Raw genomic sequence first — 124,066 nt, 5'->3', positions numbered from 1 at the left:
GAAGTTAGTTGTACCAGGACCTCGAGCGATGACTTCCAAACAATACGGCCAGTTCTCAGGAAGAATTGCCTTTCCACATTTTAATTGATCTCCTTTAATTTGGTCATAAAATGTACATTTAAGCAACTCTCAGAGGCAGCGAATGTATTACACACTGAACTGTGCGTTAATTCTGTTTACGGTTTAGCCCCTTTTTGAGGGAGGCATGGAGATCACCAGCCCATACCATGCCCAAAAGGCTGGATGTTTCTCTACAGCGTTCAGAGCCATATAGTACACGGAGAGGCCTGTTTCATTTTAGGAACATTTGGTTGTTGTACAAACTTCCATTGTCTTCTGTGTGTTCCTTCCTTCTTCAGACATTGTTGTGCTGTGTCACAGTTCATGGTAATTATAGTGGATTTTTGCTCGGAGCAACACATTCTCTGTTTGGAGTCTAAACAGCAATCCCATAGAGTGTCTGAGACCACATCTGTCCAGCAGCCCATACTAATATCCAACCAATAAGAAGAGAAACAACATGGAGCAGATTGAATTCTGTTATTGATTGCATGGGACATTTTCTGACCCAACACGAAATAGAACTCTTTGGCCACAGTCCTTACAAACAGAGCAATGGTTTCTTTGGGTTAGCATTAATTCATGCTTGTTGGGTGCCCAGTCCACATCGATTTGTACCATGGATATTGGTGGGTTCATTAGTCAGAGAGGGTGGGTGGATGTAACCTCACTGGAGTGAGAAAAAGCAGCCCAAAATAAAATGATGGAATCTATTGAGTAAAGTGCTGTCGTTTTGGAAAAATGTTTTGCTTTGCTGCTAAACGTTATAGGCATTTTTTGTTATGGAGGAATCTATTTCCTGGTATTTACCTGACTATTTCTGTTTCCTGCCTGGCAAATAACAGATGCCTTGCTTTATGGCAAGCTAGTGTCACAAAAGAAAAGCAGCATCAACTGATCCAGGTGTTTGGCCTGTGGGTAAAAAATCAAATTAAATTAGGAGGCCCTTGCAGAACCATCAAGAGAGGACCACATATATGATTCACCCAGACAGGATTCTCCAGCCAGCCCAATCAATATTTGTACAAAGCTAGTGACAAGGAGAAGAGAAGTCAAGTAATTCCAACTCATAGGGGTTGTTCAGCTTTAAATGAATTTTAGTATGATGTAGAGCAGTGACCCCCAACCAGTGGTTCCTGAGCAACATGTTGCTCTCCGACCCCATGGATGTTCCCAGTGGTCTCAAAGCAGGTGTTTATTTTAGAAATTCTGACTTAAAGGCAAATTTTAATTGAATAAAAACCATGTTTACTACAGTACCTAACAGAGCCTCCTGTAGACTGTAAGTCCACACAGGGTCTATCAAATAGCCAATCATATCCCATATTCTGCACCCCTAGGAATGTTTGGCATGATTAGGTTGCTCTCCAAAATGTTTTACATTTAAAGGAGAACCAAGCCCTTGCTAATAAAAACCCCTACCCTACATAGACCCCCCTCCCTGTCCCCCCCCCAGCCTAGGTGGTACCTTTGGTAAATGCCCTAACTCTTTACTTACCCCTCTGTGCAGATTCAGGGCATCAGAATTAGTGGGCGCCATCTTCTTCTCTTCAGTAATCTTCCATAAGAGAATGACGTAATGGCGCATATGCAGTTGGAGCAATCTTCTCTTTCGCGCCAACTGTGCATGCGACAAAATCACGCAAATTGCCGAAGTTCTGGAAGAAGACCCGAAGATTACAGAAGAAAAGAAGATGGCAAAATGCCAAATCTGCACCGAGGGGTAAGTAAAGAGTTAGGGGCATTTACCAAAGGTACCACCTAGGCTGGGGGAGCAGGGAGAGGGTATATGTAGGGTAGGGGTTTTTATTAGCTAGGGTTTGGTTCTCTTTTAAGTGTGGCTCACAGGTAAAAAAAAAAAAAGTTGGAGACCCCCGATGTAGAGAGTCATTTTCTGAGTCAATTTGCAGTTGGTTTTCATTTTTTATCGTTTGGGGGTTTTGAGTTATTCAGTTTTTTATTCAGCAGCTCTCCAGTCTGCATTTTCAGCAATCTGGTTGCTAGGGTTCAAAATACCCAGCAATCATGCACTGATTTGAATAAGAGATTGGAATATAATGAGGGGAGGGTCTAAACAGAAAAATAAGCAATAAAAAGTTGCAATAACAATAGATTTGCAGCCTTACAGAGTATTTGAAAGCCTGAAAAAGTCAGAAGAAGAAGGCAAATAATTAGAAAACTATAAAAAATGAAAAGCAATTGAAAAGTTGCTTAGAATTAGCCATTCTATAACATACTTAAATGTTTAATTAACAGTAAACCACCCCTTTAAGACACAGACAACAGCCACTTTGAGGAAAATGCCAAGTCTTGTACAATATTTTTAGCCACCTTCTAGAAAAAATTGGAATGAAGGATTTCGGTACATACGTTATTAATAGTGAAAATCAGTCGAATGAATGTGAGCTGTTTGTAGGCAATCATCTGTACCGGTGCTGTCCAACCTTTTCTGTGATATGGGCCAATCATGTCATAGAATATGCCCAAAACCATATTGGATTAAAATCTCATCTCATGGGCCTCCAGTTGGACAGCCTTGCTATAAAGCACATGTTCTACTGGACCCCAGAGCTACAGTCTACATCAGTTCTGAACAATACAATTTCCCTTCATAATAATCCCACCCTCGGTTTCTTGTGATGATTCCTATAGAAGTTCCTTTATGAATTCCTCTTGTTAATGTGTGAGCCGTTTGCCTTTTTTCTTACCATGTGGTGAGAATGCAAAAGCTGTTCCTATATATTGATTACTGATTAGTTCGTCATTTGGTAACCGGATATTTGAAAGTATACAGCTTGATACATGTTGGGAGACGTGGGTCTCTGACCCCTGAGCACTTTCATCTAATTAAAAACGTGGATTTTGTTTGTGTTAGTAAATTCCTCAGAACGGCGTTGCTGTTTAATGCAGCCAAGATCTCAGCACCCCAGGAGGCCATCATCAATCCCTCATCTGTTGTGTTATAATGTTTATTGAATTAGTCTCCTTTTTGTCCAAGATGAAGCATTTTAAATGGGGTGTTGAATCAATATGTTTCTGCACTCCGGCTTCTGGAATGTTACTTGAGAAAAATGTTGGTTTAATGGGTGAATGGGAACATGCCAATTAAGTTATTGGACCACAAGAAACATCCCAAACTACAGCTGGAGGCCAATGAGATTGTATTGTGATGTTTGAAGCAGTTGTACCAATCTATGCTCATAACTCTCAAAGGTTTACTTGCAGTGCTTCTATATGAATGTATGTAGAGAAGAATGATAATGCTGAGAAGGCTTGTTTCATTGATGTCCATTAGTCCCGTGTGGCTATAATCAGGTAGACTCACAACACAGACCCGACAGCATCTTTGTCTGCAATCCAAGAATCCACAGCTGGAGGGACTCAGTTGGAAATTGTAAATGCATATACTCAAATGAAGGACCAGCTGCACTGATGCTGTTGGGCAAGGTCAAAGGCTCTTTTTGACCCACCCTAAAATTGGGTACAGGCATTTTCAAACAACTTGACCTACTGCAATGGTTGCCAACTGTGGGGCTCTGCCGATAGGCAGTGGTATGGTTGCCTTGTCTGAAGGTCAGTTCAGGTGAGATATGGGATAAATGGTGATGGGCTCCCCTAGATATTCCCAGAAGCCCATCCTGAAGGCTAGTTAGGGTCAGGTCCTATTTGCCTACAGGGATAATCTTGGAACCATAAAAGAATGGCTGTATTTATGTATATGTAACCTTGTGATGAGCTGATGTGGGCCCTGACCAATTGTACCAATGTTAAAGGGCACTGTCTTGACAATACAAACACCTACTTAAACGGACAAAGTAGGGTGAGATCTTATATTAATAATATACAGAATGCATGTCAAAACATGATAAAAACCAAACTGTGAAAATGTGTTCCAATGTGGAGAGGCCCAGCATGCATTGCATCCCCTACCCAGCCACCCCATGCTAAATCCGCCTGCTCATGCCATAGAAAGGACCGTGGTTGGAGAAGGGGGGATTTCTAACAAAGGGGAAATCAAAAGGAAGAAGCAGACTCCACAGTCCAGGCCCCCCAAAGCAACTGCTGGGTCTGCTTCCTCTATACTTACACCAATGAGCCTGCATCCACCAATACTTCATGACTTGCATCTCAATGACCTGTAAGATATGGGACAGGGGAAGCCTAAGTCCCTCTTGGCCCTCATGGGGCATCCGTAGGTTTCTGTGCTTTGAAGTGGAGAACAGAGGCCTGCAGAAATTCATTTAGGCTGGAGACAAAAGCATGGCAGGCTGAGCCCATTTTTATGCCCTTTGCACGCTGCCTTTCAGGTTGTAAATCAGCCCCTTGGAATAAGTCAAAATCCTTACTATGTATGGCGTATAATGTTGGCCTGTGCCTGGTTCTACATCAGGTCACTATGGTGAATTACACTGTATATAGTCAATGGGGTGCAGCACCCTGGGACATTTAGAGCCTTCAGGAATCTAAGGCAAAGAAAAATGACAAAGCGTTTCCAATAAGGAGAGAAGGGGATATAGGGAGCAACAGATCATGCACCATGGTAAGTATTTATAAAATATTTAATAAACGTTATCTGTACAAAATATTCAGAAAATGGGTTAAAGTCGAGTATACGGGAATATCTGACAAATATATTGCATTATACTTTATAGTGAGAAAATATAGAGTATTGTATACATTTAATTTACATTTCCATATGTACAGTCAGTTTTAACATCAGAATACATACATTACAATGCATTTACATCCTTTCTACCACCTTAATTTCAGATTCCAGGGGGGGGAGCCAGAAGGAATATATATCAACTGCCGTACAGGGAGGAGCCATAGGGGGGGAATGGGGAAAATACAGCATTGCAAAAATATATTATTCCATACAAACGGCACAAGGCTTTAGAGAAACATCCTGTGTTGTGCAGCAAAAGACCAATGATAAATTTGATAAATAAATTAAAGGTAATTAAAGGTAAAGGCATTTTGGCCCACGTTTGAGTTGCCAAAATACACACATGAAACATATGAAAATGAATAAAACTGGGTAATTCCATGGTTTTGACTCCATACATTGGCCATACCTACCAACTGTCAGAGGGACAGTCCCTCTTTTGACAGCTCAACCCGCAGTCCCTCGTTTGTACTGGAAAGTCCTGATTTTCTCTGCACTGAACAGCCAGAAAAAGAAACAATGTTTCTAACTTAATTGGCTTTTGGCAGAGAGCCCAGAACAGCCACAGCTGCAGATAAGATACTTTGTAACAATTTTGAGATAAGCAAATAAGTAATTGTAACAATACAAGGTAACAGGTCTCTTGGGAAAAGTTAGACTCACAGTTTAAAGGGCAATTCACCTTCATTAGCAAAACTGTAATAACTGAAAAAAACACAGAAATATGTTCAAACTTTCATTACCTGCCAAATTGTGTAAAGTGAACATGGTAATTAGGGGGTGTGGCCACAAAAATGGGCATGGTCAAAAAAATTTGCACAACAACTTTTTTGTGCCTTTTTTTATTTCCAAAATGTTGGGAGGTATGCATTGGCACTAAGATTGCACTAAACTGGCAATTTCAATATCAGAGACACCTTGACTGTCTTGCCTTGCTTTATGGCAGGGAGTCTCTATATACACTGAGACCAAGGCACGTAGCGGGATAATTGACCCCTTATCCCGGAAAGCACGCTAGCATTCAGTACACTGTTGCCCGGAGAGTTCTTTAATTATGTAAGCTGTGGGCCATTCAAGTCAGCAGCAGCCGGCAGTTGCAGATGTTTCTCAGTCAGTGTATTTCCATTGGGTAAAAAATGCCCATCACTGCTGTCCACTGTTGGCAGCTCCCATTCGCTCACTATACTAAGTGCCATAAACACTTAAGTGGTTGAATGTTCCTGCTTTCTCTACCTACCCAGGTCACACATTCTGCGCACAGAACTGACAGCAGTGCACGCAACACTGGCGTTTATGTGCACTGGGAAGTTTTATGATTAAAGGGGTTGTTCCCCTTTAAATAAAGTTTGTGTAATGTAGATATTGACGTTATGAGACAATCTTTTTGTTCAGCAGCTCTCCAGTAAGGCATTTCAGCAGCGATCTGGTTGCTAGGGTCCAATTTACCCTGGACACCAGGCAGTGGTTTGAGTGAGAGGCTAGCTGATGAATAGGAGAGGGCCTAAAAAGAAACATTATTATTTGATAGTAGGAATAGCAATATAATTGCAGCCTCACAAGGCAATAGTTTTTGGCTGCCCCCCTCCCCTCCATTTCAAAGCGGCAGAAGAGGAAGGCAAATGAAGACCAACTGAAAAGTTGCTAAGAATAGGGAATTTTATGAACCTAAAAGTGCAATTTACCAGAAATATATATTTTAATATATGCGTAAGATATTTTTTAAAAAGTTTTGTATTTGGTTCTGGATGTTAGAGTTTTATATCTCTCACCCATCCTTACATAAAAAGGAACTGTTATGTTGGTCCCACACCAATTTGTGCCAAAACTGACAGCTTTACACCGGGTATGTCCAGATTTAGATTAGGGGACTTTCTTAAAAAAAAAAAAAAAAGAAAACACGTCCAGAACAGCAGTTTAAATTTACTGAAATATGGATTGGAAAGTTGCGGAGATTTATATTGCCTTGCATTAGACAAATTTCTTTTTGGGTTTACATCCCCTTTAATAGCAAATAACCTGTATAATAAACTCCCTTTCACCTGAGAATGGGCTGAAAACATGTTGCTTGGCTAGGATCCATTATCTGGAAACCCATTATCAAGAAAGCTCTGAATTACGGAAGGGCCCTCTCCCATAGACTCAATTTTTTCCAAAGAATCCAAATTTTAAAAAATGGTTGCTTTTTTCTCTGTAATAATAAAACAGTAACTTGTACTTGATCCCAACTAAGATATAATTAATCCTTATTGGAAGCAAAACCAGCCTATTGGGTTTATTTAATGTTTACATGATTTTCTAGTAGACTTAAGGCATGAAGACCCAAATTCCGGAAACATCTGTTATCCGCAAACCCATTATACAGAAAGCTCCAAATTACGGAAAGGTCGTTTTATTGAAATAATCCAAATTTTAATTTTAATTTTTGTTTTCCTTTTTCTCTGTAATAATAAAACAATACCTTTTACTTGAACCAAAGTAAGATACAATTAGTCCTTATTGTTAGCAGAACCAGCCTATTGGGTTTCTTTAATGATTACATGATTTTATAGTAGATTTTAGGTATTATGATCCAAATTACAGAAACATCCGTTATCCTGAAACCCATTATCCAGAAAGCTCTGACTTACGGAAAGGTTGTTTCCCACAGACTTCATTTTATCGAAATAATCCAAATTTTAAAAATTCTCTAAAACAATACTTGAACCAAAGTAAGATATAATTAATCCTTATTGGAAGCAAAACCAGCCTATTGGGTTTATTTAATGTTTACATGATTTTCTAGTAGATTTAAGGTATGAAGATCCAAATTACAGAAAGTTCCATTATCCGGAAAACCCCAGGTCCCAAGCATTCTGGAAACAGGTCCCATACCTGTACCTGTACAAGGAAAGTCATATTCCCGGAATATCTTACTATTCAGACCTTCTCCTATTCAGCCCTTCATTCCCAATGGCCCTGGTCCGTCACCAGGAATCATTGGGAAGCCGAGTATAGATGGTGACATGGTAACAAATTGGCACAACCAGAAAAATTAGCTTTTTTTCCCAGAAATGTAGTAAAGCATGTTTTTCCCTGAATGTGACAGTTTATTTTAAATATATATATATATATATATATATATATAGCCCTTATAACCTACATCCTGTTCGCACCTGAATTCCCCAACAGCCCAATCATATTATCACTTTATGATGGGATTTCTACCGATAATGGGTTTTATGTCATTATAGTACAATGTGACAGCATCTATCCAGGTGATAATATAACCGTAGCTCTCCTGTTATGTAGCCACTCAGTTTGGTGGTCCCCATGGGACACTGTGGCTGTATCTAGAGATAATGCCAGGGATATACATGGAAAACTCCAGACCCCTGCTATGAGGGTCGGACTCAGCAGAGCTGCCTGATAAGGTGAGTGAGTGTCTTTGAATAACAGTTGGAGTAACATTCTCACATAGTCTTAATAGATAGCAAAGGGACAGCCTGTGACACATCAAGAAGAACCAAAAAAGCCTGAAAACCTCTACTTTCCTATAATACACATTATACCCTAGGCCAGTGCTATCCAACTGTTTCCATGTTCTACATAGAGCCAGATGATAAATGTTAATATTATCTGAAGATGCCAACAGAGAGCTTGAGCAGCTGTCCAGTTGAACAGCCCATTCAGTGAAATTGGAACCAACTGCCAATGGAACCTGGGTTCCCTCTGAGTGAACCCTCTGAGTTAAATACTCATGTATCCTAATCAGGGCCACCATCAGGGGGTCACAGGGGGGACAGTTGTCCCGGGCCCGCAGGATTTTGTGTCTAAGGGACGGGCCAGCCATGCTTCATTTACTTGATTAGTCGGGACCCCCTGCTTTCTCCTATTAAGATTTACTGTATCCTCATTGGTCCTTTAAGAATAAGTCCCAGTAAATCTGCATTGGGATTGGATCCCCTTTGAGGGGATCTGGCCAATTTTTTACTTGCCGTGGGCCCTGATCACCAATGGCTTTTTATAACTAGTGGGGGGGGCAGGCAATTAAATTTTTTTTTACTTGCAGGGGGGCCCCTGATCACCAATGTTTTTTTTTTTTTAAAAAAAACTTTTATGGGGGGCCCTGGCACCAATGTCTTTTTTTTAACTTGTAGGGGGGCCCTGATCACCAATGGCTTTTTATAACTTGTGGGGGGGGGAGCCCAGGACATCAATTTTTACTTGTAAGGAGGGCCCTGCCACCAATGTTTTTTTAAAAAAAAAAAAAAACTTTTATGGGGGGCCCTGATCACCAATTATTTTTTTTAACTTGTAGGGGGGCCATGACCACCAATTGTTTAAAAAACATTTATGGGGGGCCCTGGCACCACAGTTTTTTTTTAACTTATAAGGGGGCCTGACCATCAATAGCTTTTTATAACTTGTGTGTGTGTTGGGGGGGTTACCTTTTTTAGCACTGATGTCTTTGTGGTCTTTTAACTGTAGTGTGGAGTGGGCGGGATCTGGGGTGGGGCTTGGGGGCTGGGGTGTGCGGGAAAATGTTGTTGTACGGGGCCCTGTGATTTCTAATGGCAGCCCTGATCCTAATGCAATAATTAGGTTAGATCGTGTAGCTCAGTACATACACCTTGTGCCTACAGCAAAGTGGGGACCAGAAAGGTGACTTTCTCACCGTACAAGATTATGGCAATGTCCTTCTCCATGGCTGTAGGCTTCAGCCACAGTCATTGCTCTGTAAATGTAAATGTTTGTGGAGCAACCATCATGTTGACCCTAGGACAGACATCAGCAGTGATGTTTCAGTAGTCCCTACGGTGGCACAGATGTTCAGAACACATTTTCCAACATGGTCAGACTGAGTGACTATAGCCACCTGTGGCCTCAATGAAGAGCTGGCATTTTAAATGATTTGACTATATAGTCAGCATAAGTACTGAAAGTCATTAGCTAATGCGACAGTAGCCAGCTCCCCTAAAGCAGTGAAGCACCGTGGGAGGTCGCCAAGAGTGGTGTTTGCTTGTGGGTGCAGTAGGAGGGATGTACTGGATGGGTCAGCAGGGGGCATCATGGTCAGTTCTCATAACCAACTATGTTTTTTCTCCAAGTTACAGGTAACTACCACCTCCAATATTGTTCCTCCGGAATTTGCCATGAAAGGTCCCATGAGACCTATGGCCCATCTTCTCTTATTGAACTGCAACTCCAGCCAACCCCTTCAGCCTTTGGCCATCAGCAGGTGATAGACGTAGCATTTCATGAAAACCCCAGGGGTTGATTTAGTGATGTTTCCACCATCCACTGTGCTACTACACTTGCTCCTCTGTGTGGCCCACAGCTGCCCCCTCTACCTGGAACCCCTAAAGACATCCTTGCCATTTTATTTGTACTGATCTACATCTAGCCATCAGTACATGCTACTCCTATTTAACATTTCATGTCACAAGTGCTTTATTATTTACTAATATTTCCAGTTTCAATCAAAACAATGAACTATATATAGACTGTATACTGCCCTTCCTGTAATACAAAATGATATAGATACATACTGTACATACATATGCACACCCACCTATTTAGAGGTCACTCGTTGGCCTACCGCCCAAAATCATAAACAAGAAGGACAATAAATGATATGGGTCGGTTCCTTGACATATTGAATACTAGCCATAACCTGAGTCCATACAGTGAGCAGAACCAACCCGAAGCCAATCAGAACTTTCAGAAGGACCAATGCAACTGTAATAGAGAATTATATATATATGTCCACCATCTCTCCAGGGCCTATGGCTGTTGAGGGATGCTGGGAGATTTAGCCTGTAAATAATATAAGGGTCACAAGCTTGGCATCTACTATAATATAAAGTTTATTTCCTTCTGATTGGACTCAAATGCCAAATATAATTTCTTTCATGTATATATTTTTTTTGGAATTTCTCAAGCCAGTTTTCCTTGCCAACACTTAAACAATGATGACTACATCTCAAAAGGGATTGAAATCGAATAAAAACACATTTACCATAAACGTTCCTTCAGGCAGCAGCACAACATCTAATATTACAGTGTATTTTTCCGCGTATGAATAAATACAATTGAATTGCCCTATATACACAGGACTGGGTTATGGTGGATACAAAACAAAAATGATGATAATGATAATGTATGATAATGGTACAAAGATCTGTTCCAATAAAAGCTGTGTAATAGGCCAACCGTAGGGTTTGTTTTTAATTTGGATTCATTGTGTGTGTGTAGGGGGGGGTCATACATTGCATTTAACACATTTTGTACGTTACGTAGATGACATCACTGGGGTGACAATACTCGAACTTGGGAGTGGCCAGTTTATTGATGACATCATACTTCATCATCATCATCAGGATAATATAGCCCATAACTGTTTCTGTTAAACAATGCACATGAAGCATGTGGGGGTGCTTTGAAAGGAGATGGAAATAATTTAGTCCCACTCTTCCTCCCAGTGTAAGAATATTAAACTTCAACCATTGTGCCTGTAGTTGCAGGCATGAAAAACATGGAGGCATTCATTACACACAGGGGAAGGAACTGGAAGTTAGAGTAGGACTAAATCACAACCCATTGATAAGTCAGAGTCCAGTAAGAAGCCGTTAAAGTACAAATTTCTGGGTCCATATACAATGGTTAGGGATGAATAAAACAGTATAACAAGCTGAATCCCTGCCTTTGTCTAGTAAAAAGGCCAACACTGAACAGGGGCATTTAGAAAGACCAAGCTGGGTGGCCTTGCAGGGTGCCACTCGGACAGGGCCCTGTTCTGTTTCTTTATATAATTGTAATACATACTATTTACAAAACATTATTATTAAATATCAGACTTTGTCCAAGTGGCGGAAAGGGACTCATTAAATTATGAACCTTCTTGGTTTTGGAACTGTCAGGGGACTCCCACTGTCATATTTCCCATTAACCCTCAAGGTCAGCCAGGCAGACAAGGTAATTCTCACCTTACCTTTTCTTTATGAATGAAAAATATAGCAACCATTAAGCAGCACAAAAGCAACTGCTACCTACAACTGCAGCTCTCAACAACCATGTCCTCGTACTGTTTGTAGACAACATTGTTGCCGGAATCTATATATAAAATACTGATGGGGCTGAGTTTTGAAGGAACACAACAGCTGGGTGGGGTGGACTCAGGGTCCATGGAGTTCATTAAGGTCTGTATAATGGCGTGGTTGGTGGGTTCCAGATGAGATCTCAGTGGGAAATCACAGACCCCCTCGCAGTGATAGGCTTCATAATCCAAGGGAGCAATAATCCAGTCATCCCAACCCAACTCCTTGAAGTTGACAAGAAGGGGCTTCTTGCTACACCTTGTTTTGGATTTCTTCGCATGACCTTTGCCATTATTTGTCCTAGTGGGGAGAGTTGTTCGTTTCCATCTCCTCTTGGCGATGGACTGTTGACCTGAATCCGGTGGCTCCAAGAATTTAGGATTTCCAATTGACTTAATCTTGTCCCTGATCTCCTTAAACAAGTTTTCCCTCCTCTTGGAATGGGAAGACACCACCAGTAAAGCTTTTTCATGAGGCAGTTGCCCCTCACGGCTAAATCCTATTTGCACTGGTTCGAAGGCTGTGGCTTTGATATCGGATACAATCTTCAGCATGAAACACAACGTTTCCCCCGAGAGCCTTCTGTTTCCCACAGCCTTCCAGACATTAAATACTTCCCACTTGGAAAACACTGTATCAAGAAGGTCTGCAGGTCTGGAATCTATAAGCTTGGGCTCTTGCCAACCAGTGGGACAGGTGTAGAGATTGAGATGGACCAGACTCCCTGATTCTGATATGGAACTTGTGTCCTCTGGAAAACGCCGCAGGATGCGAAGTTCAGCTCCTACTATTTCATCTCTCTCGGGCAAACTCCTGGTATCAAACAAGAACTTCTGCTCTGGAGGCTGGGGAGGGAGGTCATCTGGAACACATAAATCAATCAGCATATCATTCACAATGATACCTTTTTGGCAGCAGCTATAACTATATTATGCCAGTAACCTTTCGTGCCAAGACCGGTTTGTAGGAAATGGTTTCTTAGAAGTCATGAGTGCGATCATGAACTGAATTGGCCTGAAAAAAGGCCAAAAGGTGTTGGTTTCACATAATTCTTGCATTTAGTTAGATGAGAAATAAACATCTCTCCATACAGTCACACTGTACATGCTAGCTGGACTATAAATACACACACAAACAATCCACGTGATGCACTTCATTGACAGACAGAAAGAGCACTAGATATATAAATAGACAGACAGAGAGAGATAGAGACAGACAGAATGAAAGCTAGTTAGATAAATAGACAGATAGATAGATGATAAAAAGAGAGAAAGAAAGAGAGAGAGAGAGAGAGAGAGAGAGAGAGAGAGAGAGAGAGACAAAAAAGATAGGTAGATAGATAGATAGATAGATAGATAGATAGATAGATAGATAGATAGATAGATAGATAGATAGATAGATAATATATATACAGTATATAGAGAGAGAGAGAGAGAGAGAGAGAGAGAGAGAGAGAGAGAGAGAGATGATAGATAGATAGATAGATAGATAGATAGATAGATAGATAGATAGAGAGATAATAGAGAGATAGAGAGATAGATAGATAGATAGTTAGATAGAGAGAGAGAGAGAGAGAGAGAGAGAGATGATAGATATATAGATAGATAGATAGATAGATAGATAGATAGATAATAGAGAGATAGAGAGATAGATAGATAGATAGATAGATAGATAGATAGATAGATAGATAGATAGATAGTTAGATAGAGAGAGAGAGAGAGAGAGAGAGAGAGAGAGAGAGAGAGAGAGAGAGAGAGAGAGATAATAGATAGATAGATAGATAGATAGATAGATAGATAGATAGATAGATAGATAGATAATAGATAGATAGATAGATAGATAGATAGATAGATAGATAGATAGATAGATGATGGATGGATGGATGGATGGATAGATAGATAGATGATATATATATATATAGAGAGAGAGAGAGAGAGAGAGAGAGAGAGAGAGAGATGATAGATAGATAGATAGATAGATAGATAGATAGATAGATAGATAGATAGATAGATAGATAGATAGATAATAGAGAGATAGAGAGATAGATAGATAGATAGATAGATAGATAGATAGATAGATAGATAGATAGATAGATAGTTAGATAGAGAGAGAGAGAGAGAGAGAGAGAGAGAGAGAGAGATAATAGATAGATAGATAGATAGATAGATAGATAGATAGATAGATAGATAGATAGATAGATGATAGATAGATAGATAGATAGATAGATAGATAGATAGATAGATAGATGATAGATAGAGAGAGAGATAGATAATAAATAGATAGATAGATGATAGATAGATAGAGAGATAGATAATAGATATAATAATAGATAGAAATATAATATATAGATACAACGTTCAACGTTTCGACTGTAGGCAAAGTCCGACTCTCAGGTGTCTCATACAGCAGAGAGAAAGTCGCTGAATTTACAGCTGTGATTTACCCCCAGTGATTTCTCCAGTGGAATTTTTAGCGCTGAGACTGAATCCTATGGAGCCTGTAATTGTATCAGTTTTATCAGTAGCGCGAGTAGGTTTTGCGCATTTGCGCCCCTCTAAATAAAATCAATATTCTCCCGTTATTCCGAACACTTTCCCCGGCCCCGGATTATATTTTAGAGTCGGTCACTGTGGTTTACAGACGCGCGTTGGTGTCTGCGACTTTCTCTCTGTCGTGCGATTTCCACATCGCTGGTTGTTATACTCGAGCCTGGGGAAAAGAAATTGCAGCTTGCTGTTGCAGGAGATAAGGGAACTCTTTGCAGAAGCGCATCTGCTTTTATTTTTATATTTAAGTGCGAGGGACTGGGCTGCCGCCTTCACTAAACGATCCACAGTCAATGGGATAATCGCCCGATGTAGAATTCTCCTGGCATGACCTTTGTCGGGGGTGCAGGACCTTTAATGATATTAACCTCGTATTTCGGGGCCTGGAGTTGTGCTATACACACATTTATTGTATTTTATGCATTTATTATTTATTCCTTGCTGGATTATAAATCCCACTTGTCACTTATTAACCCATAATAATGGGGGGTTATTGGTTATTATACACGAGCAATTTGCTAAATACTGCAGGGAAAACCTTTCCCAGGAGATTATCTATGAGTTTATATATAGAACTGCCATATTATACCTACATTGTACTCCTCTGTGTATTTATGTATGTATGTAGAAATATGTAGAAATGTATAAATATCAATAAAATTACAGACCACTGATTTGGGAAAGAAAATGGTTTTTGAAATAAAAGAGAGAGAGGGAGAGAATGTACAGTGATTTGTGGAGAATTGATTTGTACTGAAAGTCGACCCTTCTGTAGGCAAAAACATCCTCCACTTTCATTTATGCAACGATTTTATATATATATATATATATATAATACACAAAAGCCATGAATATCCTGTAAATTATATCCTTATAAACGGTGAGTTCTGATGTCATCAGTTATAAACTGTGAGTTCTGATGTCATTTCTGTCACATGACTCACTGAAACTTGTGTATTATAATAAATAAAGTACCCCCTGTAGCAAAATATGAGGATATTAGAAGAGTTCCATGACCTGTATAAAAACACTCAGCTTTCAGCCTCTTGTTTTTATATGGTCATGAAACTCCTCTGTGACTTATAATATCCTTATAATTTACAAGAGGGGGTACTTTATTCACTATATATATCGGCCGAGTAATAGACTGAAAAACATCTAATATTATTGGTAAATGGTAGATCATTCTTTGTTATATTTATTATCGCTTAATTATTCGCCTTGGCTGGCTGTCTCTCTCTCTCTCTATTTCTTCCTCTCTCTCTCTCTCTCTCTCTCTCTCTCTATATATATATGTCTAATAATTTATCACAATCTATCTATCATCTATCTCTCGCTCTCTTTCATCTATCTCTCTCATATCTAATTATCTCTCTCTTTATCTAATAATCTATATCTATTCATCTTATCTCTCTCTTTCTCTCTCTCTCTAATAATCTCTCTCTCTCTCTTTAATAATCTTTCTGTCTATCTATCTCGTGTCTAATAATCTCTCTATTTCTCACTCTCTCTCTATATAATAATCTCTTTATCTCTAATAATCTCTCTGTCTATATATCTCTGTCTAATAATCTCTCTCTCTCTCTCTCTCTCTCTCTCTTTCTGAACTCTATCTCTATCTAATAATCTCTCTCTATCAAATAATCTATCTATCTATCTATCATCTATTCCTTATTGAGCTATGTGCTATCGGTTTATATTTAAATATTTAAAATTCGATTTCCTTAAACGCCAGAATAGTTTTGCAGCTTCTGACAACTAATCATTTGCTTTTCAATAATTAAAAAAGAGTTTCAGTTTGGAAAGTATGAGGTGAATAGGGTCGGACTGGCACCTAATTCCTCTCTCTCTATTGTCCTGGGAGTGAGACATTAGAGGGAATCAGGGGCACCAGCCCAGTACCAGGGTTACTTGTTTCTCCCCTCCAGCCGCTGCTGCCTGTACTGCATTCTGCACCTGGCACCTTGCTGTGTCTATTCTGACTGGGCATATGGATCTCACCCATCTAGGTCCCTGTGGAAACTGAGACATGGCCATGTACCTGCTCTGAGACAGTCTAAGGACAGGATAAATATTCTCTAACCAGTTTAAGGGACCATTTCTAGCTGGTGGTTGTAGTTTAGCAGCAACTTGGGAACCACAGTTTAGTGATCATTGGACCGAGGGTTTGAGCCCCCCTCAGGTCTGTAGTCGTTATCTGCAGGGAGAGAACCTGCTGGTGGGAATTCTGTGAGCCCCCTCTCACCATGGTTACACAGTGAGGCTGAACAGGAATCTTCCCCAAAAAAACCCCCAGATATTGCAAAGGCAAACCAACAGGAGGCACATCATAAGGAGAAGGACATGGGGCATATATTTAGGATAGAATATACTTGGGCACCTGGACCAGTGAATAACACTTTTCTATTCCTACAAAGGACATAAGTGAAAAGAGTGAATGTGAACAAATGTGAGACAGGCTATTGAGCTCATTAATGTCCCCACCTGGTTTCACAAACCTTTTGCCACAAATCCTACTCAGACCAATCACAGACTGCGCGTTTCCTAATCACTTCTCTCATCTAGTCACCACCATACAACTAGTTTCCTACAGTATATCCCATTCACTGCCATCACTTCTACAGCAGAGACCAACTGTTTGGCACCTTCTGCCTTCAATGGGCTCTGTCCTCTCTAACACCCTGATCCAACCTATTGTTCTGCCCCAGCCTGATTGTAGTATTGTGCCATGGCTAATGCCCTTCCCCATGCCCATCTGATAACATTAATGGACTGAAATATCCCTCACTGGACAGAGAATGGGCAGTGGTCTGGTGAGTGGGCAGCCATGGGCTCAGGCTACAGTGGGAATGTGCAGCCAACACTGAGATCTGTCATTATCACTGGCAAATCTATATGGCAGCTCCCTGCTCTCTGTGATACCTGTGAACATTGTTATCAATTATTAGTGAATGTGGTGCCCCCTCTCTATCAATGTCATTCAATGCCAACACAAACACACACACACACACACATATATATATATATATATATACACAACTCAGCAACGTGCCAATGGGTAAGAGGGACTTGCTACAATGTATCAGTAGTGAGAAGCTTTGTGGCAGCAGTGCAGGGAGACAGGACAGGAGTATGGGGCAGCAGCAGGATTCTCCCCATGTCACCCTTTAACCCTGGAGAGTGGGACTCACCGTGCCCCTGGTCCACAAAGCTGGTGATGGTGTTGGTTGTGCTCCTGTTCCTGCTGGTTGTGCTCCTGGAGTCCTGGTGCTCAGCGCTGGACAGGCTTTTGTAGAGAGACAGCATGTACTCATGGGGTACCACGGTGCCCTTGCCCAGGGGTTCCTTGCTGAGCAGTAAGTGATCCTTGGGGTGCCCGTGTAGAGTAGCAATCGCCCTTCTGGCACCCCCTGTCAGTCTGAGCCTGTGGGAGGAGAGCAGCCCACTAGCAGCAGCAGCAGCCCATAGCCAGGCACTCCACAACCCCAGCCACAGAGCCGCAGCCTTCCTTAGATCCATTTTATCAGTGCACTGTGCTGGGGAATGAGAGACTTGGAGGGGGTTTCATGGCTTTGGGAACTCCCCCCACCCTTTGCTTTCTTAACATTGTCTTAATAACCTGTGACTTTAGCCAGAATGACACACGGTTTGAGGCGCCCTCTGCTGGCTAGAAAGGAACTTGCGCCCGTACCTGCTGCTGTACAATGGAATGTGATAGGGACACTGATATAATGCTGAATGATATCAAATCATCTTTATTATATTGATATTATCAGTGTATTTTATATTGTTTCTATGTACACTGTGAAATGTGTTCATAATAATATATAAATATTCCAAATTATAAACGTGTTAATTAAAGGGGTTGTTCACCTTTGAATGAACATTTAGTATGACGAAAAGAGTGATATTCTCAGACAATTTGCAATTGGTTTTCATTTTTAATTATTTGTGGTGTTTGAGTTATTTCGTTTTTTATTCAGCAGCTCTCCAGTTTGCGAATTTCAGCAATCTGGTTGCTAGGGTCCAAATAACCCTAGTAACCATGCATTGATTTGAATAAGAGACTGAAATATGAATAGGAGAGGCCTGAATAGAAAGATGCGTAATAAAAAGTAGCAATAACAATACATTTGTAGCTTTACAGAGCATTTGTTTTTTTAGATGGGGTCAGTGACCCCCATTTGAAAGCTGGAAAGGGTCAGAAGAAAAAGGCAAATATTTAAAAAACTATAAAAAAAGACCAATTGAAAAGTTGCTTAGAATTTTCCATTCTATAACATACTAAAAGCAACTTGAAGGTGTAGAATAAGGCCATACATGCTGTATTTTGTATACTAAACATAAACGTGAACTTCAGAACCAATGGCTGTTGCAAAATAATCCTCCAAAGAGAATCTGAGTTTATTTGTTTAAATCTGGCTCCATGATCTTTGTCCCTGCAGCTGGAGTTGGAAACAGTAAAGGGGATGTAAAGACCAAAATAAAATCCCATACAAATCTCTACACAGCCACCCACTGCTCTACAGGGGAAACAAACGAAGCTGCTTGAGTTCTGCATGGCTGGGAAGTAAGGCTGGGGCTCCCCCTGCTGTTCATAAGTATGAATGTTTCCCTGCTCAGCAGTTAGGGACCGTCTGACAATTCCTATCCACAGCAGTAAATGAAGGGAGAATTTCACTGCATACAGTCAGGTTTCTTAAAAAAACAATACACAATTTTTAAATAAAGTATATTGGAGATAGGTTTCTTTTAATTAAACAAAGTAAAAATGGGATTTTATTTTTTTGCCTTACATGCCCTTTAAGAATCACTTGTATGTGCTGCAGGATCAGGATAAATGGAGGTCAGTCAGTTTATGCCACTTGGGGGCTTGTAGGTCTCATGTTTGTAAAACAAATACTATAAAACCGTGAAATCGCTAATTAAAAATAAATGGAGGGCATGGCTCTGTTACAGTCTAAGGATGAGATTCTATAGTGAGTTGTCAGTGCAAACAACATGGCAGCACCTGTTCCTATGAAAATATCACACCAATATGTATGTTGAAACTGAAGCGGCAGTTAATAGGAGCTGTATAATGCACCTAAAAAAAACAGAGACGCAAGTAGTAAGGGGGCTGACTCTCTAGTGTGTAAACGCTTGAAACACAACTAAAGCCTTGAAATTAATATGGCTAGAAATGGCCCAGAGGGTCAGCAGCAATGATCCAGGCCTTCAAATTGGTCCTAAGGATCACATGTTTTGTGTGTCAATGGCACTGCACTTGCTCAGTGAGCTCTTGGCTAAGCTTAGGGCAATTCGAACGTATTCAAGGAAAAAATCAAGCAATTCGAACGTTTTCACTAAAATCAAGCAATTCGAGTGTTTTCACGAAAAAAATCAAGCAATTCGAATGTTTTCATTAAAAAATCTAGCAATTCTAAAGTTTTCACAAAAAAATTAGCAATTCGAACGTTTTCACAAAACATCGAGCAATTCGAACGTTTTCACAAATAAAATCGTGAAAAACAGAAATTGACGGCGGCAATTGCGGGAGATTTGCAAATTTATTTGCCGGTGGCGAACGTGGAAATTCGCTGCAAATTTGTGCCAGGCGAATTTATTCGCCCATCACCATTCACAAAACTAGTCCTTTAAAGCCTTTTTTTTTTTTAAATAACAAACCAAACTTTTTGCTGAGGGTTCCCATTACCATTTCGAAGGTATTGACCCCACAGCAAAATCAATTTAGGACTTTTTCTATAGTTATGCTTCTGTCTCTGGCCAGTGCAGGACATGAAAAAGATGGGCAAGTTGGCATTGTTAGCCATTCTCTCCCCCCGTTCCATTATTAAGGAATTCTGCCCTGACCGTCTCCACTCACCAGTCACACCAAATAGGGCAACTCTTTGTGTGGCCGTGTCCTCCTGATTTGGTGGGCATTTGGCCTGGTTTTGTGCAGCCTTGGCCCTTGTTAACTCAATAAATACCAGGTTATTTTGCATTCTATTATAATATGTTGACCTTTCAAATGTGCCGCTGATTTAATAGAATATTCAAGTCGGTGCTATTACAGCTGGAAGCATTTAGCGCATGCTAAGACACATGGTACGAGTACAAAATTTGGCATAGGGGTGGCATTTTATTCCAGTATTGAAATAAGAATAGATTGGGAGAGAAAGTAACAAATTAAATAAAATTGGGCAGAACAATTTGAATAATATGAGTTGCCTGAAGTTATTTGTTAAACGTCTTTGATGAATTGCTTAGTAAATAAAGTTTCAGCCAGAACACAAAGGAAGGGTCCTGTACTAGGAGTAGAGCTTAGAAGGGAGTGGATCAGCACTGTGATGGACTTGATTTCCAACAACTACCATCAGCTGAAATCACTAGCCTACTGTTAGGGTTGCCTTTCCTGGAAAAAAATACCGGCCTTCCTATATATTTATCTTTTTTCCCTATTAATAACATTGGGATCGACCATCATTTTTACTGGCCAGGCCATTAAAATACCGGCCAGGTGGCTACCCTATCCACTGTGCTACCTACCGATATCAGTGGAGGCCGACCCTCGGTGAGAAGACACCGTCATTAAAAAATGTGTCATTATGCTGATTGGAGCAACATTCCAGAGGCTATATTTCAAAGCAAGATCCAATGTAAGAGTTATTCTGAATTTAGAAAGCCAGTTGGATGACTGGTGAAACGTCTTCAAGGAAAAAAACATCCAGTTGATGTGACTTATTACTACAGATATACCATGACCTGGATGAATGAGAATTTTTCACAAACAAAAAATGTGCAACTGACCTAATGCAGTTTTTGAGCACCACTTCCAAGCAGGGTCATGGTGGGGCTATGGGAGGTACAAGGTCCACTTCCACTCAGCGCCGGATTTCACTTTTGGGCGCCCCTAGGCCGCGCGGTCCTAGCACCCGCCTTCCCAGCGCGCCGGCAAAAAACGCCGGCGCAGCTGGTGCAGTTGAACGGCGGCTGGGCGGCATGCCGCCCCTATTTCTTTGCCGCCCTAGGCCAGGGCCTATGCGGCCTTGCCGCAAATCCGGGCCTGCTTCCACTGGATTTTAGTTCTACAAGTATCTGTCCCTCTGGTACCCCTCGTCATGTTATATTAAAGTAATTGAGAATGCCAAGAGGCAGAGTAAGAAGGGAAACAACATAAAGGGCAAAACTTATTTGAGTTTGGGTTATGATACCATTCCCTTTGTTTTCTCTACTTGTCTTCTATCATTGTGCCTTTCCAGATACACAAACGACTGCTTTCTAAACTAAGGTCTGTTGGGCTTAATTCGTTTTCCTTTAAATAGACTTTTTTTGGAGGCACAATGGAAGTGTAGTGCCAATACGGGCGGGTGTTGTTAGTCCTTGACAAAGGCCAGAATAGATTCAGAACCACTTTTGTTTGTAGCCACTCACAGAAAACAAAGGGGAAGAAAAGGAGCCCAAGCGTGGTAATGTTTTTCTTCCATTCTTTCGTTCCCTGGTCCAAATCAGATGTTTCCTTGTGCCCTGATTAAAAAAACAAAGTCCTGTGTTTGGGAGGATATCAGCATAAGTTTCTTGACTCCTTTCTGGGTCTGTCTGTTAAAGATTCCTTCAGCAATACAAACACAGGCCAAGAGTGATTTATATTATTGGATGGAATGCACTGCCGTTACCCAAAAATAACATTCCTTTTAAACAATCATTTTTAGAATTTCTCCTTAATTCATGCTGGAAATATGTTTGTGGGTTAAATATCACAGGTGCTTTGCACTAACAACCAAAAGTCAGCCTCTGAGCCAAACAGGCTGGAAAGCTTAATAGGAATCAGCATCGGACCTGTGGCACTGACATGAATGAACAGGCCTCGGTGTTTGTTGCTGGAAGTTCTTGCTCGAGAAGCATGGATCAATGCAATGGATTTGCATGTAATAAACCTAAATGGGAACTGTTCACTGTCTAAGATGAAAGAAGCCTCCGAGCGCTGAGGCCCCAGCGATGCACTGTGAGAGCAGTATTTCTCTAGATTGCAGCAAGCTGACTCATGTGGCTACTAGGCTGACTCAAGTCATTACATTAAACATAAACAGACCCCTTCATGGAACGGCTCAGAGTTCCTCTGCTGGATTCTCAGGAGTATCGTTTAATCACTGGCGTTCGGAAACAATCAACGTCTCTTGAACATTTCCCAAGTTGTCCAGGTACAAAAAGCCACCCACCGAGTTACCCCTGTTTCATCTAAAAGAAAGCTTGGAACCTTCATCTTGTAATAGTGTTGAGCTCTCAGTATTCAGAACACTCTGCTCCTTGCCTCAATGCAGTGTCAGACTTGGCCTCTTTGGGCCCACCAAAGAACCTAAGCCCAGGGCCCACTCTCACAACAATTAGATGTAGACACTGCTACAATTGGTTTCATATTAGCGCTATGGCCAACAGGGATATTTGTTGCCTGCTATAAATTTGTGCTACTGCAAGCGGCAAACAGAGCAGGACCACCCTAGGCACCCTGGTCGGCTACCCCCCCATGTGTGTATGCGCTCGCGAATGAAGAGGAGGGAAGGGAGAGCAATGAAGGGGAAAGGCAGGGGAGGGAGGTGGGGGGGAGTGAGGGAGGGGAGAGTGATAGATGGGAGGTGAGAGCAGCAAGGGAGCGAACCTGGACTAGCGGTAGGCAGAATACCTATGAACAGGTACCTGCCCAGCACCCCCACATCTTTGCACTCTAGGTAGGTGCCTCTTCTGCCTACCCCGCTTCCCCCAGTTCACTAACCCCCCCCCCTGTTTGTGCACGTCCCCTAGTGAGTGTGCATGCGCCATAAGAAGAGAAGGGGAAGGGGAGGGGAAGGAGGTAGGTGGGAGTGATGGAGGGAAGGGAGAGTGATGAGAGCTGCAGGGAAACAAAACCCGGACTAGAGGTAGGCAGAAGACCTTTGAACAGGTACCTGCCCAGCGCCCGTACTTCGTTGTGCCTGCCCAGCGCCCGTACTTCGTTGTGCCCCAAGCAGGTGCCTCTTCTGTCTACCCTTAGTTCCAATCCAGGAGGCAACTCTCCAAAAACTGTTTCTCTACCAGCAATATTTGAAATTGCCGTAATGGCTGATCAAAATTGCCCTTTAGATTCTGTGGTACTGTAGCAAACCAGTGTGGCCCTGTCTACCAGACACAAAAGCAGAGGGCGGTTTAGTTTCAGTAATTTTCACCCCACCTTTCACTGACCTCTCCTGTTGGTTAGATTGGATGCATTGCTAGGGTAGAAAGCCTGGTTGTTTTCTCTGCTTTATGTAATACATGATGGATACCCAAGTGCTCCTGCTCTGCCAGGTGCCTGATCTTTAATTTAAGGGCCATGCAAGTGGCATGTCTACTAACCATTTTGGAAACCAATTACAACCAATCAGCAGCTAACTTTGATCAGCCTAGGATAGGTAGAATAAAAATGAATATATTACATTTCTTTTGGGCAAATGAGAGAACACATGCTCAATACAACAATACCAGGTAGGTTTGATAACTTTGCAGAGGGATCCATACCAGCAACATAAGGAGTGGGGTGCATATAGGGGGATGATAATTACATTGCCAGTGAATTTGCAAAACGATCCCTGGCATCAGCTAGGCCTTTGAAATACTGGCGAACTAGTGATGCACTACTTGAACATTTTCAACCTGCATCAGACCGAACCCAACCTGTTAAATTTTATTGTCACTTGAAATAATGCTCTCCCTTTTCCTACAGAGATGGATTTGGCTTGCGGTCGCCCCTTGGCGCAGTCCTAGCACTCGCGCGAGCTGTTTGGCCACATTGTTCCTCAGCAAGCGGCCGGACGGCATGCCGCCCCTAATAATTTGCCGCCCTGGCCTTTGTTACCTTGCCACAAATCCAGGCCAGTTTTCCATATTCCACATATTTTTATTGCAACATTGACAGACATATTGGACACCTCTTGTTTGATGATTTTCAGACAATTATCAGTTAGACAGACTGTGGGGCAAGCCATATACATGGGTCAATAAGCTTTCAGCTTGGTCTGAAAAAGCCCAGATATTCTCAGCCCATATAAAGCCAGCTTAATAGTAATGGATACCCAGCATCTAACTGGGGGATCCGGGATCCACCAGGGTTGCACCTCAGGGGTCTACAGTCCCTCTCCTTGTGTTCCTTATTTCCCCTTCTTGCTGCCTTGATCAGGGATGGGGGGTGGCAGGGTTTCAGCTGGGGTGTGAGTCTGGGTCTATGGAGCCCACTGGGTTTTTCCCCCGGTGTCTCGTTTGCCCAGTCCAACCCTGTGGATATCTATTAAAGGTCGTACTTAATTAGTATTTGGGGTTCACATGTGGCTCTGCCCTCGTTATTGTCTTACTTAGTTCAGTGGTAGACATTGTGGGATTTTATGAATAGAATCCGTGTGCAATGTCAAATAAAGCAAATTAGGCAAGTTGCTCTGTATAATGTCAAAGGGAAATTGCACGTTAGTGCCCTTTATAGACATAGCTGAGAAACAATACACCTACATTCTTGGGATTGCCACCAATCAGGAAGGGTTTTGCTAAAGCCTCACGATCCCCATCGCTTAGCTTACAATCAACAGCAAAAGCAGTGGCAGTATTAATTGGCACATTACATCACTATACTGATTGAGTAACATAAACATTAATTCCCTGTCCATTTGTTTCCTGTTATTTCCATCAGCAGTAAATGCATGTGGATATTATGTGCTCTGCACGAGGGATCGCATATCAGCGGCTTGCCATCAGTCTGGCTCTATGCGGTGAGCAATATTCCTCTTTATTATGGAGCTGAAGGTAATTGAAAACATCAAACATAAGCTGATTATTTATTGTGCTGTGTGTCTCAGGCAGCAAGGAGAAAGCCATTGGCATATGAGAGCACTAGATGTCTTTTAAAACAGCACCACCTGCTGACAGACTTGAGTACCAGCATACCCAGTGATTGGATTGCCTTAGCATACCTAGCATGTTGCCAACAAGTCAAGTGGCATAAATCTGAAGGAAATGCAGAACTCGGGCACTGGCATGACGGTATTTTAATGTTGCTGGCGTAGATCCTATAGCGTATAAGTTTAAGTGTAACGATCTGACTGAGTGGGCAAAGGCATCCATGGTCAGACAACTACAAGTCATCTGTCTGTATGTGAGGCCAAATCACCAAATTTTGGCTACTTACATGGCATGAAGATCAGTCACGCTGTCACCAATGTTCCCTCTAATTCCTTCTTGGCTATGTGCGCAAAAAAAATCTATTTAGTGCGCACATTTAAACTTGTGCCCATAGTTTTTAAAAACTGTGTGCTCAGGTCAGAATTAATACAAAATGCTGTGTTTTCACACAAAATTCTTTGTGTGCACCTGTATTTGTTGTGTGCGCTGGCCTTTGTGTGCACCAGAATTTGTTTGTGTGAGTAAGCCCAAGTGCACACCTTACAGGGAACATTGGCTGGGTAAAAATGTTATCCCCAACCAAAGGTGCAGGCTAATAGAGCCAGCATTCCGGTTGGGGATAACAGTTTTTTTTAAAAAAAAAATGCCCCCCGCCAGTGCTAGGCTACCCGCACCGGGAGAGAGCTCCCGGTGCGAGCAGCCATGTCCGGTCACGCGCATAACGCACATGTGACGTCACACGCATGTGCATAATGAGCACATGCGCGCCCACGTTCCCCAACCGGAACGTGGGCTCTATTAGCCTGCACCTTTGGTTGGGGATAACATTTTTACCCAGCAGGTGCCCTTTAAGGGCAATGATACATGGAAATGTTTTGCCTGAATAATTTCCAGCTTTGTGGGCAGGTGACCAAAGCCACAATCAGAGGGGATAGGCAGGTCTCAGGGCCAACTGAAGTGGAAGTCCCAGACACCTGTCAAAGGGCTGCCATTTACTGCCAAAGAGGCAGGGTTTGAGTATTTTGGATAGGGTTTGGTGGGATGTGGGCAATGCAGACATATTGGGCCCTGTATAGAGGTCCAGTGCTGCCATAGACACAGACCCTCAGCTCACCTACTTCCTTCAAAAATCAGTGCATGTGAAGATGATCCTGCTGTATCGTCCATGTGCATAAGAGTCAGTTATGCTCCTCAGCTCAGCAGCCACAAATAGTCGGTGGTGACTGAATCGCTACTCATTTGTTTCAAGGGCTACAGAGCAGACCCCCATGGTGCCATGCTCATCACCTGCAAATGGAGAGAAAGACACAGCAGTTCAGATAAAAACATATGGGATAAAGAGAAAAAGAAAAGAACCGTAAATGCAAACATTTCTAAAACAGGACAAATCCAGTCAGATCACTTGTCTGCCATGACCGTGCCCGGTTCTGCCCCCCCCCAGTCTGCCCATTCCTGTGACACTCCTTTCGGGGAATTGCGATTCGGGACCGCTGGGAGTTATGTATATGGAACAGCAGCGGGGGGAGCCCAGGGGATAGGAATTTTTATTAAGAATTTAAAATCACCAAAAACAAGAAAACTTAATTACTTCAATTCAGAATTTCATATCCGTCATACAAATTATGAATAAAACAAATCAGTCAATTGCACATTAAATAATATCAGATGCATCCACCCTTGCACATTCAATCCCCTCCCACAGCCTAATATTTTCCTTATTTACACAAATTTTCAATTCCCTCAGAATCTGACAATCGTGTCAGTGGTACCTTCTCTCTCCTCAAAGTTTTGTGGCGTCTCACTAACCACAGGAAGAATCTGATGACTGTAAACATGATGAAAGGGTCTCTTTTTGAAATGGATGCTGCCGACTCTCTAGTCCACAGGCTCTTTCTTCATAGAAAAAATCTTTTAATCCCTAAAATGGACAGAACCTGATCATAAAGGGCCTGGGATACTGGACACTGTAGTAAGAAATGATCTGTAGTCTCCTCTTCCCCAAATTCCCAAGGACAAAGTCTGTTTATAATGCTTAAATAGCTCAGGTTCCCTCTTACAAATAACCAAGCCAACCAAGCTGTGTCAAAGAATTTATCGGCACAAAGCTGGGGGGGCGCCAGGCACGTTCCTTCTCTGTCGCCTACCCCATGTCTGGTCCCCTCTCTCCTGGACTGTTGCTGCTAGTTCTTCGGCTATTTCGCTTCTGCGCAAGAGCATGCTCGATTACGCACATGTGTGCACGAGCGTAAATTCATGCATGCGCTCACACAGCTGGTGCCACGGTTAGGGTTGTCACCTTTTCAAAAAAAAATTACTGGTCAGTGGTGGGGGAGGGAACTAAAGGGACGGGCCGTGATGCAAAAAGGCGGCGGACTGTGATGCAAAAGGGTTGAGCCATGCCGCAAAAGGTGCAGGCCATTCACCAGAGGACCATGGGCTTTTGTTAAGGGTATTGAAAATTACCAGCAACTACATTGCCGGTAAATTTGTAATACTGGCCCTGGCCTTGGCAGGTGTTTTACTGGCTAGTCTGGTAAAATACCAGCCGGGTGGCAACTAGGGTTGCCACCTTTACCAGTATAAAATACCAGCCTTCCTTTATATTTATCATAACATTGGGATCAATCATCATTTTTACCGGCCAGATGATGGCAACTCTAGCCACGGTCGGCCAAGTTGCCTAGGGAGCCTGGCCCGGCTCTGGGGATGTGGATGATGAATTGCTGAGAGGGCCCTGGGTAGGGTTGCCACCTGGCCAGTATTTTACGGGCCTGGCCAGCAAAAAATGATGGTTAATCCCAATATTATTAATAAGGAAAAAAGATAAATATATAGGAAGGCCGGTATTTTTTTCCTGAAAAAGTGGCAACCCTAGCAAAAGAGTAAAGTTAAACATGTGGTAAATAGTTTATGAACGACGCGTGGAAGGTTCGTTGCTGCAATTACAAGTGAATAGAAACTTTATACAAGGTGAGATTGTGGCATCACAAGCGGCTTCTGTCAATCTGAATCAGTCAGAGAGTTTGCAGGAAGCGCGGGACCGTCACATGACTCAGCTCTATGAACACGTCCCCTCACAGCTAAACCTTCATAATAATGAACAAACTAAACATACGGAATTGCAAGCATGCCCAGGCTTCACATAGCTCAGGACCATCACTCAGCAGTAGTCGTGGCCGAGTGGTTAAGGCGATGGACTAGAAATCCATTGGGGTCTCCCCGCGCAGGTTCGAATCCTGCCGACTACGTTTTGAGCTCAGCATTAAACCTATTTTGCATACACCGGCTCTTTTTAATATAGCGTCCATTGTAACGCCCCAAATGCCATTCCTCATGATTTGTTCGCACTAAACTCTTTGTTCTCCAACAACACGAGCTTCTGGGAATCGCTTTTACTTCTACGTCGACGGGAAGCGCCGCTCAGCCTCAGTCCCGTGACTCTTCCTACACTGTAGGCCCCGCCCCCCGCTCACACAGAAACACTACAATGGCCGCGGCGGTGGTTACGTCCAGGTTAGTGTCCCGTGTCTTATATAGGGGAGCCCGGTGTTAGCAGCAGTGGCGGGAATGCGAGAGCGGGCGAGACCATTTGCATTTAGGGGGAGGCTGATTTGGAACGCCCTTTCTCTTCGCAGAGACACTGTCCTCTTTGGAAAGTTGAAAAAATAAAATTGTCAAAGAGCCAGGCTGCTGCCAGCGCACTTATACACTGAACTCTTAACTCCTATAAACCCCAAGTCCTGCAGGGCCACTTAACTGTCAGTATATAGTCGAGTTTATGTGAAATGCTGACTAGTGAGATAAAGGGGCGTAACTGGGCGGGTCAGGGGTGGAACTGGGCGGATCTAAACCTTGAGTGACGGGTTCTAACTGGGAATTCAGGGGTGTAACAATGGGGGGTGAGACAAATAATTTACTAGTACTGATATAGCTAAATGTATTTAGGGTTGCCACCTTTTCTGGAAAAAAATACCAGCCTTCCTAAATATTTATCTTTTTTGCCCTATTAATAACATTGGGATCAGCCATCATTTTCACCGGCCAGGTGGCAACTCTAAATGTATTGCAAATCCAGGCTTGCGTGTTTGCCATACACAGGCCTACGTGTTTGTAGAGGCGATAGAGGACACATTTTTCCCTTTTCGGGCGACCCTCTATTGCCCCCCTTCCTCCTCCGTGTGCTCTGTTTTACATAGGGATTCACCGAATCCAAGATTATGTTTGGGATTCGGCCCTTTTCAGCAGGATTTGGCCGAATCCTTGTGTCTGGCCGAACTGAATCCGAATCCTAATTTGCATATGTAAATTAGGGGCAGGAGTCAAATCACATGACTTTTCTTCACAAAACAAGGAAGTGAAAAAATGTAAACAGAAAGAGACTGGAAAATGTAAACACTTTCCTTTTCCCGTCCCTATATGCATATGCAAATTAGGGTTCGGTATTTGCCCGAATCTTTCATAATGGATTCAGGGATTGGGCCGAATCCCAAATAGTGAATTTGGTGCATCCCTACTTTTATATACTCTAGCAAGTGTGCCAGTAGGGCGGATAGAAGTATAGAAATAAAGGAGAGTGCCGGGTTAGGGTCGGTGCGAGTTGAGTTTTAGTCAACCCACAGATCATTACTTGGGATTGTTAAAGGGGTTGTCCTCCTTTAAATTACCTTTTAGTATGATGCAGAGAGTGATATTCTGAAACTGGTAACGTAAATACCCTCTTCCAGGCCCTGCTGCAGATATGCACCCAGGCCCCACCCACCACCACTCCAGATGCGCATTTCCTTTCTGTGTTTGCACATGATCTCCGGCAAGCCCCGAGGTGGATCGGGCCCGGGTCCGATTGCACCCCCGGTAGTTACGGCACTGTCTGAAACAATTGACATTTAGTTTTCATTTTTTATTATTTGTAGTTTTTGGGTTATTTAGATTATTATTCAGCAGGTCTCCACTTTGCAGATTGAGCAATCTAGTTGCTAGGGTCCAAATTACACTAGCAACCATGCACTGATTTGAATAAGAGACTGGAATATGAATAGGAGAGGCCTGGATATAAAAAGTAGTAATAAAAAGTAGCCTGAACAATACATTTGTATCCTTACAGAGCTTTTGTTTTTTTTGGATGGGGAGGGTCCCTGAGTCAAAGGTTGAAGACAAAAACTTTAAAAAAGAAACAATTAAGTCCAGTTGAAAGTTGCTTAGAATTAGCCATTCTATAATATACTAAAAGTTAACGTAAAGGTGAAGCACTGCTTTGAGTCATTTAGTCCCCTGGCAAACTAACGGATCTCCGTTATGGCCTATGTAGATCCTTTAACAGTTTGATGTAGTTCAGTTTGATGTAGTTCTCAACCAATAGGCTTTTCAGCCTTGCTCAATAGATATTGGTCAGCAAAGTTCTACAGCTTTTTTATATATATGGCTCTGGCTTGTTCTAGGCCTATTCAGAATGCCCACACTGCACTAGATCTTTGGGTTCCGGAGTACCAGGAGATACGTGGGAAGATGATGACCGGCCATGTTGAGTACCAAATCGTTGTCGTCACCACACTTCCAGCTTTCAAATCAGCCAAACACAAGCCGGGAGATGTTGTCCAGTTTGTGGTAAGTTTATTTCTAGCTTCTTGCTAAAATAACTGTAAATAACAGGTACCTGGGTGTAGCAGGTAAATTACACGAGGGGTTTCTCCGATGCATTCCCCCTTCTTGATGATGTTTGCTGGCAAATATGTTGTTATTTATAATAAAATGGACAAACTGGCAAGTCCTATCTTTCCATCTGTGTTGCTGCCAGATCTGCCAGTATCTTTTCTAGAGTTCAACCGTGCTTAGCCTCTTCTCCTCAAAGTAGTGGAATCAGAGAGAAGGATAGGTCCAATCCATGGGGTTGCCAAATATTAGGGCACCCCAAGGATTGTAATGACTTACCTCAGGGGCACAGGGAGTACATTTGATCCGGACCTTTTCGAATTAGCCGGGCCCCCCTTGACTGCGCCGAACCGCTGAAGTGCCGAAACCCGAAGCCACGAAAAGACCCGAAGTGCTGAAGACCCGAAGCTGCAAACGGAGCCGAAGCCAAGAAAAGACCCAAAAACCACGAAAAGACTCGAAGTTGAAGTACTGAAGCCGCAAAAAGACCCACACCACGAAAAGAAGCCGAAGCTCAAGCCCCGCAGCTGGGCCGGAATTAGGGGTAGGCAGAAGAGGCAGCTGCCTAGGGCGCAACAATTGAGGGGCGCTGAGCAGCTACCTCTTCTGCCTAGACCAGACATTACTATTCGCCAGACTTAACTCACGCTAGCGTCCGTGTAAAGCAGCACATACTCTTCTGTAGTCTGTGTGCATGTGCGTCATGGCGCCCATCAACGCGCTTGCGCGTGACGTCACTGTGCAAGCGACGGGGGAAGTGAGGGTGAGCTGGCCGGCTGGGTCGCCTAGGGTGCCCGGCTAGCTTGGCCCGCCTCTGATATTTTATATATATATAAAATGTATAACTATAACAAACAAGGGAAAGCTGTGTCTTAAATATATTGATAATGGGTTGAGTGCAGAGGACTCTTCTATTTGTCTATATGTATTCTGTGGTCACAGCCTCATTGCACCCCCGCCTAATGGTTTAAAAAATTAGTGGTGAGCACAACTTTCCCTTGTTTGTTATAGTTATACAGGAGCAGTGACCAGCTCCATGTTGTAGCTCCCACCCTTCCCAGCTATAGTGAGGTGATCCCACTGGTGTCTAATAAAAGGGCAGCCAAGTTTGGGAGTTTTACTTTGAAAGCAGCAAGTAAGTTGCAGGTAAAACTTAGTCCCTGTGTAAAATGTATAATGAAGCAATAGAATTCTTAATGAATCAGATGAAAATTGAGCGTAGGACTGGCCAGATATGGGATGACTTTGACGTAGTTGGCCAGCTTAAATATATTGCAATATATGGACAAACAATCCCTGTTTTGTTTAAAGGGTAAGGCATTTTTCAGTAGCAGTATGCACAAAATGTCTCTGTCTTAAATATATTGATAATGGGTTGAGTGCAGAGGACTCTTGTATTTGTCTATATGTTTATATATATATATGTATATGTATATGTATATATATATATATATATATATATATATATATATAAATAATATATATAATATATATATAAATGTGTGTGTGTGAGTGTCCAGCAGGGGGCGCCCACAGATAAGCTTTGGTAAAATGTTGTTCGGGTTTTGGCCTTGAAAAAGTTTATGTGAAAAAGCAAGGAGGCCATTGCTTGATTTTCTTATCAAATTTTTTATTTCCTGGAAACCTGCTTTCAGACCAATCCTGATTCAGTTCCTTGTTGCTATAGCTTCTTTATTACCACCAGCATTAGATTGTGAGCTCTGTGGGCCAGACTCACACTGATGGTCAGCACTGTGCATTATGGACATTTGACATACATAGTAACATAGTAAGTTAGGTTGAAAAAAGACACACGTCCATCAAGTTCAACCTTTTAAATCTTTATATAACCTGCCTAACTGCCAGTTGATCCAAAGAAAAAAAAAAAACTCCATTTGAAGCCTCTCCAATTCGCTCAGAGGGGGAAGAATTCCTTCCTGACTCCAAGATGGTAATAGTACCAGTCCCTGGATCAACTTGTACTATGAGCTATCTCCCATATCCCTGTATTCCCTCACTTGCTAAACACCATCCAACCCCTTCTTATACCTATCTAATGTATCAGCCTGTACCACTGATTCACGGAGACAATTCCACATCTTCACAGTTCTCACTGTAACAAACCCCTTCCCAATATTTAGGCGGAACCTCTTTTCTTCTAATCGGAATGGGTGACCTTGTGTCAGCTGGAAAGACCTACTGGTAAATAAAGCATTAGAGAGATTATTATATGATCCCCTTATATATTTATACATAGTCATCATATCACCCCTTAAGCGCCTCTTCTCCAGCGTGAACATCCCCAATTTGGCCAGTCTTTCCTCATAGCTAAGATTTTCAATACCTTTTACCAGCTTAGTTGCCCTTCTCTGTACCCTCTCTAATACAATAATGTCCTGTTTGAGTGATGGAGACCAAAACTGTACGGCATATTCTAGATGGGGCCTTACAAGTGCTCTATACAGTGGAAGAATGACCCCTCCTCCCGTGACTCTATGCCCCTTTTAATACAGCTCAAGACCTTATTTGCCCTTGATGCTGCTGACTGGCATTGCTTGCTACAGACAAGTTTATCATCTACAAGGACTCCAAGGTCCTTTTCCATTATGGATTTGCCTAGTGCAGTCCCATTAAGGGTATAAGTGGATATTTTTACATCCAAGGTGCAAGACTTTACATTTATCAACATTGAATCTCATTTGCCACTTAGCTGCCCAGATTGCCAGTTTGTCAAGATCCTGTTGCAAGTGCCACATCCTGGATGGAATTAATTGGGCTGGATAGTTTTGTGTCATCTGCAAACACTGATACATTACTTACAATACCCTCCCCTAAGTCATTAATAAACAAGTTAAATAAAAGTGGACCCAATACTGAGCCCTGAGGGACCCCACTAAGAACCTTACTCCAAGTAGAGAATGTCCCATTAACAACCACCCTCTGTACCCGATCCTGTAGCCAGTTTCCTATCCATGTGCAAACGACTTAATTGACGTCACATACAGAACAGTCGTGGCTTGGAGACGTGTGCACCATGTTCCGTTATTTGTTCATTGACCCAATGTGAACAACTCATTTGGCCAAACTAGTGGATCAGTACGATGTGGCTATTGGTATAATACTAACCTTCAGTGTCTGGGAATCTTGTTTATAAGCTGGATAGCCATGGGGGTGATCCGCCTGTTAGTCCTTATAGTCATGAAGGTTCCAAATATCCAGGTATTTTTGTCTCGTTCAACAGCTTAATGGACAACACCAAAGTGCCTTCTCCTGCATTTTTTGTATGACACAAATATTTTTATGCAATTTCCACAAGCAACAAAAGCTCTGTGTTTGCCATCTCCCATATGGAACGGACAGCTACACAGCATAGTCTTATTCATTCTTACATCGGATAAATAAAAGGGACAATTAGGGGGTTATTTATCAAAATCTGAATTTTTCTAATTTATTTTCTGAAATATACTCCCACCAAATCCGCACGGGTTATTTCCTCTTTTTTTATCAATACGTTTTCCCAAAAATTTCCTGTGCGGGAAAAAAACTTGACAATTTTTGGATTTTCCGCCCAAAGACCTCAGAATCCTCGGATTATTGCACGAAACCCAGCGCAGATCAGGATCTTCAGTACTTCTCCCATTGACTTATATACAACCACAACAGGTCCGAGATGCCGGATTTTTGGATTCTGAGTTATTATATAATAAATCACGAAAAAGTCGAGGTTTTTTTTTCACAATAAATTCGAATTTTATAAAAAAAAACAAAATTTTTTCTAGTTGGCATCCTGACTTTAATAAATAAACCCCTTAGGGTATGTGGCTATTAAAGGGGTTGTTGCATGCTGGGGATTGTCCAGTACTTGCAGTCAACATTTTGGATATAAAAACAGGGACAAAAAAGTTGGCGAGCGGAGATTGACCACGCCCATTTTTTGTGTGGCCACACCTCCTAATTACCATGTTCATTGTACAAAATTTGGCAGGTTATGAAAGTTTGAACATATTTCTGTGTTTCTTTTTCAGTTATTACAGTTTTGTTAATGAAGGTGAATTGCCCTTTACGCTGTGAGTCTAACTTCTCCCAAGGGACCTGTTATCTTATATTGTTACAATTACTTATTTGCTTATCTCAAAATTGTTACAAAGGTATCTTATCTGCTGCTGTGGCTGTTCTAGGCTCTCTGCCAATTAAGTTAGAAACATTGTTTCTTTTTCTGGCTGTTCTGTGCAGAGAAAATCGGGACTTTCCAGTAGAAACAAGGGATTGCGGGTATCAAAAGAGGGACTGTCCCTCTAAAAACGGGACAGTTGGGAGGTATGATAAACCTATTCATGACAATGCAGTAGATAATCTAATTAAGGCTTGTCTTGGGGTAGGAAGTATAAAAAACATTTAGAGGAACATTTATCAAGGGTCGAATTTCAAATTCATGTGAGTTTTTAAGAACTCCCATAAACTCCGAATTTATTAATAAAATAATTTTCTCGGACGAATTGAATCGACCAGAAAACTCAAATCGAATTCAATTCAAATTAGAAAAACTCGATTCAAATTAGAAATATTGCAATCGAATTTAAAAAAACCTCTATTCAAGTTTTTTTTCTCAGAAAAAAAACTTGAATGTCAGGAAGGCTGCAAACATCACCAAAATTATCCCTGGACCTCTCCCATTGACTTATACAGCAATTCGGCAGATTTAAGGTGGGGAATAGTCGAATTTGAGTTCTTAAAGGGCAAGAGTATGATGAATTTCAAATTCAAATTAAAACTCTAATTGAGTTTGGATAATTCACAATTTGAGTGTTGTGACCAGAAAGAAATTCAAAAATTCGAATTTTCACTTCGACCCTTAATAAATCTGCCCCTTAGTGTTGTTGGGAATTACATTTACAAACAATTTCTTAGAATAGCTGAAGAAGTCAGGGTGGGGCAACTGTCCCCTCTTGCCCCTATTGGGCGCTGCAATCGGCCAGGCCCGATCAATGAGTGTGGAAAAATGTGTTTGCCTGTATGACCCTTTAGCAGGGCAGCTCCTGCCTTAAAGGAACAGTAACATGAACAAATGAAAGTGCTTTAAAGTAATAAAAATATAATGCAGTGTTGTCCTGCACTGGTAAAACTGCTGTGTTCAGTGTCGGACTGGCCCGGCGGGTTACCAGGAAAAAACCCAGTGGGCCCCGACCCCTTATGGGCCCCCGCCGGGTCAGTCCCCCGTCCCGATCATACTTGAAAGAAAAAAGTCTTTTCTATCTGCGCGCAGCGCCATTAGCGCATGTGAGCGGCACCTTTCAGTGAGGAGCGGCGCCTACACGCAGGCGCGCCGAGCAGCGCCTTCGCGCAAGCGTGCTCAGCGCGTCATAGTAGGGAGGCAGGGGGGTCGGAGGGGGCCCTGGACATTAGTCCCGGTGGGCCCCGGGCCCTCCAGTCCGACCCTGGCTGTGTTTGCTTCAGAAACACTACTTTTGTTTATATAAATAAGCTGCTGTGTAGCCATGGGGGCAGCCATTCAATCACAGGATACACAGTAGATAACAGATAAGTACTACTATAGTTTATATAAACAAGCTGCTGTGTAGCCATGGGGGCAGCCATTCAAGCACAGGATACACAGTAGATAACAGATAAGTACTACTATAGTTTATATAAACAAGCTGCTGTGTAGCCATGGGGGCAGCCATTCAAGCACAGGATACACAGTAGATAACAGATAAGTACTACTATAGTTTCTATAAACAAGCTGCTGTGTAGCCATGGGGGCAGCCATTCAAGCACAGGATACACAGTAGATAACAGATAAGTACTACTATAGTTTATATAAACAAGCTGCTGTGTAGCCATGGGGGCAGCCATTCAAGCACAGGATACACAGTAGATAACAGATAAGTACTACTATAGTTTATATAAACAAGCTGCTGTGTAGCCATGGGGGCAGCCATTCAAGCACAGGATACACAGTAGATAACAGATAAGTACTACTATAGTTTATATAAACAAGCTGCTGTGTAGCCATGGGGGCAGCCATTCAAGCACAGGATACACAGTAGATAACAGATAAGTACTACTATAGTTTCTATAAACAAGCTGCTGTGTAGCCATGGGGGCAGCCATTCAAGCACAGGATACACAGTAGATAACAGATAAGTACTACTATAGTTTATATAAACAAGCTGCTGTGTAGCCATGGGGGCAGCCATTCAAGCACAGGATACACAGTAGATAACAGATAAGTACTACTATAGTTTATATAAACAAGCTGCTGTGTAGCCATGGGGGCAGCCATTCAATCACAGGATACACAGTAGATAACAGATAAGTACTACTATAGTTTATATAAACAAGCTGCTGTGTAGCCATGGGGGCAGCCATTCAAGCACAGGATACACAGTAGATAACAGATAAGTACTACTATAGTTTATATAAACAAGCTGCTGTGTAGCCATGGGGGCAGCCATTCAAGCACAGGATACACAGTAGATAACAGATAAGTACTACTATAGTTTCTATAAACAAGCTGCTGTGTAGCCATGGGGGCAGCCATTCAAGCACAGGATACACAGTAGATAACAGATAAGTACTACTATAGTTTATATAAACAAGCTGCTGTGTAGCCATGGGGGCAGCCATTCAAGCACAGGATACACAGTAGATAACAGATAAGTACTACTATAGTTTATATAAACAAGCTGCTGTGTAGCCACGGGGGCAGCCATTCAAGCACAGGATACACAGTAGATAACAGATAAGTACTACTATAGTTTCTATAAACAAGCTGCTGTGTAGCCATGGGGGCAGCCATTCAAGCACAGGATACACAGTAGATAACATAAGTACTACTATAGTTTATATAAACAAGCTGCTGTGTAGCCATGGGGGCAGCCATTCAAGCACAGGATACACAGTAGATAACAGATAAGTACTACTATAGTTTATATAAACAAGCTGCTGTGTAGCCATGGGGGCAGCCATTCAAGCACAGGATACACAGTAGATAACAGATAACTACTACTATAGTTTATATAAACAAGCTGCTGTGTAGCCATGGGGGCAGTCATTCAAGGGCTTAAGTGCAAAAGCACATCACTCGTTTACTCTTTACTCGTTTACTTATATACAGAGGAAATGAGAACTGAGGGCGGGTGCTTAAAAGGTTACTCTTTGAGATAACCTTTAGTATGATGTAGAGAGTGATATTCTGAGACCATTTGCAATTGGTTTACATTTTTTGTTATCTGTGGTTTTTCCGGTTGCTTTTTATCCAGAAACCCGTTATCTAGAAACCTCTGAATTACAGGAAGGCCATCTCCCATAGACTCTATTTTAATCAAATGATTCAAATTTTAAAAAACTATTTCCTTTTTCTGTGTAATAATAAAACAGTAACTTGTACTTGATCCCAGCTAAGATATAATTGGAAGCAAAGCCAGCTTATTGGGTTTATTTAATGTTAATATGATTTTCTAGCAGATGAAGATCCAAATTACAGAAAGATCTGTAATCTGGATAGCCCCGGGTCCTGAGCATTCTGGATAACAGGTCTCATACCAGGTCTCATCCCCGGCCTTAGGCTTTTTACACACACACCAAATGCAGTGGGTTTTTCTGCATGTTCCACGCTGTGTTTGGGTTTGAAAATGAGCCCTATTATTTCAGATGAAATTCCTCATTCCACCACTAGGGGGAACTTACTGACTACGTTGAACACAAGCACAATTTTCATTCTCATAGAAGGGTTAGCAGAGCAGAGTTCTAAGCAGTGATGGGCGAATTTGTCCCGTTTGGCTTCGCCGAGAAAAATTCACGAATTTTAACTGGGAAAAATTTGCGAAACTCGAATTTTGATGCCATCGTCAATCCTGAATTTTGACACTGGCATTAAAGTCAATGGGCGTCCGAATAATATTGACGGGCGACGGATTTGATGCGAGCAACTCTTCCGACGCACGTCCCAAATTTTTTGCCAATGGCGAATTTTCGCAGTTTCACAAATCTATTCGCCGGTAGCGAAACTTGTGCCTGGCGAATTTATTCACCCATCACTAGGTCTACGGGCATATTTTGTCTGACGCACTTTTGGGAGGTAAGTCTGAGCCCACCTAAACGCATCAGCTAATTAATTCCATTTCCTTTTGGCTGTTTGTACTTGTGAACTTTTAGGGCTGTGTTTTTTAGCGATTGCCTTTCATTGCATTTTTTTTAAATACTATATACAGGTAAAGGATCCCTTATCCGGAAACCCGATATCCAGAAAGCTCCGAATTACGGAATGGCTGTCTCCCATAGACTCTATTTCTTCCAATTAATCCAAATTTTTAAAAATGATTTCCTTTTTCTCTGTAATAATAAAACAGTAGCTTGTACTTGATCCCAACTAAGATATAATTAATCCGTATTGGAAGCAAAACCAGCCTATTGGGTTTATTTAATGTTTAAATGAATTTCTAGTAGACATCAGGCATGGAGACCCAAATTACGGAAAGATCCGTTATCCGGAAAACCCCAGGTCCCGAGCATTCTGGATAACAGGTCCCATCCCCCTACTTATTTTTTTGCATTGCCCATGGAACTCACAAATATGGCAAAAAATATGGACATGATATGCAACTGCAGGGGTTTTTTTTTTGGGGCATTCTATTGGTTTGCCACAGCCAGGTGCAACAGCTACGCTTGTAAAATGAAAATATTGTTATTACTTGCATTAAGGGATGCACCAAATCCATTATTTTGAATTTAGGAATTTGGAATTCAGCCGAATCCTTTGTGAAAGATTGGGCTGAATACCGAAGCAAGGAAAAAGTGGAAAAAATTCTTCTTTTGTGATAAAATGTTGCATGATTTCCCTACCTGCCCCTAATTTACATATACAAATTAGGATTTGGATTTGGTTCGGCCAGGCACAAAGATTCGGCCGAATCCGAATCCTGCTGAAAAAGGCTGAATCCCAAACCGAATTCTGGATTGAGTGCATCCCTACTTGCATTGTATTGGAACCTTGTATGTATTTGTAGGATAATTCTCATGAATGCATTTGATACATATGACATGTCATTCACCTGTTCTTATTCCTTCTAGGTCTCCAAAAAATACAGCGAGATTGAAGAGTTTTATCATAAACTCTGTGCCGGTTACCCCCACGCCTCACTGCCGCCTTTCCCAAGAAAAGTCTTGTTCGTGGGAGAAGCCGACATCCGAGAACGGAGAGCAGCCTTCAACGACATAGTGAAAGCTATTGCGAAGGACAGACAGCTGGCCGCTTGTCCCCAACTGCTGGATTTCCTAGGTAACGACTGAAAGGACTTCTTCACCTTCCAAACACTTTTTTCAGTTCAGTTGTTTTCAGAAATAAAGACTTTTTTTTTACATGCTTTCCATCTTTTATTTTTTACTTTTTTTCCAAAAGTGAAGGTTCACCTTTAAGTTAATCTTTAGTATTCTATAATTCTAAGCAACTTTTCAATTGGCCTTCATTTTGTATTTTTTTTTTTTATAGTTTTTTTAAATATTTGCCTTCATCTTATGGCTCTTTTCAGCAAATAGGGGTCACTGACCCCATCTAAAAAAAGAAATGCTCTGTAAGTATCCATCCAATAGTGACAGCACTCCGAGTTAAATAATTAGGAACAACAATAAAGAATAAACTATAGCAGGTTTATTGTATCCAACGTTTCGGTTCTACCTAAGAACCTTTATATAATATATCTTCAGTATTCGCACTCCAATCAAGCAATCTCAGGGGAGCACGGCCAATTTTCAATTATATAATCAAAGTTTGGAATAAAGCATTCCTGGGTCAGCAGTTCCCTTGTGTCTTTTTTAGGGATGCACTGAATCCAGGATCCTTCTGCCTGGCCGAACCGAATCCGAATCCTAGTTTGCATATGCAAATTAGGGGTGGGGAGGGAAATCATGTGACTTTTTGGCTTAAAACAAGGAAGTAAAAAATGTTTTCCCCTTCCCACCCCTAATTTGCAAATGCAAATTAGGGTTCGGATTTGGTCGAATCTTTTGTGTGGATTCGGTGCATTCCTAGTCTTTTTACTTTACACACATCACAGTGCTCCAACGTTTCGGTCCCTCTTGGGACCTTTCTCAAGGATAGTATACAATGTGCAATAAAACTTTATATAGTGATCACAATACAAAATGCACCAAAGTGACCTCATGCTTGATAAAGGGACGTGGCCCCAAAACGTTGCATCACCGCACTGAAATAAAGCAAGGTTTTCCTGCAAACTAAGACCGTGAGTGCTGGTAACTTTCTTCTTGAACAGTTGCTTTAATAACAGAAATATAAATCCACTGATTAACAACTTAATAAATGTTTTTTTTTCAGGATCAAATTCTACTGACTTTGTGGACCTGAAATGGGAGAAATGCCACGTAAATCAGTCCGAAGAAGGAGATTTCTTTAAGCAAGAAGATCCTTCGGAAGAAGCCCTTTTGCACCTCCCAGCCAGAAGTCAAAACAGACAGAATTTACCAAGAACGGAAGACAATGAAGAAGAAGAGGAGGAGGAGGAAGAAGAAGAAGTCGATTTAGATCCTCTTGGTATCTTAAAGTGAGTATTTTGTGCAATATTTTTGTGGGGATTTTTGCATTTTTGGGGGTGGTTAGGATGGGTTAGAGTGATTAAGCCCACAAAGGCCAGTTTTTGTACTAATCTTAAAGGAGAACTGAACCCCCTCAAGTAACAACAGCCCCCCTTAAAGGACCAGTAACATCAACATTTTTTTTAAAAAAAATTGTTTGTATACCAAGAAAAAAAAACCACAAAGACAAATTAAACTTTAAAATCACAAAGCCTTTATTAAGAAATAACTTACCGAAACTCCTCTTCAGAAAAGGCGACAGGGCGACCATCCACCCTTCGGCGCTTGATTTCTCCTCCCTGGCTATTCACTGACAGCATGTGAAGGAGCGTGGGCTGGAAGAGCAACAAGAGAACACGGGGGTGCATTCGGGGCAGCTGTCTGCACTCACGGCTCCCCTGTGTATGAGCTTGCTGATTTCCAGCTTTGCCCCCTGTGTAAGGAGATGTGCGTGTCTTCTACCACCATCTCCTCCTCCAGCTCTTATTTATCCTCCTCCTCCCAGCTGTCCAACAGCAGCAGTAGGTAGGCGATGTCGACGGGCTCCGCATGACCTGCTCACAGATGTGGAAGCCAGACCCTGCACCCTCCAAGCTTTCATCAGTTACGGGCGTGATAAGGAGTCCTTAGCGACAGACATTAGTCTGGACTGGACGCCCTGCCCTCCTCTATATTCCTGCACCTCGTGGAGCGCTGAGGGGCACTTACAGCAGAAGGTGCAATTCCCGCAGACTAGGGGGCAACGTGCGGAAACCATGCCGGCTATCAATAAAGAGAGACTGGACCAAGAGGAGCTAGCCCTTCCAGCCTTCAACCAGCCCATGGACACCATCTTGGGTTGCCTTGCAGCTGCTATCCCGGTAGTGGCTCCACACTGCCAGTTAATGAGCACCTCTTCTCCCCCCACGTCCACCGTGCCTACCTGGGCTTGCCCGAGCCCCACCACCACCTCTGCCTGATGACATGATGCTGGAGAGGTTCTCCTCCATCCCGGACTTCCAGCCGCTCTTTGATCAGGGGGAGCTCTGCATTGATGTGGAGTCCAAGGCCACACCACTGAAACTGGGAGGAGGATGAAGAAGAGCTGCTGGAGGAGATGGGGGCAGAGGACACGCACATCTCCTTACACAGGGGGCAAAGCTGGAAATCAGCAAGCTGATCCACAGGGGAGTCGTGAGTGCAGGCAGCTGCCCCCCATGCACCCGCATTCCCTTGTTGCTCTTCCAGCCCACCCTCCTTCACATGCTGTCAGTGAATAGCCAGAGAGGAGAAATCAAGCGCCGAAGGATGGATGGTCGCCCTGTCGCCTTTTCTGAAGAGGAGGGGAAGCGGAGTTTCCGTAAGTTATTTCTTAATAAAAGCTTTGTGATTTTAAAGTTTAATTTGTCTTGGTGTTTTTTTTTCGTTGTATACTAACAAATTTTTTTTAAAAATGTTTTGATGTTACTGGTCCTTTAATTGCTGGCACTACCCTCTACAATCTTGGGGCCAGGCTACTGCAAATTTCCCTTGAGTTCATATATAATAACTATAAAACTTTCACTGTGCTCTTTTCTGCACAGGAAGCTTTTTATCAGCTGCCAGTCCTTGGATAAGTATTTATGTTACAGGGACAAACAGTGACTCGGATTATTAGCCTTTGGCAATTAACAAGACTGCCACAAGGGGGAGCTTTAACATCATATTAGGGAGGAATAATGACATGTAGACCACATTTTGTCTGGGTTGTTTGTCATAACTGCCTGTTAAAGGGGACCTAACCATTGAGTCCATGCTATAGAGTGCTGACACTCTATTATTATTATTAGCAACCATTGAGCAGAATTCTAATAACTGCTCTTAATGATACACTCTGCTCAGCAGGGCTACACATGAGAAATGTATCATCAAATCATACCTCCCAATTGTCCCGTTTTCAGAGGGACAGTCTGTCTTGTGACAGCTCAACCCGCAATCCCTCGTTTCTACTGGAAAGTCCCGATTTTCTCTGCACTGAACAGGCAGAAAAAGAAACAATGTTTCTAACTTAATTGGCTTTTGGCAGAGAGCCCAGAACAGCCACAGCTGCACATAAGATACATTTGTAACAATTTTGAGATAAACAAAATGTAACAATATACGATAACAGGACTCTTTGGAGAAGTTAGATTCACAGCTTAAAGGAGAAGGAAACCCTTTTGCAAAAAACCCTGAACTTCATACTTATCCCTCGTCGCAGATTCTGGCACGGGACTTCACGGCATCCATCTCCCGGGCCCTTGGTAAGCTGACTGGGAGATCGTATGTCGGCGCATGCGCATTTGCCGGTTTTCTACAACTGTGCATGCGCTGCAATTGACGGAAATTGACGATCTCTCAGCTTACCGAGGACCCGAAAGACGGATGCCGTGAAGTCCGCTGCCAGAATCTGCGACGAGGGGTAAGTAGGAAGTATGGGGCATTTCCCGGGGGGGGCAGTTAGCCTGGGGGGAGGGGGGTCTACCTGGGGTTTGGGGTACGGGGTTTTTTGCAAAAGGGTTTCCTTCTCCTTTAAAGGGCAATTCACCTTCATTAGCATTAACGGTAATAACTGAAAAAAAATACAGAATTATGTTCAAACTTTCATAACCTGCCAAATATTGTAAAATGAACACGGTAATTGGGGGGTGCCGCCACCAAAACAGGCGTAGTGAAAAAATTCATTGTTTTTTTTTTGTCCCTCTTTTTATTTCCAAAATGTTGGGAGGTATAAACAAATGTCATTTTAGAACAGTTCACAGAGTTGGCGACCCCCTTCCCAGAGCAGCTTTAGAAAGAAAGTGAAAATTAAAAAAGTTTAAACTTCAATACCTGTATTGGAAAAACGGTGACAAATAAATAATACAAAGTAACTGAAAAAAAAGTCTGCGTATTTACATTGGTTCACGTGTGCGGGAGCTTCCATACTGCTACTTGCGTATACTGGAGGGCAGCAGACCTATCCAGGAAATGTACAGTCTCTTTTCCTCTAAGGGCGTATTATTGGCTACCGTTGTTTTCGCCGGAGATAAGAGGATCCTGTCGACTGCTAAGATATAATATAATAATAAAAATAATATTTATTCAGCTGTTCCAGGGAGACGGAGAGGAAGCGGCAGGAACACGGCTGTTTCTCTCATTAAGTTCCATAAATATTCCCCGGCAGGATATGGAAACATGAACTCAGAAATCTTACCTAATGTCCAATGGGAGTCAGTGAGCAGAATGGGATTTACCATATTCAGTCGTCTGGTAGCAGCGAGTCGTTTCCTTTTCTCTCCGCATCGTCGTACTTTCAGGCTGAAGGGGGAGTTGTGCTAGTGGGGGGCTAGAAATGGAATATTATCCAGAAAACGTAGCCTACATTGCCAAAGCAAACATCTTCTCTTACTGAGGGAAACCTCTTTATTCTTCCTGCGGGGAAATACTGCATTTACTCATGTCCTGCCCAGAAACCATTGTTGTAGAAAATAGCATTATGCCGACCGTTTATGGATACTCCATGTCACACACTTGCATATTTAGTTGAGGCTAAATCATGGTGACTCTCCATCAAGTCAACCTTTCCTCAAATAATGTTTATTTTTTTTCAAAAAAGACATCCAACCCTTCCTTAAAGGAGAAACAAACCTGTAACAAAAAAAAACCCTTCCCCCCTAACCTTTGTAGACCCCCTCCCTCCTTCCCCCCAGCCTAGGTGGTACCCGGGGCAAATCGCCCTAACTTTTTACGTACCCCTCGGTGCAGATTCTGTCCCCCGCAGTTCATGGCGGCTATCTTCTTTTCTTCGTTAAACTTCGGAAGCTGACCTTCATTTTCGGCGCATGCGCAGTTGAACAAATTTTCCGGTCCAAAACAACTGCGCAGTTGTTCGGGACCGGAAATTTTCGGGACTTTCTGCGAATGCACAGTTGTTCGGGACCGGAAGATTAGTTCAACTGCGCATGCACCGGAAATTTTCGTGACTTCCGGCGCATGCCCAGTTGTTCGGAACCAGAAATTTTCTTGACTTTCGGCGCATGCGCAGTTGTTCGGGACTGGAAGATTAGTCCAACGGCGCATGCAGCAAAAATTTCTGAAACATTTTCGGAAATTATTGTGACGCATGCGCAGTTGTTCTGGACCGAAAATGTTCGCGACTTTCGCCGCATGCACATTTGTTCGGAACCGGAAATTTTCTTGACTTTTGTCACATGCGCAGTTGTTCGGGACCGGAAGATTAGTTCAACTGCGCCGAAAATTTCCAGAAATTGTTGTGACTTTCAGCGCATGCGCAATCGTTTAAGACCGGAAATTGTCATGACTTTCTGTGCAAGCGCAGTTGATAGGGACCGGAAGATGGCTGCCGTGACAGGGGACAGAATCTGCACCAAGGTGTAATTAAAAAGTTAGGGGCATTTGCCCCAGGTACCACCTAGGCTGGGGGGGAGGAGGATGGGGGGTCTAAAAAGGGTAGGGGGTAGGGTTTTTTTATGTTACAGGTTTGTTTCTCCTTTAAAGCTTTCTAAAGGTGGCCAAACACTATAAGATCCACTTGTTTGGTGAGGTTGCCAAAGCAGCAGATCTTTCCCCAATACCCAGTTAAGGTGGATAATATTGGGCTTTAATCTGATCATTGGCCAAAACTAGACACCTTGATTTCAACAGCAGGTATACCAGCCGAGGGGATCCAACGAGAACATCAACAATGCCTGATTGAAATCTGGCCGATTTTTGGCCAGATATTACTCCGATGGGCCCCCAACAAACGACCAGATGTGGAACGGGCAGGTTTGATTTTCCTGCCAGATCGGGTACCACATCAGCTAGTTGATGCGGCTTTCACTACATTGGCTCCTATTCCTGCAGTTGTAATCCAATCGTTTGGCCCTAGGACCAACAGTCGGAATAAAGCCTGTTATTGTCCACCCTGGGAGGGCTACCTCACCATCTTATAGTGTATAAACCGGAAAAAAACCTTTGGAGCAGGCACTTAACGGGGTCAATCTTCCACCAGGCAAATAAATTCAAAAAGAGGAGTTTACTGTGTCCACAGCCTTACGCGTTTCGTGATAAACACTTAATCATAGGCCTATGAGCCTATAAACTCCTCACTTTGAATTTATTTGCCTGGTGGAAGATGGTCTTCATTGAGTGCCTGCTCCAAAGGTTTTTTTCAGTTTATCCGCTCAGGGCGGTGCACCTGGGCCTCTTCCCTTGTGTGGTGTTTCATCAGTTTCTACTTGCAGACCCTAAACTACAGATGTTTTATTGATCTTATAGTGTATAGCCATCTTAACTCCTCTAATTCGTAGCAATGCTCTTCTTTGGTGCCCATATTTTAGAAACGCGGGGTCTACTTTTAGCAATGCTGTCCCATTATGATCTGCATCCATATTATCACTGTTAGTATTCTGTTCCATGGAAAATATTACTTAAATATTATATTGATTTATAAGAGAATTTATATTACTATATTTAAACAAAAAGAACTATTTCTTGTGTAGCTTTAACAGAATAAATATCGGAATGAAAACAATAAAACAGGAGGGTGATATAGACAAGCTGTCAAAGTGTCTTGAGATCTACTGATCACCAGCTAAAGGTCTACTGGTAGATCCCAATCTACCTTTTGGGCACCCCTGCATTAGAGTCTTATTGCATATATTGTTGAGCCAAACAAAATCTTCCATTACTTGGAGCAATAATCCAGTGTCAAAGCATCAATGTGGGTCCATATACGAACAGTTTGCTCAGAGGTTGTGCCATTGTATTGGCACCCTTATATAAGGCAGCCTGATTACTATGGGGTCTTGTGCATCCCAAAGATAGATCCTTCAATATGTATTTTTTGCTGCATATAGAATAAAAGTCAGTACCATGAGTACTTGCGCTACCCTTGTTTGGACCCTAAGATCCCTATCAATTGAAATAAGAATATTTTTAGGAGTAACAGTTACTTCCAGGGGTTATGGCTCTGCTTTGCTACAGAAACATATAAAGACCTGGCAAAGCGTAGAATGCAGAAAGGTGGTCTGTATCAGTTCAGTGTCCCATATCCGCAACCAAGGCCACATGCCCAACTCGTAAATAAAACATTTTCTACTTCCTGATGAAAAGTCACAATTCTAAGGATTTGGATTACGTTCGGCCAGGCACTTGGATCCGTCGGCATCCGAATCCTGCTGAAAAAGGCTGAATCTTGGCCAAAATCGCAAACCAACAGGCCCAGACTGCCCATCTGTCAAGTTGAGCAAATGCCGATTTAATTTTTGTCATGACCAACAATGTTTTTTTTGTTGTTGTTTTTTATACTTTTGTGGGGTGGACCGTGGCCACCAATGTTCTCTTTTATGGGAGGGGGACCTTGACCACCAATGTTCTCTTTTATGGGTGGGACCCTGGCCACCAATATTCTCTTTTACTTCAATGGGTGGGACCCTGGCCACCAATGTTCTCTTTTACTTTTATGGGTGGGACCCTGGCCACCAATGTTCTCTTTTATGGGTGGGACCCTGGCCACCAATGTTCTCTTTTACTTACTATGGGTGGGACCCTGGTCACCAATGTTCTCTTTTATGGGTGGGACCCTGGCCACCAATGTTCTCTTTTACTTACTATGGGTGGGACCCTGGCCACCAATGTTCTCTTTTATGGGTGGGACCCTGGCCACCAATGTTCTCTTTTACTTACTATGGGTGGGACCCTGGCCACCAATGTTGTCTTTTACTTTTATGGGTGGGACCCTGGCCACCAATATTCTCTTTTACTTTTATGGGTGTGACCCTGGCCAACAATATTCTCTTTTACTTTTATGGGTGGGACCCTGGCCAACAATATTCTCTTTTACTTTTATGGGTGGGACCCTGGCCACCAATGTTGTCTTTTAGTTCTATGGGTGGGACCCTGGCCACCAATGTTCTCTTTTACTTTTATGGGTGGGACCAAGGCCACCAATGTTCTCTTTTACTTATAAAAGTTTTGCTTTAAAAGATTTTCGACTTGCGTGTTTGTCTGATGAAAAGTCACATGATTTTAAGGTTGGTTCGGCCAGACATTTTCATTCATTTAAATTCTATCCTCCTAAAAAAAGGCAGAATCCCAAACCAAACCTCTAATCTGTAGTCAGATACAGTGCAGGGTAGCCATGGATATGCCTCCTTTTAATATAGGCTTATTATACAGTTGAATATTTTGTCTCTTTATTCTCAGTGCACAGTACACGGAGTGCTTTAAACATATCAATAGCTAAAATTGTTGATATTTTACACATGGAACATTCAGTGGCAATCGAACTCTCATTTAGCCTTGTACTAACAAACTCGAGGCTCAGGAGTCTGTTGTTTTTGGAGCAGTTCGTGCAGGGAGGACACGTGGTGGTGCATGTGCTTTTTGTGCGTACACTGAACTCTGGATAAACAGCAGATCTTCATTCTGGCCAAGTGCAAACTTGTGTTGCTTTTGGGCTCATAAAGCTGTCCTTGTAAAATACTGAGCGCTTTGCTTCGTGAATCACATTCAGACCTTCCTTTGTGCACACAGAGAAGGCAGCAGTGTTGTTGGGCCCAGGGGTGTGTGCACTCTTAACCGTGGTGCATTCCACCACTCACGTCCTGCGGTTTCCAGCCTCCAGTGGGGGGTTAAAGATTCCGAATAATATTTCTAAGCCTTTTTATGTTAGGATTGACTATATGAAAGCCAAAGAAATGACACTGTAGAGTATTGTAGCCCTTTTAAACCCTTCTTCCTTTTGATCTGTGCCACTTTCCTCCCAGGAGGGATCACTTTTCAGCATAAAGGAGTTGTTAAACACATGTTTTCTCTGGGGACTTTGTTTTCCATTTTAACATGATTGCTGCTGTCAAGAGCCTACATACATTTAAAGAAAAGTATTTTGGTAAGTAAATGGGCCTAAATTACAGTTCAAGCAAGAAAAAAAAAACTACACAATTCAACATTTTTTTTCCAACAATGCAGCAATTTTTCCCCAGAATTCCACCCACCATAATTCAGGGCTAAAATATACAGCTAGATGCTGGTTTGCCGTGACCATTCTTAAAATAATGTGTGATATATCCATGCCATATGAATTAAAGGAGAAGGAATACCATTTTCTACTTGGGGTGCCAAAAGTTAGGCACCCCGAAGTGGCTACATTTACTGGCCCGTAGGTTCTTCTAGCGAGCACCATAGAGCGATCCCCTTCCTGCTTTTTTTGTTTTTAAAATTTTCGGGTGGCAGACGCATGCGTAGTAAAGCAAAATAGTCGGCTTTTGTACAGCCGAGAGAAGACCTGAAGAAGCAGGAAGAGGATCATTCCATGGTGCTTGCTAGAAGATCCCGAGCTGGTGCAGTTTTCTGCTGATAGGAGCACCGGCCCAGGGTGTCAGGTAAGTAAAAGTAGTCACTTGGGGGTGCCTAACTTTTGGCACCCCCAAGTAGAAAATGGTATTCCTTCTCCTTTAAAAAAGAAGGAAAGCTACCGAGGCAGTTTATTGATTAGCCACAATAGTGCAAGCTATAACACTATATTTATTCTGTAGAATGCTTTACCATAGCTGAGTAAATAGCTATAGGAGCTCTCTCTCCCATCTAAGTCTCCCTGCTCATTAATAGCTCTGGGCTCAGATTACAGCAAGGAGGGGAGGGGGAGAGGAGCAAACTGAGCATGCTCAAGCCCTAGCCCTGAAGGTTTAAGCTGAAGGCAGGAAGTCTGATACAGAAGCCCATGAGTACTAGGGATGTCGCGGACTGTTCGCCTGCGAACTAATTCGCGCGAACATCGACTGTTCGCGTCCGCCGAATGTTCGCGAACGTCGCGCGACGTTCGCCAATTTGGGTTCGCCTTAGCTGGCGCTTATTTTTGACCTCTCACCCCAGACCAGCAGATACATGGCAGCCAATCAGGAAGCTCTCCCTCCTGGACCACCCCTACACCCCCTGGACCACTCTCCTTCCATATATAAACTGAAGCCCTGCAGCGTTTTTTCATTCTGCCTGTGTGTGCTTGGAAGAGCTAGTGTAGGGAGAGAGCTGGTTAGTGATTTGAGGAACAGTTGATAGTAACTTTGCTGGCTAGTAATCTACTTGATACTGCTCTGTATTGTAGGGACAGAACTCTGCAGGGATTTGAGGGACATTTTAGGTTAGGTAGCTTTGCTGGCTAGTAATCTACCTTCTACTGCAGTGCTCTGTATGTAGCTGCTGTGGGCAGCTGTCCTGCTGCTGATCTCTCATCTGCTGACTGCTGCCTGTAACCCAATAGTCCTTGTAAGGACTGCTTTTATTTTCTTTTTTGTTTTTTTACTTTGCTACTATAAGAGCCCAGTGCTATTAGTCTAGCTGTGTTGGGGAGTGGGACTGGTGTGCTGCTCCTCCTAGTAGTTCACCACTACCAGCACCAACCAGAGTCAAAATTGTTACAAAGTATCTTATTTGCACCTGTTAGCTGTTCTGAGCTCTTTGCCAAAAGCTAATTAAGTTAGCTGTTCAGTTCAGAGAAAAGAGGGACTTTCCAGTACAAAAGAGGGACAGGGGGTTGAGTGGTCAAAAGAGGGACAGTTGGGAGGTATGCAAGTGCCACCTAGCTGTGTGAGCTTTTTCACATTCTGTCTAAATAACAATAATAATTCTGTGTCCGTAAACATCACCTGAGTGATACAGCAGCAATAATATATTCCGTATCCACTACTGTATACGTTGCCCTTGCAGGCATTGTTTGCCCAGTCTTTAACCAAGTGCCACCTCGCTGTGTGAGCTTTTTCACATTCCGTGTCCAGAAACATCACCTGAGTGACGTAGTGTGATTTCTGCCCTTTACAGCACAAAACGCAGCGCTGTGTCAACAATGTATTTTTCAGATACATTTTTGCCCTTGATCCCCCTCTGGCATGCCACTGTCCAGGTCGTTGCACCCTTTAAACAACTTTAAAATCATTTTTCTGGCCAGAAATGTCTTTTCTAGCTTTTAAAATTCGCCTTCCAATTGAAGTCTATGGGGTTCGCGACGTTCGCGAACCGTTCGCATTTTTGACGCAAGTTCGCGAATATGTTCGCGAACATTTTTTCCAGCCGTTCGCTACATCCCTAATGAGTACACAATAGAAGGAAAGAAATGCTGTGTTTCTTTTGACAGAGGACTCAGAGCAGCATTACATTGATGGTTTATTGGTGTATTTATATATACCTTTTTGATAAACCTTACTTCATTTTAACCTTTCCTTCTCCTTTAAGGGTAATATAAGAGGGATGTCCGTTTTATTAAAGAGTGGTGTTTTGACCCCTCATAGTCACATAGAGGCATGTCCAAAAGTCACACAAAAACAGCCACTGTTGATTCAGCAAACATGGAGAATGAATAAGTTTGGATAAATGGGCAACATTCAAATGTATCTCCTAATGCACTTCCAAATTTACCCTTAGACTTCTGTTGAGTTTTCATGAGATAATCCATGAGTTCTTCTTTATTTGCCCTATGAGATGAAGCTCATTGCATCATTAATATGGGTTTGTACACACTGTACTCTGCGGGATATTAAAAGATGAAATTGCTGCTGTCATTAAGTAACATTAGAAAACAAAATCGGGGTGTTCTGTTTGTGTATGTTAATACATCTAGGTTTAGATTTTCTCCCAAGCTCCCGTAATGTATAATGAAAACATTTTTGTGGAAAGTTGGGAAGTTAAGGTGTAACCAATGGGTGGCTTCGCTTGAAGAAACTTAATTAGACGCCACATTCATGTTAATTAAAAAATGTTTTGCAATATGTTTCATTATTGCAGGCAGTAGGGATGAATTGGGACTGATTTATCCATGAGCAGCAGAGTGCTGTGTTCTTTGCCCAAGATGCACCTTGTTATGCTAGAGTTGCACTTGTGCAAAAAGTTGGGTTTATCGCTCTCTCTGCAGAGGGACAGACAAGACATAGAGGACATGTGTACAACCCTGGGCATGTCCTTTGCTTGCACTGGATGAGCATTACTTAAATTGGCCATAGACGCACCGATAATTTCATACAAAACAAATTTTCTTACATTATTCGGTGCGTTTATGATCGGAAATGAGCCGACCCATATCAGCAGAAGACTTGGATTTCGGTCGGCTTGTTGATCGGTCTGGCCAGAAAATTTTGATTGTTCGCCTTTGTTAGTGCTGAATCATCAAATACAGGCAGAATTCTATTGTTTCTACCTGTATATCTGATGATTCAGCTTTACACGTGTGTGTTGAAACAAACAATCTTTCCTGGAAAAATAATTGTAACATCTATGGCTACCATAATAGAGCTTCTTGCACCTCGCTTAGGGTGGCCACCAGTCTGTTTTTTGGGATTCACCTGTGATGTCAGTGACCTGCTTCATGATGTTACTGGCAAGCCCCCTGCCCAGACTGCATGGCCCCTGAATGTGGCAACCCTAGCCTTTTTTGCATTGTACAAAGAGCTTTGCCTATGGAGCTCTAAGGACCCTTAGCACCCAGTCCTTGATAGAGGGACCCCATTAGTTTTAAAAGTGAAACTAAAATGATACTTATATTAGGAATGCACAGAAATCCACTATTTTGGGATTCTGCAAAATCTTTCATGAAGGGATCCCAAACCGAACCACAATTTGCATATGCAAATTAGGACAAGAAAAGGTAAAAATGGAGAGAAAAAAACACAATTTTCTTGTTTGTGTAACAAAAATTCATATGATGTTAAGGATTCAGATTCAGTTGTGCTAGGCACTTGGATTCGGCCAAAACCAAATCTTGCTGAAAAAGGCCAAGTCTTGACTGAATCCCGATCTGGATCCTGGATTTGGTGCCGCCCTAATTTTAATTTTAATAGAATCATGTAGAAACAAGTTTTTTGTTTTTTTTTTTTGTTTTTTTTAAATGTTTCTTCATCCCTGTACTGTAATAAATAGGAACCCAATTCTTAACAGTATAATAGCATAATAATTACAATGGCCAGTGTGCACTCTTAATTGTGATTACTTTTGAAGAATAATTACTAATAACTATTTATAGCACATATAGTTTCATGCTTTTAGCACACAAGTGTACACTAACTGTATGGTTAAGCCAGCCATATTATTTACGCTATAGCACATATTACAGCACAGGCATATGACTTCAATCAAAACAAACCTATTTTTATTAAGAGCAGGAGCAGCGATGGAGTGGCTATATTGTAGAACCTCTGACAGATGAATATTTTCCTTGTCAGACTCAATTATATAATCAGCAGAAGTAAGTCCGCATTTTTTTTCAACCAAACTGTTTAAATAATTCTAAAAAAAATACTATTACATACATTTTATTGGAATATCCATTATGAATATTCAAGTGTTTATAAATTCAGTTAATTCAACTCAAATGTAATGTGAGAATATTACCTGGTAGTGTAATGGGGCGATGGGGACGATGCCACCTTCTTCCACTGTGCGCTGCTCCTGAATGTGCCGCTTCCAGGTTTGCATGGTGCTTGGGGGTTCTCGGCTTTCTTCGGCGCACCATGTGACGTCATCGCGCTAAGACTTGGCAGTATCCGAGTAGCAGAGGGCTCCCCCCAAAGCCAAAGGCGGCTGTTAAAGGTAGAAGAGTGAGCCGAGACCGGGTCCTTGGAGTTAGTTCTGCGTTTGGGATACCCTGCATCACATGTAATCTTTAGACATGCTAGAGAAATCAATATATTTGATTTCAAATTCTAAGCATATTGATTGAACAGGAACCATTTTTCAACTGGGTAATATGTCTTGATTAAAACCCTCTTCATATACAGTACAATAATATGCTTCACGTAAGCTAAAATGCTTTAAATGTATGGGACCCGTTATTCAGAATTTTCAGGACCTGGGGGTTTTCCAGATAAATATTCTTTCCTTAATTTGAATTTGAATTTGGATCAATTTGGATCAAGTACATGGTACTGGTTTATTATTACAGAGAAACAAAATCTTTGGGAGATGGTCATGTAATTTGGAGCTGGAGCTTAATGGATAATGGGTTTCCGGATAATGGATCCAATATCATCCTTGGTAGTTTTACTTTGAAAGCAGCAAGTAAGTTGCAGGTAAAACATAGTCCCTGTGTAAAATGTATAATGAAGCAATTGAATTCTTAATGAATCAGAAAGTTGAGAGTAGGACTGGCCATACCAAGGATGACTTTGACATAGGTGGCCATCTTAAATATATTGCAATATATGGACAAACAATCCCTGTTTTGTTTAAAGGGTAAGGCATTGTAGTAGCTTAAGGCACACAATGTCCTTAATTTATTGATAATGGGCTGCGTTGTATTTGTCTATGTGAATGTTGTGTTCACAGCCTCCTTGCACCCCCAGCTTAATGATTTTAAGCCGCCCTCCCTCCACCTGCGCCCGCCTGCTCACGACTTCCGGGTTCTTTTTATAGACCCGCCGATGATGTCACAAAAAGGGGCGGGTTGTTAAGGCGCGCATCTATAAAAATAGGAAGTCGGCAGACCGGCAGTGCAACCAGAGGTGCGAGATCGGCCTGAACCCGCCCAACCCGCGGGTATTGGGTCCGGCCCGTACATCACAACTTGACACATCACTACCTGATGACATTCATGGGTCACCTATGACGTGTAGACAAAATGCACACACCCGCAGAGGAACTTGTGTTTGTTTGTCCATATGTTTAAAAGCCATCGCTTATTCCAAAGCTTACTCTTCTTCTTCTTATCCTGATGTGCTGGTGCCAATATTATTGCCATTATTGTATTTGTCATTTATATATACTGAACTCATTTTAAAACTGAGAACAAAATCTCTTTTTCAAAAGTGAAACTGATGAAACTTTGTGCACACATTGGATTGTAGCACTTCCATTCATATAAACTGGGCATGCACCAAATCCACTATTTTGGATTCGGTCGAACCCCTTCATCCTTCTCGAAAGATTCGTCCAAGAACGGAATCCAAATCCTTATTTGCATATGCAAATTAGGAACGGGAAGTGGAAAGATTTTTTACTTCCTTGATTTGTGACAAAAAGTCATGCGATTTCCCTCCCTGCCCCTGATTTGCATATGCAAATTCAGATTCGGTATGGCCCAGTAACGTAACTAGACGGGGACGGGCCCTGGCACGGGACTTGCAGCTCCCTCCGAATGCCCGGAAATGGCCGCAATTACTGAAGAATTCAGTGGCACACGAGCTGCCGGGGGGCCCTGAGGGGGTGCGGGCCCTGGCCCAATTGCACCCCCTGCTCCCCCAGTAGTTACACCACTGGTACGGCCTGTCTGAAGGATTTGGCGAATCCTACAGAAAAAGTCCTGTGAATCCTGAACCGTATCCGGGATTCGGTGCATCCCTAGTATAAACACCTACTATGTATATTTAAGCAAGAACGTAATTTGCGGGATGAAATTTTCCATACGTCACAAGTCCAAGTCCTAATTTTCGTACAATTATTGTCAATTTATGTCCAGCCCATCGTCCGATTAGTTATTTTTCTGACTTTAATCCTACAGTTTAATTCTCCATGTTAGTTTTAGAACGTTGCATTAAAAGGTACGATTGATACCCCATTTTTCGTGCAATGAATATGGCCGGAATGACCACGTTAACCAATGACAAACCAGATGTTGAATCCCTCTTACATGTGTTCTTGGATAGTGTTGTGTTTTACAGTGCAGACACAAAGCTGAAAATATGCCTTCTGTCCCGGCATCGTACTATCCAAATGCATCGTACACGCTCTACTTGTTGCATGATAAAATGACTTATCTCTGCTTCAGAAGAACAGCAACGCTCCAAGAGCTTGAATTATAGTTCTTCAGCTTGCCTGAGTTGGACGGCTGCTTTTGTTTGTTGCCATCAGGACATTGACTGTTCTCTCGTCAATTACAACATTTACTATAAAATGAAACGTTGAGTTTTTTCTCACTAAGAATTACAGTTGGCTAAAAAAAAAAAAATGGACTGTAACTAAACACAAATGATCACACATTATCAAATGTTATTGTATAAATATCTTGTGTATATTATCTTAGAGGATGTTAGGATTATCCCTGTTTTATTACCCTGGCCAGATGGTGTAGCTTTGTATCACACTGTAAATCATAAACATAGTCACCCAGCGTTCCATGACCAAATAAAGGCAGGGTGTCTTTTTAAAGGTCAACAATAATGAAGTGACTTCTATGGGCAGATTTATCAAAGGTTGAATTTATGTGAATTTCTTTTACTCTATTCAATTCAAATATACTGCACTCACGACTCGAGTGGGAGGTTATTTAAGGAAAAAATGGAATGTCTAATATTCGATCGAATAGTGCTGACCCGAAAATTCGAAGCTAATTTGAAGCAAGTTTTCCCTCCAAAAAAAACCTTGAATGTCAAGAAGGCAATTAACATCTTCAAATGGTTCAATGGACCTCTCTGCCATTGACTTGTAAATGAACTCAGCAGATTTTAGGTGGCGAATATTCGAATTAGAACTGTTTCCATTGTCGAGGTGTGATAACTCTCACATTCGAATTGGGGGATTCAAATTTGAATGTGTGAAATTTGACACCAAAGAAAAATTTGAAAATTCAAATTTACTGTTCAACCCTTAATAAATCTGCCCCCTAGTGTTTTTTTAAGTTATATTGAAAATAACGTACCCTTCTCAAATAACTTACAGTGTCTGCAAAAGATTAAGAATTTATTATTAATTACAAAGTGATTACTTTGTGTTCTGTGTGGTTTTTTTTTAAAGAGGTCCTGGATGTATGGCCCCTGGTCTTCATACAGATTTGGGACATAGAGTGGAATACTTATTACCGTATATATTTTATTTGGGTATGACTTTCTTTATAGGGGACAGCACAATACTTCTTAGTTAGTATCTAATATTTTAGTCTAGTTCCTCTGTAATTAGGAAAAAATTCGGTCGAATATCAATCAGAATCAGAGGTGTGGGAAGGAGAAAACCTTTTTTACTTCCTTGTTTTGTGACAAAAAGTCACGTGATTTCCCTCCACGCCCCTAATTTGCATATGCGGATTCGGTTCAGCTGGGCAGAAGGATTCGGCGGAATCTAAATCCTGCTGAAAAAGGCCAAATCCTGGCCGAATCCCGAACTGAATCCTGGATTCAGTGCATCCCTATCTGTAATAGAATATTCTGGTGCTTTGCCTGCCTTTTATTTCTAATTCACTGCCAGATATGAATTAAGTTATCCGATTACCCCCACCCCAGCATTTCTGCTGTTAGTCATCCATAAGCACAGTTTTTAGACTTCTCGTTCCACCAAAACTACTACTGGTTGTAGCTTTGACTGGTCTCCAATAGCGATCCTTTTTTAAAGGAAAACTAAACCATGAAAATGGTTAAAAATGCACTATTAAATATACTGAACTAATTGATCCAGGCTAAAGGTTCAACATCTCTATGCCATTAACGTTCCAGGCCTTGAAAGTTGTCACAGAAGTTTCCTATCCTGGATTTTGTTAGGAGAGTCTACGACACGCACATGCTCAGTTTGCTCTGGGCTGCTGATGAGAAGCTGAGCTTAGGGGTCGTGGGGAATCATCAAGCAGAACATGAGGTTTGCTGTAGTCCTGAGCTTACTTATGGGTCCAGGCGAGGAGTTTTTATGTCTCCCCATGTCTGTCAGGGTTTCCTCTGGTTACTAAAGTTGTCCTGCACTAGGGCAGGGTCTGGTGTGACTGATGAACCATCCCTGTAATATGCTGTGCAAGCCTGCCGGTGCTATATAAGTAAAGGCTAATGATAATTATGGAATTGTTAGGGCTCACAATAGAGAATTACAGCACAATTTGCTTAGATAACCTGCTGACCTCAGTGAATTGCAGGAAACACAGAGACAGGAGGAGCCTTTTTGTCAGTCGGCAGAGTCAATTTTTATTAGCTCCAAACCAAGAGCAATATGAAGCAAAACCCTTTCAACACTCAAACAATAAGAGGTGCTTGATCTTTTCATTGATCATTTATAGAAGCAATAAAAAGTTGATTCTTTCTTTGGCCGTGTCTTCCTGTCTGCACTGGGCACGTTCCCATCTATTCGGCTAGCTTTAGCCCTCCCCGTATCCTGTCTCCTGATTTATTCGCAACATAAACCCGGTATGTGCTCTACGGGGGTTGCCAAAAAACAAGTATTGTCAGTTGGAAGTCATATATTATCTTCTACCTCCATTATATTCAGCATGTTAATGTTTCATGGCACCATATCCAGCCAAGAAATAAACATAAGATTTAGACGTATCATTCTCTAGTAATTCCATGAAAAATGAAGTCACACTTAGGAGAGAACAATCATTTCTGTAAAGTTCTGCTGAATTGCTAAAGATCATTCATTGATTGTGTTTATACAAATGCGGCTGTGATCGTGGACACATTGGTTTCTGTTATACCTCAAGGTCTAAATTCACACCTTGGTCTATCTTGCTTTTTAGCCTCATGGGGATTGTTAAGTGATGTCCTGACATCTGCTCCATGTTTGGAACATGTGCTATACCAGCTTGGCGATATTGCCTCTACTTTACGGTCCAATGGGAGAAGGCCCAGTAAGAAAAATCTGCAAATATTTGTTGTAGCTGAATTTGATTCCAGGACTACTAATGGTTGTTTCCAGAGATATTTTGCATACATATATTGAAGTGATGAGGAACTTTATGGACTCTTGATGGCCGGTAATACATACTTTGTTCATTGTGGATGATCTTGGATTTATGGAGGAGCTAAGATGTGCTGTTGCAGATAGCTTAGCAGTATTACAGCAAACTTGGTGGCTACTGGAAGCTAAGAGTTGATGTTTGACCATCTGTTGTTCAATACCAGTCAAGTGAGAGCTAACCAGCTCAAAGTATTCTGGATACTGAGATGATGTTTGCTCCTCTTAAAGGGATACTGTCATGGGAAAAAACATTTTTTTTCAAAATGAATCAGTTAATAGTGCTGCTCCAGTAGAATTCTGCACTGAAATCCATTTCTTAAAAGAGCAAACATATATTTTATATTCAATTTTGAAATCTGACATGGGGCTAGACATATTGTCAATTTCCCAGCTGCCCCAGTCATGTGACTTGTGCTCTGATAAACTTCAATCACTCTTTACTGCTGTACTGCAAGTTGGAGTGATATCATCCCCCTCCCTTCCCCCCCAGCAGCCAAACAAAAGAACAATGGGAAGGTAACCAGATAACAGCTCCCTAACACAAAATAATAACAGCCTGGTAGATCTAAGAACAACACTCAATAGTAAAAACCCATGTCCCACTGAGACACATTCAGTTACATTGAGAAGGAAAAACAGCAGCCTGCCAGAAAGCATTTCTCTCCTAAAGTGCAGGCACAAGTCACATGACCAGGGGCAACTGGGAAATTGACAATATGTCTAGCCCCATGTCAGATTTCAAAATTGAATAAAAAAAAAATCTGTTTGCTCTTTTGATAAATGATTTTCAGTGCAGAATTCTGCTGGAGCAGCACTATTAACTGATTCATTTTGGGAAAAAAAAATGTTTCCATGACAGTATCCCTTTAAGTTGTGCAGCTTTTCAGTGATAGATAAATAACATGGAGGATTCTAGAAGGCAAGCATGCTGTTTGTGCATCTTAAGTTCAGAAATATTTTAGTGGTAGATAACCAATATGTCTTATTCTGGAAGTTAAGAGTTAAGGTGGTCATAGACATGCAGATTTACCTTCACGTCTGACGAAGATCGTTCGGTTCCACCTTCTGACCTGCCATTAACCATTCAGATCAAATAAAGTAGTAAAAGAACAGATCAGACGATGTTCTGGCCCTGACAGCAATCGTTTTAAAGACAGTTCCGACAAAAGCTGGTGACAGTCTCCCACTGATATTGTCAGATCGGCAATACATGCAGAGATATTATTGGTATGTTATTGGAAATTTTCTGACTGATCGCCATGGCACGAAAATCTCACGGCCCGAAAATCTCAAATCTTTGCATCTATGGCCAGCTTTACTGTTGGCACATCACTGTTTCAACAATCATATTGCTTAACAACTTCAAAGATACCAGGATCACTAGTTTAGCAGTAATCCAGTGATGGCTAACCAAAACAGATGATTCTGGGAGCTTAAGGGCTAGTCCACACGGGGAGATAGCCCTGCGTTTGCGGTCGCGGCGACAAAGCGCCGCGCCAGTCGCCGCGACCGGCGCAGGCGACAGTTTTGTATGGGCGCCTATGTAAAAACGCCTGTGCTAACCACACGAGGCGATGCGCTTTTCAACAGTCGCCTGAAAAAGCCTGGCGAGGCATTTTCAGGCGACTGTTGAAAAGCGCATCGCCTCGTGTGGTTAGCACAGGCGTTTTTACATAGGCGCCCATACAAAACTGTCGCCTGCGCCGGTCGCGGCGACTGGCGCGGCGCTTTGTCGCCGCGACCGCAAACGCAAGGCTATCTCCCCGTGTGGAATAGCCCTAAGAAATGCTGTTTGCTCAGTCCTAGATCTGCAGCTTTCCAGTAATAGCTACAGTGCAGTCCAGTGAGGGCTGACCAACATGGAGCTCAAAGTTTCAGTCATGACTAATCAACATGGAATGGGAGCTTTGAGATATTGTTGTACAGCGGTTCTATGAGATCTGACCAACATGGTGGGTATTTGTAGCTCTAGGCTTCTCCAATATGTTGCACAACAAGGGAGGGACATATTACATTTTTACCAAAGAAACAGTATATGAAGACCATGGGTAGGCTGGGGTCATAAACTACCTTGGAGAACCAGATCTGGCCTTCAGTCCTCCAGCTTTAGAGGTAGTGATTGCCTGCATCTGACATATACATTCTGTGAATTGAAGCTATTCTTTAGATTCTTCTGTCCAATTAAAAGTTGCTAAATTTGGTGTCTTAGACCTTAAGCACTTTATAAATAGAGCACAGCTTTTCCATTTCAGATTTCATGGGAAGTTTATATTTCAGTGCCAAGATAAAGAACAGATTAAATACCCCCAAAGCTGAATCCCTTGCTTTTCTTTCAGTATGCAGTGACTTTTCAGTGACTTCCTACCAATTTTAGGCTTAGCAGAAGTGCATTTATAGTATGACCTGTGTTCCAAATATTGTCAAAGCCATATATATATTTATTTTTTTTACAACCTGCGTTCCTCAATATTTAGCAGTTCTCACATATTTGGCAGTAAAACAATAATCCTTTTGGATTCATATGACCTGCACTACTAAACTCAACTCTAAACTGTTGAGTAGAAACCTGTTTCTGCTATGGATACCGTCTGTGTTCCCCAAATAGAGCATGTTTCTTCTTCTATTGGGAAAAACAGAAATAGAACTCGTATCTCATTGTGTGACAGAAATGCAGCTAACGGCTTCAATTGTGAGATTATCACTTACTGTATCTAATTACATCGCGTGCATTCACTCCCCCCCTCTCCCCCAAATTTAATCACTTCTCTACATTTGCTTGTATGTTTTCAGACTTGTACTATGCTGTTCGTCCTTGTGCGGGGCCACATAAATATTATTATTATTATCAAGTATTTATATATATGATGTCAATATATTCCACAGTGCTATACAATAGAAGGGTGATTTTATAGACATATAGACAGATATAGACGGTAAAGAGGGTCCTGTTACAGTTACATACATTTTTTGGTGTCCAGCCTGTGGTCCCAGTTAGTCCTTGCAAGATGGGACTGTGACTTCACTCCTCAGATTATATGAAGATTGTGACATAATCATGACACAGTGTGTCATTAAATGTTTGGTGCCAACAACTGTGTCTACATAAAAAGATCGGGGGTCTGTAGGAGTTTTTTGGGGAACCCTTAAAGCATGTATACAGCTATAATCCTACCCTTATTATAATTAGGCAACAATATGTAATCCCAGTGTACTTTACACTTTTGGCCAACTACATGGCATGGAAATGGGAGTATAAGTGAATGCCATTGCCCAATGTTCCTCTGCAGCTTATAGATTGAACATGTGTCCCTTGGATATAGACCAAGCAGTTCCTATGGATTCACAATCATTAAGGCCCATCTATTCAAGGGCATTGCTGTTCCAAAGTTCTAAAATGAGCTTGAGACATCCCTTTATTCCATCAAGGTCCTATGCAGCCTTCGTCATCAAACATCAAAATAACTGGAAGGATATTACAAAAAGGTTTAATATGTTAATTTTTTTATTTATCATGGTAAGTAGACTGTACCAAGACACACTTAATCACTAATTACAATATACTTCTTCTTCCTATTATTATAGTATAGTTAGCTTGGAAACAGGTTGAATGCATTCCCTGAGAAGCTTACTGAGTAGAATAAAGGCCACAGAAAAACTTGAGAAGTAGTTATGGAAATGGTAGAGCAAGGGCAGACATTGAAACTCACCAACACATTTTGGGAGTCACCTTGATCACCTGGCCACCAGCAGTAACAGGTCCTAACCTATCTTACCTGCTTCATTGTAATGCATAGTCGACATCTGAAGTCTTTCAGTATTATCTATAGCAGTGTGGTACGGTGCAGCCAAGGTAGAGCAGGCATAGCCAAGATGCACCTTGATCCCTTTGGACTTGGGTGGCATCTTTGCGAGAGGCATCATGGGAGGACCCTCATGATGGGCAGTCGTCACCTAAAGTCCTTCGGAGTGTTCGAAACAGTGTATCATGGCGGAGTTAGGGTGTTGCAGGTGTGGCCAAGATGCACCTGGTTCCCTTTGGATCTGGGTGGCATCTCTGCAAAGGGTCTCATGGGAAGACCAGCATAAAAAGTGCCGCCCGTTTGATTATTCCAGGGAAGAAGCTTTTGGAAAAGGTAAAGCTAGGTCAAAAATGTTTGCACACTCAAAACAGAACAATTGGACATAAGGGTGGTTTGGAAAAATAATTTTTACTATTGTTCAAGAAAACATTTTACATGGATAATGCCATACAATACATGGCGCAATTTATACAATGTTAAAAAGTAGCATAGAAAATCAATCACCCATTAGTCTCATGTAGCAAGCAAGAAATCAGCAAGGAAGAGGATACACCTACCAGAAAAATGAGAATGGCCCCAACGTTTCGGCACCAAGGCCTTTGTCAAGGGGATTCAGAATCCCCTTGACAAAGGCCTTGGTGCCGAAACGTTCAGAATCCCCTTGACAAAGGCCTTGGTGCCGAAACGTTGGGGCCATTCTCATTTTTCTGGTAGGTGTATCCTCTTCCTTGCTGATTTCTTGCTTGCTACATGAGACTAATGGGTGATTGATTTTCTATGCTACTTTTTAACATTGTATAAATTGCGCCATGTATTGTATGGCATTATCCATGTAAAATGTTTTCTTGAACAATAGTAAAAATTATTTTTCCAAACCACCCTTATGTCCAATTGTTCTGTTTTGAGTGTGCAAACATTTTTGACTTAGTATTGATATTGGTTACCTCAGGTAGGGGTAACATTTGTTTTTGCACCTCTTGCTAATTTTTGAACGTTTTTGGTGTGCCCTCCATCTATTATTAACTAAAAGGTAAAGCTAGCCCTGACTCATACATAGGTATTGATGTCCCTCGATATTTTAAAACAGAAAAGATTTTGATAGGAACAGTGACTTTAATGGTCACGGAACGTTGCAAAGCCTTATAAATTGCAGTGAAATATTCTGTTCATCAGAAGAAATATATAGCACCAGTTGAAAGTACTTGTATTAAGACTTTTTTCTCAGCCATTACAACTGTCTTAAGGAGTCATTTAAGGGTAGAAGGCATTGTATGCATGTGTGGATGGATGGATGGTGCATTCTACCGGATTGCGCTATCTTTATAAAGTAAACAGGATGGTTAGTTTTGTTCCGTGTGCTCGTTTGTGCCAGGGCCGCACAGGTCTCTTTGTCTCTCGGAAACTGACTGTACGTTCTGCACTAATAAATTCCACTTCTCCACTGGACTGGCTTGCAGGATGGAACTGGATTTGGAGAGATAACAGTATTACATCAGCTTGTATTTGCAGAAGTTTAACTATTCCGCTCTTTGGTCTGTTAAAGGTATATGCTATCGATGCTGATCGGAGATTCTTGTTTGTTAAAGATACATTGTATTCGTTAGTTCTGAGCTATGAATAAAGAATTTTCATGAAGTCTCTTTTGTGGATTTTTCCCTTGGATCCACTTTTTTCCGCCATGCTGGTGGTGTTAGAATGTGGGGCTAACTTTTTCTCTAGGGGGGTCTCCTGGGGCTTCTTTAATTTGGGGCTACTATTCAGACTTAGACAAATGGAGTTACACGACTGGGAAGAATCCCATAAAAATCTTTGTGATATCATAGCAAACTGCTGATAAGCACTTCCTACAATCACACATCATGCATTGATTGGCATGTACAATCGCCAAGGCCAACGGATGTTCAACTCATTTACAGCAAATGGGGCAAAGAGATTTTTTCACTTTGCCCCTAGTAGATTTGTGTGTGGCACCCTAATCCAGCACTGCATACATAACGGGTGGGTGGAACATGAGAATTTCCCCTTCAATATTCTCAACATGCAAGTTTGGGAGCACGGGAGGAGGTTGCAAGCTGTTTTGGAGCCCAGATTTTAAAGGGATACTGTCATGGGGAAAAAAATTTTTTTCAAAATGAATCAGTTAATAGCGCTGCTCCAGCAGAATTCTGCACTGAAATCCATTTCTCAAAAGATTTTTTTATATTCAATTTTGAAATCTGACATGGGGCTAGACATTTTGTCAATTTCACAGCTGCCCCAAGTCATGTGACTTGTACTCTGATAAACTTCAATCACTCTTTACTGCTGTATTGCAAGTTGGAGTGATATCACCCCCTCCCTTTTCCCCCCAGCAGCCAAACAAAAGAACAATGGGAAGGTAACCAGATAGCAGCTCCCTAACACAAGATAACAGCTGCCTGGTAGATCTAAGAACAACACTCAATAGTAAAAATCCATGTCCCACTGAGACACATTCAGTTACATTGAGAAGGAAAAACAGCAACCTGTCTCTCCTAAAGTGCAGGCACAAGTCACATGACCAGGGGCAGCTGGGAAATTGACAAAATGTCTAGCCCCATGTCAGATTTCAAAATTGAATATGAAAAAATCTGTTTGCTCTTTTGAGAAATCGATTTCCGTGCAGAATACCGCTGGAGTAGCACTATTAACTCATGCGTTTTGAAAAAAAAACATGTTTTCTGATGACAGGATCCCTTTAAGTTCAGGGTTTCCTTGCCTGACACGGTGCTGCACTCTGTACCTTACTCTGGATTTTAATTGTGGTTCTTGGCTACTGCAGTAATGCCTAATGATTCATTAATTTGCTATTTTATAAAGTACAATTGACATGTACTCACAGGAAGAGGAAAAAATAAGCAATATTGGGGTCAACTAATGCCACGTTGAAACACAGAATGCAACCTACTGACATGGTTTTACTACTTAACTTTACTAGTGCAAAAAGTGCCTTGCTTCAGTAGGTGTTAGAAATTCACAACGCAGCAAATTCAACATTAATTGCATCTAACAACGATGCTAGAATTGTGGTTAAAATTGCTGCATTTTGGGGGAAAACTTGTGTCTGAAAATTGCACTTAGCATGCTGCATCTGGCAAGTAGATGTTCCTCCTCATTGCTTGTAAGCAACAACAATCTTAGGATTCATGTTCATGAAAATAGCATACCTCCCAACTGTCCCTTTTTTCACGGGACAGTCCCAATTTTGACAGCTCAACCCGCATTCCTGGATTGTTTCTGAAATGCCTTGACTTTCTTTTTGATCTCCTGCACTGAACAGCCAGAAAAAAAAACATAGTTTCTAAAACTTATTTGGCTTTTGTCAGAGAGCCCAGAATACATGGCAGGTCTTCAATTAGCAAAGAAACAATTGTACAATTTAAGATAAGCAGGTATCTTGGGGAAACTGTGACTTGTAGCTTAAAGGAGAAGGAAAGCTATGGAAGCATTTTATTGTCAATAGATTAGCTGCAATAGTGCAAGCTAGAATGCTATATTCTGTAGAATGTTTTACCATACCTGTGTAAAAGCTCTAGAAACTCTCTGTTTGTTTAGGATAGGAGCTGCAGTATTTACCTGGAGTGACATCACTTCCTGCCTGAGTCTCTCCCTGCTTTGGGCTCAGATTAGAGTAGAGAAGGGAGGGGGGGGAAGAGGAGCAAACTGAGCATGCTCACGCCCAGGGCAATGAGGTTTAAGCTGAAGGCAGGAAGTCTGATACAGAAGCCCATGTGTACACAATAGAAGGAAAGAAATGCAGTGTTTCTTTTGACAGGGGACTCAGAGCAGCATTACTTTGGGGGTTTATTGGTATATTTAGTTGGACCTTTCTGATAAGGCTTACTTAATTTTAACCTTTCCTTCTCCTTTAAGGCTATAGACACACGTTTAGCTTTAAAAAAAAAGCCAACCGCTGCTTAACGGTTTCGAGTTAAGGCTATGGCACTTCTGCGAGCAGCGAACGTATGTGTCTCCATAGCCTAAGGGTGGTGGTACACGTAGCGTTCGGGGGAGATTAGTCGCCCACCTTCATTAGCATAACTGTAAAAAACAGAAATAACACAGAAATGTGTTCAAACTTTCATAACCTGCTAAATTTTGTAAAATAAACATGGTAATTAGGGGTTGTGCTCCCTATTTCCAAAATATTGGGCGGTATGAAACAGATATAATGGATAAAGACCATTAAAATCCACGCACTCTTGTGACTATGCACAGGGAATGTGTGTGTATGGGTTTTTACTCTGGCAGAGAAAACTGCAGTGTTTGCCATAGACCTAAGCATGCACATTTATCCAAGTATGGGCAACGCAATTGTGCGTTTTATCACAGTTACCAAACTCTCTTGGAATGATTTCACATGCCAGTAATGTTCCAGTGAAATATATCACATTAGCCTGATCTGTCAATATGGTTGTTATTATCTCTAACATAACAAGGGCCATTGCATCTTCCCTTCTCCCGTCTGCGCCTCGGTTGTTCTTTCCGAAGCCTCCAGTATAGGAATGTCAGGCAGTTAAGTCAGCTACAAGCTATTGGCTGTGTGTGTTATGATAGCACATTCTAGGCAGCAGCCATCACTCAGCAAGTACGTCTCTGAGCCATTAGGAAATTAAAACACTTAATTAGAACACTTAATTAGAACATTTCGTTCCAGAGTGGGAAACATTCTTGGTCAGTGTTTATTGTTCCTTCGTAGCTAATCAGCACATAGAACAAGACTTTTCATGTGCGTGTATTTAGGATTGAGGTTGCCTGCTCTTACAAGGCTCCAGCATCATGAAACATTTTTTGCCCATAGCAGCCGACCCGATGCCACCCCTCTGCCCAAAATTACCTTATTGTGGCTCGTCAGAACCATGCAGAGCAGAAATGTTAATTGCAAAATATAAATGCACTTTTGGTAATTGTACAGCATTCTATACTACCCATATAATGCGCTGATTGTAAGCTCTTGTGAGCAGGGCCCTCTGATCCCATTTTTAATGTGTAACCGTTATTCATAAAATTATTTAAGGACCCTTTGTTTGTTTACTGAATGTAAAGTGCTGCATAACTTGCTGGCACTATACAAGTGATCATAATATAAAGCAATTAGGGATGCACCAAATCCAGGATTCGGTACGGGATTCGGCCTTTTCCAGCAGGATTCGGATTCGACCGAATCCTTCTGTCTGACCGAACCGAATCAGAATCATAATTTAGGGATGGGGAGGGAAATCGCGTGACTTTTTGTCACAAAACAAGGAAGTAAAAAATGTTTTCCCCTTCCCCCTAATTTGCATATGCAAATTTGGGTTCGGAGTTGATTCGGTATTCAGCCAAATTTTTCACAAATGATTCGAAGTTTCGGCCAAATCCAAAATAGTGGATTCGGTGCATCCCTAAAAGTAATATATCTATGGGACATGTTATCCAGAATGCTTCGGACCTGAGGCTTTCCGGATAAAGGATCTTTCTGTAATTTGGATCTTCATGTCTACTAGAAAATCATGTAAACAGTAAATAAACCCAATAGGCTGATTTTGCTTCCAATAAGGATTAATTATATCTTAGTTGGGATCAAGTACAAGCTACTGTTTTATTATTACAGAGAAAAAGGAAATCATTTATTAAAATTTGGATTATTTGGATAAAATGGAGTCTATGGAAGACGGCCTTTTCCGTAATTTGGATCTTTCTGGATAACGGGTTTCCAGATAATGGATCCACAAACTGGTATGACTTCTTCCAGTAAGCACGAAAAATGCCATCTCAGAAATTTTAAGCTCAAATTTAAATTTTTATTGAAAGCGGAAATCTGTAAACCGCTAATTCATTTTCTAAAGGACATTTGGAAAGTGGGTTGGCTCCAAGTGCTGTTTGATATTAAAACACAGAATTTTTAAATTAAAAAAAATTAAGTTCTGGAAAGAAAAGTACACGTATCTCTTAATAAACTCTAGAATCTCTAGAAATGATAAAGCAATGTACCAAATTTCAAGAAGTATTTTAGTTTTTTTGGGGGTAAATCCGGAGTACCACATCTCGTGTTTTTGTGTCCATTCACCAAGTGTTTTTTTTTTTAACATATTTATTGTTTCTGTTATCGGCTTAAATTCCTGTCAAGTTTCAAGATTTTCCCATAGGGTTCTGTTCAATGGATTTACTAACCCAACTTGGGTCCATGGAAAGAAGTTCTGTGTCCTCCACATGAACATCAACATCACTCTTGGAATTTTGGTGCTACTGAGTTAGTTGTAGGAGCAACATGATTTCTTAGTCAAGATCAAGATAATGTAAGGAGTGTGCCAACGCATTTGCTTCATCCCTCCTCCCTCCAGCATGGCTTCCAAGATGGCAGCACTCATGGCTGCCACACAGTTACCTGGCAATGGAGTGCAGTCTCCCGCATATTCATATGCCGATGTGTGAAGTCATCACATTGTGGTTTGGTGCCAAATTTAAAATAAAAAATGCTGAGGACCTGGTTCAATAACATTTATATAGGTCCTTTTAGAAAGTTTACTACTATTGTTCATTTCACCGGTTCTTGACTTGACGATTCTGACCATTCCTCATTGCTGCCTGCCTTGACCATTGCCTGTTTTCCTGACTACGACTCTGCCTACCTATGAGTATTGTGATATTGGACATTTTTCAGCTTGATTGAACTCATATTCCTCCCTGGTCCTGACCAAACCCAGGTAAGGGCTGTGAGGCCTTGACAGATAAATGAAATGTCCCAAACTACAATAAATCTCCACCTTAGTAACTTAGCTCTTTAGGCTAAATATAAAACTGTGGTTAACCCTACATAGATAATGATTCATGTCTATCAGAATAAGTGCCTTTACAAGGGAACTGACGTTAACGAGTAAATCAAAGTGGGGGTGATCTAAAGTGGATGTAATGGACACAGGTTATTAATTCATTACTTGCATCCCAACACTCTCCTGCACTTCCACATTGTTGCCGACTTGTTCATTCTGTCCATTCCAATGAATAGTGTACAACTGTGCATGGGGAACGCTGGAGCTGCTGCCACCCTAGACTAGGCAGTAGGTCTATGTTTCCCTCAGCAGGTTGCATTAGTATGTGCCCAGTGAATCAAATGCCAATGCCATTTTGGACACATGGTCCTAAAAATGCTACAAGCAACTTGCGCTCGATTATCACCAAGACTCAAACGTTGGGCAATAGCAACAGACGCAATTCAGAGCTCGGACAGAACTATCTCATGAGTTACCTGAGCAACCTGACTTATTTCTATTTTGGCAGCTACTTTCATACAACATTTTAATTGCAATAAATCGTTCTATTGAGTTTAGCAGAGCTCAGCCTTTTCTGAATCAGCAACGTAAAGTCCAGACCTTTCATCTTTCCTTTTGCCAGAACATTCCGTAGTGGGGAACCTTTAATCCTTCATTAACATGAAGCTCGTGATCCCTTTACTTACCTGTAACTATATTGAAGTCAGATTAGAATTAGCATATGTAGGCTGCTGAATCAACATTCTGCTTTTATGCTGCCGAGGAAGAGTTGTATTAAATCTGCCCTGAACTCCTAAACCGTCTACTCTTGCCAAGTATAGTTTAAATGCCAAATAACGACGGGCAACTACAGTACAGTAACTCAGGGAAACCAATCACATGTTTTGTGTTCATTATTCTTCCTGTAGATGCCTGTAATAAAGCTTGTCACTGATTTGTCCCTATGGGTTACTTCCCCCATTATGTATGAGTGCATGGTGACCCGCCAATCCTGACCAATATTCATGTACTATGGATCAGATTTAGGAATCAAGCATTTTGTGCTTTTTATGTGATCAGAACATAACAAAGCAGCCATGCCGTGTCCGGCCTGTAGTCTGATTGGACAGTGTTCATGATTCTGGGTTGGTATCACTAATATTATTTACTGTGTATAAAAGCAACAGGATCTTAACAGACCCGTGATCCAACTGGCATCCAGGGTTGAACTGGGCTGACGGGACAACAGAAAAAAACTGATGGGCACCAGCCCTTGTTGGTCCCAACGACCCAGGCCCGATCAAGGGCAGGAACTTTCAGCACTACCACCCCCACAGAGTGGTCAAAGGTGTACATTGTGCATAGCTGGGGGAAATTCATGACTTAGGTGGCAAGATCCAAGACTGCTCACTCATTAATGGCACTAAAACTGCAATGATTTGAGCATTGCGTTTTCCACTTGGGTAGGTCTGTGCATATTTCATGTGTGGTCCAGCAGCTTCCTATATAAAATATTCAGTGAAATTAAATATAAAATATGCCCATAATGAATTACAGTGCAGATGCTGATCAGATGGACAGAGATTTCACTGTTACCAACTCTTACAGAAAGTGCACGGTTATCTTTGTGTAATAGCCGCCAGCTGAGAAAATGGGCTCTCTGCTTTATAACTTATGGATCTTATATCTTAGCAAGCCCTTTCCGTGTGTGGCATGTTTATAAGCATGCCCCTAAAATAGGCTTTCTTCATGTTTATAAACCCCTATCCATCTCTCATCTGTGTGGCACTGCTGGAGAGGAGTAATGGGATCCTGGCACAGGTTCAGAAACAGAACTGTGAAATTTCTTGTAGGGAAATGACCACCTCTCGACTTTATTTTTCTGCTGAGGAGGGTATAAAGCAACCATGGGGCTCTTGGGGCAGTAGTTTTGAGAGAATACTGAAGGTCAGTAAGGGTGAGATTTGAGGAAAATGCTTACCTGATCTTCTAGATACACATGAAAGCACAACTAGAAGCTCAGATGTTCAGGTTAAATTAAGGGTCCTAGATATTTTTGGAACTATGGCCTCAATGTTTATTTATAATCTTGTTCTGTTCTGAGAGATGCCCTGACTAAAGGACAAAACTCCAAGGCGGGCTTGAATGGAAAAGCCAGACAACCACTGGTTGCCAAGTGGATATGTAGTATTCTATATAGTTGACATTGTAAGGAAAGGATGTGGTTCTTTCTCCTTCCATTGGGACAGCATGCTCCCCAAACTGAAATGAAGAGAAAAAGGCCCAGAAAACTTGGTTGGTCCTTGCTGAAAGGAATATCTCAATAAGAAGAAGCAATTGGTTTTGCCGTGCAATAGCACCTCTGGCAGGTAGTTCTGGGTGAGCAAGGCAAGTCTGATGTTTTCTAAAAACTATTCTATTTTTCTCTTTGAGATCCCATACACAGGTATTAGCATTAATGTATTTTCTTCCTGGCAACACAGGGCAAAGACCAAGAAGACAAAGAAACCAACCCAACCAAAGGTGGAAGATCTAAATTTGAAGCCCAGCAGTAGATTAGCACTTTTTGATGAAACAGATCCAGACGCAGGATTATTTGAACCAAGAAAAAATCCCTCATCAACCACAAAGAAACCATTTACAGGTGCTAATGGTAAGGACAACTCTTTATTAATGATTTCATAGTACGAGTCTAGTGTCTTTATTAGTGTTATTACTCTGAGAAGTACTTCAGTATGTTGCCAATGAAACTAGTTGTAATTTTAAATTACTTTTTTTTTTTTTAATCTTTTTTGCCCATACTATTGGAACTCAAGAACTGCACATTTTGGTTACAGTACCTCATAGCAGGCTCTGATAGAGACCTTCCTCCTTCTATATCTGTAGCCAGACACATAGGGGCATATTTGCTTTTATAGTGAGACACTTGCTGGACTTCTTTTATAGTCTTCATCAGGGCAGGCAGAAAAGTAGACCCATTGGGGACTAGAATCTAATAAAGTTATGGGTTGCCCAGGGAGCAGAGGAATTAGCTCAAGAGGATACAAAACAATTGTTCTTATATTGTATTTGTTTAGGTGTTTATGATGGTACATTCCACTGCATGGCATCATGTGCTAATTGGTCCCACCTCTGTAGGCCATTACCCATGGGGATGGAGGCAAACTGTGCATTCAGAAATGCTTGGGGATGATTGAACCTATTAATATATTGATTGATCTACATGACATAGGGCAAACACATGACCTATGTGTGAATGCTATTGGTGTGCAAATTAAGCAAGTGCACATTTCTATTGTTAGAAGATTAAGAAAAGAACATAAACATCTATATAATGCATGGTTCCTGTAGTTTTATTGACTTATTGTTTTTAATTATCTTTCAGAAATAAAATTATTTGAAGAACAAGACCTTGGAGGCACCGTGCAGTTAGGTGATTCTCTCTTAATGCAATCTGCCTTCAAGGCTAAGGATGTGTTTAAACCATCCACCAATGAAGACTTGGATGAACTGCTCAGGTATGCAAACCTACAAAATAATTAAACAGAGGACCAAAAACATCCACAGTCAGAATCAGGCCAGCTGGGTAAGGGTAGCGGCGCATCACAGCCCTCTGCATTAAGTGGGAACTAAAGTCTCTGAGATAACAAAAATAAATATGCTCAAAGTGCTTCACTGGTCACTTTTGCAATATACTTAATTTTTATTAAAGGACCAGTAACATTTTAAAAAAATCTTTAAAAAATGTGTTTGTATATAACGAGAAAAAAAACATATTCAACTTTAAAATCGCAAAGCCTTTATTAAGAAATGACATACCGAAACTCCGCTTGTGCTCCTCTTCAGAAAAGGCGACAGGGCGACGATCCATCATGTGGCGCTCAGTTTCTCCTATAGAAGGCAGGGAGGAGAAATCGAGCGACGCACAATGGATCGTCGTCCTGACGCCTTTTCTGAAAAGGAGCACAAGCGGAGTTATTTCTTAATAAAGACTTTGCGATTTTAAAGTTAAATATGTCTCGGTCGTTTTTTTTTTCGTTATATACAAACTAATTTTTTTTTTTAAAAAAAAAAAAAGTTGATGTTACTGGTCCTTTAACTTAGCCATTTGAAAGTCCCTTATGCTGTGCCAGCCCCTGCAGAGTCTTAATTTGGAATCCTTCCCATTCAAAAAGCTCCTTCATTGGATATGCCCCCCCCCAGGGTACTGGGATGGCCAGTGGAGAGCTGGACCAGTCTTCTTTAAGGAACAGTAACATCAAAATGAAATAAATTTAAAGTAATACAAATATAATGCAGTGTTGCCCTGCACTGGCAGAGCTGTGTTTGCTTCAGAAACACTACTATTATTTATATAAATAAGCTGCTGTGTAGCCATGGGGCTAAAGGAGAAAAGGCTCAGGTTACACAGCAGATAGCAGATAAGCTCTGAACATAATGTTATCTGTTATCCACTATTTAACCTGTGATATATAGCCTTTTTTAATTTTCCACCATTGTTACACAGCAGCTTGTTTATATAAACTATAGTCATGTTTCTGAAGCAAACACATCAGTTTTACCAGTGTAGGGCAACAGTACATGATATTTTCGTTGCTTTAAAACACTCATTTATTGGTGTCACTGTTCCTTTAAGCAGAGTACTGGGATGTAACAACCCGGAGCAGTCCCTCCAGCACCAGTACCTTATTTCTGTCAGTGGTCTTTAAGGAACATGGTGCTTTCAGTTAGTTACATTGAGAAAGTCACCTCTAATTATGGCTCATTAATAAAATGTATGTTAATGAAAAACATGCTCAGGGAAGGACAGTATGTGCATTAACTTTAATTTCTTCGGTTCCCCTTTAATACTGCAGGTCTGTGAGCCTAAGCTCTTGGCAGCTTGTATATAAATAATACCTGTGGCTTGTAATGCTGTTGCCAAGTGTCTGAGCCGCAGCTATAGCTTATTTACCACTGAAGAGCAAATATTTTCTTTGAGTCTCTCTGTTTAGAAAAAAGAAGGTTAGAAAAGTGTATTGAACTGAATTCCGTTCCAGTATTTCAAGTGACGTGCTTCTGAAGTGTCCCTCTAAGTGTATTTTTGTTCCAGCTCCAAGGGGTTTATTTATCAAAGATTGAAGTTAGAGATCACCTCCCACTAAAGTAAAATATCGCCTCTCTCCATTCATTTCTATGGGATTTTTAAAGGCGTATTTATCAAAGGGTGAAAGTTAAAGTTTACCCTTTGATAAATACGCCTTTAAAAATCCCATAGAAATGAATGGAGAAAGGTGGTATTTCACTTTAGTGGGCTAAGGTGATCTCTGACTTCACTTTTTGATAAATATACCCCCAAGAGTTTACTGTCCGTCGGACTTAGAACCAGACAGATGAACATTTTGTTATAAGAACAAATTCTGCTAGAGACAGTTACTGGGTGTTCTTTATAAAGGGCCCTTTCCAGAAGAACCTGGTCCAGCATCAACCCCCCCCCCCAATATATGTAACTAGAAATCTAAAGGTGCAAGTAGTATGACATGAGATACTCTGGATTTAGTGGCAATGGACAGACAGTTTCTATGAGAAACACTTTTGCTATCCGAGATTGCAGACCTACTCCATCTCTCTCATCTCTTTGTCTTTCTTCTGAACTACAAGGTTATATTAACTACTTTGTAGAGGTAAAGACTTCAATTTGGCAACTAGGCTTACTGCAAACTCAACCAGGGTGAACATATTCACAAGTTATAACAAAGCAAATTGCAATCAAAATACAAATCTGCTCTTTTCCAGTGTTTTCCATGTCCCTTTCCCAATGTCCAAAGGCCTCCCCCAAGCAACAATTCTTATCCACCAACTTCACCAACCCCATCCAGTACATGAACATTGTCCATTGTCACTGCAAAGCTGTCTCCAGGGACAACAGGGAGACAGTAGGGAATCAGGATTATCAGTTACAGGTTTTTTCTAAAGCAACTTGATTGGCCAAGTTACTTATGATCAGTTTCATGGCCTTCAGGTTGCTAAGGTTCATGGAAACTGACACTTGAGAGATCTGCACCACATGTGTACATGGCAGTTATGAGCTGGAGGGTTTCAGGTTGTGGTGGACGTAGTTTGAGGGAAAGATGCATTAAGCAGTTTTATATGACTTTTATGATCCATGCAGATTAGGTCAATCCCGTACCCTGAGCTTCTAAAAATACTTTCTATTTCCTTAAAGGGAGAAGACATTCTGATCTGTCCTATGGGACACTGTCACTAATAATGGTGGTATATGCAGAAGTTCTGCCATAAAATTAGGAAACGGTAACAGTCACTTTCGCTGCTTTTCGTTCTAGGGTGGAAGAGGGTTTTGAGAAGCTGTTGAGCCTTGAACCAAAGTCAAAGAAAAAGGGCAAGCCCCCCATACCAGCAAAACCATCTTTCACCAAAGTGTCTGGGGATTCTGAAGAACTGACTGTCCCACCGGAAAAGAGAGAGGCGAATATAGAAGCCATGGATGAGTTGGACATCCTCAGGTACATCACAGAGAATGAGCAAGCACCCAGTGAATCAGGCAGTCTCTTCTGAATGGTTAGATGGACACATTTTTTCTCCGCAGTGCCCTGCTGCACATACATGGAGTAGTGTTCTCAGCAGCCACCTAAACCTAACCAACTGTCTGAGTTCCGCCTCAAAAATCACCTTGATCCTTGTTCTAAATGGAAAAAAATCAAAGAGTGATGTTTGGAGGAATCCCTTGAATGGGTTTCATGCATTTGATTTGTAAACAGGTATTCATTTTTTATGTTTATAAAAACAACTTTGTGTTTGATCTTGTATCAAAAAATAATAAAGGTATGACCTTACATGTCAAGGTTATGCACAAATATGGCCAACATTTGCCTTTGCTGTGCAAACTATACCAGCTTTCATAAGTGTCAGTTAACCAGTAAATGCCAAATGCTGCTTTAGAGGGAAAAAAGTTTGCTTGTGTTTGGACATAACCTGGCACTGTAATGCTCGCCACAAACCATTATCCTGAGAGTAGATTGGCCAAAACTGACCAGTGACTCAACTGGCAGCTGTATGTGATAACTGGCTGAACTGGAAGTTCCATGTTTCATTGCTGCAGATTGGCCCAACTGGGCATGGCTGAGATCTATTCGGTGGTCTAACATTTTCTAGCCAGGAATATAGGGAGGTGTGTGACCAGGATATTTTTTTAAAAACTATACGAGAAAATCGATGTAAATCAGGCTGAGATGGAATTGTCCAGTAAAAGTGAAGTAAAACTAATGAAAGCAGAATTCTGGTTGGTTGCTCTGGGTTGTCACTCTAGGGTGAAAGTTCCATGGGCTTTATACATGGTTTTATTCTGAAGTGATGTGAAGATTTTCCTAATTTCAGTGATATTCATCCAAAACTTCTATAACTATCTGAAAATAAACATACTTTTTGTAATTGAGTTTGATGTGGTGGGCACAGGTGGACCTGATAAATATAATGCAAAGTCAAGTATTAAGACCCAAATAAAGTGCAATCCCCAGTTCAGCAATGGGTTAGGTTCTCTTCCACCTCCAAACTGTACAGGATCAAGGGATGTTGCTGAACGCACCTCAAAAAGAGAAATGGGGGGGGGAAAACAAGAAAAAAAATATAGTGTAGCATTCTCACTAAACACACACCTTCAGTGTGACCACATCCACTCTTATCAGTGTTAAGCAACCACAGTATAGAACTCAATTAGTTCCAATTTACACCAAAAGTGAAAATCTATCAGACATACATGAATTATAAAAAAACAAGATAGGAGAGACCTCTCAAGCTCACCGCTCAATCCTCCCTTTGCCAGGTGCTCAGTCTGCAGTCTCCCCACTGTATCCAATAACAAAACTCGAGGTAGACGGCACTTCTGGACAAAGTTTAATAATTATGGCAGGTTGCTGGACAGGTCCTGCATATTAAACTTTGAGTTTTGATACATTACTTATAGTGAAAAACTGTGTTTTAAAATGAGGAAAAATTAGAAAATGGTTGGTACCCACACTCCAACCAATGCAAGTTGTGGTATCCGATCATACGCACAGACAGGGGGCATATCTATCAAAATTCAAATTTTAATTAAAAAAAGTCAGACCGAACTATAATTTGCAATTGGACTTTATGCATTATTTAAAAAGCTTGATTTAATCGGATCCGGGGCAAACACAGAAAAATTAAGCGAAAATCCAAATTGTACGATTTCTTAACCAATTTTTTTCCGAATCACTCACCCGAAAAACCTGAATTTTTTAATTTTTGCCCAAAAAGTCTTAAATAGTCAGATTTTCCAGCTAACTCCAGCACAGAACACAGACATTTCCAATTAGGATAGGGACCTCTCCCATTGACTTATATACAAGGTCTGAGATGCCGGATTTTCAGATTCTGACTTTTTCTATCCTCGGGGCATAATAAATCTTTTTTCTGTTATAGTTTTTGGCATTCAGAATTTAATAAATAACCCCCCATAGAGTGTGTTCCGCTTATCAAATCTCTCCCGTCACCTCCAATATCCTTCCCTTGTGGACAATAAAGAATAGCATGTTCAGAAGCATTTCTAAACATTTCAATAAATGATAAAATTTACACTCACAAGATTTCCTTCTAAAACCGCATATAAAAAAAAGTTCTCAGCAGCGATTGCCTTAAAAAGTCCTTGGCGTCATTCAGTGTACACTGTGCATGTCTCTGCTCGTTTCTGCACTTCTCCATCATCGCTCATGCGTATTGCCTATCAGGCTTCTTCCAGAAGTGATCGCTCTATGCCAGAATTCTGTAAAGCAATCGGAACAACGGCAGGAGTCATGTTCCACGTGGACACGAACTCTCTGAACTTAAAGATAAGCCTTGATATCCCTTCTCAACTATTCTTTCAACTTTCAACTCCCAGTACTGAAAATACTTCAGAAGTTAGTGAGTGAACCCCCTACCTACCCCATAACAATCAATTAACAGGTAGCAGAGCAGTCATTTAACATCTCACTGGTTGCTATGGGTTACTAGACCTGCTTACAGCTTAGGTGCATATGGCATTAGGGTCTGCTTAACTCTACACATTCAAATATAATTAAAATGTGAAAGATGACATATGACAAATGAATGAAGGACTCTGGGACATATATATCTCCACATTTGTCCCTGTATGATGTCTGTAGGTCAATAAGAAGTATAATGTGAACTATTTAGTAGCTATAATGAAGAAATGATTACAAATTGCACTTGTGTTATAAAGTATAAATAGGGATGTTGTGCCACTTTTTTACTAGAAATTCTTTGCCACCTGAATTTGCCCTATTGACTTCAACGGGTTTATTCATGGTCTCAAGGGACGTGAACTAATCTCATAGTTGGCGCTTACTACATGCTGATTGGTTCTTGGTAATGGATTGATTCTTGGTATTAATAAATCTCACTTAAGGACCACAATGGAGCTTTATAAATACATAATGTATTTTAAGCCAACTTTTCTGCAGCGAAATATTTCCCCCTCAAACCATTTATAAACATGCCCCTTTGTGTGTGTTTTTTGAAGGCAAGACTATCAGTGGGGCAAGTTTCTCTATGAGGCTCAGACATGAGTCACAATATACTTTATTTCATATTAAGTGAAGTGTTTAATGTAGAGTACGACTCTCGGCTTGAACCTCTCTCGGTTCTGCCCAATCTGCTTTCCTTAATCTTTATCCATTTAGCACGGTATCTGTATTACTGCAATCCTTTTCTAACTGTATTAATTCAGATGATTTTTTTTGCAATAAAGGACAAATTATATTACATCATATGTGTCAAAAATTTTCTTTCTTATGGAGGATATTAATGACTCAACATCTCCCTTGCATGGGTGCCATTGCTTTATTTCTGTGGCCCCTTGTTTATGTAAAGACACGTGTTCCAGGAGCCAACATTGTAATGCGAAATTGAACAGCACCATCGACTCTTGAAGTATATATCCAGGAGGCAACATTGACACAGAAGAGAGACAGTAAGGATAAAATAGTTCTGTTTCAAGGTCCTTATTTAGAGCATTTTGGGCCCACATGCCATGGTTTTATTTACATTCCAGATCATACCTGTGGTATCATTCCCAAGCCAGATCATGCCCATGGTATGATTCCCAAGTCAGATCATGCCCATGGTATCATTCCCTAACCAGATCATGCCCATGGTATCATTCCCAAGCCAGATCTTTCCCAAGCCAGATCATGGCCATGGTATAATTTCCAAGCCAAATCATACCTATGGTATCATTTCCAAGTTAGATCTTGCCCATGGTATTGTATCATTCCCAAGCCAGATCATACCTATGGTATCATTCCCAAGTCAGATCATGCCTATGGTATAATTCCCAAGCCAGATCTTTCCCAAGTCAGATCATGCCCATGGTATCATTCCCAAGCCAGATCATGCTCATGGTATCATTCCCAAGCCAGATCATGCTCATGGTATCATTCCCAAGCCAGATCTTTCCCAAGTCAGATCATGCCCATGGTATCATTCCCAAGCCAGATCATGCTCATGGTATCATTCCCAAGCCAGATCATGCTCATGGTATCATTCCCAAGCCAGATCTTTCCCAAGTCAGATCATGCCCATGGTATTCATTTCCAAGTTAGATCTTGCCCATGGTATTGTATCATTCCCAAGCCAGATCATACCTATGGTATCATTCCCAAGCCAGATAATGCCCATGGTATCATTCTCAAGCCAGATCATACTTATGGTATCATTCCCAAGCCAGATCTTACCTACGGTATCATTCCCAAACTAGATCATGGCCATTGTAACATTCCCAACCAGATCACACCCATTGTAAAAGTACAAATGGCTTAGAAAACAATGGCTTTATTGGCTAAAAGTTGAGCAGGTGATATCATAGGAAGTTGATCTAATTGAATTGTCCGGGGACAAGGCTGAGTAGAATTGATGATCTGGTCACAGGACATTATCCACTGGTAGATAGTTACCTGCATTATGGGCACTTCTGCTGTATTTGAAACAATGTTGTTGGACAGTGTTTATTGCATGTATGTTAGTGTTAGCATATCCCTCTAGAACATTGTGTTTTCTTTGTAAAGAAAATTCATGTGTATGGCAATCGCACTGTATTTGGCCACTAGCCAAGAATTTTATCCTCCAATTATAGAGGTGGCATATGGGGCATGTTACTGATATTTGGACATCAGGCAGCATGACAACAGAAGATGGTCATTCTAGCCATGTGCCTTGTAGGGGTAGATTATGGACACAATTCCCCTCTGAATAAAGCTGAATAAGTTCCATATTAATTTTCGTCATTTCATAAGAAACCCTAGCATAGCTATATATGTTTTCCCCATTACCTGCATTCTGTATAGGTTAAGGCAGTGTCGTCTGACCATTACACCAGAGCTTCTTCAGGTATTTCTGGAATGAAACGTGCCCTTGCTTGTGGACTGAACTTCCATGACTCAATACGAATGTAAGGATGGGTGTGAGAGAGGGTCATATGTTTTGTCTAGCCAAACGAGGCCTTTATGTTTTCCCGTAACAACTGCTTCAAACATTACAAAGCGGGGGCTGACATTCCCATCTACTCACCTGGACCAAGTTTACATTCTTGGCTAGTTAACATTCACTTTGGATTCTTTGGATGTGGTCTGGAAAACTGATTGATAGCTTTACGCTATAGATGATGCAATTCTGGAATGACATGAGTCAGACGTGGGCTACAGTTTTGTGCTAAATGCAACAAATATAAGATCTGGCAGTTGAGTCTACAAATATCTACAAACTGTTGAATATCAACAGTTTTAATAGCCTTTTTAATTCCTCAGACAGAGCCCTTTCTCTATCAGATTATCTTATGTATATACTGTATTTGTTGGGTTGGTGGAAGGTCCTCTCCACATATCGTAAGTTGCTCATACAGGACAGTGGAGAAGAATCACAGTGACACAACTCTCACATTATTGCCAGGGATACACCTACACATTTAAACATAAGCACAAACACCTAATCTAGAGCCTTGGTTCCACTTTTAAACCACAATTATGGCTTTCTACTCTGAAGTAAAGTGGCCACAACATAAGTACTTACCAAACCACGATCAACGTAGCTATATCAAGCCAGTTTCCTAAAGAGAAGCATTTCTTCACAGAAAAGATTGATGAGTCCCTGGAAAAGGAAAGTGGACATAAGTCACGTCCAACACTAAGCCATCTATTCTTCTTGGACCCACTAGAACAGTGATCCCCAACCAGTAGCTCGTGAGTAACATGTTGCTCTCCAGCCCTTGGATGTTGCTCCCAGTGGCCTCAAAGCACAAGCTTATTTTTGAATTTCATGCTTGGAGGCAAGTTTTGGTTGTATAAAACCCAGATGTACTGCCAAACAGAGCCTCCTGTAGGCTGCCAGTCCACATAGGGGCTACCAATAGCCAATCACAACCCTTATTTGGCATCACCCAGGAACATTTTCCGTGCTTGTGTTGCTCCCCCACTCTTTTTAAATCTGAATGTTGCTCACGGGTGAAAAAGGATGGAGACCCCTGCACTAGAAGTACTGAAACCGTTGTTTCTATTTTTCTGTGTTTATTTTCTATGTCTGGTGTCTTATCATTGCCCATTTGGTCCAGACTTCTGTTATAATAATTAGTTAAGTAGTTGATCCTCTAGAACAAAAGCTGTTTCCCCAATCAGCAGGGCTCTCCTCCACCCTCAAAAAAAGACAATTTCCACAAGAGATTGCTGTATTCCAGAAGTAAGTTTATACAGGCATATGTAATTTGAGCGTCTCAGTCCGCTTTCATTCTTCTTAAAACTTTAGTGGGTAAAAAGGAAGTAACATGTGGAAGCGTTATAATAATTGTAATAAATAATTCAAAATTGCACTCACAAGCATTCCTCCAATAAAATCGCTTTAAAACCAATGTGGCATTCCGGTCTATTGTTCCGAGTCCTTCACGTAACTGAACCGTCCGATTTTAACTTTAGGGCTTTTTTAACAGGATGATTTTTTTGTTATGAAATATCACAAATAGGATGTATTTTGTGCAACAGTGTTTATGGAATGTATCTGCTTATGGGGATCTTTGCAAAGGATAGATGCTTTTCTGTGGACAATAAAGTTTTCTGGACTTTGAATATGGTGGGTAAAAGAAGCGATCGTTTGGAAGTGAGACTATCGCTCATTTGGATGAAGCCATTCGGCGAAACGCGTCAGCGATAGGACGAGAGTGTGGAAGCGGCAGCCTGGTGACCCGAGGAAACTACACTGGACTAAGGTGAACGCATCGGACGGTTCAGTTACGCAAAGGACTCGGAACAATAGACTGGAATGCCACATTGGTTTTAAAGCGATTTTATTGGAGGAATGCTTGTAAGTGCAATTTTGAATTATTTATTACAATTTTTATAACGCTTCCACACGTTACTTCCTTTTTACCCACTAAAGTTCTGTTATAATAACTTGGGCTGAGATATGATGTTATGTTATGCAGAGAAATCAAATGAAAATGTATCAAAGAGACAAAAATGGACCATTCTGCTAAGACAACCTTATCTGCATAAGAACCAGTGTAGACCCTTCACCCTAGTTGACCCTCCTAAGTCTACATAGTGCTGCAACCAATGGTACAGTCTGGTAGGGAGGAATCAGAATCGTGCTAAATGGCATGGGATGCAACTGGAAGAACAACGCCGTTAAGAATACGAATGTCTCTTTTTCAAGGCCATTTATGTGCTTCAAATAGATGAGCCCATTTGGGATTACAGTGTACAAGAATAAAGCATCCCTGTGGAACAATATGAATCACTATTAAGTTCCTTCCAGCCGGCATGATCATAATGTTCTACTTCCTCTCTTTGTGATGGTTTCTGCTTTTTGTCAGCACCGATATGTTTTTGTTCTATGCTTCAGCGACCCAGGACAACCAGTACAGAAAAAAGAAGTGGGCAATTTATTAAACTAGGAAATCAACGCAATTAACACTCGCCAGCCTACCTCTAACATATCAGTAAAAAATATGTACCGTATCTGGAAACATTAACTACGCATGAAAACAAGACCTTCTTGGACATTTTCTGTTGGCAAGAACTGCAGTGAACTGTTACTCTATAATGTAATTGACTGCTCAGCATTTCAGTACCAAACAAATGTTATATATCAAAAGCTTTAACAGTAAATGCTATATTCTGGATATCTGTCCAAGCTAAGGATAGAATGAGTGATCAGTGGGTCAGAAATTTTTTGAACTACAAGAGGTCCTCTGCACTCAACCCATTATCAATATATTTAAGACAGAGACATTTTGTGCATACTGCTACTGAAAAATGCCTTACCCTTTAAACAACACAGGGATTGTTTGTCCATATATTGCAATATATTTAAGCTGGTATGCACAAAATGTCTCTGTCTTAAATATATTGATAATGGGTTGAGTGCAGAGGACTCTTGTAGTTGACTATATGTGGTTTGTGGTCACAGCCTCATTGCACCCCCGCCTAATGGTTTTAAAAAATAGTGGTGAGCACAACTTTCCCTTGTTTGTTATAGTTATACAGGAGCAGTGACCAGCTCCATGTTGTAGCTCCCACCCTTCCCAGCTATAGTCAGGTGATCCCACTGGTGTCTAATAAAAGGGCAGCCAAGTTTGGGAGTTTTACTTTGAAAGCAGCAAGTAAGTTGCAGGTAAAACTTAGTCCCTTTGTAAAATGTATAATTAAGCAATAGAATTCTTAATGAATCAGATGAAATTAAGCATAGGACTGGCCAGATATGGGATGACTTTGACGTAGTTGTTCAGCTTAAATATATTGCAATATATTTTCAAACAATCCCTGTGTTGTTTAAAGGGTAAGGCATTTTTCAGTAGCAGTAGCACAAAATGTCTCTGTCTTAAATATATTGATAATGGGTTGAGTGCAGAGGACTCTTGTATTTGTCTATATGTATTTTGTGGTCACAGCCTCATTGCACCCCCGCCTAATGGTTTTAAAAAATAGTGGTGAGCACAACTTTCCCTTGTTTGTTTCAGAAATTTTTTAACCCAACCTACTTTTACCCAACCCACAATTAGGGGCACATTTACTTTGCTCGAGTAAAGGAATAGAATAAAAAAAACTTCGAATTTCGAATGTTTTTTTTGGCTACTTCAACCATCGAATTGGCTACTTCGACCTTCGAATATTCGACCATTCGATAGTTGAAGTACTGTCTCTTTAAAAAAAAATTCGACCCCTACTTCGCCACCTAAAACCTACCGAGGTGCAATGTTAGCCTTGGGGGAAGGTCCCCATAGGCTTGCTAACATTTTTTTGGTCGAAGAAAAATCGTTCGATCGATGGATTAAAATCCTTCTAATCGAACCATCGAACCATTTACGGTAAATCCTTCGACTTCAAATATCGAAGTCGAAGGATTTACATTCGGCAGTCGAATATCGAGGGTAACTTAACCCTCGATATTCGACCATATGTAAATCTGCCCCATAGTGTCTAGACTCCTCGTCTACTTTATGACCTGCACCCAACCCAACTCCCCTTTAATGACTTGTACATGGATGGATCACCCACCAAATGGAAGGGGTGCACCAAAGGGGAGGGACTGTGCTTGAAGTTTGACCTGTCACCAACACCTAGGACTTAATTTCTTGACCCAAATCCATGCAGCCCACTGGTTAATGGTGGGTTTCTCTTTATGAGACTCGTTTCTTGCAGAGGATGTTTGGAGTTCCCCTAGTAGTTGGATTAAGAAGCCTTTCGCTGTTAACCAGAAGGTTAGGACTTGTTAGCAATCACGGATTTGCTATTGGGGTAAAAGTGTTTTCCCATTGAATACAGCACAGATTTGTTTGTGTGCTAAAGATAGCAATAGAAACTAATGGCGATGGAATTTCCTTCCTTCAGGAGCTTCAGTTGATCAAAGTCAGATGAGAAGGAAGCAGGTGTGGGACCAGCCGGTCAAGGAGCAATGCAGATGTTTTCATTTTGGTCAGGGGTCCACACACTAATCTTTGGCTTGATTTTTCATCTGCAAGGAAGATAAGGTTGAAGTCAATCGCCTTGGGTGAGTCATTAAAGGTAATCTAAAGGCATTTTTTAAACAAATTCTATCAAAAGCTTTTCGAAGACTAATGAAAAAGTATATATATTGTTTATTGTGTTAAAGGGATATGGTTAACCATCTTGACACTTTTATACCATAGACCAGAGGTTTTCAGAGCTTGCTAAACCCCAGCTTGTGGTTCATCAATTGACCAGCTCCCTCAATACAAGGAAATAGAGATATAAATCATAGTCACAAGAGTCACTGTGCTGCAGGGGTGCAAGTTTCACCGAATCTGTCCTGCGGAAAAATTTAAGAAGCTGCTGAAAAATTCGCGAAATAGCAAAAAAAACGCAAAACGCATTGAAGTCAGAGGGCAACAATTTATTTTTTCACAATTTTTTTTTCTCAGTCCAAGTTCATTAAAGTCAATAAGCATTTTTTTCTTGAGGTGACTTTTTTTGTCTTGGTGACTTTATGTGCAAAGGCATTAAAGTCAATGAGTTTTTTCCCACTCCAAATGCATTAAAAGTCAATGGGTGTTTTTTCTTGCAGCAACTTTTTTGTTTGAGCGACTTTTTCTGTCTTATCAACTTTTTTGCAAAATTTTTTTTTGGTGGTAAATTTTTGCCGCAGTTTCTCAAACAAATTTGCAGAAGAGAAAATGCTGAATTTCAATACAAAGCCATGCCGGTCGAAAAAATTCACTCATCATTATTGGGTTCCTCTAGGGGCAGCTCCAAAGTTTTTTTTTGGAACCACTGCCATACACTCCAAGAAAGTGGAATGTTGAATGTCCCAAAGCTGTTCTCGTGCCTGAGTAGTAAGAGTTTTGTGGTATTGGATGTACTCTGAGAATTGAAGTCCTTGGGGCTGCCCTTGACTGTTGGGGCTTAGGTGGGACAGCCAGACTGGCAGGACGCAGAAAGTGAACTAAAGAAACATAAGGGCTTTATATTGAGAATAGGAGACATGCTATAACACAGACTAACATGACACTTATTCTCCAGGGGGGTTAGTTCCCCAACAAAGTACAAGCCATGGATACTCACCCCACTTGTAAATCCTCAAAACCAGGCAAAGGATTTTCCAACATAAAGCCCGCTGTGTCATTGAACGCACATTTGGCGTTCTGAAATCTAGATTCCGCTACCTTAACAAGTCTGGTGGCTGCTTATTATATGATCCGAAAAAGTTGGCCAATATGAAACACATAACAAAAGGATTTGCCTCTTCCAGCAAACAGTAGATCAACGGCCAACATTACTGGTTTTAATAAATAATGGGGCCAACAAAAATGTTGTTCTACTCAGGACCCTACCACTACTAAGCAACTCTTGCTTTATATACAACAATACAAGTGTATCTGGCTTGCTAGTAGATTCTTATAGTAAAGCAAGATAAATAAAAGTTGGTGAAAAGGAGAGGAAAGCTGTATATACAGTTGTGTTCAGAATAATAGCAGTCCAACATCACTAAGCTGATCAATGTTTTTAATAGAAATTATATTTCTACATGGCAAATAATTTAGTAGAGACATAAAAAACCAACAGACCCAACAGTCATGACAGTTAGTATTCAAAATAATAATAGCTTGTTCCAAATAATAGGAGTGTGGAGTTCAATTAGTGAGCTCATTCATTCTGTGAGAAAACAGGTGTCAATTCCAGCCCTTATTTAAGGAAGGAAGGAGTAAATGTTGTGCTGCTAGTTATAGTGTGTTTCTCTCTGAAAATCTGTATAAAATGGCTCGTTCCAGATATTGTTCAGAAGAACAGTTTAGTTTGATTAAAAAGTTGATTGTAGAGGGGAAATGTGTAAAGAAGTGCAGAAAATGATAGACTGCTCAGCTAAAATGATCTCAAATGCTGTAGAAATGCACCAAAACCAGAAAGTGGTGGAAGTAAAGGAAAACTACAATTGGAATGGATAGAAGAATAGCCAAAATGGCTCAGCCAATGATCAGCTCCAGGAAGATGAAAGAAGGAGTAAAGTTACCTGTGATACTGTTACAATTAGAGGACGACTATGTGAAGCCAAGCTAAGTCTCATTGTTGAAAAAAAGATGTGCTAAAGGGCTTACAGTTTGCCAAAGAACACATTGACTGGCCTAAAGAGAAATGGCGCAACATTTTGTGGACTGATGAAAGCAAGATTCTGTTCTTTTTGGGGCTAGGGGCCACAGACAGTTTGTCAGATGACCCCCAAACACTGAATTCAAGTCACAGTACAGAGTGAAGCCAGTGAAGCCAGTGGCACAAGCATCATGATATGGGGATGTTTCTCAGACTATGGTGTTGGGCCTATTTATCACATACCAGGGATCATGGATCAGTTTCAATACATCAAATACATGAAGAGGTCATGTTGCCTTATGCTGAAGAGGAAATGTCCTTGAAATGGGGGTTTCAACAAGACAACGACCCCAAACACACCAGTAAATGAGCAACATCTTGGCTCCAGACCAACAAGATTGACATTATGGAGTGGCCCAATCCCCGCATCTTAATCCAATAGAAAACTTGTGGGGTGACATGAAAAATGGTGTTTGTGAGGCAAAAGTAAGAAATGTAGAAGAATTGTGGAATGTAACAGGTTGTTGGAAGTTGGTGGACTCCATGTACCGTATATACTCGAGTATAAGCCGTCCCGAGTATAAGCCGGGGTACCTAATTTTACCTCCAAAACTGGGAAAGCTTATTGACTCGAGTATAAGCCTAGGGTGAGAAATGCAGCAGCTTCTGGTAAGTTTCAATCAAAAAATTTACGGTTTCTGCTCTCATTGAAGGTGCCGGCAAATATTCTTGGAGACTATTCTTGGACGTTGGCGACTATTCTTAGGCACCGGCGACTATTCTTAGATGCCGGCGACCGTTTTTGCGCTTGACCCAAGTATAAGCCGAGGTAGAGTTTTTCATCATATTTTGGGGGCTGAAAAACTCGGCTTATACTCGAGTATATACGGTAACACAGATGTGCAGCAGTTCTCAGAAACACTGATTATACAACTCAATATTAGTTCAGTCATTCAAAGGAAATCAAAGTCTTGAAACATGTTTCAGTTTATACAGTGAATGTTTGAGTTTGTAAAGAAGAATGCAGGGACTGTTATTTATTTTTTTTGGAACAGCCTAATAGTCAGTTTTCTTCACTTTCTTCACTGTAAATGAATAACACTCATTTTTCTTCAAGTTTTAAATTGGAATAAAATGTGCAGCGTTCCCAATGCATTTGCCAGTATGGATATAAAAGCTACCAGAAGGATTTTGAGCTTTATTCACTTTTTTAAACACACTGCTATTATTCTGAACACAACTGTGTATCAAATAAAACAATATGAGGCCTCCAGGGAGTTTGGCAGAAGTTTATTTACTGCAAATGACTGTCATAAAAAGCTACTTTGTGCCCAGGAGGGCAATGGACCGTTTGCTGTTATTAGCACTAAATATTTAGTAGTCTGCGTGTGTTTCAGATTTCAGTGCTTTCCATCTGCTCATCTTCTTAGATGAACTGATTAATGACTGAAACCCAGGCCAGTGGATCCTGACGTCCAGCAAATCCGAATCAACAAAACGTAATATTTAATGGTCAATTCTGTTGTGTCCAGTTTAGTATCTGGGACAGTATATGTAACCATTTGAGGCATTTTGTTCAAATTTTTAATGCAAGAATGTTCAAATTAGACTCGGGCTGATCCTACCCCATTACAGCCTAGAAATTGCACTAACATTGCCCATTCTGCCATTTTCATCCAATTCCTATAGGCGGCGGGAGAGAGAGGAGATTTTATTGGGAAAGGTAATACAATTTGCAAAGAGTAACTTTGTGAATAAAAAATCGACTGTCGCAATGTAATATCCTTCATTATACTTTTATTGCATTATGAATTGAGCATTGTGAACCTTTAAAGGAGAAGGTTAGGCTCCCCCCAGTGACTACTTTTACTTACCTGACACCCGGCCGGCACTTCTATCAGCAGAAAACCACACCGGCCCGGGTTCTTCTAGCCACCACCATGGAGAGATCCTCTTCCTGCTTCTTTGGGTCTTCTCGCAGTTGCACATGTGCAGTAGAGAGGACTTTAACAAAAAAGTCGGCTATTTCTCTCTACTGCGCATGCGTTTGCCCTGGGAAAGTTGAAAACCGATGAAGCAGGAAGAGGATCTCTCTCTGGTGCTCGCTAGAAAAATCCAGGGCTGGTGCGGTTTTCTGCTGATAGGATCACCAGCCTGGAGTGTCGGGTAAGTAAAAAGTCACTTGGGGTGCCTACCTTTTGGCACCCCAATTATAAAATGCTATTCCTTCTCCTTTAATGCCCTGCTCTGCAGTTTTGTTAAATATTTTGTCGCAAAAAATTGTTTGCGTTTGCAAAATGTAATTGCATACACAAAAGTTTGCAAAAGCAATTGAGGTTTTTAATCAGTCAAAAATGGTGCAAACATAGTCACTAACGTTCACAACCATCTTTTTTTGAACCAGCGAAACATATTACATTCCCTTTTTTGACTCCAAAAGACCATATTTGTATGGCCATATTTTATATTTGATCGTCTAACCTGATGTATTTGATTTGACTATCAACATAGATAGTCAATCAAAGAACATTATTATTGTCATGCATTTATTTAGCCACAACATATTTTGCAGTGCTGCATGTTTTGCAGCTCATACAAAGATTCACAGAGAATGTGCCCCCTGTTTAAATATGGGGGAATTCAATGAATTCCTAACTATCATAATGTTTGAGTGGCCAACTCCTTGCCTTCCTGTTTACTAAATAGTCCTAAACACCCAGCCTTAGGCTCAAATAGTTTGGGATTTGGGCTTAACACTTGATCTTTTTGGAATGATATCCAATACAACAATGTTTTCCTCATTCCAACCTTGTTATTAGCAGAGGAGGCCTGACCAAATATTGGACCTCAAAGGGGGCTTGGACCTAGGGGTGCCTATGATTATGTATCTCTAGATAAGAAACGAGTTAGGACTTTTGTTTTTAACTTATGGAATAAAGATCGAGATTTTATCCAATCTGGTGTGTCACAGGAGTGTGTGTTCATTCACGATTTCCTTGTGCTGCACCCGGGCCATCGTTGAGTGCCAATAATGCTTATATCGTTTGATTCAATTTGCCAAGAATGCTAAACCCTTAAAAGGTGGACCTGGGGCCACGCACCCAGGTGAAGCGATATATCGGATTAGCTTTGGTTTTTTATTAGTAAATTTTGAGTGTTTTGATAGAGCCGCAGTTTTCTCTTGTTTGTGCTTGAACCTAAATAGTCCAAAACCCATTGCCACCTTAATAGGATGTCAGTCGAATTCCGTTTAAGGCAGATGAGATTGATTTTTATACTTTCAGGCAAAGTCAAGCCTCAAAAGGTCCTGTTTTGGTTGCCCAGTTACATTTGTGCGGTGAAAACAGAAACTGCTTCAACGGCAACTGTCTAAATTTAGATGGATGAAAATTTCAGGCTAACTTTCTATCCAATAAGAGCTAAGTGCATTACTCAAATGATTCAGCTAAAATAGCATGTTTGCTTGGGATTTTCTTAGCAGGATACATATTCTTTTCTAGGCATTGTGTCTCATTGTCCCAGAGGGACGTTCAACAATGTCACTTCCTTTGTACAAACCCAGTCTCTGCATGGAATATCCAAGCCTTTTAATAATTCAGTATCTGTCATATCTCTGCCATATGGCCACGGGGATAGTTCTTTTTAAAACAAAATACGTATAAAAATATATCGAGGTTTTGTTTTTTTTTAAAGTTGTGAGTTTTGAGTCATGTCCTCCAGTGTTCTAAGCCTTCCTCGTGCACCAACACCCATGTCATGTTATCATAACTCCTAGTTCAGCATGATGACAGCTCTGCACTTAGTGGTTCCACCTTCCTTGCTATTAATGAGAAGCTTTCAGCCAGTAATTGCACCCAGAACAAGCAACGAGGTGGGTGTGGGCAGTAGTTGTTTCCTATGACACTAATCAAGACACCAAGCTGAAACCAAAATATAAACTGATATCAAAGGTTGGAGCTTGAGTCTTCTATAACATATATGTGAAAGAGTGTAGCAGAAAATAACACACACAATCTAGTGACATTACATGTTACTGGTAAGGATGCACCGAATCCACTTTTTTGGATGCGGCCGAACCCCCGAATGCTTCACAAAGGATTCGGCCGAATACCAAACCGAATCCGAACCCTAATTTGCATATGCAAATTAGGGGTGGGAAGGGGAAAACATCTTTTACTTCCTTGTTTTCTGACAAAAAGTCACGCAATTTCCCTCCCTGCCCCTAATTTGCATATGCAAATTAGGATTCAGATTTGGTTCGGCCGGGCAGAAGGATTCGGCCGAATCCGAATCCTGCTGAAAAAGGCCGAATCCTTGCCGAATCCCGAACCGAATCCTGAATTCGGTGCATCCCTAGTTACTGGTAAACCTCAAAGACCAAAGTTTTAATAATTGAATTATATATTGTTTATAATCAATTTTATCGCTTCCAAAGTGGGTGTAAATGCTGAATCTGTGGTTGAATTTGCATGGATAGATAGATAGATAGATAGATAGATAGATAGATCGATAGATAGATAGATAGATAGAAAGATAGATAGATAGATAGATAGATAGATAGATAGATAGATAGATAGATAGATAGATAGATAGATGGGTAGATGGTCTATTTCTTTATCTGATTCTTCTATTGTTTCCCTATTACCCAATGATTGCTGACCTCTAATGACCAATGAGCAATGACTGCTACCTTGTTTAAACCAGAATTTACAGTCCAGCTGCTATTAATATTTCAGTGAAATGAAATTAAATAATATGAGGCAAAGATACACACACAGAACAAGTTTATCATTCCTCCTCCTAACACTATTACAACAGTCTGGGCTGATGCAGTTATAAAAGGCAGCCGATGTTAATGGTACATAATGCAGCCTTGTAAAAATACAACTTTACAGCCCATGTCAGATGTCGGGATCGATTACTGCTCCAATAAAGGTGACATTAAGCAGCGGACCTTTTTTATTGTTTGACTGATGGTCTGTGGTTTGTTTGTGATTTTAATTGGCTTCCCTTGTCTGTAGAGATATATCTTTTTGTTGCTTGGAATAAGCATTGATGTCTTCAATTTTCTTCCTTGATTCTGGCACATGGGGCCTACTTGGATAGTAATTCTGCTGCCTTGGGTAGACACTGCTGTAGGTAGGTGGGCATCATTCTATTGAACACAAGTTCCTATCCATTTCTCCAGTGCTTGACCAAAGCCCATTGTCGCAATCGGCACACAGAATCCAGAACCAATGCTAGGTTCCCTGGTCACGGATCTTGCTTCTGCCTTTAACAACCGCCTTTCACCACCGGAGGAGCCCTCGGCTAATCCGATGCCGCCAGGTCTTAATAAGAGTGGAGCCAAGCGAGGGTTCTGGACAAGCAGAAGGGTTCGTTCATTTAAACAAAGTATTTTTGGGCAGAAGATCACAGTTCAAGGAACAGACGAAAAGCGTAGTAAAATCAGGCTGGGTCGGTGCGGGCAGAATTCAAGCGAAGTCAGACAGGCAAGGGTCAAAACAGGGATATCAATCACGAATGGTCAAACAGGCACGGGTCGGATAGCGGAGAGTAGAATAGTCGAATAACAGGCCAAGGTCAGGATTACAGAAGTCAGGGAAAGTCAGGCAGGCAGGGGTCAAAACAGGAATCAGGAAGATCAGAAATAGCACCCAGGAACTCTTAAAGATGAACCAACAACGGGCAATGATTGCAATTACAAGGTCCTTTTAAAAACGATGACGTCATCACACCAGCGTGAATGCGCCATATAAACCTGAAGTGCGCGCCGCGCGCCCTAAAAACCGGCATCTGAATAGAAGAGGAGCAGCGTGGCGGGCATCCCAGCTGACCCACTAGACCACCCTTATAGTTCCACAGTTAAAGAAGATGTTTATAAATTATGTTTTGAATGACCTCTAAAGGGCATAACATCCTCCACTGCACTAGAGTTAAGTGACATATTGTAGCATTTGTAGTAAAAATAATTGTCATTCTACCCTCTCTCTTTCTCTTATGTTCACTTATACAAGGATATTAAGGTATAACAATAAATCATTAGTGGTTTGGACTGAACTGCCTAGAGAATTTGCCTTTTTCATTCAGATACAGCTGATATTCTGTAATTGTATATATGTCACAGGATAGCTCAAATGCCTAGTATTTAGTACTGATTCTGTGGTCTGCCTCATTTCATAGATAAACTCTAGTTGACCACATGAGATGGAGGTAAACATTTTCTCATCTTCTCATTATCCACTTTACAGTGGGTAGTTAAGTGCCAGAGTATAAGGCTTCATCTTAGAATGGTTTGGTAGAGAATTCTACACTAGAAGAATAATTGTATGTTTATGAGACCCTATTCTCAGAGCTAATTTGGCAGGATCTCTATAGGAGTGATAGTTAGGTGGAATGGTCCACTGCCTAAGAATAGAATATATATATTTGTCCCTTTTATAAAATGTATAATGAAACCATAGAATTCTTAATGAATCAGATAAAATTGAGCGTAGGACTCGCCAGATATGGGATGACTTTGACGTAGTTGACCAGCTTAAATATATTGCAATATATGGACAAACAATCCCTGTTTTGTTTAAAGGGTAAGGCATTTTTCAGTAGCAGTAGCACAAAATGTCTCTGTCTTAAATATATTGATAATGGGTTGAGTGCAGAGGACTCTTGTATTTGACTATATGTATTTTGTGGTCACAGCCTCATTGCACCCCCGCCTAATGGTTTTAAAAACTAGTGGTGAGCACAACTTTCCCTTGTTTGTTATATATATATATATATATATATATATATATATATATATATATATATATATATATACATGCATACACAAGGAGAAATGATACCACTCATTTCATTAGTGTCACCATAATGATTGTAAGGGCCTCTGCATTGAGTTGTGTCCTTATTGCAATAAATTGAATGTACTAATGTTCCCCTGGTTGCCTCTCCTCTTAATATAAATTGAATGTGTCTCTTGTCTTGTTTGTTGAAGTTTTATATAACTCTCAAGGTTTTGTCTAAAGCAAATTCAAAACCACCAAAGCCCCCCAATGGTCACCCAGGCTAGAGCACAAGCCCATGTGTCCATAATATGATCTGGTTGGCTACACCTTAAACATGTTATGGTGAAAGGCACAGGTCTTTGTATTGTCTGTGGAGCTATCCAGGTCATGGTATATCTATAGCAATAAGTCAAATTAAGTGGCCTTGCTATATTTTTATTATTTTTTCCCTTGAAGACAGGGTCAGACTGGGGAGCCCGAGGCCCACCTCAGGGCCCCCAACCACCCGTGTGCACGTTCGCACGCACTGTGTTTTTCGGGTCCTTCTTCAGGCCGGTGGCAGGAACGCAGGTTGCGGATCTGGGCCGGCGGGGCCCAAAATAACGGAGGGCCCATCGGGTTTTTTCCCGGTGTCCCGCTGGCCTAGTCCAACCCTGCTTTAAGATGTTTCTCTAGTGATCCAACTGGCTTTCTCAATACAGATTGACCCGTACAAGAATATTTGTGGTTATATTCCCTGTAATTTTACTCCAACCGGCATAATCTGTTAGTAAAACTAGCATGGGATCAGAGACCTCGTGGAGGTAAGGTAGCATTTAAGGAGCTATGAGCTGTTATTAAGCCATCCAGGCAGAGGTGCTAAAACAACATTGTATGTGGCAGACAATAGGTGTCAATCCCCTACCCCGCTTCTTTTCAAACTTAGTTTTTCCATTTTAACATATATGGCTTCTTTGAGACCCCTATTTTGAACCTCTTTTGAAATTGAGTTTTTTGGATGAACCAGTTTGTTATATAATGGATGGTGGGAGTCAAATAGCAAGTACTGGTCCATGTGGGTTGGTTTCCTGTAGACTCTAGTTCCAGCTTTCCACCCTCTTTGACTCTTACCAAACAGTCTAACGAAAGCCAGTACGTCTTCTTGCACATCTTCTCGTGTAAACTTGATGTTGTGGTCTACTGTGTTGATGTGTTCAGTGAAAGTCTGTACCTCTTTTGTTTGCATCTTAACCCAGGTGTCATCTACGTATCTGAAACAATGATTGGGTGTCATTCCATTGAAAGTACCCAGAGCCTTCCTTTCCACTTCCTCGATGTACAGATTTGCCACAATGGGTGAAACGGGTGATCTCATGGCGCCTTCATGCTCCTGCCTGTAGAATTTATCCTTGTAGTTGAAATAGATTATACTCAGGCAAAGGTCCGATAAGGAACATACTTGATCTAGGTTAAGTTCTGTTCTGTGACCAATGGTGTTATCTTGTAGCAATTGTCTTTTCACAGTTTCACCTGCCTCCTACCATCATAGCGCACCATAGTTTCCTCTGTGCCTAGAACTAATCCTTGGACTTTGCTTGAAAAATCCTGGGAGTTCTGGATGTAATGCTCTGAATTTCCATCCAAGGGGTTAGGATGTTGACTAAGTGTTTGGCCATGTTGTAGATGACAGAATTAATGCTGCTGACAATTAGTATGAGAGGTACCCCTTCGTTATGTAACTTAGGAAATCCATATAGAGGGGTTTAACTGGGGTAGAGGCGATTATATGTAGCCCGATCAATAGCTTTGTCTTTTTGGAGCTGTTTTAAGAGGTCAATGGTCTTTTTCCTGTAACTGATGGTAGGGTTCCTTCTTAGAGCTTCATATGTGTTGTGTTATAAATTGAGGCTTAAGTGGCAATTGTGTGTAATCTGTATGTTCCTTGTATTCACCCATTTATTGTACAATGCTGTGGAATATGTTTGCATTTTATAAATAAGTATAATAATAATTATTGGTGTTATCAGCATTTAAAACATAAAACAATTATATAGGTTCCACTAGATGGCAGTATATGCAGCATCCTTTTCAGTGTACAGGCTGCCATGCCACCACTAATTTAAATTTAAATGTCCAATGACGTGATGCCTTCTCTGCCCAAAGAACAGTGATTTCAATTGAACTCATGTGAACCAATGACAAGGGGACTGTGGCTGTGGAATAGCAGGTATAATAGGGAGAGATGGTGCCTATAGTAACAGTGGGATAATAGTCTCTGGGAAGGGAGTGTGACTGTGGGATAGCAGGTATAGTAGGGAGAGATGGTGTTTATAGTAACAGTGGATAATAGTCTCTGGGAAGGGAGTGTGGCTGTGGGATAGCAGGTATAGTAGGGAGAGATGGTGCCTATAGTAACAGTGGATAATAGTCTCTGGGAAGGGAGTGTGACTGTGGGATAGCAGGTATAGTAGGGAGAGATGGTGCCTATAGTAACAGGGGGATAATAGTCTCTGGGAAGGGAGTGTGACTGTGGGATAGCAGGTATAGTAGGGAGAGATGGTGTCTATAGTAAAAGTGGATAATAGTCTCTGGGAAGGGAGTGTGACTGTGGGATAGCAGGTATAGTAGGGAGAGATGGTGCCTATAGTAACAGTGGATAATAGTCTGGGAAGGGAGTGTGACTGTGGGATAGCAGGTATAGTAGGGAGAGATGGTATCTATAGTAACAGTGGATAATAGTCTCTGGGAAGGGAGTGTGACTGTGGGATAGCAGGTATAGTAGGGAGAGATGGTGCCTATAGTAACAGTGGCTAATAGTCTCTGGGAAGGGAGTGTGACTGTGAGATAACAGGTATAGTAGGGAGAGATGGTGCCTATAGTAACAGTGGGATAATAGTCTCTGGGAAGGGAGTGTGACTGTGGGATAGCAGGTATAGTAGGGAGAGATGGTGTTTATAGTAACAGTGGATAATAGTCTCTGGGAAGGGGGTGTGACTGTGGGATAGCAGGTATAGTAGGGAGAGATGGTGTCTATAGTAACAGTGGATAATAGTCTCTGGGAAGGGAGTGTGACTGTGGGATAGCAGGTATAGTAGGGAGAGATGGTGTCTATAGTAACAGTGGATAATAGTCTCTGGGAAGGGAGTGTGACTGTGGGATAGCAGGTATAGTAGGGAGAGATGGTGCCTATAGTAACAGTGGATAATAGTCTCTGGGAAGGGAGTGTGACTGTGGGATAGCAGGTATAGTAGGGAGAGATGGTGCCTATAGTAACAATGGATAATAGTCTCTGGGAAGGGAGTGTGACTGTGGGATAGCAGGTATAGTAGGGAGAGATGGTGCCTATAGTAACAATGGATAATAGTCTCTGGGAAGGGAGTGTGACTGTGGGATAGCAGGTATAGTAAGGAGAGATGGTGTCTATAGTAACAGTGGGATAATAGTCTCTGGGAAGGGAGTGTGACTGTGGGATAGCAGGTATAGTAGGGAGAGATGGTGCCTATAGTAACAGTGGATAATAGTCTGGGAAGGGAGTGTGACTGTGGGATAGCAGGTATAGTAGGGAGAGATGGTGCCTATAGTAACAGTGGATAATAGTCTCTGGGAAGGGAGTGTGACTGTGGGATAGCAGGTATAGTAGGGAGAGATGGTGCCTATAGTAACAGTGGGATAATAGTCTCTGGGAAGGGAGTGTGACTGTGGGATAGCAGGTATAGTAGGGAGAGATGGTGCCTATAGTAACAGTGGATAATAGTCTCTGGGAAGGGAGTGTGACTGTGGGATAGCAGGTATAGTAGGGAGAGATGGTGCCTATAGTAACAGTGGGATAATAGTCTCTGGGAAGGGAGTGTGACTGTGGGATAGCAGGTATAGTAGGAATAGATGGTGCCTATAGTAACAGTGGGACTGAATTTATAGCTCAATGACTGAATTCAGTTTCTTATATCAAATGAGCCCTATCTGTTTTAGTATTACACATAAAACAAAGAGCATTTTCAACGTGTAAAACCTGCAAAATGAATCAATAATTATAACTTATTGCTTGGCAACCAGAAAAGCAAAAATAATAATTACAGAAACACTGTGCCAAACCACGAGATTGCTGAAAAAAAACACTTGACATTTTATATTCCAGAAAAAACCAAACATAGAGTTGCTGACTTGTGACAGCTTGTTATTCCACATTCTTGTAATAAATGTAAATGTCTAGTCATGGAAGAACCTACCAGCTGCTGCTCATCCGCTGTCATGCTCTGAAGTGTGTGCTATAGTGATGAAAAATTGGTTAATCAGTAGAAGCAACTCGAACGTTAAATGTCTGAAACTCTTACTCCTTATATAGTAAACAAGATGACTGAAATATCTATGTAAAGTAGAGTAGAAAGAGCAAATGTTACTTTGTGTCAGCAACATTTTGACTTGCAACCCTCCCATTGTTGAAGTTCTACCACAGCTAGAAGGACCATGGGCTGTAGGACTTAAGCAACTCCAAAAACAATTTGAAATTCCAAAATGGAGAGCTCAGTTTATCTATAGAACTAAAAAATGGAAATTAGTGGCAAATTGTCTACTTGAATCATGGAAGTCCAACCAGTGATCACCCAGCTGTTTCTCATCTGAAACTTGAAGAAATACTTCAGTCCCAAGCTGAGCTTACAATCTATTTGTCCTAGCACAGGTACACGCAGTAAGTTCACATTTTCCCGAGACAATTAGCCTATCAGGATTTTTTTGACCTATGAGAGGAAATCCAGTGCAGGGACCTTGGTCAAAACAAGGCTAGAATTAAACCCAAGATTCCAACACAGTGAGATATCTATACTTACATCTATGTTGCCACCAAGGAGTTAGAGGTCCTGAGAAAAATGTCTTCTCTGACCTAAAGTAAAAATAATGGGTCTACACCATCATCTGTCTTTATGTTCTTGTTGGTTTATATTCTTTTCACCACTTTTGTTTTATTTTTTTCCAATTTTCTCCTTATCTTCTTAATTATTCTCTCTACTATCATCACCTTTGAGTTTCCTCAATTTCTTCTTTTCTCCTGTGAAAGAGAAGGAATTATATGAGCTTTGAAAGTTGAGTGGTCATCAGGAAGACCCACAGATGCCTACTATCCTTCTTGACCACACTGAACCTACCCAAAGTTGAACAGTTCTTCCTGGAAATTGGACCTGTAGACTTTTGTTTTGTTTAAATGAAAAGAATACAGCACACAGTAGAAGCTAATCATATTAAGGGCAGCATAACTATTCATAGGAAGATTCTAGAAACGGCAAACTCCTGTAACAAGCTGAATCCTAATGGAATGAGTACATGAACTCGGAACAATGGAGAAAATGATCGCCAAATCATATCACAAAATCCAGACATATAATATGGTCAAATGGGGATTCCCACCACAAGCTGGAGAACTAAACTTGGAAACTTACATTATTCATGGAATAAACATAGACAAGACACCACAAACATCATCTTATTACAAACATTTGGGCCTCACTGTAAGTAGCCCTCTGTTTTTTTGTTGAATCTCAGCAAAATCTTGTATAAAATGTACATTTAGGGCCTTATTTATTGAAATCCAAATTTTAGTATTTAAATGAAAAAAGTCCGACCAAACTAAAATCCACGATCGGATCAGGAACAAACTAGAAAAAATCAGAATCGTATGACCGTAAGTTTTTGCCGAATCGCTTGATTTTTTTTCTGCCTTTGTCCCAACAAGCTTTAATTTTTCTGATTTTTGCCCAAAAAGTCTGAAATAGTCTGATTTTTGGGCTAATTCCAGCACAGACCACAGAAACTTCCAAATAGGTTAGGGACCATTGACTTATATACAACCACGGCAGGTCTGAGAAGCCAGATTTTCGGATTCTGTATAATAAATCTCTAAAAAAAAATTCTTCCTACTAAGAATTCAGATTTGATAGGAAAAATAACCTTTTTTGAGTTTTTGACATTCGGATAAATAACCCTCTTAATGCATGTGTAGCGCTATAGTAAATTGAGTGCACCTAACTCTACTATGGGCTTCACTCCTAGTACATTTTGCTCCGGATGAGACCTTAAACCTTAGGGAGTGAGCCTTCGCATCGAGGTGGAAGCAGGGTGTAGTGCAACTGTAACTGTAATCAAGGTGCAAAGAATTGGGCGCCAGTGGTTCTTATAACTTAACCAAATAACAGATTTATTGAGCACAGAATACAATCCTCAGTGGAGTGTACATAAATCAGAGCAATGCAGGTTCATACAGTACATTGAATAGGCAGTACTCACAACACCTTTGGTCAGTATGATTCTCCTCAGAGATAGGAACAATACATGCAGCTTTGAGGAGGTACACCCAGTTTTCAGCCTTTTCCCTAAGTGGAACCTGAGGGGAATCTATCTACCCTAGGTCTGTACACTTAGTCCCTACTTCTGGGCAATGAGTACCCTGGGATCTTAATCCCACTACAATCCTCGTAGGAGCCTCAGACTGCTCAGCTACATAAACTGACTGACTATCACTCCTAGAGTGATCTATAAGTGTGAATAACCTATTCTTACTAGACCTGACCTGTCTAGGTTCCAACTCGAGCTCTGCCTCCTGCACAGGCTAGAGCCAGCACAAGATGGACCCTGAAGTCTGCCTTCAGAGCCTTTTTATACTCTAGCCCAGCCCTCTGCTGGTCACTAGGGGCAACAGCAGGAGTCAACAGTACCCCTCCCAACTGTATTTTAGGACCCATTTAGGTGTCCATAACATGGAGGGACTGCCTGCACAAAATACTAGGGGTGGCTATTCTACACATTCCTACACATGGAATGTCTTACATTGATCTACATTACTTCTTATCACCTTAATGCAAAGAATATTTAAAAAGTAACAGCCATCTTGGCTTATTTTATGGGCTGCAGCTACTCTGAATGCTTCTTAGCTTTGGAACCCCCATACATCCCCCCACATACATCAATATTTATAGTCTCTACCTAGAATGGTTATTTATATTTTTGTGGCCAGGGACAGTTGGCAGGACCAAGGAAAAGGTTGAGTCATAAAAAGTCAAGCTGTATGTAGAGCGTGGCTAAAAATATATATTATTATCCTTTATTTATATATAGCACAGACAATTTAATGAGATTGTTCTTTTGTTTTTGTCTCAGCAGGGTTTATAATCTTTTGTCCCTATTATATAATACACTAATGATCGAGTTCATCAGGAAACAATAAAGCAGAGGACCAGGAGAGAAAACACGTAGACACAGGTAGAACATAAAAACTCTTTGCAGATAGTGCCCAGGTCAGAATTGAACTCAGGACCAAAACGATATAAAGCCCCTGTATGTTAAGAATGAGAAATAGGGATGGATTAAGGTCGGGGAGATTGGAGGAGAAAGAGTTCAAGGGCAACAGTCTGGCTTAAAATTTGCACCAGGCCTATGATTACACCACTGTTATGTGCGAATAAGACTGGAATGTGATCCCTAAGGCAATGTACAGTAATACCTATAAAGCTAGTAAGAGCTCTTTGAAAGAGAAATTGAATGAACCTGCATTTTGCCAATGTGGATTAATTGTGGGGACTGTATGTTTAAATAGACTGTGTTAACCTGTGATTTTTCTGTGTTCTATGTACTGTATATACAATGCATACAGTAAGGGGCACATTTACTTAGCTCGAGTGAAGGATTCAAAGTAAAAAAACGTAGGATTTTTATGGGTACTTCGACCATTGAATAGGCTACTACGACCTTCCACTACGACTTCAATTCGAACGTTTCGAACTAAAAATCGTTCGACTATTCGACCAATCGACCATTTGATAGTCGAAGTACTGTCTCTTTAAAAAAAACTTCGACTACCTACTTCGGCAGTTTAAACCTACCGAGGTACAATGTTAGCCATTACTTTTGTAAGGTTTTTTTGATCGAAGGAAAATCCTTCGATCGATCGATTAAAATCCTTCGATCGAACGTTTTTTCCAACGATCGTTCAATCGTAGGATTTGCGGTAAATCCTTCGAATTCAAATTCGTAGTATTTTCTTCGAGGGTCGAATTCGAGGGTTTATTAACCCTCGATATTCGACCCTTAGTAAATGTGCCCCTAAGTGTTTTAGTATTTTTGTTTTGTTTTGTAGACATTTAATGGAATTCATTAGGTGCAGACAATGAATATATATAATAAACAGTCTTTCCCTCTATAGATACTGTAGAGGTTCTAGGGTTAACCTTACTGCCAGCACATGATCACTCGAGTTTATTAGAGTAAATGCTGAAGGGACACCATTATGTACACATGGTTAGGCTTTTGAAAATAGCACTTCTATGGATGAAGACACACAGAGCTACTAGTAGCAACTACATGTCACGGCTACAAAATAGACAATCGTGATAATTGGCTTTGCTAAGACACAGTGGGGCCGATTCAATAAATTCGAGTGAAAGATTCGAAGTAAAAAAACTTCGAATTTCGAAGTATTTTTTGGGCTACTTCGACCTTCGAATGGGCTACTTCGACCTTCGACTACGACTTTGAAACGAAGGATTCAAACTAAAAATCATTTGACTATTCGACCATTCGATAGTCGAAGTACTGTCTCTTTAAAAAAAACTTCGACCCCCTACTTCGGCAGCTAAAAGCTACCGAAGTCAATGTTAGCCTATGGGGAAGGTCCCCATAGGCTTTCCTAAGTTTTTTTGATTGAAGGATATTCCTTCGATCGTTGGATTTAAATTCTTCGAATCGAACGATTCGAAGGATTTAATCGTTGATCGAAGGAATTATCCTTCGATCGTTCGATCGTACTATCAGCGCTTAATCCTTCGACTTCGATATTCGAAGTCGAAGGATTTCAATTCCCAGTCGAATATCGAGGGTTAATTAACCCTCGATATTCGACCCTTAGTGAATCAGCCCCAGTGTGTGTTTTAGCAGAAGTAATTCTCAGTATTATCTTTGGCAGGATTTTTTATAGCCACAAGTAGCAAATACTAGTAGCTAAAACACATGTAGGGATTTATTTATTAAAATCTGAATTTTTCTGATTATTTTGACCTTATTTATTATTAAAAGCTTGATTTAATCAGATTGGGGAAAAACGAAATAAAATAGAACGAAAATACGAATGGTATGATTTTTTTGGGCTTTTTCCAGAAAAGTCTGAAATATTCGGATTTTCGGGCTAATTCCAGTGCAGACCACAAAAACTTCCAAATAAGATAGGGACCTCTCCCTTTGACTTACATACAACCTCTCTGTGATGGCTGATTTTCGGATTCAGACTTTTTGCAGCCTCCGGATATGATAAATCTTGAAAATTTCAAGTTTTTCTTCCACTAAACATTTGGATTTCATAGTAGAAATAAAAAAAATCGGATTTTAATAAATAACCCCCGTAGTGTCCTAGCAAAGCCAATCATTCAATTCTCTATTTTGTAGCCATGACAAGAAGCTGCTATTAGTAGCTCTGTGGGTCTTTAGTCTTCAGTGGCAGAGATTGGTAGAAAGTCAGATGGTTAGCAAATATTTCCAAACTTATTTTGGATGTCTACTTCCGCAATGTTCATTAATATGTAGACATAACCAAGTGCGGCCAAAGGTGTCAAAGCAGTAAATCATTTGTACGTTTATTCCGGTAACATTTCAAGGATCATGGGAATAATCCAACCTTTCACCTTGACTTCTCATCTATCAGTCATGTCATCCACGTCCTCAGTCTGACGGTCGCTCTTGTAACATGGATCTTCCAAATATCACAAGTTGGTACGTTCCATCTTCCTGGCAACAATATATTGTACTTGTGTTCTCATTTCCCTAGAATTGAATGGATTCCTTCAGATACCAAAGCTAATTTCTATGTTTTCTAGTAATCGTTGACAAATAAAGTGCTGCCCAATCACATGCGTTCCAGAGTTTGGAAGCCACGTCATACTCTATATCAATATAGCAAGAGATTTCATGAGTAATACTCCACTTAAGGCTCACAGAATATGCGACTGAGTGTTCATGGCTAATAAAGTGCTTATTTTTATTTATTTGTAAACCGCAAACAGTTTCTAGAGAATTTATAGAGTACACAGGCAGCAGGGCCAACAGAAACACAACAATGATACAAGATGTTTAAAAGAGAAATCGAGATGTGAGGCCAAAACGCCCTAAAAGTAATGTGGAGGTTATAACATCAAGGATAAGAGGAAAAAAAGCTTGTTTGGTGTCAAAAAGAATATTCCACCTTTTTTATAGGCAATTACTGATTCAGAATGTGTATTAATTCCAATGGTGGTCAGATTACAATGCCCAGCTGAGGAGTGGACATTATCCATATCTATATAGTCCTAGTACAGGTATGGCATCTGTTATCTGGAAACCCCATTATCCAGACTGCTGCAAATTATGGGAAGGCCATCTCCCATTGACTCCATTTTAATCAAACAATTCACATTTTTAAAACGAATTTGCATTTTCTGTGTAATAATAAAACAGTAGCTTGTACTTGATCCCAACTAAGATATAATTAATCCTTATTGGAAGCAATACCAGCCTATTCGGTTTTATGTGATGTTTTAATGAATTTTTTAGTAGATTTAAAGCATGGAAATCCAAACTACAGAAAGACCCCTTAACCAGAAAACCACAGCGGAGCGCTGGCGAAACTACGCCTGGCGAAATGCGGTGAAGCTGTCGCTGGCGCAACTTCGGATCTTAGTGAATTTGTCCCATACAGTTTCAGGCCCAAGCTGAATCAGTAGCGCTGGCTTTAGTTAGCAAACTGTTCTAACCTTTGTGACCTGGAATATGCAGGACTGTTTTTCGTCAGAGTCTCCAAATCAAGAAATTATGGAACTGAAATACAGCCGAGCAACCAGAACCACTAGGAAGTGACATTTTCAATCATTTTCCGTGGAAAAGGTTAAGGCGAACTAACTGAATGATAAAAACAAAGGCAGAACTAAAGTTTTCCAATGTGAGTTTCAGAAAATAAATTTTGATATTAGCATTACTTTCAGAATGAATATAAAAGCTGATGCTTTGACACTAAAGTTAGCAGAAAGGAGGATATAAATCCAAAGGGTTCTTTACTATGGGGTACCATGAGATAGAATATTGAGTTACATAGTTAAATTGGGTTGAAAAAAGACAAAGTCCATCAAGTTCAACCCCTCCAAATGAAAACCCAGCATCCATACACACACCCCTCCCTACTTTTAATTAAATTCTATATACCCATACCTATACTAACTATAGAGTTTAGTATCACAATAGCCTTTGATATTATGTCTGTCCAAAAAATCATCCAAGTCCCTCTTATAGTCATTAACTGAATCAGCATCACAACATCACCCGGCAGTGCATTCCCCAACCTCACTGTCCTGACTGTGAAGAACCCCCTACGTTGCTTCAAATGAAAGTTCTTTTCTTCTAGTCTAAAGGGGAGGCCTCTGGTACGGTGATCCACTTTATGGGTAAAAAGATCCCCTGCTATTTGTCTATAATGTCCTCTAATGTACTCCAGCTCATATATATCCCTCTTAAGGACTGGAGTCCAAAACTGCCCCCCATACTCCAGATGAGGCCTCACCAGGGACCTATAAAGAGACATAATTATGTTTTCATCCCTTGAGTTAATGCCCTTTTTTATACAAGACAGAACTTTATTCGCTTTAGTAGCCACAGAATGACACTGCCCAGAATTAAGGAAAGAAAGGCAATGGCACACTGGGCACGATCAAGCAGGGAAAACCCTTGCGAAGATTTATTTGCACACGATGCAACGTTTCGGGGTAGTCCCCTTTGTCAAGCAATGCTTGACAAAGGGGACTACCCCGAAACGTTGCATCGTGTGCAAATAAATCTTCGCAAGGGTTTTCCCTGCTTGATCGTGCCCAGTGTGCCATTGCCTTTCTTTCCTTACTATTGGTTGAGGAGGGTGCCGATCCCTCCTGGTATTTGAGCACCTGGCAGAGTTCCTGAAGGCCAGGGTGTGCGAGGTGACTCTTCTTTTCCGGACTGCCCAGAATTAGACAACTTGTTATCTACAAAAAAAACCAAGATCCTTCTCATTTAAGGAAACTCCCAACACACTGCCATTTAGTGTATAACTTGCATTTATATTATTTTTGCCAAAGTGCATAACCTGCATTTATCAACATTGAACCTCATTTCCAGTTTGCTGCCCAGTTTTCCAACTTAGAAAGATCCCTCTGCAAAGAGAGGGTTGGTTGCCATTAACATTGGTACACCAGGTGCCCACTGTCCAATATTAACTGGCTAGTAGTTTGGCCTATTCCAACATTAAAGAAGCCAAGAGAGACACATTTGAGTACCTCTAGTATTTTGGGACACTCTGGGATTTAATGGAGGCTTGAGGCCAAGTTTCTCCAAATCAGCACCAATGAAAATCCTGCCGGACTCAGGATGGAGGAATTCTACATGGAAGTGGCACTTTATCTTGCCATGTGTTCTTTCTGGGATTAAACACAAAGTTGGCACTGAATGTATCCTGCTATATGTTCTTTGTGGTATTAAACATACATGTGCCAAAGCATTTTCCTAAATTGTGGAATAAACCTGATTCTGGATTTTAATAAATTGCCCCTCAGTTTTCCAGACAACAGGGTAAGACTAGGCCAGTGGGATACTGAGAAAAATAACGGTGGGCCGTTGATCCAGACCTAGTCCCAATTGCCACCTGAAACGGTTCTCTCCTAGACCTCCCTGTGCCCTGATCAATAAGAGAAAAGCAAGTATGCACTGGTGGGGGGGAAGGGGGTGAATGGCAGTTGTGCTTGGGGCAGTGGGCCTGTGGAGGTTGCGGAGAGGGGTCAGTGGCCCAGGGGTGTGTGTGGGCCCCTGATGGCAACCCCAGTGGTCCCGGATACCCCAGACCGATGGAACAAGGTCAGACATGGGATGTTTTACTCTGTGACCCTCAGGTGGGGTGGGGAACTGGTCCCACCAAGTGCAGACAATCTTACAAACTGTGGTATCAGGTATGTCTGTGTAAAAAAAAATATATATTCATTCTGGAGGTTCAAGTATTGTTGATGCACCGTTTCTACAGAAGCCCAATTGTTGGCTTTAACAAATACAGTAAAAGAGATGAGAAATGGATATGCTGGACTAGAGTCCTGCGCGGGTCTAGTTTTTTAAATCTGCACCCATGACCTGCAACCTGGATCAGCAACCTGCAGTTGGACCCCCAATTGCCTTATCCCATTTGTCACCCACTGACCACCATTAAACAGGAAGTTCTGTTGCTGCAAAGTGGAAGTGACATCATCAGAAGTGGGAGGGGCAGAGACGTTTTTAAAAATGTGTACAGTCATAAAACTTACTATAGATAAGACCTTGCAACCCACAACCCCCAATCTGAAGATTACTAATGTCTTTGCGGATAACCTGCGGGTACCTGACCGGCTGCGGACTCTACACTGACCTGTTATATGAATCGTTATTATGCGATGACAGTATGCTTTTAAGTATGCTTGCAGGAATCAGGGCAGAAACATAAACACTCTGCAATAAAACAGGACTTCTTCAAAGAGAAAAGTTCCATAGAGTGGATTAACGTTACTGGGAACTCAAATAAATACAATGTCAATCCAAGTAAAGGATTCCCACTTTGTTGGTGTTATAAGTTCTCTTCTCTGTTTAGCTAATGGATTTGTTCCGGCAACCCAAAGCACTGGGGCTTCTTAGAATGTTGGTTTACTGAAGGGCGCGACTGGAACACTCACGGCACTGGGCTGTGGAAATGTCTCAGCTGAACAGATCACTTGATGCATCTTAGGACTTTCCCAGAACTGGTTTTGGCCGTGTGCCTGCTCTCCCACTTACTCTATTTGCAGTAGTTTCCCTGGGGATTTACATTTGGTTTGACTACTGGACTTCTCCTTTCACTATTTGTGCTGCCTGAGTTTCCCTGTTTATCTCCAGTTTTGTGTCACAAAGAGCTCAGCTAATAACAGCTGGACATAGTCTCATGGGGGGATTGAGTTTACAGAAAGTCCCAGAGAGAAAAGGCCCACTTCCCTAACAGAAGCTTAAGGGGATACTGTCATGGGAAAAAAAAAATTTTTTGCAAAATGAATCCATTAATAGTGCTGCTCCAGCAGAATTTTGCGCTGAAATCCATTTCTCAAAAGAGCAAACAGATTTTTTTATATTCAATTTTGAAATCTGACATGGGGCTAGACATTTTATCAATTTCCCAGCTGCCCCTGGTCATGTGACTTGTGCTCTGATAAACTTCAATCACTCTTTACTGCTGTACTGCAAGTCGGAGTGATATCACTCCCCCTCCCTTTTCCCCCCCAGCAGCCAAACAAAAGAACAATGGGAAGGTAACCAGATAGCAGCTCCCTAACACAAGATAACAGCTGCCTGGTAGATCTAAGAACAACACTCAATAGTAAAAACCCATGTCTCACTGAGACACATTCAGTTACATTGAGAAGGAAAAACAGCAGCCTGCCAGAAAGCATTTCTCTCCTAAAGTGCAGGCACAAGTCACATGACCAGGGGCAGCTGGGAAATTGACAAAATGTCTAGCCCCATGTCAGATTTCAAAATTGAATATAAAAAAAAATTGTTTGCTCTTTTGAGAAATGGATTTCAGTGCAGAATTCTGCTGGAGTAGCACTATTAACTGATGCGTTTTGAAAAAACATGTTTTCCGTTGACAGGATCCCTTTAATTTGAATTTGAAAATCCTTCAAATCTGTTATCCAGAATGCTCAGGACCTGGAATTTGCCGGATAATTCCTTAATTCTACTAAAAAATAATTTAAACATTAATAAAACCCAATAAGATTGTTTTGCCTCCAATAAGTATTAATTATATCTGTCACTTTCGGCACCCTATATCCAGAACGAGTGCTAGGCTCCCTGGTCTCGGCTCTTGTCTCTGCCTTTAGCAGCCGCCTTTCACTTCGGGAGGAGCCCTCAGTTAATTGAATGCCACCACCCGCCAGGTCTTCCTAATAGAGGAGCCAAGAAAAGGGTTCTGGACGAGCAAAGGGACACGATCGTTTTACCAAGGATATTGGACGGAAGGCAACACAACTCAGGAGAAGGGTCAGACTGGAAAGTGTGGTCAGGCGGACTGGGCCAGCACAAGCAGCAAACAAGAATAATCAGACAGGCCGGGTCGGTATAGACAGAGTACAATGAATGGTCAGACAGGCTACGATCAGGATTGGAGAGCGTAGAATAGTCAGCAGACAGGCAAGGATCAATATAATCAAGCAGGATTCACAAGGAATAAACACCCAGGAGCTAAACAAGTTAGACCTAACAACGGGCAAATTCCTAAATGCAAAATCCTTTTAAATATCTTTTGAATTTTGCGCCAATGCGCAATGACGTCATCACACCGGCGCGTAAAACCAGGAAGTACGTGCCTCGCGCGCCATAGGAGAACCAGCGCTGGAGGGAGACAGAACGATCGTAATTGTTCCGTCTATGGTCACCTTTAGTTGGGATCAAGTACAAGGAACTGTTTTATGATTACAGAGAAAAGGGGGTATAAATAAATAAATAAAATGGAGCCTATGGGAGATGGTCTTTCGTTGCTTTCTGGATAATGGGTTTCTGGATAACGGATCCCATACCTGTACAATATCTTTTCATTCTCAAAGGGTAGTGTTGAGCAACTACTAGCTATTTAATTCCAGAAGCAGCAAACTATACTTAAGGTTCAACACCGTGGCAATATTAATCACCATAGTATTACCCAGTGCTACTGAGGCTGATACACCAAAGCAGAGGTAACACTTAATCTCCTAGTGTTTCTGAATGCAAAAGCATCAGGCGTGTGAAGCCCTTTGGTTTTGCGAAGATTTTTATTGCATTTAGGGGCAAATTCATCAAGGGTCGAATTTCGAGGGGTTAAATCCCTCGAAATTCAACTGGGGAATAGAATCGAATAGGCAATTCGGGTGAATTTACGCGCTGGCGAATAGTCGAATTGGCAAATATTCGCCAGGCGAATAGGCGCTCGATCGAATATTCGCTCTAAGGATTTTCATTCGATCGAATGCCTTTTTATTCGATCAAAAACTTGGAAAACAAGCCTATGGGACTTTCCCATAGGCTTTTAAAGCAATTCGGTAGGTTTTAGGTGGCGAAGTAGGCAGTCGAAGTATTTTTAAAAGAGGCCAATTCACCAAGCTCAAGTGAAGGATTCGAAGTAAAAAAACGTAGAATTTCTAGTGTTTTTTTGTGCTCTTCGACTATCGAATGGGCGAATAGTCGCAGCGTTTTTGCGCTCGATCCAGTACTTCGACTATCGAATGGCGATAAGTCTCAGCGTTTTTGCGCTCGATCTATTCGAATCATTCTACTCAGGTGAATTTACGCCAATTCGATAGTCGAGGAGCACAAAAAAACACTAGAAATTCTACGTTTTTTTACTTCGAATCCTTCACTCGAGCTTGGTGAATTGGCCGCTTAATGTGTGAAAGGAGGGTGACAGTTTTTATGGAGAGGCTACCAATTGTAGTACAGGTATGGGATCCGTTATCCAGAAACCAGTTATCCAGAAAGCTCTGAATAACGGAAAGGCTGTCCCCCATAGATTCCATTTTATTCAGATAATCCAAATGTTTAAAAATTTTTAAAAATTAAATTTTTCACCTTTATAATAAAATATCTTATAATATCTTAAAATGAATCCTTATTGGAAGCAAAACCAGTCTATTGGGTTTATTTAATGTTTACATGATTGTCTAGTAGATTTAAGATATGTAGATCCAAATTACAGAAAGATTCACTGTCCAGAAAACCCCAGGTCTCAAGCATTCTAGATGATAGGTCCAATACCTGTAGTATTTAGGAATCCTACTAATGGTGTTGGGGGAGGAGATTTGGGGGGGTTGCCACATGGATTGTGCCCCCCCGAGGCTGACATGGTGACCCTTGGGTGACTAAACCTGACTTTCAGAGACTTTTGCTCACGGCAGCCTAGTTCAGTGTCCGGTTCCGTCTCCCACTCCCTTTGATTGATGTTCCCTAACTAAGTCTAGACTTGCCTTCTGCCCAACACCCAGTGTCAACATCACTCTGTCATGACTAGAGCTTTTTTCCTGAGAAAACACACAACCTTGTCATGTACGTAAAACACTTTGTTTTCGCACTTTCAAAACACTAAAATGACACTTATTCAGAGGAGCGTGTCCGTAATCCTTTGCCTCACCCTTTCTGCTCATCAGGGCTTTCTACTTTCTCTGCACTTTCTTTTTTTCCTTGGGTTATTGTTACTGAGTGCGGGTTCTTCACGGCAGGTATTTCCTTCTGTTTCCTGCTTATAGATTTGTTTTCCATGCACTTGAGCCCTTTTTGACCCTGTGTTGCTTGTCTGCTAAAATGATACCCCATAACATCACGAGTAATCAATGTTCCAAATGATTCCGTTAAAGTAAAACCCTAAAAATGAATGTGGCTAAAAATGCCATATTTTATATACTGAACTTATTGCACGAGGCTAAAGTTTGAGCTTGTCAATAGCAGCAATGATCCAGGACTTCAAACTTGTCACAGGGGGTCACCATCTTGGAAAGTGTCTGTGACACTCACATGCTCAGTGGGCTCTGATTGGCTGTTGAGAAGCTAAGCTTAGGGCTCGTCACTAATTATCCAGCAGAAAATGAGCTTCCCTGGCTGTAATATAAGCTGATGCTACAGGTTTGCTGATTATTAAATTCTGATGCTAATTGCACTGGTTTCTGTGCTGCCATGTAGTAATTATCTGTATTAATTACTAATCAGCCTTATATTGTGACATTTCTATTCTATGTGTACTGTATATTGTGAGTGGCTCCCTAAGCTCAGTAAGTGACAGCAGCACAGAGCATGTGCAGTGAATCAGCAGAAAAGAAGATGGGGAGCTACTGGGGCATCTTTGGAAACACAGATCTTTACTGCTAAAGGGCTGTGGTTGCCTTGGGCTGGTACAGAAGCACAAAACATCATGTACAACATTTTTAGCTACTTCTTTAGTTAGGCTTTAGTTCTCCTTTAAGAGAATGAGAAACCATAGCAATAATACAGACAGCAGCCATACTAGCGGTTGACGGCCCTAGACTATTTGATGAATTAGTAATGGGCTAAAAAGTATTTTCTGTGTGGCCCAATAATATTGAGATTTATGGCTGTTTCTGGTTAACTTTTTCATTGCTGGCAAAAAAGCCTCCCAAAGTAAAAGGCAGGACATGTCCAGTCCCTACACACAAGGGGTAAAATCTATCACTATCTATCACAACATATTTACAATATATTCTGCCCCCCATGATATTTATCTGTGTGGAAAGTACAGTTTCTGTATCCAGAATGCTCGGGATCTGGGGTTTTCCGGATAACAGATCATTCCATAATTTGGATCTTCAGCAGGCACATCCGAGGGCTGATCTGAAAACAAAAAGGCTCTAGGATTATAGCCAAACACAGTAAAAAATGGAGATTCTCCTATGGAAGAGTGAGTGGCATTATTAAATGCAAACTCTGCCCATGGAAGGAAATCTGCCCAGAGGGACTGATTACTGGAAACATAACACCTGAGATACTGCTCTAATGATGGATTTGTCTGTCTGGCCGTTGGTCTGAGGATGATATGCAGAAGAGAAGGACAAATCATTCCCCATGAGAGAACAAATCGCCCGCCAAAACGTAGACATGAACTGGACCCCCTATCTTAAATGATGTTCATTGGGGCCCATGAAACGTAAACATGTTGGATTGGAAGAGTTCAGCAAGAGACTTGGCAGAGGGGAGGGTGGGAAGGGAAATAAAACGATCCACTTCCACCCAAATGACAGTATTCCCTCTAGAGGTAGGTAATTCCACAATGAAATCCATAGATATATGGGACCATGTTTTTTCAGGTATGGGAATTGACTGTAGCAGCCCCTGAAAGGTTTCAGCTCAATCTAGTCAGTGGCTGACTCAGGATATGATTCAAAAAGCTTTAATACAAATTAATGTAAACAAGGCTCCAGGGCCTGATGGCATACACCTCCGGGTTCTAAGAGAGCTTAGTTCAGTTTTAGACCAGCCCTTATTTCTGATTTTCTCAGATTCACTGTCATCTGGTATGGTGCCTATGGATTGGAGAAAAGCTGATGTTATTCCAATATTTAAAAAGGGATTACGATCTCAGCCTGGCAATTATAGGCCAGTAAGCTTGACATCTGTGGTGGGCAAATATTTTTAAGGCTTGTTAAGGGATCACATTCAAAATTTTGTCCTAATGAATGGCATTATGAGTAACAATCAGCATGGCTTTATGAAGGATAGGTCATGTCAGACGAATTTGATTGCATTTTATGATGTGGTAAGTAAGATTCTGGATAGTGGGGGGGCAGTAGATGTGATCCATTTGGATTTTGCCAAAGCGTTTGATACTGTGCCCCACAAACGACTGCTTTCTAAACTAAGGTCTGTTGGGCTTAATGAAGTCGTTTGCACGTGGATAAGAAACTGGCTACAGGATCGGGTACAGAGGGTGGTTGTTAATGGGACATTCTCTACTTGGAGTAAGGTTCTTAGTGGGGTCCCCCAGGGCTCAGTATTGGGTCCACTTTTATTTAACTTGTTCATTAATGACTTAAAGGAGGTGTTGTAAGTAATGTATCAGTATTTGCAGATGACACAAAATTATCCAGCCCAATTAATTCCATCCAGGATGTGGCACTTGCAACAGGATCTTGACAAACTGGCAATCTGGGCAGCTAAGTGGCAAATTAGATTTAATGTTGATAAATGTAAAGTCATGCACCTGGGATGTAATAATATCCACTTATACCCTTAATGGGACTGCACTAGGCAAATCCATTATGGAAAAGGACCTTGGAGTCCTTGTAGATGATAAACTTGTCTGTAGCAAGCAATGCCAGTCGGCAGCATCAAGGGCAAATAAGGTCTTGAGTTGTATTAAAAGGGGCATAGAGTCACGGGAGGAGGGGTCATTCTTCCACTGTATAGAGCACTTGTAAGGCCCCATCTAGAATATGCCGTACAGTTTTGGTCTCCCTCACTCAAACAGGACATTATTGTATTAGAGAGGGTACAGAAAAGGTCAACTAAGCTGGTAAAAGGTATGGGAAATCTTAGCTATGAGGAAAGACTGGCCAAATTGGGGATGTTCACGCTGGAGAAGAGGCGCTTAAGGGGTGATATGATAACTATGTATAAATATATAAGGGGATCATATAATAATCTCTCTAATGCTTTATTTACCAGTAGGTCTTTCCAGCTGACACGAGGTCACCCATTCCGATTAGAAGAAAAGAGGTTCCGCATAAATATTCGGAAGAGGTTTTTTACAGTGAGAGCTGTGAAGATATGGAATTGTCTCCCTGAATCAGTGGTACAGGCTGATACATTAGATAGCTTTAAGAAGGGGTTGGATGGTGTTTAGCAAGTGAGGGAATACAGGGTTATGGGAGATAGCTCATAGTACAAGTTGATCCAGGGACTGGTCCCATTGCCATTTTGGAGTCAGGAAGGAATTTTTCCCCCTCTGAGGCAAATTGGAGAGGCTTCAGATGGGTTTTTTTTTTGCCTTCCTCTGGATCAACTGGCAGATAGGTAGTTTATAAAAAGAAAAAAAAAAAAGGTTGAACTTGATGGACATGAGTCTTTTTTCAACCTTACTTACTATGTTACTATGTTTAGAATGTTGGCAAACTGGGCATGAATCAATATTATTACCCACATCCTGTCTCGAAGTTGGCCACCGCCAGTAACATGTATTACTGCGGCCTGGATGAACGGCTACCTTGGTGTCATGAGTTTCCAACAAAACTGCCTCACAAAGATTCTGGAACAAACAGTTTACCAGGAGGCACATTAGGTGGCAAACCAATCTGGGCCTTTGACAATGAAGAAGACAGATATGGACTCAGGGCTGCCACAATCACCTCCTTAGAAACAATAGGATCAGGTACAGATTCCTGAGTGGAGTGGAGACAAAACTTCTAGAAAGGGCATATGCTTTAACATTCTTTTCCCCCAGCCTGTATGTGATAACACAATTGAAACGGGTAAAGAACAATGACCACTTGGCCTGTCAGGGATTTACCTGCTTAGCGGATTCTAAATATAGCAAGTTTTTATGATCCATGAAGACTGTGACTACATGCTTAGCAACGTCTAGAAGATGTCAACATTCCTCATAGGCCCATTTAATGTACAATAACTCCTTGTTACCAATGTCATAGTTCATTTTGGAAGGAGAAAACATTTTAGAGAAAAAAGCACAAGGATGGACCTTATTGGTAACAGGTTGTCAATGGGACAAAACTGCCCCTGCGCCAATCTCAGAGGCATCCACCTCCACCTCCACCAAGAAAGGCAGTGTAGAATCTGGATGCTGGAGTTCTGGAGCCGAAATGAATGTTTCCTTTAACAATTCAAAGACCCTCAATGCCTCTTCAGGCCATATACTAGGATCAGCCCCCTTCTTGGTAAGGGCAGTGATGGGAGCCACTAGCTTGGAAAATAAATTGCCTGTAGTAATTGGTGAAGCCTAAAAACCTTTGAATGGCATGTAAGGAGATGCGCCCAATATAAAATGGCCTGGACTGGCTCCATCTGTAAACCTTTTAAAGACAAAATGTACCCCAAAAAGTGTACAGAGGGAACCTCAAACACACAATTCTCAAGTTTGGCATAAAGCGGTTTTGCCTTAATCTGCTTAGGACTTCCTGAACATGATTGCGATGATCAGATAAACTGGATGAAAATATCAAGATGTTATCTAAATACAACACAACATACCAACCCAACAGATCATGAACGATATCGTTCATGAGTTCCTGGAAGACGGCTGGTGCGTTGCATAAGCTGAGAGGCATTACTAAATACTCAGAATGCCCATCACGAGTGTTAAATGCCATCTTCCACTCGTCTCCTTTCCTTATACGAATCAAATTATAGGTGCCCCTTAGATCAAGCTTGGAGAAGATGGTAGCCCCTTTAACTCTGTCAAAGAGTTCAGAAATGAAGGGGAGGGGTAACAATTATTGATTGTGATCTTGTTAAGACCCTTATAATCGATACAAGGCCTTAGTCCCCCATCTTTTTTTCAACAAAAAAGAAACCCGCACGTGCAGTGGAAGAGAAAGGCCTTATAAACCCTCTCTCCAGATTCTCCTTCATATATTCCTCCATGGCCGGGACTCAGGAAGGGAAAGAGGATAAGTCCTGCCCTGGTAACAGATCAATCGCATAGTCAAAAGGCCTGAGCGGTGGCAAGATCTCGGCTGCCTTTTTAGAAAAGACGTCCTCAAAGGGGGCATAATACGAAGGTAACCCCTCTAGAGAATTTGCAGCCAGGGTTTGAAAAAAATCTTCTCTTCAGGAGACAAGCAAGTAGTACCCCAAAGTGCTTCTCAGAGGGCCTAGGGGCAGAAAAAAGAGGTTTAAGTGCCCAATCGGAGCAACGGATGCCAAATCCTCTTGGCTTCTCTCCCTATGCCTCCTATCTATTTGGACAGCCAGGTGCATGAGGGAATCTAGGAAGGACGAGGGTAGGGGAACTATCAGACTACAAACCAAATATGTTTGAGCATAACATTTAACGAGTAGAAAAACTCACCAAATTGAATAGGTGGCCCAAGTGCTCCTGCCCCAGGCCCTCAGCTCAAGGGATCGGACAATCCGTATGTAGATAAGCAAATGTTGGAGCAAGGCACTCTAGTGGGTCACACATAGATCAGACTGATAGTAGGTAAAAATAGAAATTTTTATTTATATAAACATCTCATGCCTAACGCGTTTCGTGTCACTGGGACACTTAGGGGCACATTTACAAAGCTCGAGTGAAGGATTCGAATTAAAAAAACTTCGAATTTCGAAGTGTTTTTTTGGCTACTTCGACCATCGAATGGGCTACTTCGACCTTCGACTACGACTTTGACTACGATTAGAACGATTCGAACTAAAAATCGTTCGACTATTCGACCATTCGATAATCGAAGTACTGTCTCTTTAAGAAAAACTTCGACCCCCTAGTTCGGCAGCTAAAAGCTACCGAACTCAATGTTAGCCTATGGGGAAGGTCCCCATAGGCTTGCCTGCGTTTTTTTGATCGAAGGATATTCCTTCGATCGTTGGATTAAAATCCTTCGAATCGTTCGATTCGAAGGATTTAATCGTTCGATCGAACAAATAATCCTTCGATCGTTCGATCGCAGGATTTGCGCTAAATCGTTCGACTTTGATATTCGAAGTCGATCGATTTTAGTTCCGGGTCGAATGTCTAGGGTTAATTAACCCTCGATATTCGACCCTTAGTAAATCTGCCCCTAAGTTAAGCCTATGACTAAGTTTCCTAGTGACACAAAACACGTTAGGTGTGAGATGTTTATATAAATAACATTTTCTATTTTAATCTACTATCAGTCTGATCTATGTGTCAAAACCGTCGCGCCTCAACATTATTCGAATACCCATTGACTTTAACGCCGGCGTCAAAATTTACGCGAGCATCAGAATTGACACAGGCGTCAAAATTTACATTTCACGAATTTTGCAGGAAATTCACAAATTCACCCATCACTATGGGTGACTTGTAGTGACTTTCCATTGTAGCCAAGGACAGCCAAAAAAAAAGACCAACTTGGTGATGGAATAGATTAGTTAGAGGACATGACTAGAAGGAAGACACGGGTAAATATGTTCCCAGCATAATGTGTTCAAGTATTGAAGAGGCCCAACAATAGTTTAGGCTTTGTGTTGTCTGGTTGCTTCCTTTTGTGTTGGAGTAATATTTCTTGCAACTGTTTCTCAAATGACTACAGTGGGAAGTGCTCATATAATTATACTATCTGAAACACTTGTACCAGAGTTCCCAGGCAATATTTATCGGTAGGTGACTAGTGATGGGCATATAAATTAGACAGGCTCAAATTTGCAGAGAATTTCCACGTTTCGCCTCCAGCGAATAAATGAAAGTTGGCATCAAAAAAATTTGGACACGCATCAGAAAAGTCAATCACGTCAAAACCGTCGTGCCTCAAAATTATTCGGATACCCACTGACTTTCACGCCAGCATCAAAATTGACGCAAGCGTCAGAATAGACACGGGCGTCAAAATTCGAGTTTCGCGAAGTTCGCAGGAAATTCACAAATTTTTCGGCAAAGCGAAACGGGACAAATTCGCCCCTCACTATGGGTGACTTGTAGTGACTTCCCATTGTAGCTAAGGACAGCCAAAAATAAAGACCAACTTGGTGATGGAATAGATTACTTAGAGGACATGACTGGAAGGAAGACACAGGTAAATATGTTCCCAGCATAATATGTTCAAGTATTGATGAGGACCAACATTAGTTTAGGCTTTGTGTTATCTGGTTGCTTCCTTTTGTGTTGGAGTAACTGAGGAACATTTGGAAAGATCCAAAGAACAGCTGTACAGAGAACTCATAACAATGGAACATATGAGTCTTTCACATTCTGTTAAATGTTATTTTTCTCATAAGGAAATGACATGACAGTAAACGCATGTGACATGGAACAATCATTTCAAAACATTTTTGTAGCAATTCTTCACTCCTAAAAATATAATCATTTTGTCCAGACAGAGCACGTTCAGAACATATATACACCCCAAAGTAAAACAAAAACAATTCCATAATTCTGCATTTGTTCTAACTTGGCCTTGATCTGATAGTGTCCACGACAAATAGGATCTTGATTGGACTTTTTAGAAGTCTCTATGAAACAGCAACATCAACATATTCTAAATGCCATTCATAAGACTCACCTACTGGTAAACCTACCTACTCCCCCTTCACCAGAACAAGCTGAGAAACCACATTACCCAATGGCCCAATGGTTGGTTAGGACATGCTTAAAAAAAAACAAAAAAACGATGGAGCAGGGCTAGAAGTGTGCTGCTTATTGACACTTCTAATTCCTCAAATGTCTTTTGCAAATCATGAAGTCCAACATCTGCCACCCATTGAGTCCATTATTAAATGGATGAATGAATAAAGAAATATAGTATCCCCCTAGTTGCACTGACTTGTCTTTTCAGCTGCCAAGGCCTCTTTTTTCTATTATATACCTAAAGGGCAACACTTTGGAAATGGTGGGCTTCAAGAGAAAAAACACGGAACTAGGAATTGTGGGTAGGGTAAGAATCTTTTCAAAATATTCACAGAATTAAATTGTATCATAGATGCAAGGCTTGAAACCTCCCAGGCTTTTAACATAGAAAAAAAAGTATAACTTGGTCACGGACAAGTCAAGGTATTTTGGCACCCTAGGCAAGGGCTTCAATCAGTGCCTTCGCCCACACCCGGTCCTGCATTACCATTTCCTACTTTACCATTCATATTACCCCATGTACCTGTGCCAACACCTATCATATTGTGCCCATTTGTACCTATGCCAGCAGCAGCCAAAAAAATCCATATTGCCCCAAACATCTGTGTACCTGTGCCAGCAGCCACCATATTGCTCCATATATCTGAGCCAGGAGCAGCCAATCCCTTATTTTGCCCCCAATCTGTTTCTATGCCAGCAGCATCCAAAAAATTCACAATATTGCCCCAAGTATGTACTTTTGCCAGCAGGAGCCAAAAATCCATCATATTGCCCCCAAATGTGTACCTGTGCCAGCAGCTGTCAAGATGCAGGTGCAGGGTCGGATTTACATAGTGGGTGCCCCTATGCCCACTGCCGTTCCTCACCCCTGTCCCCTCCCCTTTATTTATGCAAATTTTCATCATCTGGACCTGAGCAATGGGGATTGTTGCATGGGAAATTTAAAAAATGATTATATCTCCAGTGCATCTCCAGTGTTTCTGAACCAATGTGGGTGTGGTTGAGCAGCATGCCGCCCCCCCTAAAATCCTGCTATTTTAGGCCCGAGCCTAAGTGGCCTTTCCACAAATCCAGGCCTGGGGAGGTGGGGAGTGCTTCTGCCACAGTACGAATGACGGGCAAGAGGGGTTTGGAAAAGGCGGTTAATAAAATTGCAAAACTATTAAAGGCCAAGCAAATCAGGGTTTTAAAAAAATTCTCTTTAAAAGTGCACCCCCCCCATGATTGCGCCTACTCTGCCTACCCCTTGTTCCGGCCCTGAACTTGGTGCACAAACACGATGAGATAGAGTTGATGTTTTAAACTTAGACCATTTCTGGAGAAAAATGTAATTATGTGCAATTTATGTTATTATACCATTAATGGTGATTATCTCTTTGCACATTCTCCCAACCTCCCCCCCCCGTGTCTTGTTGAAGCCGGTTTAACTTTATGAGAGTGAAGAATTCAGCCTAGAAGCGACGTCTATCATTTTTTAGTAGCTAGTGACTAACAGGATATACTTCTCAATACTTCTGAACCATTCCAGATCAGATCATAAAAATGTCTTTAGACTCTTTCCAGTCCTCGACACGTCATGTATATACCAACTTCAAGTGTCCCCGGAAGAAATAAACTGAGCAGACTATGAGACAGCTTGTCATAATATAATCAAATGATTCTCTTATGAAGCTTTAAGCAAGATAAAACTGGATGCTGCCTCCGGTTGTCCTGAACCCACGTCAAAGACCTAAAATGCCCCAGCAATGTACTAGCTCAAACCAGCTCTTCCACACTTATAATGTCTACTACTTGGCGCTGTTGAAGTTTCTGAGGTTGATGCCACATGATGATGATGTCAAATTTTTCAGCATCTTTATCCACAGCTCCATCTTCCCATTTATTGGAAAAAGTTGGTGCCCTGTGTGCCATAGCCATCTAACATGAAGTAAACGCCATTACTGTAGGTATTTGGATGATGAACAGCGAGGTCTACAATTAGTTCTCAAGACTCTTCTCTTTGTACAAATATATACCTATAAGGAGGGTATAATGCAGGGTATCCCAAACTCAGAATAAACTCCAAGGACCCAGTCGCGGCTCACTCTTCACCCTATATCAGCTGCCTTTGGCTTCGGGAGGAGCCCTCCACTACTTCGGATGCTGCCAGGTCTTACTGTGATAAGGCCCAAGGAGAGAGTTCTGAGCAAGCTAGGCAACCGAAGTGAAGTAATAGAATGGGAAACAAGAAGAATAGTCAAAGGCCGGGTCGGAAACAAGCAGTGCGGTACAAACGCAAGAGACAAAGGCATAGTCGGGGTCAAAGGTCAGGTCAAACATGATGATATTGCAGTACTCAACAGGATTCGAGATGGTAGTCAACACAAGCAAGGGCCAGGACAGGCAGGGTCAAAACAGAGCAGATACACTATAGAAACACACCCAGGAACTTAGGAAAGAACCTCTACGTTGGGTAAGGGAGAAAAGGAATATGCGCCTTTAAAAAACAAAATTTGGTAAAAAAAAGAAATTCGGTAACTACAAACTGGTGAACTTCTATAGAAGCCAATGGGAGACAGAAGCTATTTTATTTAGAGGCACGTTTAACAACATTCTTATTTTAGTGGTTTTAGAGTTTTTTAAAGCTATGATTTAACTATTTCTATAAAATCACAAATGCCTCGTCATTTGTTAAAAATCTAAATATAAAAAGTACAAAAAAACCTGAATGATGTGCCAAAAAATTCAAAAACATCTAAAACCTTTTTTGGACAATTACTAGTGAATCCAAAATCAGAAAACTTCCAAATATCTGAACGGCTAAAACTAAAGTCCAATAGGATCAGCACAGCTCTGCATTTGTGTTTTTTATGGTTTTTACTCTTTATAAATCCTGGATTTTGAGAGCTAAAAAAAAATTTGTGGAAAAAAAATGAAATTGAAATATTAGTAAAAAGGGCCCTAATATGTAAATATAATTTTTTTTCCAGAATTGGACACAATTTTTTTCTGATTTAAATTTTTTTAAGAGAGAAATTAATTGCAATCTATTTTTGGAAAAAAAACTGAAAAAAATGATTGAAAAATTGGCTGTGGGTTTGATGTGTAGTCAGGGAAGGGAGATAAATGGGATTATTTAATGCACTTTAGATGGTGCCATCTATTTTAGGTTTATGACAGAAGAAGGGTGGATAAAGAGCTGGGCTACTAGAGGGGAAACCTCTTTTAAAGAAATGCTTATAATAATTTGCTTGAAGCCAGGAAAATTGGGGAAAGTCTGGAGGAATGTGGAAAGGAATTGCAGAGATAGAAGTCTTGAAGTCATACAAGTAAAGAAGTAATATGAGAGGTGCTGAGCACTAGATTACTGACAGAGTTTATTGTGAGGAACCTCTTGGATCAATACAATACTTAAGATAAGGTCCTGGACTGTATAGGAGAGCTGTGAACAGACTGAAACATTAATAAAAGTACGTTGAATTATATTCAGAATATAATACACAAACAAATGATTGGCAGAGCGATGTAGGGCTGGAATGGTGACAACTGGTGGAGTAGAAGACTAAGCAATAGGTTTTTACAATTGCTAGTTGTGTAGACCTCACAGAAGCTTGCTACTTAGGAAACCTGATAAATACAAGAAGCTCATAGTGAATAACAAGTATATTCCAGCTCCAGAACTACTAGATAAAACACTTCCTAAAATTAAATGAATATATCTTTTGTGATTTTACCTGGGAATTTCTCTTGCAGAAGGAGGTACTGTTGGACTATGAACCTTGGGGCTATAGTGTTGCAGGACATCTGCTTTATGGCCATGCGTTAGCTTTGACAGGTACTGCACTACATAGCTTTGTGAGCTGGACTTATACATATTTATATTTCCTAAGGAAATCATGTAAATCCAACAAGAAGCATGTCTGTGCTATATTTCAGAGCTGTTTTAAACCTTTAGGCCCAAGCTCTGTTTTCAATCAAACATTAGGATTCCCTCAGGTCATAAAAAGGACAGAGATACATGGTATGTTTTCATTACAGTCTCCCAGCCTTGTTCATGACGGCAACAAGTGCAGCAATGGGGTGGCAAGTTGTAGTGTGTGCAAACAGGGCCCCCATCAGGGGGGCTCAGGGGGTAAAGTCGTCCTGAACCTAAATGGAAGCTGGGCCCCCCTTAAGAGTCTGCGAGCTGAACCCAAAGTGCAGAAGACCTGAAGCAGTAAGGAAGCAAGATGCCAAAGACCCGAAGTGCTGTAAACCCAAAACGCTGAAGACCCAAAACTCTGAAGACCCTGAAGCTGCAAACGGAACAGAAGCCACAAAAAGACCCATAGCCACGAAGGAAGCCAGAGCTGAAGTCCCAAAGGCTCAAAAAGACCCCCGAATCCATAAAAGGAGCCAAAGAAAACTGAAAAAGCTGCCAATGCAAAGGACAAGGAAGAAAAACTTAAGGTAAGTTCCACTGAACACCAATATTTATTAAACCCCTTGCCACCAATGTATTATTTTAATCCTCTGTAGGCCCCTGATCACCAATGTTTTTTAAAGAAAAATATTCTATGGGGCCCCTGACTACCAATGTTTTCTTTTAACTTGTAAGGGGAGGCTGGGGCCAATGTTCTTTTTACATTTTTTATGGGGCCCCTGACCACCAATTGTATTTCTAACTTGTAGTGGGGACCCTGGCCAACAATTACGGGGGGGGGAGAGCCTGACCACCAATTGGTTATTTAACTTGTAGGGGGAACCCTGGCCACCAATATTTTTTCAACTTTTAG

The 124,066-nt window shown here is 41.2% G+C and overlaps 2 protein-coding genes and 1 non-coding gene across 3 annotated transcripts; 2 read left to right on the top strand and 1 right to left on the bottom strand.

The window, feature by feature from the left end:
* Window positions 1-11,750: 11,750 nt before the first annotated feature.
* gdf7.S (growth differentiation factor 7 S homeolog) lies at window positions 11,751-17,874 on the bottom strand. Its single transcript, NM_001085740.1, is given in 2 exon segments — window positions 11,751-12,664; window positions 17,540-17,874. Coding segments are annotated over 2 exon segments (1,242 nt in total). The 5' UTR covers window positions 17,868-17,874.
* Window positions 17,875-28,395: 10,521 nt separating this feature from the next.
* Window positions 28,396-28,477, top strand: trnas-aga. Its single transcript has one exon. It is a non-coding gene; the product is annotated as a tRNA-Ser (tRNA).
* Window positions 28,478-28,494: 17 nt separating this feature from the next.
* hs1bp3.S (HCLS1 binding protein 3 S homeolog) lies at window positions 28,495-79,412 on the top strand. The gene is made up of 7 exons (XM_018265963.2): window positions 28,495-28,742; window positions 30,665-30,830; window positions 39,948-40,155; window positions 41,209-41,434; window positions 72,111-72,280; window positions 73,013-73,145; window positions 75,951-79,412. Exons 1-7 carry the CDS (start codon window positions 28,717-28,719, stop codon window positions 76,180-76,182), a joined length of 1,161 nt encoding a protein of 386 aa, XP_018121452.1. The 5' UTR covers window positions 28,495-28,716; the 3' UTR covers window positions 76,183-79,412.
* Window positions 79,413-124,066: the final 44,654 nt, after the last annotated feature.

Source organism: Xenopus laevis, chromosome 5S, assembly GCF_017654675.1.
Source record: "Xenopus laevis strain J_2021 chromosome 5S, Xenopus_laevis_v10.1, whole genome shotgun sequence".
Taxonomy (NCBI): domain Eukaryota; kingdom Metazoa; phylum Chordata; class Amphibia; order Anura; family Pipidae; genus Xenopus; species Xenopus laevis.
This window is presented reverse-complemented; position numbering and strand designations above follow the sequence as displayed.

Coding starts and splice junctions, on each gene's coding strand:
- hs1bp3.S (XM_018265963.2), top strand. CDS start 28,717: ATGGCCGCGGCGGTGGTTACGTCCAG. Junction 28,743..30,664: donor GCGGCGGTGGTTACGTCCAG/GTTAGTGTCCCG, acceptor GGCTTGTTCTAG/GCCTATTCAGAATGCCCACA. Junction 30,831..39,947: donor GAGATGTTGTCCAGTTTGTG/GTAAGTTTATTT, acceptor TATTCCTTCTAG/GTCTCCAAAAAATACAGCGA.